Below are 144,179 nucleotides of genomic sequence, written 5' to 3' on the forward strand. Positions count from 1 at the left end.
TTGATTATCAGACTGCACAACTAAATAACTATTGAGAGTGATAATAATAATGATGATGATTATTTAGAATGTTGATTCAACAATAATTGTCCCAATAGTCGCTTCCGTAAACGGTCTTATAGCAAAGAGCCTCGACCATCATCTTAAGAGGCTCTCGCTTAATAACTGGATAAAGAGTCAGTTACAGAAAGCAACTGTTTTGGGAACGGTTTTAAATATTTTATTAGTATAAATGTAGAAAAGTATTATTAGTTTTAGACTCATAATGATTTACGCAGAACGCATTCTTAGATGCGTGACAGCCTATGGGTGACAGCAGACATATTATACGGGAATTTTAAATAGTCGAACAACAGCTGTTGTGATGACGCAATTAATTGTTGATTTCCATTTTGTTCGGATTATAGTCTAGAGCTTTTCCTAAGTCGCCGTTATGGTGGACTTAATCTTAAGCTTAGTTCGCAATCAAAGCGATATTTATAAATACCTGCTTCGACTTAACTCTCTAAGTGGGCCTGATCTCGGACAGAACCGAGAGGTAGCGGGTTCGAGTGCGCACCGTTCATAAATTTTGGTTACGTATTTAATTAAATTATTTCCAGAAGTGAGCACTTTAAAATAACAAATTGTGCTCTAGATAAGTCTTTGCAAAGTCTAAGTATATACGCTCTATAGATCATAGCCTAAAACTTAAAACATTTCTAACGCCTTCGAATTCTATTGTGAGTACCAATATATATCGTATGTTTTTTTATGAAAATAAGGGACGAGACGAGCGAGGTTCAGGTGATGGTAATTGATACGCCCTGCCCATTACAATGCAGTGCCGCTCAGCATTCTTGAAAAACCCCAAAATATTCTGGGTGGCACTACAATTGCGCTCGTCACCATAACCACCAAAGTCTAATTTGCCCAGTAATTTCACGAGCTATAGCGCCTTTCAGACCGAAATACAATAGTTTACACATTACTGCTTCACGGCAGAAATAGGCGCCGTTTTGATACCCATAATCTAGCCGGCATCCTGTGCAAAGTAGCCTCCCACTGGTAAAGTGATTATCCCCATTAATAATAATGTAGTGAATATTTTCATGGTTTTGTAGTCATATATATGATGGAAGTAAAACAAACTTTACAACTATATTTCAACAAAATTTATTGGCTTTAATTATATACCAAGTTATAACTAAACCTTAGTTTTGGCCAATAATTACATAGTAATAGTAACTCACTCGATACTTGAGCCGATCCCGAACCTCATTGTCTAATTGCTTCTGAATATCGTCAGCGTCGTCTAACAGAGTGTTTGCTCGACCTGTTGTTTGATCTTGCGATGCAACTGTAGTGTCAATAGTTATAGCAACGGACTTAACTAATTGGTGATATATAGAGTACATACCTAGCTTTAATTAGTATTACATACTTAGATTAAGGATGGGTCTCCGCTGCTCCAACAAGACACAGCACTACCTAAGAACAATAGCTTTTTTATAAGATGCTTGTGTGCGTGGCATCTTGACACTCAATAGGATCTTACAAAATTTTGTAACAAACGCTTCGTGTTATTTTACACTGAAATTAATAAAATGCAAAATACTGTTGATGTAATGTGATCCCAGTGTCTTTCTTATTTTTTTTTTATGGAATAGGAGGATAAACGAGCGTACGGGTCACCTGTTGTTAAGTGATGACCGCCGCCCACAATCTCTTGCAACACCAGCGGAATCACAGGAGCGTTGCCGGCCTTTAAGGAAGGTGTACGCGCTTTTTTTGAAGGTACCCATGTTGTATCGTCCTGGAAACACCGCACAAGGAATCTCATTCCACATCTTTGTAGTACGTGGAAGAAAGCTCCTTGAAAACCACACTGTGGAGGACCGCCACACATCCAGATGGTGGGGATGATATCCTAACTTGTGGCGTGTCATGCGAAGGTGGAATTCGGCAACAGGAATCAGGTTAAACAGCTCTTCGGAACACTCCCCGTGATAAATGCGGTAGAAGACACACAATGAAGCGACATCTCTACGCAACGCCAAGTGATCCAGCCGTTCACAGAGCACTGGGTCCCCGACAATTCCAGCTGCTCTGCTTTGCACGCGGTCAAATTGATCGAGCTGATACTGGGGTGCGCCAGAGTACTAGATGACAGCAACACTCCATGTGTGGCCGGACCTGCGCTATATGGACTAGTATTTCTTGTAGTATCATTTTTACAAAGTTTTACTACGCAACCTCGCAACGCATACTAGTTTCAATGATTAGCAAAGTTCAACAGAACATGTGGCACGTCAACGTCACACATTGTTCGAGAATGGCTCGAGTACGGGCGTAGTATTAGTTGCCGCACTTTGCGACTACGTCTGCTGTATCTAGTTGGAGCGCAGCGGAGACCAATCCTTAAACTAAGGTAATATAAAAAAGAAGAATTATATCACAACTTTTGTTCTTACTTGTGGATGTGAAGCATTTGGTTACAAATATGACAATTATATAATTATTTAAATATTTCATAATAGTGAAATAGTTAAGTTCAATATTCGATTAGTATCCACCATATATAATAAGAATATAATTGCTTAAATTTAGGTTATTTTCGGTTTATTTATGTTTATGTTCTGTTTTGACGTTTAATGTGACAGATATTTTAATAGAAGGTTCGTCGAAAGGAGGTTTGTAAGGACATGATAGGACAATTATACATAAAATGAAACATGAAAGTTAGTACATTTTAATTCTTTTTACTACGCACCACAAAGAGGATGTAATTACTACGTTTTTTTATGATAATAAGGGACGACACGAGCAGGACGTTCAGTTGATGGTAATTGATACGCCCTGCCCATTACAAAGCAGTGTCGCTCAGGATTCTTGAAAAACCCCAAAAATTCTAAGTGGCACTACAATTTTGCTGGTAACCTTGATACATAAGATGTTAGAACTTCTTAATGGAACAGGAGAACAAATAAGCACACGAGTCACCTCATTGATTTTGATCACCGCGGCCCATACTCTTTTGCATGACCAAAAATCACAAGAGCGTTGCCGACCTTTCGAATAAGGCTGCATTTAGACCGACCGTCAGCAGTGACGTCATTCGAGCGTAGCTGTATCAATGAAAACGATGAAAGAGCGATCATAGCGCTGATGAATTGCTACACGCGCTTAGCTACGTCGCACTGAAGAGATTCGTCGGTCCACTGACGCTCACTGGCGATATATCAGACGCTCCATTTGCCAGTCCCATTTGCCCAGTAAATTCACTAGCTACAGCTCCTTTCAGACCGTAACACAGTAATGCTTACACATTTCTGCCGATAGGTGCCTATAGTACAATACAGTATACTGTTAAAGGTAGAATGTAAAGCTAATAAATTATGTTGTATATGTAATAACTTATTGTACTTAGAACAAATAAGTACGTCAGAATTAATAAAAAATTTATCATATTGAAGGAATATTATTATATTATATTTAAATAAAGCCGGTATTATGGATACTATTCGATATAGCTTCACTGAAAACATGTTTATAATATTATTGTATTCAGTTGAATAACACCGTTAGCACTATAATGGAGTTGGTAATTTAAACGCACTTAAAATTTAAATATCAGTATTTTACACTTTCCGCTTGTAACTATTATATTTACTTAATACGTTAATTTGGGCAGCGTTACCCCTTACAATTGACAATGTGTAATGTTCTCTCGAATTTTTTTTTCAGCCAAACAAAGGGAAAGTGTCCGGGATAACGACGGGAGGGAGGAGGTGAATGCTCATGCATACCAACACAGCCTAAGTCTACGTTGGTTATGTGGGGCTCACGTAAAACCTAGGTCACACTAAACACCACCTGAGGTTGGCTTTGGGCATGTGCCCTCTAAGCCTTCATCGAAGGCGACCTTCTCTTGGGGAGAGAGAGGCGCAAGCGGCACTCCCTATGGAGTATTCGCTGAGATACTGAGCGCTCTGGCTTATATAGGGCACGACCATCACAGTGATGATGCTACCAACTGTTAGTTGGCACTACTGTAGTGCCAATTAACTTACACAAATCAAGTTAACCAAAGATCTTAATATAATACACTATTATAGTTATTTGTCAAATTATAGTTATCTAATATATAAAATTCTCGTGTCATAATGTTCGTTCCCGTACTCCTCCGAAACGGCTTGACCGATTCTCATGAAATTTTGTGAGCATATTGAGTAGATCTGAGAATCGGCCAACATCTATTTTTCATCCCCCTTAATGTTAAGGGTGGTCCACACGATTTATATTTTTAATTTTTTGACATTTTCTTTTAAATTTGTTTGATTATGAGTCAGCATTAAAAAATACACACAACTTCAAATTTTCACCCATCTACGATCAACAGTTACTTTTGTATCGCGATTTTAATATCCGCAATACAACGTTTGCTGGGTCAGCTAGTAATTATATAAATCAGTACTAACAAAGTAAGCCGTTAAATAAATGCTTTAATTAATTGGGATATCTAACCTAATCAATTATATATCGTGAACTTAAAATGTCAAATATTGTAAAAAATGCCAAATGTCTTATGACAGTTCATGACGTTGGTAGCGCTTGTAAACACATCAAGCTGACAATAATAATCTCTTGACACCTGTTGTTGCGGATGTCCATGGGCGGATGCCACACCACTCCCCATCCGGGGCCGGTTTGGGGGCAAACATCAATCATATAATAAAAAAAATAATTGAATAACAAAAACTCTGTCATGCAAATAAAATTAACGTTAGCTTAGGAACCTTAGACAACCCTTTATCATAAGCATTAGGTAGTGTGGCGAAGAGTCGGAACCTGTCATGAATAGGAAATGAGATTTTCATATTCAAGACATTTCTTAAAGAAGCCATTTACTTTTACTTTTTCTATTTTTGATTTTGATGTTTCCTATCAGATCTAGTTTGAAGCTCCGTTATTTTCAGAGAAATCGATTTGTAGTGAAAATAAATTGTTATGAGTAGAAAAACAACTAAAATACTAATAGAAAGTAGAAAATATACTAAAGCCTTCCCATCCTATTTAATCTTGAACCTTGGAAAATAAATGCATTTTTTATGACCGGGACAAGACGAGCAGGACGTTCAGCTGATGGTTATTGATTCCCCCTGCCTATGACAATGCAATGCCGCTCAGAATTCTGATGCATATTGCGATAGTGATAATTAAACGCACATTATTAATTAAAAAAAAATATCTCCAATTCATTCTCATTTTGATAACCCTCTCTCAATTGTGGCGGCCATATTAGATTTAATAAATTATCTTAACTCTGTTTGACGCCATACCGAGAACCTTGAAAAAAAAATAGTAAGTATGTAATAGAGAAATGGTTCCGTAGTTTTAATTAAAGCTTTCTTTAAATTCCAAAAAAATATATTTTGTAAGAATCACCATAACTCACACATTTAAAACATGTTATGATTTACTTTCGTCTTTATTCGTTATATTTTGTGAAATCAGCCTTAATTTCATATCGCGCTCTTTCAAGAACTAAAAGGACATAGTTCTGTGTCCATACACAAGTCGCCCCAGTACCGTCAGCAATGAAAAAACGCTTAAAGTAATAGGGGTTAAAATATGAAACTGCCGTTTTATTGTAATAGGTACTTCGAATTGACATAGAATCTTCATTGTTTGAGATTTTTGAGAGAAACTTTTTTCACATGGTACCTAAGTAGTTCTTTTTTTTAATTTGCAACATTCGATTACAGGCATCCAATTGTTTTTTTTTATTCAGCTTAGACAAGCAAGATGGATACTTCAAAAATTCGAGTGATTCTTGAATACGAGTTCCGACGCAATATCGATGTTGCGTTTGGAGAGGGGACTGCTATTGAACGAATGAATTTCATGATGGAAACTTTGATTTGAAGAACGAACTACGTGGAAGACCGCCCACACAGGTGAATAACAAGGAATTGAATGAGATGGTGGAAGCCGATCCGAGCCACACTACCCAGGAACTAGCGGCATGGTTTAACGTTACCTTACGAACAATATTGACTCAAAAATAAAATAAAAAAATATGAAAAATGGTTGCCTCCTAATTTGACTGATATGCAGAAAGAAACGCGTGCTGAAACTTGTGTTGCCTTGTTGAATTGATACAGAAATGAAGGAATATGGGATCGGATTGTGACATGTGATGACGATGTGGCACTAAACGCTTGTATAGCGAAACTGCCATCCTATGGGCTTTCCAACATGTTGTGCAATGGCTAGCTTTTTGGCTAATCAGAGCATCAAGGTTACTATCAACGGTGCATGCTCCGACCTAAAACCCGACTGCTAGGCTGCGTGCCCTGCATTGTTTCTTCTGCAAATCAATGATATGCTGTAAGTTAGCGCTATGCATTGCCATGCAGACGACAGCACAGGACATGCCTTCTTACACCGGTGATGCCAACATCTTTCATGGGATGGCATCGCAGCTCTGAAGACACATGTTTGTTCGTTCAACTTTAAAAAGTTTCCCTATGTCGAGCCTAACCTAACTCTTCTAACTGCTATAGCTAGTAATGGCATAATCGGCGTCAATAATTGAGCGACTACAGTTTTGTGGTCACTAGGAAGTGAAGGCCCAATTGACCTGTAAAAAAAGCTTGCTATACTCAGTAGGATGAGATAGTGCTTTACTTCAAGCCACCGCCTGCAACTATATAGGGCGCCAATTCAACCTCACATTGGAATATTTCATCACCTCTGGGCGGCTCCACCCCGGTACCAGCTTCTTCCATTTGCCTCTCCAATCGGTTTCTTTAGCGTTGATTGATCCGAGCAGCTCTTCGTTGGATGCAGTGAAATGGTAGAAAATGCTACGGAGCGTCCATCTACCAGATAATTCTTACGCTTTTCAGCACTCTCCATCACTGCACCAGTCACCTTAAATGTACGGATACAGTCGTATCCCACACCATCAATCTTAAACGGCTCCATAGATGAAATCAAACTTATTTGTTTCTGAAGCGGTAGTATTTGTTTCCGAAGCGGTAGTAGTGTCTAGTATATTAGAAATGACATCAAAAAGAATTTTAAAGGCATCAATTTTGAGAAAATATATGACTTTTATGCCTTTTACTTCGAGGCCTCTTGTCATACTACAGCTGAAAAGAAATTAATACATTATTTCCTGCCAAAACCTTTCATGTCATGAAATTGTACTTGATTTGGCACACGTTTACATTGCATTTCATTATCAATGAAATTAATTTACATATGAACAATTTTTGTCGACAGTTAGTGTATCGTTTCGCTAATGTCTCGTGTTCATATTAATTTGTTGATTGGTCAAACGTAATAAATTTTAGCATAATTATTTATTCATGCTTATAATGCTAACTAATTTGTGTCTTAGGTAACTGTGTTTTTTCGACATGTGACTATGTACGTAAGGGAGTTATTCTCACCTTCCCTACAACGTTTTTTTTACTAAGTTTTAAGATGTTTGACTGACTTGAAAATAAACACAGGTATTAAGGACACAACTTATATTAGAAGTCACTTAGAATACGCCTCACAAGTGTGGAACCCCGTCTACAATATATACATTAGACGTATTGAAGCGTTACAAAAACGGTTTCTGCGTCATCTTCAATTTGAAATAAAAGCATATCTTCCGAACTACGATCAGCTCTGTCAAAAATTCCATATTCTGCCATTGGAAGAGAGGAGACGTATAGCCGATCTCATTTACTTAATGAATATAGCGAGGGGTTCGGTCGACTGTCCTGAAAACTCGCGCGCATTGGTCTTCAGGTTCCGTTTGCTTCACTCCGGAGACCATGCTTGCTGCATGTTCCCGGAGCTAGAACTAATTATAGACAAAATAGTTATCTACTGCGGGCTGGTCGGTCTTTCAACGACTTGTCTAAGCTATTAGACCTGGATTTGTTCACCACTCCAATTAGGCAGGTAAAACAGCTCCTTACCGAGAACTTTTTCAATCAGGTGTAATTGTAAATTTGAGTTATTTTGTTAATTTTTTTTTGTCTCTTTATCATTTTATATAATTTTCGTATTTGTTGTCCACTTAATTCTTACATCATACATCGATTCCTCTCTGTGAAATTTTTAATTGTCCTTCTGTAATTATGTATGTAACTTATATTTTTTAACCTAGCTGTAAGTTTTCCAAAACATGTAAAATAAAATAAAATAAACTTCAACTAAACAGGAATAAAAAAAATAACAAAATATTTATTTACAAGTATAATAGATATGTAATCTATACAACCACGATGTTGAAGTAACAGGTGATGGTAAAACATACAACCTATAGCGTGATAACGCTACAGTATTCTCTGCACACATCCCCGTAATACTAATTTTAATTTAATCATAGTATTGTAAATAGCATTGTTTTCCACCAAATTAATACTTCTTATAATGAGTGAAAAATTGAACAGTGTGATTATAGAATAAATGTATTAATACTATTTTTTTATTATTTCTACTATTTCCAAATTCCTTCAAAACAAAAAAGAAACTTTTATAAGACCAGCGACATTGAGCGAGGATGTAAATACTACGTAGTAAGAGGCGGTACTGCCAAAGTAAAAATTGAAATTTAGTTTATTATGAAACGTACAGTGATTTGACATAAGTTTGAAATAGTATTTATTACAGTATGGCGATTGGCGACGAAGCATAATCAAAGTAAAATCTATCAAACACTGCACCGTTCATACAATCGCTTTTCTCTTAGAGAGTTTCTCTAGGCTGTTATTTCGTTTTCTTTGATATTTCAATAGGACTTACACTGAATTAAGTATGCTTCGTTTTGAAATAATGGTTATGTAGAATATGTATTCAGTGCTTTTTGATTAGTTATCAATCTCTTAAATCAAAAATATATCTGTAGCTAAAATATGAGCATGTACATAACAATATCTCAGATAATTTGTTATGGTTTTAAAGTGATTACCTTCACTTTGAGGATTAATACACAAAGCCTGCTCAACCCCAATATATGTCGCTCTTGTAAATCTAAACAATTTATGATTTAAAAGTGACAACCCTCACTTATTGGATTAGTTTATCAACTGTAAAGTAGACCCTGTAGATGAAGCCACAACGTGAGAGTTGAACAAAGCATACAAGATTTTATGACGATACGTCACTCGAACGGTTAGCTCAGTTAGCACTACACGGAACGCCAGGGGTCGTGGGTTCGAGTCCTGCATCGTTCATAATTTTTTTTTCATATTTTGTTTGTGTAATATCTTAGATCTTTGAACACTGAATAATAAAAGACTTATTTCCATACTATCATTTGCGTTGGTCTTCTCTTATATCAAATCACTACTTATAATAAAACAAAGTCCTCCACCGCGTCTGTCTTTCTGTCTGTTCTCACTCAAAAACTACTGCACTGATTTTCATGCAGTTTCCTGGTGGAAAACTCATTGGTATGAGAAGCGTGGTTCTCGAGAAAGGTTTCAGTATATAATTTCTTAATTTTTTATATATAATAACGATATTTGTTGGAGGTGTAGTAAAAAATAACCCACCTTTCAACGCTTTCACAGCTTTCAACGAAAACGCTGTCTAAACCCTTTGAGATATCACAAAATAATTTATTGGGAATTGTATATCTTATACAGATCCACAAAAAAAATCTGAGCAGCATTTTATGTCTATCTCTTATGGGCACCATTTCATTTTTATACTTTAAAAAATTGGCAATTATAACGGTAATGCTATAATATGTATTATTAAATTGGTAATAGCTGTTTACACAAATACGATATGAATTCTTATCATTTTTTATTACTACATATTAAAATAAAATCATTTAGGAATACGTTTTTGTCTCATGTTTAACTCATTAAATTTCTTTAAACATTTCTGATGGCTTTAGACTACATAATTTTTCTTCTATTGACAGAACAGCGTCTGTCGGGTCACCTAGTCTTTATATATATAATTCTTGTGTGCGTGTGTATGTCACTGAACTCCTCCTAGACGGCTGGACCGATTCTAATGAAACTTTCTGTGTGTATTCAGGTGGATTCGAGAATGGTTTAGATTCACAATTGAACTACCTCCTAAATGGCTGGACCGATTTTGATGAAATTTTGTGTGTTCCAGTGAATTTGAGATTGGTGTGTGTCTTCAGGTGGATTCGAAAATGGTTTAGATTCACAATTAAACTACCTCCTAAACGGCTGGACTGATTTTGATGACTTTTTTGTTTGTTTCAGTGAATTTGAGATTGGTTTAGATTCTCAATTCCGCCCATATAATATAATTCTCCTGCTCATGTGTATGTTAGTGAACTCCTCCCAAAGGCTGGACCGATTTTTCAAATTTTAAACGTGTGTACAGGACAACGTCTGTTGAGTCCCTAGTGGACTCTAATGGACCTAATGAATAAAATATAACAAATACAATGGCATACATTCATCAAATAAGCTCCAAATGTCAATAAAATAGAATTTCATTATCGGTTCTGCGTTATACATGAAATTAACTGTATCACAGGAAATTAGTTCCATGTTATATCCGATATTTCTGCAGCTAATAGATTTAATTCATACTTTCCTGCGTTTTACCTAAAGCCATAGACTTACATATCTCATGGTTGAAAAGCTTCGTTTTTTGTTGAAAACAGAAGGTCTTACGGAGCTTCCTGAACGCTGCCCTTCCGAGTTGGATTCGACGAATGCCCTCATTTGTGGAATTGGACCTGCCTAAATGCTTTGTTTATCCGAGGTAGACGTACTCATCAACAATTTCGAGAGTATTTTATTTTCTTTCAGTTCATGTTCATTTTGAGACCAACTGCTTGGGAAGCTGTATTAAGGATATCGAGGATATCGGTTAAGTCTTCCATGGTCTAAGCCTTGATTATGATATCGTCTGCAAATCGAAGGTAAAATTTGCCTTTGAGATGAATGCCCAGTCAGTTCCAGTATATAAGCTTAAATACAACTTCCAACGCAGCAGTGAACAGCTTTAGCGATATGACATCGCCTTGTTTGACTCCCCACTGCAGTTGGATTGGCTTCGGCATCTGATCAATACAAACACTTCAACAATTTGATATATCGATAATCTACGTGGCACCTCTGGAGAGGCTGAAGCACCGCCCAGGTCTCGATAGAATTAAAGGCTTTCTCAAACCCACGAACAACAACTCTTCCCTCTTATGTATAACCACAGCCTATGTATGTGGTCTATGGTGCTAAAGCGTTTTCGGACTCCGGCTTGTTTTAGAAGCTGGAAGTCGTTGAGATGATTCATGATAACCCAGAAAAAATGTACAGATGGCTCAGAAGTGATAGGGTCTCCCAAAACCGTTTTATTGCCCTCTTTGAAGAACAGCACCACTATACTTTTGTACCATGCTTGAGGCGTTTTGCCGTCGAGGATGACGGAATTGAATAGCTTCTTGAGGATTCTTTAGTTCTTAGAAGCTCGGCTGAAATTCCATCATCACCCAGTGCCTTATTGTTTTTAAGTTGTTTTAGGGCCATACTAATCTCGTACAGACGTCTGGGATATCTTCGGTATAGTGTCGGGTTAATATGGCTCTAGGGCCTTCAGCCCTGTTGGTAATAGGTGCCCATGCGTAAAAGGCAGATATACATTTCATAAAAGTTTTATTTTATTTCACGATTTGATAATTTAACAATTTGACGCGTGAGAAACTATTTCCAGTTGCCGGAAGTCAATTTGAACTTTGATTTATGCTGACAATGCGTGCTGAAACTTGTTAAGCTGACAAAGCTTTTAACAACGAATTAATTTGGTTTCCATTCAATTGAATGTTGTATCGCTCTCAGCATCATCAATTGCAAAATTTACTGATTAAATAAATCAATTGAACCCAAATAATTGTAGCTGAATAGTAATACATCCCCCAACAGCCTATAATTTATAATTAAATTTATCAGTTAAATTTATTTTCCTGAATAACACCATATTTACAGCTTAGTTAAACATTTTTATTTTTAATATGCTTTTGCAATGAATTGGCCAATACGAGTAACAGTCTGTTTACGGCTTAGGGCCGATTTTTCAATCCTCAGTTAAACAACTAGATAAGAAAAATTCGACGGATAGCGCAATTTCGAATTTTTCAACAGGCAGATAGAAGTTACTGAACGAATTAAGACTTTATCGGGTGATTATATTTATCGGCCCCTTTGGGAGCCGGCTAGGAGCTATCGGTCTGATAATTGGGACGTGTTTTTAAGTTTTTAGGCAATATTTGTAGATTAGTCATTCTCTAGTTATAAGTGTATTATCTATGCTCACGTCAAAAGATCTAATAACTGTCATCTTTTGACGATTACACACGTAATTTATGTTATAACTATCTAATATAGTAGAAATTATAATATAATGGATATTTTAGAGACAATTGACGACTTCGCGATTGAAGAAGAAATCCATTTCCTCAACAACAACGAAAACAATTTTAAATTGAAATAAACTAAACAAATAAACGAGTGAATTAGAGGTTTGTTGTTATTAATTGTTGTGATAAATGTCTAATGTCAAACAAGCATCCTTTGACCTTTCTCTGTCTTATGCGTTAAATAATATATATGTCCATCTCGCTTGCACGTATGAAGTGTGAAGTTGCTTCGACAATACCACAGACAACTATTCTTTGCATAAAAAGCGATTGAAAAATTCAAAACTTTTAATCGTTAGATAAACAGTAAGTTAATTTTATTCTCTCGATAGTTATCTGGTGATTTATCTGAGGATTGAAAAATCGGCCCTTAGACTGTGAAACACAAAATATAATATCGTCTTCATACTAACGACAATGGACAAGTAAGACTTTAAATCATTTTTATTAAAAAAAAACTACTTTATTTAATTGAATATTAAAAAGCTTTTAGCCAGGCTTGTCTCAGTCTCAGTTTAGTCTCAGTGATAACGTCATTCCTATTCCTTTTCATCGCAACATAGTTTGAGCAGCAGTAATCTCTTACCATTCAGCCTCATAGAAATTTTATTGAGCTGTTGCGTTATGATTTTTTTATAAAATAAAGATTTGCAAAGAGCACAAAATAAAACTTGGGTCGGAAAATCAAAACAAAATTTAACAAAACAATTTATTACAAAATTAATGGCTTCCATCTTAAGCCAACTTATAACTATTTACACTATATTACATTTATTTTCAAATTAAAATACATTTAAACAATAAGGACTAGCTATCTGCTAAAATAATCCTAAATATTACATTAATTTTAACTCGTTTCAGATCGTTCATAATTTTTAATCGCATACAATCTAAGTTAAGTTCTGTGGTCAGTGAACCTGTGCACTGAACTAGAGGGCCTGGGTTCGTATCCCGGTAGGTACAAACGATTGATGAATATGTATGTTTGTGTCCGAATTAGATATGTAAGTTGTATTGCACCTATAGTACAGGCTATTCCTAGTTTGGGGCAAGATACGAGTACTTCGTGTTAGTCAGGTTAGAAAAAATGTTATACGTCTCGCCAAACATTTAGTTTATAAGAAAAAAGGGTCTAGCGGGGCGAATGTGGAGTTAATCTACTCAAATAGAGGCAATAGGTAAATTTGTGACAAAAGTTTCTCTTAAAGTTGGTAATATAGGTAGATTGTATGCCTTGAATAATTAGAAATACATTTTATGTTATAAGATAGTCAGCACATTATTATAAACAAAATATGATCAGATATTGATATAAATTGTACAATGTTAAAAATATACAGTTAATGTTTTTGAAAAAGGGTTATATTTTATGGTAAAAAATTATTACAATTTTTAAAACATTAATTAATGTGGAAAACCCGTAATTAGAACAAATATAATTAATACACAGTTTTAATTGGTAATTTTAAGGGGTGCGTTTTAATATTAGGAATAAAAACGTATAGATGGTGGCTTTTTCGCAAAAAATATTACCTCAGTATCCGTGATAAGACTAATAAAACATTGGCAAAGGAGTTTCTATAATATTTTTTATATTAAGAAATAATAAAATTGCTTCAGTGATATATTTACAGTGACGATGGGAGCTCTAAAGTTACACATTTCTTTTTTTATAAATAATATTTGTGACATGAAATATTCGTTATAATATCAGGCCTTTAGTAGGAATATTCTTTGAAAAAACAGTTTTATTCTAAATGCATGAGAAGAAGATACATACTTGCTATTTTTACCAGAAAACCAATTATAAGAAGTTTTATTCTTCTGTCTGATTATAAACTTCATAACTGCTGGTTTGATTTAAGAAGATTATGAGTTATTTGGGAAACTTTCAATAAGAAGCAAATCTGATTCATTTTTAGGATATCGTAACCAAATGGCAAAAAACGGAACTCGGATTCTTCATTACTGTCTGTTTGTCCGTCCGTATTTCACAGCCACATTTTTCCGAAACTATAGTAACTATACTGTTGAAACTTTGTAAGTAGATGTATTCTGTGAGCCACATTTTTACACAAAAATAGAAAAAAAACAATCAATTTTGGGGATTTACTTAGAAACTTAGAACTGAAACTAAAAAGTTCTTGTTCGTCAAACCCGTATATACGGGTATCTATAAATAGGTCTTCAAAAAAGATATGTGGTTTCTAATATTTTTTTTTCTAAACTGAATAGACACTTCCAAAGTGGTAAAAAGTGTGTCCCCTCCCAATGTAACTTCTAAAATAAGAGAACGATAAAACTAAAAAAAAATATGATGTACATTACCATGCAAACTTCCACTTAAGATTGGTTCGAACCAGATCTAGTAAGTAGTTTTTTTTTTAATACGTCATAAATCGTACACCGCAATTTACCTTTCATTCAATGAACTCAAATATTATCACTAAAGAACTCTTATATTATGTTACTTGATGCTACGGAACCCTTCATGGGCTAAGTTGTCACGTAAGTGAAATCTATGTGGGCGGCTCACAGACAACTGCTCAAATACTGTCGACGACAAAATTGAATCGTGTCCCACCTTTATGTCATTTTCCCACAGTCATAATAAACAATTAGGTCGAAATTCGCTTGAAAATACATTTCCAAAGTAACTGTTATCATTTTGTTCGTTCCCAATATAGTATCGACGGATATAAATAAGTTACTTCTACTGTCAGTAATTAGCTGTCAATAATCTGGAGCTATCCCAAATCCCAATACACCCGACAAGTCATTGTTATCGCCTTATATCGGGACGCGTGAATTGCAATCTCCATACAAACTTCTATCGCTGGTAAGCTATACGTCGTCCCATTGACAGACACGGTAACGTGAGTTACCGTCGATAAGTTTATTGGGATAGAAAATTCAACGATAGTTACGATTTTTGTCTCAAGTAAGAGATAGTCTGTATATTGGGAACGGCCGTAGTCCACAAATTGTCATACAATTTTTTTCATGCAAATATAAACTTAATGTTTCAATGATTTTAACAGAATTATCAGCAAAGTAGGTCATGAATGAATTTGTCGATGGTACAATAAAGATCTTTGATTAATTAATTCTTACAATTTATTTTCTCTGATAGCCTAATACAAAAAAAAATGTCAATTAATATAATCATTTCATTACAATAACATGAACACTATTACTATTATCAGTACGGAAGATCTTGTACAAAACAACTATTTATTATTGACAACTCGTTTCATTTTTCTTATTTTATATTCACGAAAACGGATTTTAGTTGGACTTAAAGCCTACTAATTGGCGACATCATTATGATGTTGGAGAGTTGCCAGATCCATAACAGTTTTTCGTTCAATGAAGCTTAAAATTACAAACATACTCATTAAATTTATAATTTAACATGAATTATTTATATCGCACTATTTCGATTAAGACAGTATGCTGAAATTACTTTATGTTAAGAATTGACTAAACAGGAATAATATAATACAACTTAAATTACAATATCTTGTTTTCAAGTTATATAATTTTTATAGTATTTTATAGTACAAATGACAGGTTAAAACTTAGACTAAGGATTGGTCTCCGCTGCGCTCCAACTAGATACCGCAGACGTAGTCGCAAAGTGCGGCAACTAATACTACGCGCAAATGGGCGTTCTTGAGCCAGTCTCGAGGAATGTGTGACGTTGACGTTTCACATGTTCTGTTATTTTACTTTGCTAATAATTGAAACTAAAATGAAGGGTTGCGCAGTAAAACTTTGTAAAAATAATACTACAAGAAATAAAAAAGACCCTGGGATTGATACTATTATCATTAAATATTTTCTATTTTATTAGTTTCAATGTAAAATAACACGAAGCGTAAGTTACAATATTTGAAAGATGCCATTGAGTGTCAAGATGCCACGCACACAAGCATCTAATAGTTGCCGTAATAAAAAAGCTATTGTTCTTAGGTAGTGCGGCATCTAGGTGGAGCGGAGACCAATCCTTAATCTAAGGGATAAAACGGGTTATGTTGTGATGGTAGATTTATACTCTTTGTAATAAATACGAGTATCTAAAAAGATTTGCCTTATACAGAAATAGCCTAGTTACAAATGCATGTAATATATGTGCCACCGAAATAGCTACCAACCAAGTGTTTAAAATCTCTTTGCCACCAACAAATGTCAGTAGGTGTTTAAGTAAGTAATATTGTAAAGAGGAAAGATTTGATTGTTTGTTTGCATCGAATGCGCTCCGAAGCTACTGAACCGATTTGAAAAATTATTTCACTTTTGGGAAGCCATACTATCCCCAAAGTGCCATTGGCTATATTATATATTCAAATAAATTGGGGATCCTTACTAAAACTCCAATAATGTGACCACAAGTGTAAAAAAAATAGCAAAAATATTCTTAATATTGCTTGCAGTGCAAAGAGTATTAACGATATGATAAAATAATGTACGACGTCTTTGCAGAACACATCATTGTTTACAAAAAGTGTTGCAACAGCATAATTTTATAAGATATCTTTTTTTTTTAATAATTGAAATGTCGCTACTACGTGTCAGTCCTGCGTGTACGCGGACGAAACCGCGGGGTATCATCTAGTGTGAAATAAAGTCAAACTTATATGTGTTACTTTAACTGTACTAGCAAATAGTAAATTCTTAACCATTTAAGGAACCTATAAAAGAATCTCTAGAGGTAACCTACAGCTTTTCTCCTTCCAAATGTTGAACATTATAATACGAATGATCTGGAAATCTTTCCAGCTCTATATAGTCCATCTCAGTACACAACAATCGTTCGAGCATCTCAACCACCTCCTTGAACTCTGGTCGAGATGATGGTTCGGCGTCCCAGCAGTAATACATTATATTGTACAACTCCCTCCGACAATGTTCTGGCTTCTCCAACCGATGGCCATCTCGCACCTGAAATTAAAATATATCTAATCTTAGTAATAATATGCTATCTTATAGTAAAATTTTATACGCAATCAAAAAATCTTGACAACAAAAGATTAATTATCACTACTCGTACATATTATAAAACAAAGTTCTCCACCGCGTCTGTCTGTCTGTCTGTTCGCGATAAACTCAAAAACTACAGCACCGATTTTCATGCTGTTTTCACTAACAGATAGCAAGGTTATCGGGGAATGCTTCAGTATATAATTTGTTAATTTTATATTTATATGAAAATATTTATTGGAGGTGTCGGAAAAAGTCGGGAGCTTTGAACGAAAGACTGTCCTTTGAGATATAACAAAATAATGTATGGTGGAATTGTGTATCTTATATAGGTCTACAGAAAAGTCCGGAATGGCATATGACTATCTCTTAATGATAACATACTATATCCATTTTTTTTTTCTATTGACAGAACAGAGTCTGTCGGGTTAGCTGGTAACATATAATATAAATGCGAGTTGAATCTAGCTTTTGCAAGACAAAAGATATTAGAAACGGAAATTACATGTGACACCGAAAATATTTCAAAATGGATGTGCCTTTGGATATAGATGATAGATATGTTACCAAGTTTACACCCTTTTTGATATTATAATTTTTTATGCGTTCTATTATCGAAACAAATTTAACGACGTTGGTATTGACTTAGAAAACTCTCTGTGTGAACAATGTTACTATAAAGATCTTTATACCTTTCTCATGACATCTCCAGCTGATAATCCTGGGTATGGCGTGGAACCCAAAGTGACAATCTCCCAAAGAAGTACACCAAAACTCCAAATGTCAGATTTTACACTAAATATGTCATCGTAGAGCGACTCGGGAGCCATCCATCTGTAAAATTTCAAATTATGATTAACTCAAAGTTGGTGTTGTATGTTCAAAACCTAAATACTATTTCCTACTTCTACATTCATATCAAATAACTTGTAATAGTTATTTTTGGAACTGCTGTGTAATAAGGGGTATTAAAACACCAATGTGGGTTAATAATAGTATCACATGAGAGTTTTAATACCTAATTATCAACAGTTACATATAAGACTTTATCTACAATCATAAAACGAATCCTACATAGAAGATTCTGAAACAGTTAGCTTACTGCTAACATTAAAAAGCTAGTCCTAGTAACCATAATATCATCCAAAGGAGTGTTGTAATGAAAACGGATGATAATATAACGTTTGTACCGAATTTCATTACAACACTCGTTTGGATGATGTATGGTTGTTAGGACATTGGATGTTTTAATGTTGGCAATAAGCTAACTGTTTAAGAATCTTTAATAGAGGATTTAAAGTATGGGTGTAGATAAAAAAGCATACACAATGATGTAATGTGTAGTAATTCACAATGCGGTGTTAGAAACTGTCGATTCTGCAGTGTTTCTGGACTTAACTTTGGATAGGAAACTTCAATAAAGTAGGCGTATATCTTGTCTAGCTGGAAAGTTAAGCTCTACTGCATATGCCATTGGAAGATTAGACAACTCATAAATGATGAAACAGCCTGATTGGTGTACTTTAACTATTTTCATAGTACCATGTCTTATGGTATTCTGGTTTGGGGATATGTGGCTTATATTAACAGCATCTTTGACTTACAGAAATGGGCGGTACGATCAATTTATCAGCTCGGTTCAAGATTTTTCCCTAAGCGAGTTTTTTTATGGACATAGATATTTTAAGGGTTGCCTCTCAATATATTTATGTGAATGTTAAGCATGTCCGTCAGAATTTAAATTTGTTTGAAAAGGGAAGTGACATTCACAGCTTCAACACAAGACACAAACATAAATTATGTACTGGTTTTTTTTTTTATATGAAAATAAGGCACGAAACGAGCAGGACGTTATGTTGATGATAATTGATACGCCATACCAATTTCAATGCAGTGCCGCTCAGGATACTTGAAAAGCCCCAAAATTCTGAGCGGCACTACAATTTCGCTCGTCACCTTGAGACATAAGATGTCAAGTCTCATTTGCCCAGTAATTTTACTACATACGGCGCCCTTCAGACTAAAACACAGTAATGCATACACATTACTGCTTCACGGCAGAAACAGGCGCCTGCCAATTATTATCTTCTGCAAAAAGTACATTCTTCTCTTCTGGGAATTGGTGTCTACATTTATAAAATACCAATTCACTTGCAAGTGTTGCCCGTTAATAGTTTCAAGCCGGTAATCAAGAATATCTTAATTAAAGGGCTTATTACACTGTAAATTATTGCCTGAATCACAAATGCGCGTCGTTGCTTAACGAAACACAAAGAGATATACACACTGCCACAACAACATTTAAATTTGCTTACAATTTTTGACAAGTACAAGTGCATGTTAATGTTGAAAAAATATCATTGTTTCATTGTACTTTGTATCAGTACTCACAAAAATAGCCATGCAAATAAATATAAATATTAGTCATGGGATGCTAGGGATTTTTAAAAATAGCTCTTCAATTCATCTCGTAAAAAAAGCGTTTAATTAAGGCGTAAAGCCACTTTATATGGCAATACAACGTTTGCTGAGTCAGCGAATTAATTTATTAATATGTGTTTGCACCTTTGACTCAGAAGGCAGAGTGACTAACCAGTAGGCTATGTGGTTCGTTAAAATGGAGGTTTTAGTAGCAAATAACAATTCTTGAAGCAAATGTTACAATCCAATAAAGGGCTGCATAACGGTTCTTACCTAATTGGCAACCTTCCATCACTTTTTCTTTCATAAACATGTGTGCCGGCAACGTCTCTCGCGAACCCAAAATCTGCAACCTTACAGGTCCTCTCCTCTGTGATTAAAACATTACGCGCTGCAAGATCCCTGTGGATTATCTGTGAAATCGAATGTTTTGTTTACTTGGAATACATTTTAATTAGCTTCCCGTGTGTTTCAGCCCGGAGCAACTCAGGCAAATATAAAATTTAGCTCTGCATAGGGTCGTTATCTAAATTAACTTTTTTTTATATTTATTTAAAATACAATGTAGTTTATAGCATAATAATATAATAACACACATATAATAAATAAACTTAAGAAAGCTTATCTGTGTGTGAAGCCGCTTTAAATTAAATTACGCACATATTTAAAAAGAAAAGAACATAGATCTTATTTTAAACAAAGTAGTATAGAAATCAATAAAAAGCAAATAAAATAATTATCGACTAAACGTTAACAATTACAAATTAGCTGTTTGCTTAGCTAGCCGCCGATAAAACAATATTTAACAAAAGGTTTTTGTGAAACTGGAAATTTTTGGAAACTGATTTCCTATTCTTGAAAACGGAAAGATATTTTACAATTTTATCATTTAAATTTTTTATTTTTATGTAAATAAGAGACGAGACGAGCAGGACGTTCAGCTGATGATAATTGATGCGCCCTGCCCATTACAATGCAGAGCCGCTGATTATTCTTGAAAAAACCCAAAAATTCTGAACGGCACTGCAACTGCGTTCGTCACCTTGAGACATTAGATGTTAAGTCTCATTTGCCCAGTAAATTCACTAGCTACAGCGCCCTTCAGACCGAAACACAGTAATGCTTACACAAACATGATCTTACTATATTAGATATCGAATTAAAAAAAAGAGTAGATCTTCTTACCAAATAAAAAAACTTTGTTATTGATCACGGCGTTAAAATCAGGACAATTTTTGAAGTTAATTTTTCCTCTGGCAATTGTTTGGTAAGAATCAACAAAGGTTATGCCTTCATAATTACTTGATTTTATTGAATAAAAAGACATTCACTCTGGAGACATTATTATGTATCGCGTCTATTAGGCAGAGTTTCACTTGCGCTTCGACCGCGCTTTGAATACCACGCCCCGCAATGACAAAGTGTTCAGTGAAAAACTGTCAAAATAACAGAATATCCAAACTTAAAAGGATAGAGTGTCGTATTTCAGGAAAGCACCTCACTACATTTTTACTAAATTGTATAGCTAACTTGATGTTTTAAATCATTTTACTTAATAATTATAAATCAATTTTAAAGACAAAATGTTCTTGCTTCGAGTTCACGTCCTAGCTTCCGAGAGACTTTGAACATTACTGTCACGAAATAAGGTTTTAATTTTACCTGTATAGGTTAAGGTATACGCATATACAACGCCGGTTGAATATTCTTTTACGACCTTTAATTAGGCGATTGGTTCTCTTGGTACTTATTGTACTTGAATGGGCCGCTAGTAAATATAAATCGTATTAGTCACTTCGTGATAGGAGGTGTATTATCACGCATCGCTTTGGAGCGACGGATGTTAAATTGTGTTAGGGACTTAGGACTCTAATGTTGTCACTGCCACTTAACACCAATCAGATGAAACATCTTCTCGTTCCATAAGTCACGCCCATAAAATAAAAATTTTATAGAATTGGCACAGTTATGAGAAGCTATATAATGTGATTTAAGATCGAAATATAGGAAAATCGAAACTAAACTATGATTTCCAAAATTTATTATAAACTTTTTTACATCTTAATTTTCCGTAATTGGCAAGTGCCACCACGGCGCATTAAAGCGTATTATTGGATTGTATTAATAGATTGCTTATAGTTATGATGATTTGAGTGAATGTATAGGAAAACTATTGAAACAAACTATAAAACCATGCAAAATAGACCATCTTATAAACTAAATATGGGCCAGAACTTGGTCAGGGTGTACGGCACTTCCAATTTTGGTGTACCTGAAAAATCTAGTGCATTATGGCATTTGCCGATTTCGGAAAGTTTCTAAAAAATACGTTTTCTTTTTAATTTACATACTATTGTTCGTATTTAAGAAAAAAATCAGTAAATAAAAATATGATGTATTGCATAGTACTAGGAATTCATGAATCTAAAAAACATAACTTACTCCTTTCGAACTAAGGAAATCCATTCCCCTCGCAACTTGAAAGGCGAAGTGTGTTAGGTCACGTGACGTCAGAAACATGCTCCCACCATGAGTGTTTCCATAATGGCGTTCAGCTCGGGAATCGCGCAGGAATTGCTGAAGTTTACCCAAGCTGACGAATTCCATTATCACTAATGTGGGTTCCTGTAAATTATTACTCTCATTCACATTCAATCGAGATACAATAACGAAAACAAATTGTATAATATTAATTGAGAGGCCGTGACAGTAAACGTAAAACATAAAATTATATGCACTTTAAGAACATTTGACTCTGTAGGAAAGGAATTTATGTAAATTGAAAGAAAATGGTAAATATTAAGATAAGGCATTTAGTAAGTATTGCATTATATGTAGATGAACATTCTTTTATTGTTCGGTAGATTTCTCGTGACAACTATAGTCGTATGCTTGTGGCGGCGACGTAAAGCGGGTCGTTCCCTTTCGAGGGAGGCAATGGGTCGTCCATGCGTCATGCTGGTGACCGGGCGCTTCTTGTGTTGGCTGGATGATCTTGCTACCGGGAGGTCTGCTTCATATTTTTTTTATTTCCTTTATTTAATTATCTTAAAATGAAAGTTATTACATATTTCATTTAATCAAATGCTCGCATAATGCCTTTATCTGTTTACGGTATGTGTTGAAGCATCTACTGTACTCAATAACTCTTGTGTTTATCATTATTAATTCACTTTTTTTTTACTAACTCGTGTAAGCCTTTAAGTTTTTGATGTTTGAGTATTTTTGTTGCGTCACTTTGCATATATTGTAATGGAAATAATTTGTAAATTGCATTAAAAATAAGAACTTGTAACACATAATCTCTTTTAAAAAGAGCAACCTTAGAGTTTCTTGCTTATTCTTCTCTGAGGAAATCAGCTTTTGAGCTGTATGAAAAAAATTACATATTTCAAGTGTTATATGATTAACCTATGAAATAAAAATATTTTTGATTTGATTTCATTTGATTTGGAATATTCAAAATAATTTAATTTCAGTCTACAAATATAATTATTTGCTTCAAATAATTGGGAATTGCTATACCAATATTATATTGTATTTGTCAAGAAGAATCATATCAATAGTATTTTCTTTGATTAACGTGAGTGTTACACATTTAAATAAAACACTTTTAAAGGATTAAAACGCATGTGATTTTAAATGTTTTTTACATTAGATTTTTGTGTAAAAGTTACATTTTTATTTCAGTTAACCCGACGTTTCAAGACCTTTCCAGATCTCGTTTTCAGGGGGACTGCAGATGAAATGTTTTCATCTTATCAAAATTTCAATCTAATATAAAAACAGTTACAATTACACGCTTTTTAACCCTTAAGTGTTTTATTTAGATCATGTCATTGCAGTATTTCTCGCATATATATTATACAAATTCTTATTTTTTGTATCTTCAATATTCTCTGTTCAATTATGAAATAAGATTCATAGATTAAATATTACCTTTTCAGTACAACATCCGACAAGCCTGACTACATTCGGATGAGTACCAAGTGATTTCATAACCGCCAACTCCTGTATCAAATCTGTTTTTTCTTTCTCAGAAGCGTTTCCTTTCAATGTTTTTACGGCAACTGTTTGTTCACCTTTTTTACCTAAAAAAACAACAGAATAATAATGGAAAAATTACTCTTTAGGGTTAAAAAAGGGTTAGAATTCATTTTTATTCATAATTTATATGAAATGATGACGAAAGCCTTCTCGCAATACTAGAGGAATTACCAGAATGTTGCCGACAAATAGTTCGGTGAATATTACTCGTATAGTTATATAGGTAGTGTGATAATATAGTTTTAACCTGTGCAAAATTGAATTAACATACACAAATTAAATTTGATAACAAAATTTATAAGCGATGCAGGACTCGAACACGCGACCTCTCGCGTTTTTCGCGAGCGCTTTTCCAGACGAGAAAGACATTCAGCTGATGGTAATTGATACGCCCTGCCCATTACAGTGCAGTGCCGCTCAGGATTCTTGAAAAACCTCTAAAATTCTAAGCGTCTAATGCCGCAATTGTAATCAATTGCGCTCGTCACCTTGAGACATAAGATGTTAAGTCATATTTGCCCAGTAATGTCACTAGCTACAGCGCCCTTCAGACCAAAACACAATAATGCTTACCTACACATTACTGCTTTACGGATGAAATAGGTGCCGTTGTGGTACCCATAATCTAACTGGCATCCTGTACAAAGGAGCCTCCCACTGGTCTCCTAACTTTTTGAATTTGCTCAATCAATCAATGCCAAATTTTGGGCGGGGGTATCGTCAATGAATTTCTCTCACGGACCTTGGTTGACGCAACCCCTACTCCCAGCATCTGTCCGATGCTGGGTTTGGCGAATGGTTTAGAGGAATATCAATACAGCGACCCTCTAAGCAAGGCCAGTGGACTATCCTTCTCGAGGTTGCCGCCCGTTTATTGGCCAAGTGCCTCCATAGAGTCATCAAATAATTTACACTAAGGTAATTGGCAGAACAGAAACCTCTGGCCGCCCTCCCCCAACCTACCCACACAATCCTTTCCTCCTTCACCTCACCTCGCGTGATCGAGAGGTCGAGGGCTCACTAACATCAGTGAGTAAGGAAATGCGATCACCCACGTGTTTGTGCCGTGCGTGGATACCCGTAAGGAGGGAGTAAGGAATCCTGGTGGTTGAGCGGATAGCGGTCGGTCAGTTACCTGCTTGAAGCAACACGCCTCTTTGGCCCTGATCTTCCTCTTAAACGGGCGGTCGGGGACTAGCCATTCTCGATCAATCGGCTGTGGCTTCCCGTCAGAGGGCTGCCGGCGAGTGACCCAAATCCATGTGGGTGCCTATGGCCCGGTCGCGGATGTTGAGGTGAGCGCGGGAGGCTCTCTTCCTCACGTATGCGGCTTCTACATTACTCGGCCGTCAGTCATCAGGTATTCACGGTGAGGGTTACTATATCCTCGCAGTAGTCCTGGCGGACATGTACATCAAGGTGCATGACGTCCCCTACTGAGGCTCCAAGGCGGGTGGGGCACTGACGAGGATGAATCTTAATAAATCTCTACCCATGGACCAAAAGAGAAACGTCGACCATAACAAACGAGCTGCTCCCTCGGGAGCGCTTAGCCAATCCGTCCAGACCACGGCTGCTCCCACAGCGCCGAAAGAGTCTTCCTCGCTGGATCTTTCCACCATAAAGGAAGCCATACCGGCAACTACCTTCACGGACGATGCCTGGACGCTACCCATCAGGAAGGGAGATGCCAAGCCTACATACAAGGCACCTAGCAGGACCGCACGAAACCGCGCGCGAGCCGAGGCTAGGAAAGCAAGAATAAAAGCCGCTAAAAGCAACCCCCCCAAACCCAAAGAGGTTCAGGTAGACAGCGCTACTGGAGATAAAGGCGAGCCCGCAGGCCAGCCGACTATCGAACCAGTAGCAAGCGGTAGTAAGCCCCAAAAAAGGCCACGAGGGAAACGCGCTGGCCGAAACGTTCAGGAGAGGGCGGAAGCTCGTGCTGCTTCCGGGCAAGGTCCACACCTACCCAAGGGCAGCAAAAGAGCTCGCCCGGATGACACTCTGTCACCCCGCGAGGACGTTAAACGTACGCGAACGAACCCGCGGCCCACTCCCAAAAAGGGCTCCGTAAATTACGCCGACATGTGTAAATCTAACGATTTACTAGTCGCGATCATGCATGAGCCCTTCAGGGACATAAAAGCCGAGCAAGCCCAGGCGATACAGTCGGCAATAGAGGGTGCGATAGACGCAGAAGTCTGCGCCGCCACCTCTTCCACTGATCCCTTCAGGCTGCCCAGCTTCAGAGGCAGAGCCAACCATGGTGAGGGTACTCTCAAGCTTTGGTGCGAGGACACTTACACCGTGGAATGGCTTAAGAAGACTGTCTCCAAGATGACTTCACCACTTCCACACACCAGACTCGTGGTCAAACGCCAAGCCGACATCCCTAGGAAAGTCAAGGCGACCATGATCATCCCGAGGTTTTCCAAGGACGAAAATCTTAGCATGCTGCAGACCAGATTCGCCGGGCAGAATCCGTGGTACAACGTCCGCACTTGGAGCTTGTACCACATCCCAGAACCGGACGAAAGTGGTAGGGTGCGCATAGTCCTTGGGATACCTGAGGCAGATGTAGCTGAGCTCAAGAAGCGAGATCGCAGGGTCTCGTACAAATGCGGCTCAGTGTACGTAAATTTCCCCGAAGAGGAGGGTAAAGGCAGCGAAGCACCGAAACCAAACCCGGACGTGGCAGCGCAGCCGAAAATACCAACCTCGACCGCTCCTGAGGCGGCGCCCGACAACCGCATGGATGTCGTGCCGGAAGGAGGGCAGCAGCCCTCAGGTGCAGCCCCTGATGCTACACATCAGAAGAGGACCGACGGTGTCTCTATGACCGCCACTTGTAAAGAGGTTCGGACTCCCATAGAGACCAAATCGCGCTCCATAGACTGGTGGCAGCAAGGGGCCGGGGAAGTGGATCAGACAAAGGAGTTGGAGGACAGTCTACTGCACAGCGATGGCAGCCCAGACCGATCCACCTCAACTCCTTAAAGTCATACAAATCAACCTCCAGCACAGCTACACCGCGACGGCTAACCTGCGACGTTTGCTGGAGGTAAACACCGAGACCATAGCCCTAATCCAGGAGCCGTGGATTAGGAAAGGCAATATATGTGGTCTCAACAACATCGGAGGCAAACTTTTAACTGCTACCGAAGGTAAACCACGTTCATGTATTTATACTCCACGACATGTAACGACCACCATCATAAATGAGCTATGTTCCAGAGATCTAACCGCTGTGAAGCTCCAGGCAGATGACCGCCTAGGCCTATCAGACGTGGTCGTAGCGTCGGTCTATTTGCCGGGGGAAGAGGAGGTACCAACACCGGAGCTCACCGCGCTAGTCAGCTACTGCGAGACAGAGAGGCTGGAACTAATCATCTCCGCTGACTCCAACGCACATCACACCATCTGGGGCAGCCAAAAGACCAATAAAAGAGGTGAGGACTTACTTACGTACCTTTTCTCAACTAACCTTAATATACTTAACAGGGGCTCCGAGCCTACCTACGTTACGGCGCGAGCCCAAACTATAATCGACCTAACACTGGCAACCGACCATGTCTCTTCTCTCGTCAATGACTGGCACGTGTCAGACGAACCTTCATGCTCGGATCACAGATGGATTAGGTTCAACCTTCGCTTAAACACCAAACCTGCCCTGCCAAGGCGGAACCCGCGCAAAACGGACCGCACCAAATACGACAGATTGGTGAGAAATGAGCTTATGGCCATTTCCCTACCAGACGATTATAACGGTACCGCAGGCATAGAAACTCATGTAACTAACATAACTCAAACACTTATCAACAGCTATGAACAGACGTGTCCTCTTACTTCGACAAAGCCCAACACAATCGACAAAAGTGTGTGGTGGGGTCCAGAGTTAGACAGGCTGCGCTGCAAAGTAAGGAAGCTGTTCAACAGAGCCAAAAATACTCGGGCACCAGACGACTGGGATGCATATAAACAGGCCCAATATCGTTTCAAGAGGCGCATCCGCGAAAGGAAGAGAGAAAGCTGGAGACGCTTCTGTACTAACATTGAATCCACAAACCAAGCGGCTAAAGTAAAAAACATCCTTTCACGCGACCCAGAGCGTAATCTGGGTTGCTTGAAAAAATCTGACGGCACATACACCAAATCCGACCCCGAGACCTGCGAACTACTCCTGCAAACTCACTTCCCTGGATGCCGCATCACAAACAACCAGACGTGGGAGGAAGTGGCATCGCAGAGCAACACACCGGATCAAACGGATTGGACCACAGCTCACAGGGTGGTAGACAAAGACAAGGTAATGTGGGCAATTAACAGCTTTCTTCCATTTAAATCAGGAGGCCTGGACGGGATCTTCCCAGGACTGCTACAATGGAGCGGTATGGGGCCGCTAGTAGCGCATTTAACTGCAATCTATAGGGCATGCCTGGCCTACAAATACATACCGCTCCAGTGGAGGGAGGTAAAAGTGGTATTTATCCCTAAGCCCGGCAAAAGTGATTACACAAATCCCAAATCGTACAGGCCAATCAGTCTCACATCATTTTTGTTGAAGACTCTAGAGAGACTCTGCGATAGGGATATTAGGGAAAATGCCCTCATACAAAAACCGCTACATGACAACCAACACGCCTATACTCAGGGCAGATCAACCGAATCCGCACTCTATTGCGTAACATCTCTCGCAATGAAAGGATTATCACGTAAACAATCAACCTTAGGTGCTTTTATTGATATCGAAGGCGCCTTCGACAAAACCCCTTTCACTAGCATAGGCCGAGCGCTAGCCGCTCATGATGTAGATCCTACAATTGCCGGGTGGATAGACAGCATGTTGAGGCATAGGGCGATACGATTTACTGTGAACACCAGTACTAGATGTGTGGTGGCAACGGGCTGCCCACAAGGAGGGGTACTCTCGCCGCTACTCTGGAACCTTGTGGTAGATGAGCTCATCACAAGGCTAAACAAAAAGAAACTGTACACAGTGGGCTATGCTGACGACCTCGCCATTCTAATAACAGGACCAGTCGAGAACGTCTTATGTAGCCTCATGAGATCTGCTTTTAAGATTTTGGAAGAATGGTGCGCGCAACACAAACTCACAGCTAATCCGTCAAAGACGGAACTAATACTATTCACTAACAAACGCAGCCTTGGTAATCTAACATTACCAAAGCTGTTCAACACCGAACTAAGCCTTACTAAAGAAGTTAAATACCTGGGGGTTATACTGGATAGTAAGTTGCTTTGGAACAAACACCTTGAAAACAAGCTGGAAAAAGCATGCATCATCTTTTGGCAGTGCAGAAGACTCATAGGCAGAACCTGGGGTCTTGCTCCAAAGATAAGCAGATGGCTCTATACAGCAGTCATCAGACCAATTATCTCCTACGGAGCAATAGCGTGGTGGCCCAGGACAGAGCTTGTGACAGTGCAAACCAAGCTGCAGCGTTTCCAGCGGCTGGCCTGCACAGCCATAACAGGATGCATGCGCACCACGCCTTCCTCGGCCCTTGAAACTATTCTAGGGCTAACACCACTCGACATACACTTTCAACAAGAAGCGACAATGGCGACTCTACGTCTAAAGCTGTTGGGTGTATGGAAGAATGAAGACGGCCTAACAGATAAGCTCTGGAATAGGGTAACAAAGGATTATCCACTCTGTGAGGCACCATGTGATAAGATAACTAAAACAAATACCTTCCATAAAAACTATCACATACAGCTATATGAGAAAGATGCTGACCAGTCAGGTGTAAACGAACTAAGAATTTACACAGACGGCTCGAAAATGGCTACTGGAACTGGTGCCGGCATATTCTCACAGGAACTAAACATACACATTTCCATACCCTTGGGCACACACAGCTCCATCTTCCAATGTGAGTGCGTAGCCATCAAGGAAGCCGCCAGCGCTATATTAAGAAGAAAGGTACATGGCCACAACATCAGATTTCTTTCTGACAGTATGGCGGTACTAACAGCGCTGAAGGGTACCACACACAACTCAGCACTAATACACGAATGTCACCAAACCCTGGAGCAAGTTGCCTCTTATAACCAGGTAACTCTGCAATGGATCAAGGGACATAGTGGTTCGTTGGGTAATGATGCAGCGGATGAGCTTGCAAGGCGGGCATCGGCAAATACAGTGTCTGGTCCATTGCCACTTCTGCCACTGCCCTTCAGCCAAATGCGCTCATGGATACGCTCTCTCACCAACGACCTACACAACACCCGATGGATGAATGTCTCAAGCTGTAGACAGTCGAAGGTGGCGATACCTGCACTATCGCCCAAACTGACACGTAGACTTATGAGCCTCAACAGACATGACATCCGTATAATGGTGGGCACCCTAACGGGTCACACATCACTAAACAAACACCTTTTCACAATCGGCGTAACGGACAGCCCTAAGTGCAGAGGTTGTCTGACCGAAGACGAAACGGTTGCTCACGTAATCCTGGAATGCGCGGGGGTGGCCAACCAACGGGCAAAAACCTTAACCAATACAAGGTCGCTCCAAGAAGTCTGTGAACACCCCAGGAATGTTCTGAACTGTTCTGGAAGGAGCTGGGCTGGTTGGAGTAACCGGCCATTACTGCACGCAAAATGGACCCATGCTAGTGGTTTAATTGCGGAAACAGGAGCCCTATACCTATACCTATACCTATACCTATCAATCAATGCCGGCATGTGGTGAACTTTAAAATCTTCGAATAGTGGTAAATATCTTAATTAAGTCGTTTTATGAAATAAAACTCAGTTAACCAATTTTTCAATTAAACCAACTTCTGTACTTAGCTTAACAAAATGTACCATAACAAATAAGCATATATTAACCATCATGTTATTTTGAGCGGCAGATCTGTATGGACCAAAATAGCCGAAATAAGGTCTCGATTCAAGGATGCCTTAACCCCGAGCTAAGGATTTATTACTCACTTACGTGACTGTAAACAGTTATTTGATTGTACACATTGACCTATTTACCATCGATATCAATAGCCTGGGCTCTCCAAACTTGTCCGAAGGCACCTTCACCCACTATATTGAATATCCTCAGACGATGTCGTGGAAATTCCCATTCATCCTGAGGATCACTTTTGCTTATCGTAGTTTCTTCAGAGACCTATAATTTTAAATTCAGATAAAGATTACATAATCTAAAGTCGAATTTATAATGTTTGTCGGGTATAATCCTACTTTATAGATTGTAATGTTGGAAAATTTTTGAAGTAAGTACATCACAGGCGATGAGCTTCGATTTCTAGATTTTGAATGGAACTCAGCTGTTAAATTGAGATGCAACCAAAATTATATCGTACAATTGAACATTGAATATAATTTAATAAAATAGATTATATTATTTATTATTTTGTAATATTAGCCTCGCCTTGATGTAGTTGTCGGTCACGTTTCGGCCATAGATTGTGAATATAATTATTTTACTAAAGTAAAATGGGGTGAGCACCTACCGTTAAGCGAGCCCCATTATGGACTATTAATATTATGTCAATTATGCCCCATTAATAATGGCTGAATTCCTTTATATCTATTACAGAACTTTTGTCTCTATAAATATTCTTAGATTTTATAAGTTCTCGCGTATTAAAGAATCACCTAAGTAACTTTTTCAAACTATAGAAATAATTGTAAAGACAGTTTTACTTATTAACCTTGGATTTATCTCCGCTGCGATACAACTAGATACCGCACTACCTAAGAACAATGGCTTTTTTATTACTGCAACTATTAGATGCTTGTGTGCGTGGAATCTTGACACACAACGGCATTTTTAAATTTTTTTTAACAATACGTTCGTGTTATTTTACATTGAAATTAAATAAATGTTTGACAGAACATGACATTGTGACACGTCAAAGTAACACATTGTTTGCCACGAGATCACACGAGACTGGATCGAGTAAGCCTACGCACTTGCGACTACGCCTGAGCTATCGAGTTGGAGCGCAACGGAGACCAATCATTAAGGGGAAGAGTAAGCAGAAAACACGCAAACATGGTGTTTTTAGACAAGTTTTGTGGTGAAAGTATAGCATTTGGAGCTATGAACACTACTTAATCCTACATATCCTTAAGTCTTATTTGTAGGTTGCTAATGCTTGCTGTTGGTTATAGTTAACACTGCCGAGCCTTTTTGAACTACCACTTTTCTTTGAAGTTAAACAAGTTTTTTGGCATGGCGTGACCCATTTTTTTGGTACTTCTCTCAGAAAAGTTATTCTTATAGCTTGTACTTTTTTGTGTAGGTTCATTTATTCAGATTAGTAGTGAATAACGAGGATTGTAAGCATATAAACTGTTTTCCACCCAAGAATTTTGAAAATATTGGCTTTGTTACATAGATGGCGGGCCGGCAGCCGTGAACTCATATCGCTCAAGGTCGCTGGCATTTAGTGTCGCCTTAATCTAAGATTACACCATAATAGATTAAAACAAAACAAATACAATAATAGTTCTACAATTAATAATGAATGACTTAGATTGTCGTTATGATTAAGGTATATTTTTATTGACATGTTAGTTAAAAAAGATGATGTCATTTTCATGTATTGAATTCGCAAAGATAAAGAAGGAGGGAATTAGAAATGTATCTCATTTGTTGCACTTGTTTAGGAAAGTCTAAAACAGCAAAAACAGAAAATAATTTGCATACAAATCATTCGTATCTAGTAGCACTTAAATGGTAAGCATTTTTGCATGGAGCTCTTTATTTTAAAGTTTCAGTTCAAAGTGAGTTAAAACTTTAAAATATTTTTCATTCATAAAATATTCTATTGCGAAATTCAGACCGACACTCTATAGGTGTTTTTCATTAATAATAACTGTGAAAAGGTTATTATTATTATTATAATAGTCGAAATTATATAACACTCTTTATTATCGTGCTCATTTAAATTTTAAGAATTATAGAAATATATTAGAATTATATTAGAAAAGTGTAAGTTTTGTAGCTTTGTTTTAGCCGATTTGGTTTTCATTTGTAGGGAATATATTCCAGATTAAGGTGTTAAAATAAGATAAAACTTTATGTCCAATAATCCATTACAATCAATAATTGGCATGAGTGATAGTTAATTTACTGTTAAGAGATAAAGTAACCAATGTATTTACATTAAATATAATATATCTTTAGTTTTTTATCAACGATGAGCACTTTTATTTAAACATAATAATATCGATATTTACTGTAAAGCTAGATTCACCACTATACGCTTATACGATGATTTGAAGAAATCCTAACAACATAAAACAAGCTAGTTATGGGGTATTTAATGTATAAGTTAATTTTTATATTGTACTTTTTCTAAAAAAGGAGGCCTATGCAATTTATTGACCTGACCTGTAAATGACAATTATCCCAGGCTTTGTATTGATTAGAATAAGCACGGGGACGATCCCACAAGTTGGCAGACGAGTCCTGTAGGACGATGCCACTTGAGTCTTTGCTCTGTGGACAACGGATTCAAATGAAAGCAAATTACGAAAAAAATCCTAATAAATAACCCTAAAAGCAAAATATATATAATGGCATTTCAGATTACGGAAAGCTATAGTATAGTAGATAGCAGGTTATGTAAAATTTTATTAATTATTGTTTCGGATGCAAATGTCCTTCGATTAAATTATTAAAATTTTAACTCACCATATCGTCTTTTGATTTTTTTGTTCCTTTAATATTTCTCTTTTTCCAAACAAATATTATTACTCCAACAACTATAGCAATTAGAAGCCCAATTGCCGCCAATGGAATAACTGTAAGTGGAACATCACTCCCTGTTCTCGTATCATCGACTTTCTTTGAATCATTCCGTTTTGGGTTTTCAATTTCAATGATTTTATCCACAGGGACATCTTCGGGTTTTTTTGGTGGACTTAGAGTTGTAATAACTGTAGTTTCAGGTACTGTTACATCTATGTTCGGTTCTGTTGCTTTGGTGGTTCTTTCTGTGGTCCGAGTAAACTTTGGTAGTGGCATGCTGGGGTAGTTGGCAATGGCGAATGGTGGGGGTCGGGGTAATTTTGGCCTTACACCAGTGTCGTCTGTTACGGTCGCAAATACTTCTGTCCTTTGGGGTAGTGAAATACCATCGTAAGCTGTTACCCATAGCGAATATGATTTGTTTTCCTGTAATTTTGAAAGTAATTAATTATCATGTAAATTTTTGTAGCAGCAAAACTGAATGCTCAGTGTTTTGTCTAAATAGTACTGCCAGAACCCCTCACTGTGCAGCTAAATAGCGATGCATTTTAGGTGTTGCGGTTTTAGGGTTTGGATGTGGCCCGTGTTTCAGATGACATCTCAAAACATAATCCGTGATGTGTGTTTTGTTTCTTTTATGAACAGTTATAAAGGCAGTAACAAAACATGCTTGTGTGTGACAAGTGGCGCTTGATCACGGATTATGTATTATTATATCTTCTGGAATACGGATGCATGTCTAAGTGATCAGGGTTGAAGGTCGTTCTGTGATGCATTACAATCGGAATCAATTTATCTCTATCATGGGCTAGATAATGGCGCTTATCATTATGTAAGCAATCAATTCGTTCTGTCACCTACTGCCCATAATAAAAAAGGGAGTATAAAATAAAAAGGTCATCTCTAATATTGGACTTCTGTAGTAATTTATTTGAGCATATAATATTTTTAACGTATTTATTTATATGGAACAGCAATACATACAAACATACGGTTAGCTTATTGATAAGTATTCATCGTCTCCCAGACATTCTTGCAACACTAGATAACTCAAAAACGTTGCCAGCCTATAAAAGGTGTGGCCTGGAAATACCAAGCAAGAAAGTATATTCCATAGTTTGATTGTGCATGGAAGAATATTTCTTGCAAGTAAATGCATTGTGTAGGAACGTCAGGCATCCAGATTGAAAGGATGATATTGAAGTTTGGCGCGTGTGGTGCTAAGGGACATAGTTCAGTTGGAGGCTCCCTTGCACAAGATGCCAGCTAGATTATAGGTACCACAACGGCGCATAAATCTGTTGTGAAGCAGTAAGCATTACTGTCTTTCGGTCTGAAGGGCGCCGTAGCTACTGAAATTAATAGGCAATTTTTGGGTTTTTTAAGAATCTTAAACGGAGCTGCTTTGTAATGGGCAGGTCGTATCACTTAGCATCAGCTGAATCGTCTTGTCCCTTATTGTCATAAAAACAAATTTACAGCTCTTCCGCACACTCTCCGTGATAAATTAGATTGAAAATATTATAATGATGAAGATATAAATGAGTAGCTGACGTAGAAAATGATACAATTACGCATTTGTTCCAAATACTTTTTTTAATGTATTCAGATTAGATTAAATTAGTTTAAGACCTGCTGACTACGCATCTCATATTTTTTCGTTTATTCTTTTTTTATGGAAAAGGAGGACAAATATCGTATCGTCCCGGAAAAACTGCACAAGAAAGCTAATTCCACATCTTTGTAGTATATGCAAGAAAGCTCCTTGAAGACCGCACTGTGGAGGACCGCCACACATCCAGATGGTGTAGATGATATCATAATTTGTGGCGTACGTGGAGTTCAGTGGCAGAAATCAGGTGAGACAGCTCTTCGGAACACTCCCCGTCACACTGATAACAAATTGATAATAAATTTGCTTAGATTTGCAAGAGCTACAATTTTAGAAGCAAGCATAGAAGATTTTAACAACGACACGTCACTCGAATGATTGACCAGTTGGAAGTGCTCGCACGGAACGAGAGAGGCTGCGGGTTTGAGTCCCGCATCGTTTATAAAATTTTGTTTTCAAATTTCATTTGTGTAATAAATTTAATCCCAGAAGTGAGGGTTATCACTTTGAAACATAACAAATAACTAACCTTATCCTTAAGAGTATCGTTAACAATCACAACTCCTGTTTGCGGATCTATTGTAAACGGAGTCGGAGGCCCGCTGGTCTCCAAGCCGAAGGTAACATTCTGTTTGCCAGTCCGTTCTCTATGAACACGTGTTACAACTGTGCCAATAGGGTCTGTCGACGTCACAAACCAGTTGCGATCCACTTGTATGATCGACGGCAAGCCAAACCCTGGAGGCAGCTGAAGCTGGGCTGATCCTGAAAAAAGAAGATGAACATTAACTCTGTACTTAAAAATTTCACAATGAAATGCTCAAATCAAGTAAAAAGAATTTGAAAACGCCACTGACAAAAGTCGAAAATTATTCATTTACATGTCATGATGTGAAATGACACATGCATGTCAAAGTTATACACTGGACAACCTAGAAGCATTTCCGAGACGTTTGATTAGAAGAATTGCAAAAGAAAATTACGAGCGTACAAAGTACACATGACAGAAGTGAAACTGCATTCTGCATGAACCTCTAAGCTGCATATGAAGTCTTGGTACATGTTGCTAGGGTGACACATGATTTCACCGCTATGAAAGATATTACTATCACCGCTACGATATTTATGTTCTCCTGGTGTCAGTCATGTGTTTTAAGGTATACCCGTGTCATACATAAGGCAATCTCTTCTTAAACTATGATCGCCTGGTACCAAAATACTAGATATTTAATGATTTTTCCCCACATTAAATCTTATGAATTTGCGTGTCTCGCTTTTTCGTTTCATCGACGTCCAAATCACAACGATGCTATAGAAGTTTTTACTTCAAATCTTTCTCCTCTTGTGAATCAACATTTACTGCTTCAGCATTTAACAATTTCTCATAGATACTAATTATGCTTACCTTACTCCTCCGAAACGGCTTTACTGATTTTTACCAAATTTTATACGCATATTCAGTAGGTCTGAGAATCGGCTACTATCTATTTTTGATACCCCTAAGTGATAAGGGTAAACCCCCTTAATTTTTTTTAATTATTGGACATTTTTTTTTGTTTTTATTTTATTATGATTCAGCATTGAAAAATACATACAACTTAAAATTTTCGCCCTTGTACGATCGATAAATCGAATCGAAAATAGTTCTACTATGTTTGCATCACGATTTTTATATTATTTTGATCCATCCACCAAACCGATATAGGGTTGCAAGATGGCAATCGAATACAACAATTGTAGTACGATATATTTGCTAGGTCTGAGAATCGGTTGAAGAATTAAAATCTTAATAATTGTTTTTTTTTTTATATGTTATATGGCAATACGACGTTTGCTGGGAGCTATAATTATATAATATAATGCTACAAAATATTTGAACCCTTGGTTTATTTAAGTTAGTAAAAAAGGTACATCGACCAACACACTTCGAAAATAAAGCATTGAAAAAAAGTAAAATCTATTGTTTAGTAAATATTAATCAGAAAAATGCTGGGATCTTTAAGATAGAGGTTTAAAATGTAATATTCTTTATGTTCTCGGAATTACTTAACGAGACTTTTATTATAATGGCCCTCGTTTCCTCGGAGTTAGAAATAACCCACAGGCACTTCTCTTATATTATTTGAAGTGAACAAGGTAGAACGTTGTAAAATGTCTTAGATATTACAGCAAATAAATTTTCCATTTGTACATAATTATTTTTATCTACATCGAGTAATGAAAAATGTTCACTGTTAGTTTTTCTTAAGTCATGATCGACCTCAAAGCAAATACGGCGCCTTTTCTGCCTTGAAGCAGTAATATGTAAGCATAAGTGTGTTTCGGTCTGAAGGGCGCAATAGCTAGTGACATTACTGGGCAAATGAGACTTAACATCTTATGTCTCAAGGTGACGAGCGCAATTGTAAAGCCGCTCAGAATTTTCGGCTTTTTCAAGAAACCTGAGCGGCACCGCATTGTAATGGGCAGGGCGTATCAATTACCATCAGCTGAACGTTCTAATGGTCTCCTCCCTTACTGTCATATAAAAATACCTTAATACAAGCTGTTACTTATATTATTGATTGAAGTATTTGTTATTAAAAGTGTTTTAATTTTTTTCTAAAATATTTCCAATTATCTATTAAATCCATTACTTTTAAATTAAGCTGATGTTCTGAGAAACATAATTGACCTCGATTAAGTCTACGTTTAGCTCCCTTTTTAATTTACTTCAAACAAAAAAGAAACGAGGTCATTATGACTACGTTTTACTTTTAACTAAAATTTTGTATTGAACCGTTATAACTTTGTCAATTTTGACTCGATCAGCTGTTTCCTAGTTTACTAAATTTTTGCCAGCACCATAATAACGGGACAATTGTTGTTGTTGATTTATAGTTCTCAGTTTTTTTTATGGATAAGCAGGACAAACGAGTGTAAGGGTCACCTGGTGTTAAATGATCGCTGCCGCGCACGTTCTCTTACAACACCAGAGGAATCGCAGGAGCATTGCCGGCCTTTAAGGAAGGTTTACGAGCTTTTTGAAGTGAAAACTTCTATAGCGGTTTTGAGCACTTTTTCTTGTGATAGATATTAAATGTTGAACTCGCGTCAGGACACGTGACCTGATCGAAAATTCGTAAGACAGTCGCTGAAATTTTTATAGAAAGATAAACTTTTAATGTAAAATAATTGTAATAGTTCTAAAGTATTAAATTTTTCATGATATATAAATTGTCATTTTTGTGTACGATAGCGCAATAAATAAATATTGTATTTAACCACATAAATGATAGTACTTTCATACTGATAAATAAAGCAATTCGTGCGAAATTATTCCCTATCCATTCCAAAATATTCAAAAAAGCACAACGTTAATGTTTTCATTTTATATCGTTCCACCTTTTTCTCTTCAAATCTTGAGAAGAGGCTGATTGATAACGATCATGAAGTAAGAAGGTTATACGACAACTTTTTGTGAGTTTCTATGGTTAGTGGTCCTCCACAAGAGTGCACTCGAAGGAGATATTTTCTTCTGGCATTGTTTATCATTCCCGGAATGAGACTTGCATGGCCAATGTGGAGTAAACTGTATCCAGTAGTATCCAATAGTATTATCATCAATAGAAACATTCAAAATATCATTTATATTTTACCAGTGGGAGGCTCCTGCTGCACAGTATCATGGATATCACAACGGCACCCATTTCTGCCGTGAAGTAGTAATATGTAAACTTTACTGTGTTTCCTACTGAAGGGCGCCGTAGGTAGTAGTATTACTGGGAAAATGAGACTTAACATTTTATGCCTCAAGGTGATGAGCGCAATTGTAGTGACGCTCAGAATTTTTGCACATTTGAAGAATCCTGAGGGCAGGGAAAGGCTTATCAATTACCATTGCTGAACCTATCTTGCTCGTCTCGTCCCGTATTTTCATAAAAAAGTAAGATTAACATTTTTCATTAGTCTATGAAGAGAAATATCTTCACCGTACAAATGATTACTTTATTTGCAAAATATTTTATACATTTTATAACATTCTAACTTGTTCACTTCAAATCTTGAAGAGACTGCGGGCAATTTCTAACTCCGAGAAAACGAGAGCCATTACAATAAAAGTCTCGCTAAGTAACTTCAAGAACACAAAGAATATTACAATTTAAACTCTCATTCGACGGAAACCGGAAGGACTTTGTGAGTTTCGTGAAATTAATCTTGCAGCACTTCACAGTTGCATAATTCAGACCGAACGATAAACTGTTTTAAGATTCAAGCGCACTTAATTAATAATTAACGCTTTGAATACCCAAACTCAGAGACAAGTAATAAAATAAGGACTCCATGTCACCTTACATAACAGTGAGGCACCAACACAAGCCGGTAAACGTGTACACATAGCGTGTAATACATAGCCCCACGCATGCACTTACACTAATACAAGCCAATCGGCCGCCATTATCATATTTGCCATCGTCTGTGACAGATCAGTTTGCGTCGCAATAAAATATTTTAAAAATGCCGTCGTGCGTTGTGAAAAAGTGTAAAAACAATATTATAAAAGTATTTGTGGGTAAATGATTATTTAAGGGAGAAAAAATTTTGTAACTGGTATAACCCGTAATCGCACACACACTAGCATAAAGGTGCTTCACTTGCTAATATCACGGTGCGGAGTCCTTCTTTTTTTACTTGTCCGTGTAACCACAAAAACCAAAGTATAAAATTTGTGAATACGAAAATTAATTATCTGTGTTCAACAGTGCTAAACAGTTGTTTCGTAACTGTGTTAAACAGTTGTTTCGTAATAAGGATTATGGTCGTACCATTTCGGGATCATATCTTTACTCCTACTAATATAATTAATGTGAATAAAAGTTTGTTTGTTACGCTTTTACGCCGGATTTACAGAACCGATTTTGATGGAATTTGGTGCAGCGATAGACTAGAGCTTAGGAAACGACATAGGCTACATTTTATTCCGGAAAAATTCATAGTTCCCGCGGGATTTGTGAAAAACTGAAGTTCTCGTCGATCAACTATTTCTATACCAATAGTGGGTTTAATTTGCCATAGCAATCTTCCTCGAAATAAGATTCATATAATATGTTGGGTACGAGGGGGGAAACGAGAACCGGAACTGGAATAGGACATGATATAATCAACTATTCCAAACTTGCTTATTATTTAAAAAAAAAAACCTTTATCTACGCGAACGAAGTTGCGGACATCAGCTAGTATCATATAAAGCACAATGATGCTATTGAAAATTCTATTCCTCGCCAGTCACAATAGGTACAGACATCCATAATATATCCTCGGAAAGGTCTGGATGAGAAAAGTCTACTTTTGTGTTTAGGTTTCTAGGTTGTCGGGATTAAAGGCTATTCAAGATCAAACATTTTCACATTGAAAATCAGGTATAACTCGACCCAATTACGTTTCGCCATAGTGATTGGATCACTAACGTTTCCCATTTGGCAGGCCGCGACCCGGTACTGAGTCATCAAAATAAAATACCGGGTCGCAACATTTTTATCTTGTTTTAAAAATATTACGACTACCTACTACGCTACGCTTTTTATAACCTAGGTCTAAATAATCATTAAAAGAAAAATTTAAAGAAATAAAAATTTTGACTGTTGCTTCTCAATATATTCTTGATAATGTTCATAAGCACATTACGGAATCTGGTAGAAACTGTGACAGTCATAATGTTAACACGAGGAACAAACATAAACTTGTTATGCCCACTACTTGGCTAAGTCGAGTTGGTAAGTCTTTTGTAGGGCGATGTATATGCTTAAACAACAAGATCCCAGAAAATGTTCAAAACAAAAGCATAACTGTATTCAAAAGAATTGTTGAGAAACGTTTGTGTGGTAAAGGTATAATTGTTGTAATAACATAAATGACATTCTTAATGATTCCACAGATTGGGAATGGAGCGACCGCCCTCAGGCTTTTAAATAATTTGTTTAATAATTGTACAATATTATTTTGTTAACATATTTTTTTATGAAAAAATAAAGCCCGCTGAGTTCCACGTTCTTCTCAGGTCTGAGGCATTCGTTTTGGAATGGGTGGTAGTTTTAACTTTCAATAAGTGATGTCATATCCTATTTTGAATAAAAATATTTAAATTTGAATACAATCGATCGGCACATTGTAAATATTCGGAGTCGTGACCGTTTGTTGGTTATCAGTGGGAGGCTCCTTTGCACAGGATGCCGGCTAGATTATAGGTTCCACAACAGAGCAGTACTGTGTAAGCATTACTGTGTTTTGGTCCAAAGGGCGCCGTAGCTAGTGGAATGACTGGGCAAATGGGACTTGACATCTTATGTCTCAAGGTGACGAGCACTGTTGTACTGCCGCTCAGAATTTTTGGGTATTTCAAGAATCCTGAGAGGCACTGCATTTTAAAAAAATATTATCGTCAATAACACAAAATTAGCTTATCAAGCAATGCATTTTATCACAGCTTTTAAGCTCTGTTCAAACTGAGGCGAATAACGCGCGGGACGCGAGACGCGTTTTAGAGCAATTCGCTCGCCCGCTTAGCCTCTCAAACTAACGCGACTTCCCGCGTGTCATTATTGGTTCTTCAGTGGAGAAACATCATGCATTGTGAGATTAAATAATCCCGCCGGGCGTCACGTTCTTGTTTCACTTCAACTTGAGCGACTACTCGCGTCAATCTGTACACGTCCATACAATTTAGCTGACACAATCGGCGCGAGCGACATCCATCAGCAGCCTCAGTTTCAACAGAGCTTACAAGTGTGAAGCGGGGTTTTCAACACTAGATTACCTTGATATACAGGGTGGTCCAAAAGTCCGTTAACACTTGAATCGGTTGCCGCGTCTAGCAGCGGCGGCGGAGGGGGATAGAGGGGTTACGCATTGCAAGAACGGCCAATGGGAATTTAGTACCATTGCGTCGTTCAGTTCACTATCGAAACAACGATTCTGCGACCTTAGCTCAACGAAAGTTCTGCAATCATTACAAGATACGACACAAAAATCAAGCTCCATCAGGTGTGTTAATTAAAAAATGGGTGCTCAAGTTTGAGAAGACGGGTTCAACAATGGATTCACCTCGATCTGGCCGACCTAGAACGTCGAGGGACCCCGAAAACGTAGAGCGAGTAAAATCGTCTGTTCGTGACCAACCTGGACTTTTAACTCGAAAGCGGTCTGCTGTCCTTAACGTGCCAAGATAATGATGTATTAAACCGCATTCTCAAGAAAGATTTAAGTCTACATCCCTGTAAAATCCAAATGGTGCAGGAATTAAGGCCTCAGAACCACTAGGTTGCAGTTTGCGAACGAAATGGTAGAGCGATCACCAGTTATACAAACATTTTTTCTCAACGAGGCACACTTCCACCTAAATGGGCATGTTAATATTACAAAATTGTCGTTATTGGAGTGACACTATGTCATGGTGATCAAAAACTCCTGCACTTCACCCAGCCAACCCAGTAACTCTTGACGAATTAAAGGATCGTATTCGCACAGAAATCCAAAACATCTCAACAGAAACATGTAAAGCTGTCATCGAAAATTTCCGCTCTAGATTGCAGCAATGCCAGAATAATGAAGGATTGCAGATGGATAATGTGATTTTAAAGACATAAATTCCCCTTTTGTTTACTATCGAAAACAATAAACAATTTCGATCTACTGTAATTAGTTTTTTTTAATCATCATTCTAATTATAAACGGACTTTTGGTCCACCCTGTATAAATATAGAACCAGGCTTGAAATGGAACTAAATAGACGATACCAAAGTATGTACCTTGTACTAATAAAACCTGTTTACTATTAATAAATGTGTATTGTTATACCTAATGGAACCAATTTGGACTTAGAAGTATACAGTGGGTCATGAATGGACAGTATGAAAATTGCCAAGCTATGGCAGAACCATGCTTAAAAGTTCTGCCCTGTGTATTTCCTAAAGTAGCTTGACCCACTATGGAAAAGTGATCCTTGCGGACATCTTTTTTGAACTAATTGGAGCACATGTTTAATTATCATTGTATACGTTTAACCAGGCATACATACACGGGCAGGTCATTTTCGTAACGGAAATCCAACTGTTACTTATCTTTTTGCTTTGAAGTAATTTTTTGTTTTCTTGTTGATTTCATATACTTAATATATGAAAAATATTATATACAACTTTTCTAATAATGCCCCTCTTGCTTCTTATGAATTAAACATTCTTTTGAATTAAATTGGTTGGCCGAGAAGTTGACATCCAAAGCTAAAATTTGAATATTGTTCATTTTATTGGCCAATGTTCTGGGAAGTTTTTAAAAATAGTTAGAAGCCATAGGCATTTTATTTATTTTTTGATACCTTGAACATTTTCATGAATTTAGCTCGAGCAGTTATCTTGAACTTACGACTCAATTCTAAACTAGTTCCGCATTGTCTAAACTATTCATAGTTTCTTATGTGGTTTTTGCAACATAATAATTATCAACAATAAAATTAACTAAAAGTGTTCAAAAAAATTTGAAAATGTCCTAAACTACAATTAGGTGAAAAAAGCGGATAAAAGGGAAAAAAAATATTATCTCATAAACTACGCAAAATCTTAGAACATACATAGGGCTGATTCGGATACTCATCACCATGAGGCTTTCAAAGCTTAGCTTTGGACGTCAACTTCTCGGCCACCCTGTATATATTTATTTAATTATATTTCTTCTTGTTATCTGCAAATTCGGACTACTACGCGTTCACACGGTGCGATTTATAGCTCTTCTTACTTTAAATTTCTAGTTGAGCAATAGAAATAAAATATATGTTCAGGCGGTTCGATTAAAATCGCTTTAACATTGGTCGCAAAGATGGCGGAAATTCCCATATATTGTAATCGTCACAGTGATTGCGGCGATCGGTTACTTGTCGGTTTTTTGGGCACTCATCAAATGGAATTCGCGTGTAGTTGCGTGCGCGTGCCCACTCGATCGCCGTTCATTCTATGGCGGACAATGGATAGTGAGTGAAGCCGTACGTAGTACTTCACGGCGTTCTTTTGTTTTTTTTTTATGGAAAAGGAGGACAAAGGAGCGTATCTGGTGTTAAGTGATCACCGCCGCCCACATGTTCTTGCAACACTAGAGGAATTACAGGAGCGTTTTCGGCCTTTAAGGAAGGTGTAAGCGCTTTCCTTTTATACTGGGTGTTCAAATGAAGAAACATTTAAATTCATAGAACTTTATCTGAACTACCCAGAAATATGGAATACCAAACATAAATACCACAAAGATAAGAATATAATATAATCGTTCAACAATATTACTAATAAGATTATAAAATCATGAAATTCCTTATGTCCATCTTGAAGGACTGCCGCTCAATAAATGATCACAGACGATCGTGTCGATGCTTCCACGATGATTAACGATTAACTTGACGATGACAGACGATCATACAAGTAACGATCATCGCCGATACTGGAGACGAGGCATCAAGTTTGTGCAGTTAAATTTTAATTACTACAGTCTATTTGATTTTTTTATGGAATAGGAGGACAAACGAGCGTACGGGTCACCTGGTGTTAAGTGATCACCGCCGCCCACATTCTCTTGCAAGACCAGAGGAATCACAAGAGCGTTGCCGGCCTTTAAGGAAGGTGTACGCGCTTTTTTTGAAGGTACCCATGTCGTATCGTCCCCGAAACACCGCACAAGGAAGCTCATTCCACAGCTTTATAGTACGAGGGAGAAAGCTTCTTGAAAACCGCACTGTGGAGGACCGCCACACATCCAGATGGTGGGGATGATATCCTATTTTGTTTTATTGACTTTTAAAATTGATTGAAGAGCAATTGAAACTCCGTTAGACATCCTTTCTGAGTGTAAACATTTAATTCGAAAACGTAACATCTCCTTGGGAAGACCAATTCTTCAACCACTTGAGATAAGATTCTTGAAAAAAATTATCACAATAGATCACGGTTCGCAATGAAACAGTAGCCCTGAACTATATTCAAACCGCTCTATCAACCGTAACCATAACCAAGGGCATCGTGTAACTATAATAACATGAGTGAACTAAATCTACCAAACTAAAACCAATGATTTTGTCAAAAAGCCTGTCTGCGATTATAATCTTAAATAATATTTTCTGAAAGTTTGTATTGAGATCATCGAAGGTCATATTAAAAATTAAATACTGTTTGCATATAAATTGCCATTATTTGATCATATTGTATAGAGTATTGAGTATGTAAAGTTGCAGTAAAACTTTTAAGTTATATTCAAAACTAACTTTAAAATAGCCTGAGGGCGGCCGCTCCATTCCCAATCTGTGTTATCATTAAGAAATCCATTTTTGTTATAGAAATCTTTACCACAAAAACGGTTTTTAACAATTCTTGTGATTCTCATAAAACATTTGTTTTCAATATTATCTGGGATATTATTAAAAAAGCATATACATCGCCCCACAAAAGGCTTACATACTCGACTTAGCCGAGTAGTAGGCATTATAAGCTTATGTTTGTTCCTGGTGTTAACATCATGGTTATGACAGTTTCTACCAAATTCACTTATATGCCTATGTACATACGTTTACACTATCAAGAATATATTGAGAGGCAGCAGTCAAGTTGATTTATTTCTTTGAATTTTGCTCTCAATGTATAAATATGTATAAGAGCTTTATGCAGTATCAGTCCTCTAGAATCGTGTAGACCACTATTCAAAAAGCACCGTCTTTTAACGCTTATATATTAGAAATTTGTATGTTCATTAAAAAAACATGGTGAACTTTTTAAACCAGCAAAGGACTATTCAATATTAGGGTTAAGAAATCCAACACGCCTTCTGATGCCATACTGTAGAACAGCGCTTCATCTAAAAACGCAAATGATATGTGTTTTAGGGTCTTTAACCACCTTCCAAAGAATATTAGAGTGATTCCTAAAACAATAATGCATAAAATTAAAATTATGGCTAATAGATAAATGCTTTTATAGTTTAAAAGAATTCTTTAGCCAAAAATAATAGTATTTAAATGTTTTTTTCAATTGTGCCTACAAACTAATGTTTATTTTATATTATTGAATTAAAGCGAAGTAATGTGTATTAATGACGTATAAATATAAAAATTCCAATATTGACAATCAAATATTTGTATGCCGAATTGTGCTGTACACCTATCAATTGTTAACAACTATGTTACCACGCTTCATACAAATAAATCATTTCATTTCATTTCAATGATTCTAACAAAACCAAAAACAACTAACTTCGAGAGGTACTCTCATTCAATTATATTATATAAGTGGATTATTTCTCTCAAAGGTAAACCAAATTTTGCGGTTGGAAATATTAGTATAGCTTTACAGTTCTTCAAATATAATTTTGTTCATAGTTCACTCAGTTTCTGAGTGCAATTGATACTTTTCAAATTTATCTTTAGTATACTGACCCGACAATCGCTGTTCTGTCAATAGAAAAAAAAGGATGTATCTATTCGGGAATAATGTAGTCTAAAGCCAATGTAAAAATAACGTAGTTCTGAATCATTTTAAAGTAATGTAAGAGTATTAAAATGATAAGGATTAATATCGTATTTGTGTAAACAGCTTTTATATTGCCGCTTTATAATTGAAAATTTTTTAAAGTATTAAAATGGATATAGTATTTTATCCTTTAAAGATAGACATATACTATTGAGGACTTTAATATAGACCTATATAAGATACACAATTCCAACAAACATTATTGTGTTATATCTCAAAGGGTTTAGACAGCGTTTTCGTTAAAAGCTCCCAGGTGTCTTATTGTTTCCGACATCTCGAACAATATCGTTGATGTATACAAATATGTATAGAAAAGTTTAACAAATTATATACATAAACCTTCCTCAAGAACCACGCTATCCATTTTTAAATCAGCATAACAGTCAGTGCAGTAGTTTATGAGTTTATCATGAACAGACAGACCGACAGACACGGCAGAGGACTTCACTGCATAGTATAAAACTAAGTCGCTTTCTCTGTCCCTATATCCCTATGTATGCTTAAGTTTCTAGATGTTGTAAGTAATTACATTATTTCCGCTTACATTGCAAACGCCGGCTGAACCCTACAAGATTTATCTAATTAATGTATTAAGTATTGTACACATTGAAAAGGTCTACAGAAAACTGCACTATGGTACATGTTTATCTCTTATGGATATCCCACAATAACATTTTTTGTCATTTCCTTTTTACTACAAATAATTAATATTAATGTTAATTAATTTTCGAAGCGATTTTAACCAATACAGCAGTAATCCTTATCTAATAAAATACCTTAAATACATTGTTGATTTCATATAGATCTACATGGCCCTTTACAGTAAGTTATACCTCGGTAAATGCACAAAATGATAAAGCAATCATTGGAAATTTAAATAATTACTCTGGGCAAAATACCAAAGTAAGTACGTACTATTTATACTAGTATTTATAGGTGTCTGTAGAAAAATAGTTTCAGCTGTTTAAATAACGGTACTTTATCTTAGGTAATTAAAGTTTCTTTATAATGAAAACTATGTAAACTAAAAAATCAAAAAATATATTGTATTCTTCGCAGGCATGTTGCCTTCAAGGTTAATTGAGTCGACAATTCTTATACGTAAAGTTGCCAATTTGGATTCGGTTCATTTTCTTTAAATAATTAATACAACAGAAATGTACAGCAACTTTGAGGCTAGGAAAAAAAGGAACGCCTATTTAAGTTTTAACAACATTTATTTAAAATAAATTGCATAAATAACATATCAATTAATACGCATGGGGACTGGAGTTAATATTAAGGTTAGGATAATGAATATGTTTTCAAAAACATTCAATAAATAAAACAGGACACAACTAAAATATTTTTTTTATCCTTTTATTTATTTAAGGGCGTTTACACCTATTTACAAGTCAGCCCTACTATAATATAAGTACATAAACACTCAAACAAAATAAACAATAATATAAACAGAAAAATAATAAAAATAAAAGCAAGTTATTCAGTCTTCAACAAATAAGATTTATGGATTCAAACAGACTTATGGCATCCTTAGATTCAGGAGGGCAAGTATATTTACAAACATGCCTGTATCAAATCTCAAATCCATAAATCCTACAATTTCGTCTCTACTAGACTGAAATCGGACACATACATTTAACTAGTAAAAGATGCTTGTCATCTTCCCGCAAGAGTTAGTGACAATGGCGTTATTATATCTAACAGAGCAATATTTCATTTATAACAACGAGCGAAGAACTCCTATTGAGTTCTAGAGATTTTATTTGATTCAAATCATATTTGAACCACTCAGTCAAAATAGACTGCCTCAGACTAGAAAAGAACGGGCGCAATTAACTCATCGGGCTTTTTTATATAAACATATGGATTTCAATATAATACCGTACAATAAATATTTATATTTAAAGAGCCTGAGTGAGGGTGTCTGCTCCATTCCCAGGCTGTGGTATCATTAAAAAGGATCATTTACGTTATAAAAACCATTCCCACACAAACGTTTTTTAACAATTCTTTTAAATTTCCTAACACAATATTTGTTTCGTACATTTTCTGGGATCATATTATTGTAAAAGCATATACATCGTCTTTTGAAAGAGGCACGCATAACTATAATAGTTTATGTTTGTTCCTCGTTATGATTATCACAGTTTCTAGCAAATTCGTACAATTTCGACGTATCGTTGATACAATCTTGATATGTCTTGTTAAACTCTCAGGTTGTGTCTACTTTACAGTTGATAACCTGCTCAACCCCAATATTTGCATATTAGGAAATTGACTTGACATGTCGCTCTTGTAAATCTAAAAAATTTGTTATGTTTTATTTTAAAGTGATTCTCACTTCTGCGATTAATTACACAAATAAAACTGGAAACAAAGTTTTAGAATGATCGGTCGCGGGTTCGAGTCCCGCATTGATCGAAACATGGATCAATAATAAAATCAATCTTGCGGTTTTCAAGGAGATATCTTCCACGTCACTAAAGTCAGATTGATGAAATGCCTTGTGTTTCCAATCTTTCTCTATGGAGCCGAAACTTGGTCTCTGAGACTGCAGGACCGCTGTAAAATCGATGCATTAGAGATGTGGTGCTGGAGACGCCTCCTAAAGATCCCGTGGACGGCATTTCGCACCAATGTATCCATCCTCAAAGAGCTTCGTATTAAAGACAGACTATCGTCAATTGTGCAACTAAGAATACTAAAGTTCTTTGGTCACGTCTCTAGAAATGAGAACTCGATGGAGAGACTGGTAGTTCAGGGCCAGGTGGAAGGCAAGAGAGCACGCGGTCGATCGCCAACCCGCTGGATAGACGCCATCACAAAGGCTACTGAGTCCACCATAGTCCAGTGTACTCGCAACGCCTCTAACCGTCAGAAATGGAAGCACATCGCCAGGAGATCTACCCTCGGAAAGGATGTTGACCCACCGAACACTCCACCATGTACCTCGTCAGCGCAACCACGACCACTCTGACAAGAGTGTCCGACTAAGAAGAAGATCTTCCACGTACTATAAAGCTGTGGAATGAACTTCCTTGTGCGGTGTTTCCGGGACGATACGACATGGGTACCTTCAAAGAAAGCGCGCACACCTTCCTTAAAGGCCGGCAACGCTCCTGTGATACCTCTGGTGTTGCAAGAGATTGTGGGCGGCGGTGATCACTTAACAACAGGTGACCCGTACGCTCTTTGTCCTCCTATTCCATAAAAAAAAAACAAAAACAAAACAAATTGTTTCAATTATGTTATATAACCTTGTTGTGCAAATTTTGGTTAACGATACATTTTGTTATCATCAAAATATACCATATTCTTAAACATTCTTATAATAATACCTTGTAACAGTACGCAGAGTGAAAGTTACAGCTTTCGCTGTTACAAACTTACAACTTAATCATCTAACTTATTCTTGTCATGTGCTGTAATTCTGACACCGTGAATATAGGCTAAGTTAACTCCAGACCGGTTCTGTACAAGCTGCGTAATGAATGACCAGGTATTTTCCCGACGGTTACGAGCTTACGTCATCAAAATAGCAAAATTAAAGCTATAATTTACTCTATAGACCACCTGATCTGAAGCATTTGAAAATGATAAATAGTGAAAAATATAATAGTAGGATTAATCCCGTTGGAAAATGTAGAGAATATAATTAAAATGAATGGAAAAATAAATTACAGGTGATCTGAGTTCGGGAAATGAAAAAGGGGGTTGTATGTAAGGGTAAAAAACTAAATATTTCAAATTTAAAAAAAAATATTTTGTTAAATAAAAAAAACGAAAACTTGGTTATTTGAATTTTTTACATAAATTTTCAGGTAATGAGAAAAAAACTTTTTTCTATAGGACTTGTAGTTTTACCGGAATTGGGTAAAGCCCGAGATTTTCACCCGTAGATGCCCCCCTTTTTCCACTTCCTCAGATCCCCCGTAACTTATTTTTCGTGTATTATTAGTGTTTCCTCCTACTGTGATTTTTTTTTTGTTTCAAAATTTATCGACCCTAGTCAAGTAAGCCATGTTCTGATTAACTCATTAGTCACAGAGTGAATTGCGCATCGCATGAAAATAATTTAAAGTTATTACGTAATGTATATCTTTAATTTATTGTATTTTCATTTACTATTTATAATCATACAAATATATTTCAACACTTCATGTTATAGATAATCGTAATTTGTTTTGATTTTAATGTCAAAAATATGTATGTATATAAACAAATCTCCCATATATATTTAATATGCGTTCACTGAGCTAAGCAATATTGAGAAATGTCACAGTACAAACTTACAATTTTCAAAAAGAAATCTTTTAACTATTTCTAGTGTGCCAGTTTCTTCATGGCTTCAAGACTCACTGGAGTGAGCATGTCGCTGGGGTATTTTAGAGCTATTGATTTTCCACTAGATCAGCTAATTCGTTCTCAAATTATGAGCCAAAGCCTCCACCAATTTCTTGAAGGTAGCTTTTTTTGTTAATAAACATTTTTAAGTATATCAAATATAAATAAGACCTTAAATAAAAAAAAATCACACAAAAAGCTCTTTTATTATTATTCTTTTGCCAATTTATTCTTGGCCAGTCTGATAAAAACATTGTGTCTAATAACCATTCAAAACTAGTATTCAGGTTATTTTTAGATATGACATTATGTCAAAACAGGAATATCGTCATTAAATATTACATTGACATTCAAACTTGGTGATACTTTCAATAATAAAATTATACATAATTGGGCCTCTCCACAAAATAACATAATAGTGTTACAGAGATATTACTAAAAAATGTCTTTGTAATAAGGTTATTCTTATAGTTTTTTTTTATGATAATAAAGGACGAGATGAGGAGAACGTTCAGCTGATAGTAATTGATACGCCTTGCCCTTTAAAAGGCAGTGCCACCCAAAAATTCTGAGTGCCACTACAATTGCGCTCATCAACTTGAGACATTAGATGCTAAATAGGCGCTGTCGTAGTACCTATATCCTCCCACTGGTAAATCAGTGGGAAATCAGTCTTGTACTTTTTAAAAATCAAAACAATATAAAAAAAATCACTTTAATAAGATCGTTAATATATATTGAAACTCTTAAAGAGAAGCAACACATGCAATTATACTAAGAGACATTTCTTGCTAGCTCTTCAATTGCATTGCAAGTTCGAGTAGTGTATGCGATTCTTAAAATTTTCCGGTTATCACAAGCACAACATCAACACAGCAATAATAAATAAATACACGTTAAGACAAGTGTAAGGATCACTGACCTGTATAAATACCACTGGACAGGCTGTTCCATATGTTTAACAGCAAATTTTTTGCGCCTATTTGAAGCGCCACTTGCGAGCGTCCAAAGAACTAATTTTGACGTATAATACAAATGGCTGCGAGTGACGCGTACAATACTCTGAAATATTTTTGCATTTTGAATTAATTTCGCTCGTTTTCCGTGTTATTTATACTTCAGGAATGAACTTAATAAATTACACATTTTTTTGTGTAAATAGTTTTCCTATCGATGTTTGTTTAGCTGAGATCGTCAACATTAGTTTTACTACCACATACTCTCGCTAGATGGCCAACAGCGCCAAAATGGCGAATACCAAACAGACACAAAAGCACTTTGACAGCCGCCAGTCCAGTGGTATATAGTATAGGTCAGTGGTAAGGATACACGTCTTATTATACTTAGTATGGCCATAATTACTGTTACAATTAAAATATACAAAATATTACATTTGAACTTGGAATCTGTCATTTTTATATTATGACTAGCTGACCCGGCAAACGTTGTTTTGCCATATTAAGTATAATTCACGCGATAGTTTTATAAGTAATAAAATATTGCCTATATATATATTGTACATCATTTTGTTCTATTGTCAATAGTTTTTGCAGCGCACGCAAAAATAGGTTTTCGATTTTACACCTTGTGTTACAAAATAGCAATTTTTTTTACGGATCCCTGATTTTGAAAAAAAAAATATAGCCTATAGCCTTCCTCGATAAATGGACTACCCAACACTGAAAGAATCATTCAAATCGGACCAGTAGTACCAGAGATTAGCGCGTTCAAACAAACAAACAAACACTGCAGCTTTATAATATTAGTATAGATTGTTCATTGAGTTTTCTGATTTAGGCGCCAATACATTGCACAATATTTTGCGATATTAAAATGGAGTGGGGTAATAAAGAGAACCGTATCGCTGTGATTGCATTACACAAAGTACGTATGGAGCCTAATGCAATTTTTAGAACTTGGTAGTAAAATTTTTGTGTACCGGGCTATTAATAGGTACAGAGACCTCCTCTGTTTGTGACAGAAAAAATCTGGCCGTCCACGTGTTCTTAAGAATAAAGTGGTCAAAGCAGTAAGGGAAAAAATTCGAAGGAATTCTGTCCGAAAGCAAAAGATTTTGTATCAGGAGATGAAGATAGCACCTAGAAGCATGTCGCGTATTTTAAAAGATGACTTAGGACTTGCAGCCTATAAGAGACGTACTGGTCATTTCTTAACTAATAATTTAAAAAATAGTGTTGTAAAATTGAAAACAACTACTGAAGTGGTACGCAAACGGAGGTAACAGATAAATTTTGTTTACGGATAAAGTTTTTACATTTGAGCAACATTTTAACAAACAAAGTAACCATATTTATGACCCAATTAGTCGATATAGTGCAACGTTGCCCACGTTGCACTCTGTATGTACTATTCGACTTCAGGGATGGTTTGGTGGGGTATTAGCTATGAAGGAGTGACTGAGCCCTACATCGGCATAAGTTTATCAAGATATCATTCTTGAGAAGGCAATGAAGCCTTAACAACACCATGTTCAATAACCAAGAATGGTACTTCCAACAAGACTCGGCGCCGGGTCATAAAGCTCAGTCTACGCAGTCTTGGTTGGAAACGAACGTTTCGGACTTCATCAGAGCTGAGGACAGGTTGTCGTCTAGTCCCGATATTAATCCACTGAATTATGATTTATGATCAGTTATAGAGAGTACGGCTTGCTCTAAATGCTATGATAATTTCTAAATTATACTGTACTAATTGTACTCTAGTACCTAAAATAATCCGTACGATTGGCAGTGAAGAATTTTCCCATGGAAAGAGTGCGTGCTTCTATTGATAACTGGCCTCAACGTTTAAGGACTGTATTGCAGCCAATGGAGACCACTTCGAATAAGTTTTTTATATTTGAAATTGTTTTATATTTATGTATTAAACTAACGCACTGTAAAAGTAATAAATTTTATTTGCAATAGATTTTTTTTTTCCTTTATTTCAATATTTATGGCAAGACTAGGTATTTCTGTATTTTTGTGGTCAAAGGGCAAATACCGACGAATTAATTCTCTACACATTACTTTCGGCAAATAAAGAAAATACATGGAACCCAAAGTAACGTGGTACCTGTAAGTAGCATAATATTAAAGACGAGCCAATTCCCAACTCTCTCAGTCTTGTGTGAAGCTATAGATTCCAAATACACGACCGTTAGAGACAGAGCGAGAAAATATTTAGGTACGTATTGATTACCTTGTGTAGTTCCAGTAACAATGCAGCAGTAATCGTCAAAGAATTTATTTCCTTCTAATTATACCATATTTAATAGAAAACGTTCGTAGAAGTACTGATAGGGCAATCATCACCAATCCAACTCGTCGTTAACATCTATAAAACGTTTTATGAAGTTATTATCTCAGAAAGAGAAATAGATTTCTGAGCCATTTATTACTGAAATGATTTATTGCTTCATGTTGTGATTATAAAACCTGTTTTTCGTATAACCAATTTACTTACTTAACTTCAAATCCAAATTCAAAATCACTTTATTCATGTAGGTCACGGAAAAGACACTTATGAATGTCAAAAAATAAAAATATTTTTTCTTATTGAATTCACCGCTACTTCGCAGGGTTGAGCCAATGAGAAGAAGTAGTAATAAATATAAACTTGCTGAAATAACATGATTACGCTCACGACTAATATCGACACGATAACCTTAGCCTTAATGATCGTTACAAGCTGAGCATGATAGCTCAGTCTCAAATAATACCCACAATGTTAAATACAAATATCACTACATAATATTATTAAACAAAGTACTCCGCCGCGTCTGTCTGTCTGTCTGTTCGCGATAAACTCATAAGCTACTGCACCGATTTTCATTCTGATTCCACATGTAGATAGCGTGGTTCTCGAGGAAGGTTTTAGTATATCATTTGTTAAGTTTTTAATACATATTTGTATACATTAACGATATTTGTTGGAGGTGTCGCTAAGAAAGTAAGCCGCCTGTGAGATTTCAATGAGAACGTTGTCTAAGCCCTTAGAGATATGACTAAATAATGTATGATGGAATTATGTATCTTATAAAGTTCTACAGAAAAGTCCGCGATGGTATATCTGGTCTCTTAAAGATTACATACTATATCCATGTTAATGGTCAAAAAAATTGGCAATAATAAAACGGTAATGTTAAATCTGCTTACACAAAAACTATATTAATCCTTATCATTTTGTTACTACATATGGAAGCTTGTAATTGGCATTTAGAGATATGTTTACTTGACTGATTTATAAATTTTGCTGTAAGCTCCCAGTAAATAAAAAAAAACAACCGACTTCAAAAACACTATTCCGAAACAATAGATATAATATGCACTAAAAAGTATAAAAATAATTGCGTATTTTATACAATCTAATTCTAGTTACGATTATTGTAATTTTTGGTACCTATCGATGTCCTTCCGCCGCAACCCGCTCTCGCCTCTCACCTCCTCACGACTCAAGCACATCTCACCTATCACTATGTATGTAGTTACAAGCCTATCTTGAATGACACCTACTCCTTCCTTCCTTCTGGTTCACCCAGCTGAAAGTTTTGAGGTAAAAAATACCGACGAATTGAGAACCTCCTCCTTTTTTGAAGTCGGTTAATAATAGAATAAAATATTATAAAATCATTCAGAAATACGTTTTCATTTCATTTTACCTCAAACTTTGATTTCCCATTTCTCATGGTTTTAGACTATTATTTTCGAATACCTACATAATTTTTTAATGACAGAACAGCGTCTGTCGGGTCCGCTAGTAATATGAATATGGAAGAGAGTGAAATAGCCTCATTAAGTTACTTTGTCCAAGTTTGACTTAAGTATTAACTCTGTTTATCTGTGTGAGTTTCTTTGTGAGCATCCCTTACCTTACCCCTACTGTACAGGTTTTATCTAATACTAGTGGACCCAACAGACGTTGTCCTGTACACATGTTTTAAATTTGAAAAATCGGTCCAGCCGTTAAGAGCAGTTCACTAACATACACATGAGCAGGAGAATTATATTATATGGACGGAATTGAGAATCTAAACCAATCTCAAATTCACCTAAACAAACAAAAAAGTCATCAAAATCAGTCCAGCCGTTTAGGAGGTAGTTTAATTGTGAATCTAAACCATTTTTGAATCCACCTGAAGACACACACCAATATCAAATTCTCTGGAACACACAAAAATATCATCAAAATCGGTCCAGCCGTTTAGGAGGTAGTTCAATTGTGAATCTAAACCATTCTCGAATCCACCTGAATACACACAGAAAGTTTCATTAGAATCGGTCCAGCCGTCTAGGAAGAGTTCAGTGACATACACACGCACACAAGAATTATATATATAAAGATCAAGATAAAATTCACGTGTCACGGTGTGCGGGACCGAACTCCTCCGAAACGGCTTGACGGATTCTCATGAAATTTAGAGTGCACATTGGGTAGGTCTGAGAATCAGACAACATCTATTTTTCATCCCCCTAAATGTTAAGGGTGGTCCACCCGATTTTTTTTTTAATTTTTTTTTACATTTTTTTAAATTTGTTTGATTATGAGTCAGCATTAAAAAATACATACAACTTCAAATTTTCACCCATCTACGATCAACAGTTACTTTTGTATCGCGATTTTAATATCGTTTATTACGTTTGCTGGGTCAGCTAGTGAAATATAAAAAGTAAAAACCTATGTTAACTATAAAAAGAAACATTATGTATACCCTAATGGCTTACACCGAACAGAGAATAATAATTTATAACTACAGTAGTTGAACATAATGTGGTGTTTGCGGGCTTTTTTTAGATATTATTACGTTCTATAATACTGTAGAACATTTTTTTGTTCTTTCATCAATAGTTTCCGCAGCGCAGACGATTACAGATATTTTATGACTAAATTTTTCAAACCTTTTTACATTATTGAATTTTTATAAGGAATTCCTATTAAAAAAAACCCCTATGTCACTTAGTAAAGATGTAAGCTATCTAAACGTGAAATAATTTTTAAAATCGGTCAAGTAGTTTTTGTGTGAAAACATTACAAACATACATGCAAAAACACAAATGTTTCCTCCTTATAAAATTAGTTTAGATAATTTAAATTTATTTTATTATACTTTAATCCATAACGCTTTACAAATTCATCGTGCATAAAATGTAATGCAAGAAGCAAGCGAAGCTTAAAAGGAAAATTATTTGCAGAATATTATGTAATATCTTACGGCAGCCTTAAAAGCACTTACTTAGTTTTTGATTCATTTTATTTAAATGCAACGTCTGAATTTATAAAGAAGAACCGTGCTGTGAAGAAAATATGTAAAGTCAATGAAATATTAAATAATGTTTTCCTCATTCGAAGAATTCAGTAAAGCAGAAGAGGTAATTTTATCGCCAAAAGATTTGAGTCTGCAACACCAGGAGAATCACATGTTCTTGCTGGCGATTTAGGTGAGTGAGCGGCCTCTTTTGATAGTAGTGGTATTGGCCTACTGGTGACCCACCTAGTGATAATACCGTGCGGGGAAAATTTATGAAGTGAAAACTCCTTTAGCGGCGCTGAGCATTTTTCTTGGGATGGATATAAAAATGTCAAACTCGCGTCAGGCCTCATCGAAACTTTGAAAGATAGCCTTTGAAATTATGGATGGGTATTAAACAATTCATTATTTTAAACGTGTTAATCGTTATTTACGTTTAACCTTCTGGGATTAATTACACAAATTAAATTTGAAAACAAAATTTATGAACGATGCGGCACTCGAACCTATCGCGATGTAAGCCACAACATAGTCGAATAAGACATACAAGATTTATCAACGATACGTCACTCGAACGGTTGCCTCAGTGTAAGGGCGCTCGCACGCTATTTTGTTTTCAAATTTAATTTGTGTTATTTGTTATTTATGTAAGTACAGCGTGGTATAGTAGAACCGAAGTGGTATAGTAGTAGAATAACAGATATGGTACATTTCGGTAGCAACACGTATTGTTTCAGTAGCCATGAGTCACTTCGACGAGAAGCTTTGACTCAAAGTTTGAATGAATTGTGGGTCCCAGGTTCGAATTTCGGTAGGTGCAAGCATTTATATGATGAATATGGATGTTTGTTTCCGAGTCATGGATGTTTAAATGTATTTATGTTTGTTTAAGTAAGTATATTGTATTAAATATATCATTGTCTTGTAACCCATAACACAGGCTAGCTTAACTTGGGGCAAGATAATTTGTGTAAAAAGTGTGTCAATATTATTATATACTTAAAACCAACACACAAAGCAGCAGGAGGTCGTTAACGGGGTGTACTTTAAAACGAATTTTAAACTTGGTTCTTAAACTTTATCCAAATAAGACACAATAAACTCAGAAATTAGTCAACCTTCGAATCATCAAATCAGGTTACCGTGATACAATTAATGCGCCCACGCAGACTGATTTCAAGTAGAGCGTATTCTCCGGCCCCCACGCAGTCCAAACTTGACTTGTCAAAATTTTTGTGGGGATAACTCAATCTAAAAGTGTACTCCTACACTCTGAGAATGTTGTTGAGTTCATAGCACTGACCTCTACTATATACCACTGGACTGGCGGCTGTCAAAGTGCTTTTGTGCCTGTTTGATATTCGCCACTATGGCGCTGTTGGCAATGTAGCGAGAGTCTGCGGTACTAAAACAAGTGATGACAACCTAGTGGAAAACATAGATGGTGGGAAATTTTTTATACTTTAATACGTTGATTCTTGAAGTAGAAATAACACGGAAAACGAACGAAATTAATTAAAAGTGTAAAAATACATCAGAATATTATTTTTTATTTATTTTATGAAAATAAGGGACAAGACGAGCAGGACTTTCAGCTGATGGTAATTGATAAGCCCTGCCCATTACAATGCAGTGCCGTTCAGGATTCTTGAAAAACCCCAAAAATTCTGAATGGCACTAAAAACGCGCTCGACACCTTGAGACATAAGATGTTAACTGGTAAACTTAAAAGGTGACTGCTTCACGGCAGAAATAGGCGCCGTTGTGGTACCAATAATCTAACCGGCATCCTGTGCAAAGGAACCTGCCACTGTTGGTATTGTACGTTCCTTCGCAGCCATTTGTATTATACGTTAAAATTCTCTGGACGATCGCGAGTGGCACTTCAAATAGGCACAAAGCTGTCAAACATATGGAACAGCCTGTCCAGTGGTATTTATACAGGTCAGTGCTTCAATGACATCCGAAATGACATAGTTGCAATTATAATAATACAACAATACCTGTATAGACGAGTGGTTTGCGATCTTACTTACTAAGCTAGAGGTCCCGGGTTCGAATCCCGGTAGGTGCAAGCATTTATATGATGAATATGGATGATTGTTTCCGAGTCATGGATATTTATATGTATCTATGTATGTTTAAGTAAGTATATTGTATTAAATATATCGTTGTCTTGCAACCCATAACACAGGCTATATAAAACTAATTTGGAGCAAGATAATTTGTGTAAAAAGTGTGTCAATATTATTATTATTATTATAATGATACTATTTACAAAATAATTATGATTTCTCTCGTTTATTGAAAGTCACAAGACACAGTCCTTACCTCTACCCTTCATAATAGCATTCTCATCAGTCCTTGATAAGTATCAAGGTATCAAGGTTTCAATGAATCCAACGATATCGTAAATCTGTTTTATACAAACAAACATAATAATTATAATGCTCAGACAGATTTAAATTATTGCACGGTCTTTGGTCCTCAATAAGTGCGGAAATTTTCAAGTTAATCCAGCGTCGTTAAGGGGCCGAAAATCACGTTAAATGATTCAGTTACACACAAACCTACATACACACCAAGATAAGAAAAGCATATTAAAAATAAAGTGGTATCAAGAAGGTAGTTTGCAATTAAAACAATTTGTTATTTTTTTTTTAAGATTACCCTCACTTCTGGGATTAATTACACAAATTAAATTTGAGAACCCACATCTCTACGCTCTTCGTTGTATGCGGTATACCTATTTACAAAGATACAATAAATACTAATTAGGTAGTTAGTTACATTAATAACAAAACAGGTTTGTAACGTATAAAATAAATAAGTTCATTGGTTTACATAAAGTAATGAATGAAATACCTACACCATTTTATTAATTATTGTTATTATGACAGCTGTGAGAGCGTTTGTTTGTTAAGGTCTCGTTCATAGTCATAGCCGGAAGCGGTCTAACAGATAAATTATGAGAAATCCTTCAAACTGTGGTGTTTTCACGTCTTTTTAAAAACATTTAATGATTGTAAGTGTCCCTCGACCTCTCGCCTTCCGTGCGAGTGCTCTTCTAACTGAGCTAACCGTTCGAGTGACGTACCGTCATAAAATCTTGTATGTCTAGTTCGACTCTCAGGTTATGGCTTCATTTAATGTTGTTTACACCTGTAAAGACGAGTCATATTATACTATCTCTTGTGTACTTGCTAAAATTTTAATTATATAATAATGTGTTGTTGGTGTAACTATCTAAATAAATAAATAAGAAAAATCTACATTATTTACTTTACAGTTAAATTTTATTTGTGTAATCCCAGAAGTTTTTCGATTCACTTTAATTTATTTAATTTTTTAATTCTTTAATATCTTTTGGTAGGTTGTTATACAATTTTGCCCCTTCGTACACTATATTTCTTGTTCCATATTTTGTTTCAGGTTTAAGCAAATATTGAGGGCTTGTTTCGTTAGAAATTTTTGAATGTTCATTATTTTTGTGAATGTTATTTGTCTGTGTAAATCCTTAGTTAGCGTGTAGAGCTCAGATAGATTATAAATCTATACGAGGGGTGGCTGATATAAAATCTACTTTGTTAAAGAAAGTTTTGAAAATCGAACTGGCCACTGCAAAATCATGTTCTATATTTATTCCTTTTTCAAAATAATGACGCTTATTTTTTTTCGCTTGCTTTTGTTTTTTTGGCGCGGCTTTGATTTCACCATGTCGAAAGAAAATTGTAAAATGATGAAATTTGAGCATCGAGCAGTGATTAAATTCCTAAGTAAAGAAGGAAATACGCCTACGCAGATCAGAGAGCGCATGTTAAAGGTGTTTGGTGATTCAAGTCCTTCTGAATTCGTCATAAAGTTTTGGTCGAAGCAATTTAAACATGGCCGTGAGAGCCTGGAAGACGACCCACGTAGTGGAAGGCCAATTTCTGCTATTACCGCAGATAATGTTGAAAAGGTGAAGAACCTGATTCTTGCAGATCGGCGAATCAAGCAGTGGGAGATAGCCAGAGATGTGGGCATTAGCAAGGAACGAGTTCATGAAATTATTCACGAACATTTGGGCATGTCCAAGCTGAGCGCGCGTTGGGTCCCTAGAATGTTGACCCCCTTTGACAAACAAAGGCGAGTAGAATGTTGTCAGGCATTTCTAGACCTGGTCAAAGGTAAAGAAGAAGAGACTATCTCTCGAATTGTGACCTGTGATGAAACTTGGATTCGCCAGTGGGATCCGGAAAGCAAACAAGAGTCAATGCAATGGAAATTTAAAGGAGAAAAGCCGCCAAGGAAGTTCAAGGTTCGGCCGTCGGCTGGAAAACTAATGGCCACCGTATTTTGGGATGTCGAAGGGATTTTGATGATAGATTATTTGCCTAAAAATACAACAATGAATGCTGAATATTATGCAAACTTGCTTGACCAGCTTCGTGAACAAATCAAAGAAAAGCGGAGAAGCAAACTCAGCAAAGGTGTTCTGATTATACAAGACAATGCTCCTGTACACACAGCCTTAACGGCGAGGTCAACCCTGAGCAAAAACGGCTTCACAGAAATTAACCATCCACCTTATAGTCCAGATCTGGCTCCCTGTGACTATTTCTTATTCAAAGATTTAAAGAAAAAATTGAGGGGTCGCAGATTTTCGACGGACGAAGAAATGAAGGAGGCTGTGACTGACCATTTTGACGAGCAAAATAAAAATTACTATTATAACGGCATGATGTCACGTATTTGCAAATGTCATAAGTGTATTTCACTTGCAGGAGACTATATAGAAAAATAAATTTTCTTTTCTTTCATAGTTAGGTAGATTACTTATCAGCCTCCCCTCGTATATATAAAAATGAATTGCTGTTCGCTAGTCTCGCTAAAACTCGAGAAAGGCTGGACCGATTTGGCTAATTTTGGTCTTGAATTATTTGTGGAAGTCCAGAGAAGGTTTAAGAGGTGAATAAATAGGAAAATGCAGCTAAATTAAATAAAAACAACAAATTTGTTTTTCCTTTGATGTGTCCATACTTAATTTCTATGAGAGAATTTATTGACGCACGGTTTGACAGTTCTGCTGTGAAACAATTTCATTACGACAGCAGGGTGCATATTTTACGAAGTAATTTTTGATGTTATAATATATTATTGACAAATTCATTTAAAAACAATATTTTATTTATTATATACAGAACAACGTCTGTCGGGTCAGCGAGTTATTGATATAAAAGTCATGGTAATTTTTACTCAGCAATGAATGTGCATAGAGTGATGAAGCACACAAGTTATAAAAATACTTGGTCAGGCGAAAAAAGAGTTATATTATGTAGTTGATAAATAATAACTCTATTTCCATGTTGTCCCTACTTATATTACAAATGTGAATGTAAGTTTGTTTGTTACGCTTTCACGCCTAAACCACTGAACCGATTTTCATCAAATTTAGTACAGAGATATACAAGAGCTTGGGATACATAGGCTACCTTTTATCGCGAATAAAAGGCTTGGCAGGGTTGAAATAGGTGGTGGAAATTTGTGTGAAAATTCGTCACTATCGAAGATAACACCATGAAAATTTATATGTAGGCATTTGATAAGAAATAAATAACTATTTTGTTCTAGCGTTTTTAAAATTAAGACCTGTGTGGGGAGGAAAAATGGGAGATGAAAGTTCAATAGTTGGTAGCTTATAAAATATATGTTTTATTTCTGTGGTTTGATGTGTATTATTTGCATAATGAGTATATTAAAAAATGAAAATTGCTGCCGAAAGTAACTATTGCACGACACGAAGCCGCGGGTTGATACAAGTATTATTATAATTTAGAATTTTTATTATTTATTATTTTAATTATCATAATAATTGTTTTGAAATTTACTTTATTTAAATATTTTTGTTTTAATTATGATGTAACAATACAGCTATTAATATTATTACATAATAATTAAAACAAAGTTTGTACGTATAATGATATTAAAACAACGATTCTGAATATGCTTTCCGATTTTTCTTGACTTAGATAATTTATACGTCTAGATAGAGTCTCTTGCTGTTAGAAAACCGATAAAAACAGGCCAGGAATATTAGTTTAGTGTGCGTGACAAGCTCCGTCTTACACTCGAGATTTGTAACACTTTGTGTTACTGTGCGTGAATTGTTTAAAATAGTTTAGTTCTATACTCAATTATTTTCAACGTTTTCACAGCTGTCATAAGTCTATCTAGATGTATAAATGATCTTAGCTTCTCGATATAAGCATTTTTTCGTATCTATGGTCGTGTAAACAAATTAATTGGCAATTCAAAAGTGTTTTAATAAACCTATTTGAATAAATAATATTTGTCTTTAATATCGAATTTTTGTGAGTACCAAACAATGGAATGTTGTGTTTATATAAGTATCAACTTGTATCTACTCTGTGGTTATGTGATGGACAGATCGTTCATAGTTAGATAGCCCATAAGTCTTCTTTAGTGCCCTGCTGAAAAGTCATACTATTACTTTTTACGTAAATAGCATTCCTACTCCGTTGTATTACTCTTTTCGATTCGAATAGCAGCCTAGCAAAACTCTCAAAGAAAAAAGCGATTCACTCGATTGTATGAAACGTGCAGTCATTCATAGATAGACATAAGACGGCTATAATCATGTAATAAACGGAGATAACCGAAATCCACTACGTTTTAAGCAACTTTTCGCTTTCAAAACCAGCCGTATTATACTTTGTCGCCTATCGCCATACTGTAATTACTACTATTTCAAACTTATGTCAAATCACTGCACGTTTCATACTAAACTTAATTTCAATTTTTACTTTGGCAGTACCGCCTCTTTTTATCTTTTACTTACATCATCTTTCTTGGGTATTTTTTATGTTATCTCGTGACTGTATGATGTATATTTGAATAAATAAAAAAAGTCTTGAACATTTTAGATCATATCGAAACTGATGATATTTTTTTATATCTAACTAGCTGATACCCGCGACTTCGTCCGCGTACACTCATTAATAAGCTCGTAGAACTTGTAAAAATATGTATTCCTTATGACAAAACTTAAGATTCATCGTTCATAAGAAATTTGATTTCAAATTTTATTTGAGCTAGAATTCAGTTTATATTTTACCTCCCGAGAAAGTTGGAAAGATATAAAAATTCTCATTAGTTATTCATTTATACAAACTATTCTTTGAATTTAAATTTAAATTGTAATTTTAATTTCAATTTGATTTCTCAACGACTGGGACCCATCAAATAAAAAGACGAAATTGTTGTTTTTTATTTAATTGCTAGCATTTTCATATTTATTCACATTTTAAACCTTCTCTTGACTTCCACAAATAATTTAAGATCAAAATCGTTCCAACCGTTCTTGAGTTTTAGCGAGACTAACGAACATCAATTCATTTTTATATATATAGATGAAACTAATTACATTAGGTCAAAGTTGACATTGTCCTTTCAGTCAAAATGACATCATACTAATAATAATATCATAATTTTCTGGTCTCCGCTGCGCTCCAACCAGATACGGCAGTCGTAGTCGCAAAGTGCGGCAACTAATACTACGCCCAATTGGGCGTACTCGAGCCAGAGTCGAACAATGTGTGACGTGACACATGTTCTGTTAATGTTTGCTAATTATTGAAACTAAAATAGTAAAACTTATAAAGTAAGTAGTAAAACTTTGTAAAAATAATACTACAAGGAATAAGAAATAAAAATAATATTGACACACTTTTTACAGAAATTATCTTGCCCCAAGTTAAGCATATATAGCCTGTGTGTGTTATGGGTTAAAAGACAACGATATATTTAATACAATATACTTACTTAAACATACATAAATTCATATTAACATACATTAATACGTTTAAACATCCATGACTCGGAAACAAACATCCAAATTCATCATATAAATGTTTGCACCTACCGGGATTCAAACCCGGGACCGCTAGCTTAGTAGGTAGGCTAACCACTCGGCTATACAGGTCGTCAGAAAGAAAGACACTGAGATCACATATTATCAGTAAGTATTTTGTATTTTATTAATTTCAATGTAAATAACACGAAGCGCACCTATTTTACAAAATTTTAAAGATGCCACGCATACAAGCATCTAATAGTTGCCGTAATAAAAAAGCTATTGTTCGTAGATAGTGCGGTATCTAGTTGGAGCGCAGGGGAGACCAATCCTTAATCAAAAAATTTATGCTTTCCCGATACATTTATACACCTTGTTAGGTAGATTTATTTTTAAGCTTCTTTGCTTCTTTAAAGCGTTTAAATTCTTCATCGTCTTTATGAATAAATGCTTATTCAAATAAAAATCTTATTTGCAAAGGAATTCCTATAGTTCACAGCCGGATCACCTTGAAGATGTCTTGATGTAAACACAATTCCCAACATGTCTTTTTGTTCATAGTACCTATATTAGCAAGTTTATAACACGGTCTGCGTAGGTTGAGTAGCCTTGACTTATACTAGTGTAGTTTGTATAAATTTATTATTCTTATAAGTAAAACGCATAATTATGTTACACTATTTGATAGTTCAACAATATTTTATTGCCGAGCTTAGTGCCTATTTCTTTTCTCTCATATATACAGAGTGGCCGAGAAGTTGACGTCCAAAGCTAAAATTTGAAAGTAGTGGGGGTGATTCGGATACTCATGGTGATGAGTTTTTTAGGAGATAATATTTTTTTTCCTTTTTATCCGCTTTTTTTCACCTCATTGTGGTTTAGGACTTTTTTCTAATTTATTTTTTAACACTTTTAGTTAATTTTACTGTTGATAATTATTAACTATAGTTGCAATAACCACATAAGAAACTTTGAATAGTTTAGACAATGCGGAACTAATTTAGAATTGAGTCGTAAGTTCAAGATAACTGCTCCAGCTAAATTCATGAAAATTTTATTTAAATATTACAAATTTAAAAAATTACAAGTTAAAACATTACAAATTGTTGCCTGGAATAGGTACTATATAGTGATAAGGGCACAATTTGCACCATATGATGTTATTATGTATGTTAATAGTTAAGTTATATTCTGTTATTTTGGTGGCAAAAAAGTGTAACAAATAAAAAAAATTTGAAAGGCGAAAACAAACCATCTATATCTACATACAAAAGTATTAAAGAGTAAACTTAATATGTAAATAATGAAAGCTATTATTTCAAGAACACTGAGCGGCACTGCATTAAAAGGCATAAAAGGCATTTATTTTCTCAAAATGGATTCCTTTAGAATTCTTTTTGATGTCATTTCTTATAACTACTAGATACTACTACCGCTTCGGAAACAAATGGCGCTCTGAGAGAGAAGAAGCGGCGCAAGAAACTCTCCCAGCGTTATTTTTTTGCGCTCTTTTCAATAAAAATATACAATGTTGTACAGTCATTTATATCGCTATAAAATAATCACAATCTAGTCCCAGGCTGTCCGATCATTTAGATATTCAGCAGTGGAGTAATAGGATTTAAGACAGAGCCATTTTTTTATAAAACATTTAAATTTATTAATAGATAATGCCTGAAGTGTATACATTTACCCTTAAAGCTATTATGTATCTTATGAAGCCTACTAGAATTAGTTACAAGTAATCCCTTATTTCTAGTGTTATAATAATGAAAATCACTAATAAGAGCAAAAAGGTGAAGATTTTTGTGAACATATATTAAATTTTCATAAATGTACTAACAATGAACAGTCATAATATTAATTATGTCTTTAAATTTTTCTTTGAGAGACATTGTAATGGGTACGGAGTATCAATTACCATCAGAACGTCCTACTCATAGCAAATCATCAAGAGGAATCCTACACATACATGCGAAAAAAAATCAAAGGTTGTGTGTGAGCCAAATGGCAGTGAGCCAATGTGGTCATATGAGCCCTCATTCCTTAAAGCTTTATCAACTTTGATAAGTGCAAGTGCATGTGATTAATGCAGGTGCAGTCGTGTTGACCGCCATTGGTTATCGCGAGTAATTACAAATCACTTATTCAGTACAATGAAGTGATATGAAACATGTCCTATTTTTTTGCGAAACCATCCCACGAGCCTTTGTACCCCCGCCACAGCGTACCTACTACAAAACACGTTTGGATGAAGGTATAATAATTATTAAATGACTCTTTAGGGACTACTCGCACTAATTCAACTCTTTTCAGCTTTTGTCCATAGAAAACAACAATTTTGTATGGAGACGCGTCGATTCAGCTTTCCGCGTCCATTCTGCCGCAGCAAACCAGCTTAAATTGAGGATAAATGTGATTTTATTATGCGAATGCTATAAAGAGCGTTCGGTGCTGTTCCGCCGCGTACAGCGCTGTTCGCCGTCGAATGCGGCGGAACAACTCTTTACAGGGATGGTTCGCGACTCCTTGTCGACAAGTTGCAACCTGTATTGTTCCTGCATTGATTTGACATAATCATTATGCACGCAAAGATTAAAGATATATTATTATACTCTTTGGATTAAAGAGTGCAGACGTGATTTAAAGTTCCGTACGCGGCTGATAGAAGCAGAGCTGTATAAGTGTGACCAAAATTGTTCAGCGAAACGCAAATGGAGCTGAATAAGTGCGCGTAGTCCCTTAGCCATCTTGAGAGCAAAGTACATTGCAAGCCTAATAGCCCAAACACATGGTCGGATTTGGTCCGGCCGATGAATCAGACGCGGTCCGGTAGCAAATTATATTCGATGGTATGTCGCATTGTCTATCACACAAAATTATTATTGATGACTTTTGGACAGTACTGAGTAAGACGTCCGATAGTCCAGCCGAACCAATTCCGACCATCGGTTTAGGCTATTAATAGGAAATATTACTGAGCTGTTTCCCATACAAAACAAGAAGAAAAGAGTGCGTGGATCTCTTGGTTTTAAGCCCTGGATCAAAATTATTTATTAACTATCAATATCATCTGAGTCTCATTGTTTTACATTTTTTTTTTGTTTTTTTCGTTTTTGTGGGTGCTAAGTGATACAAAAAGTACGTAAAGTAAGTAAGAAACGGTTTAATGATGTAGACCCAAGCATAAGCCAATCCGACAACAATAAAAGAAAAAACCATTTACAAAAAACAACCGACTTCAAAAAAACTATTCCAAAACAATATAGTATGCACTAAAAAGTAAAAAAATAATTGCGTATTCTTCTACAACTTAAAAATCAATTTAATGTAGTTACTATTATTGTTATTTTTCAAATCGATGTCCACTCACCGCGGCCCCGCTCTCGCCTCTCGCCTTGTCACGTTACGCGTGCGACACAAGCACATCTCACCTACAACTATGTAAATAGTAACATAGGTAGTCTACCTTGGCTGACATCAACTCATTAATTCGATTCTATAATTGCTGTTCATAATTTGTTTTTGTAAGTATATCTTTTGTTTAATTATGTAAATTTTCTACACTTCTATTTTATTTTATTCAAATACCCCACAGAAATAAATGATATATTTGACGCGTTTATAACTAAATCATGGACATTAACATCTTATCAGTACCTATACTTTATTATTAAAACAATTAACTCGTAACTGCCTTTGTAATATTTAATAACAGTCTAAAAGTAATATTTATTTTATGATAGCTATTACACAAAATGTCTGTTGAAGCTATTAGAGCCTTTATATCCGTGTTATTGGCGAGATTTTGGAAGATATTTTAAGGTCCATAAAATAACAGTGAATTCCTTTTTATGCCGAGGAAATAAGTGATCAACTTAACTCTTTTAGGTGGGATGTATTAACGTAACGCTAAGCCGTTCACAGAGCAACGGATCTCCGACAATTAGTAATTTATTATTTATTCGATTATTTTTAAGTACCTATAACATCGAGTGACATAGAACAAGTTTATTATAATACATATATATATTTTTATGTAGAGATTAATAAGCTTATATTATGAAAGGAGGTGTTAGGAAGTATCGCCCAAGTCGTATAATCTACAATCAGGGATATATATTGAAAAAGCGCCAGTTTTAGACGAAAGCATATATGTCAAGAAGAATGAATAGTAAATACTGCCACGTCTTAGATCGGAATATGACATAAAAAAGTGGCAGCTGCAATCTGGTCGAGAAAAGCAAGAGACCGCTCACTATGGAAAAGTTTGAGTGAGGTTAATGCCGAAAGGCAAGACATCCAATAATTACCGGTGTAAATAGTAATTACAAATGAAAATAAAAATAATATATATAGAATTTAATTATAGCTTACATTACAATGATTACTTAGGTAAGGAATCATTGTACATAATTAAGGATTGTAAATAAAGGCTTTTATTATTATTATTAATATATTGCCGGTGGCTCGTAGGAAGAAAAAGACGTGTGGCACTCGGGGACTGCCGCGGTAAAGCTATTGTATAGCATTTTGTATCAACTTATGCAATTATAATTATTTATTTTTTTTTTTTTGATAAAATTAATCTAAAAAAAAACAAACGGGAAGTGAGTAAAATGTAGCATGCAAGATTTGATTACAAACAGACAACGGGACAGGTGAAACTAAATAAAAATGATTGTGATAATAATAAAAATTAAAAAAAAGTGATAAAAAAATAAAGAAATTAAAAAAATCAAGATGTACACCAGGCTCGAACCTGGGACCTTCTGCACAAAAAGCATACGTGATAACCGCTGTTCCACAGCAATCTAGTAAGTAAGTGTAAGGTTATTTTCGTTACGGAATTTCTGGATTCCGTCTCCACGCTCAAGGCCCGCGACAGAAGCTATGCAATAGCTTAAAAAGTATTGATACATTTTTATAGATAATTTTATGATCTACAATTATTGGAGTACTTTTATGATTAATCTTACCGTGTAGCTAAAAAACGCAAAAAACTCATTTTTTTACCTTTGACCTTGAGTAAAAATGTTTCCATAATTTTTAATAATGATTTTTATCTTATTCTATAAAAAAATACCCCATTGCAGCGTATTGGTCAAATCGACCTCTCCTATTCCTGCAATACCGAAAACCCAACCAGCGTTCCATGCACGAATACTAGTTTTTAGTAACTGTCTAGTTTTAGTACTTAACCTATTTATAGTATTTTTATAAAACGTTAGATTGTTTCTTTAGCACGCAGTAGTAACGTGTAATATCGACCTCTAGACTTCGCCGAAGGAAATTCTTCACATATTTTGCCGATGATTTTGTGGTTAGTGTACCGATCTGTTGCAACTTACCCAGTGTAGAATATAATTGATAAAAATATTGTTTGTTAATTTATATATGTATTTATTTATTTATATTTATAGCGTTTGTTCAATTATTGTTTATTTAGCATAAAAAACACAGTTAAAAAATAAATATACAAAAATTATGGCATGTAATATCAGCTCGAAAATTACATAAAAACATGCGATTCAATACCTAAAAAAAGTTTTGTTGTTGAATATTAATATAATTATATTAATTATAAAAATTGCCTATTATTGTCATCGAACTTATTTCGTCAAGTGACACAAATTGATTCGATTTGTCAATTTTGCACAGAGAAAATAATTTTGGAAGAGTCGTCGATTCTATATCCTGCTAGATTCAGTTCTGTAAAGCATTGAGCAATGGCAATTTGATTACCTCAGTATAACAATACGTATTAGTATGAGTGAGTGATTGTCACAATGAGTTTATTGCCACTTCTTCTTCATATTAAAGCTCAACCCTCTAAGGCGATATAAAAAAGAAAGTCATTTCCTTGACCTGCATGAATAAAGTGATTGATTACCCTAAAGGATTGAGCTTTTCCACTGTTAGTAAAAATATAATATTAATAATTATAAATAATATCTAATAATATTATTAATAATATTTTCTTAATATATGTACATAAATTACGTGTCACGTCGTTTGTCCGCGATGGACTCCTAAACTTATGAACGGATAATGGGGATTAGGTACTTCATCGAGTGCAGTTTAGTCCAACTTGAGAGATAGGTTAATTTTTATTTCGATTTGAGACCCATATTTATTTTTAATTCCAATATTTCTTTTGTATGAACATATTTTCTATGAGAGAATTTATTGACGCACGGTTTGACACTTCTGTTGTGAAACAATTTCATTATAACAACAGGAAGCATATTTTACGAAATAATTCGTGATGCTATGAAATATTATTGACAAATTCATAAAAATCAGTATTTTATTTATTATGTACAGAACAACGTCTGTCGGCTCAGCTAGTTGTTATATATATTATAGTTTCTTGCTACTTCTTCTCATTAGCTCAACCCTTTACGAAGTAGGGTAGATTCAATAAGAAAAAATATTTTTTGACTTTCATAATTAGTGTCATTTCCGTGACCTACACGAATAAATTGATTTTGATATGATTGATTTTATTAACATATTTAAAATTAATTTTACCAGAAAGTAAAATGTATATTATATTGTACAATTTGAATTTGATACACTTGTAGGATTTCGTCTGTATTTACTTTGATTTGATTTGATTTAATTTAATGGAAAACCTTTTGAAGATGTATTACAGGCCTTTCATGTGAAAGTAGCTCGAAAGTCTCCAATTGGTATCGATTCAGAAATACTACAGTTCACAAATTTCATGAAGCAGAAAGTGTGTGAAAAAAAAAATAATTATTTTTATCTTATTCTATAAAAAAATACCCCATTGCAGCGTATTGGTCAAATCGACCTCTCCTATTCCTGCAATACCGAAAACCCAACCAGCGTTCCATGCACGAATACTAGTTTTTAGTAACTGTCTAGTTTTAGTACTTAACCTATTTATAGTATTTTTATAAAACGTTAGATTGTTTCTTTAGCACGCAGTAGTAACGAGTAATATCGACCTCTAGACTTCGCCGAAGGAAATTCTTCACATATTTTGCCGATGATTTTGTGGTTAGTGTACCGATCTGTTGCAACTTACCCAGTGTAGAATATAATTGATAAAAATATTGTTTGTTAATTATATATGTATTTATTTATTTATATTTATAGCGTTTGTTCAATTATTGTTTATTTAGCATAAAAAACACAGTTTAAAAATAAATATACAAAAATTATGGCATGTAATATCAGCTTGAGAGATAGGTTAGTTTTTATTTCGATTTGAGACCCATATTTATTTTTAATTCCAATATTTCTTTTGTATGAACATATTTTCTATGAGAGAATTTATTGACGCACGGTTTGACACTTCTGTTGTGAAACAATTTCATTATAACAACAGGAAGCATATTTTACGAAATAATTCGTGATGCTATGAAATATTATTGACAAATTCATAAAAATCAGTATTTTATTTATTATGTACAGAACAACGTCTGTCGGCTCAGCTAGTTGTTATATATATTATAGTTTCTTGCTACTTCTTCTCATTAGCTCAACCCTTTACGAAGTAGGGTAGATTCAATAAGAAAAAATATTTTTTGACTTTCATAATTAGTGTCATTTCCGTGACCTACACGAATAAAGTGATTTTGATATGATTGATTTTATTAACATATTTAAAATTAATATTACCAGAAAGTAAAATGTATATTTTATTGTACAATTTGAATTTGATACACTTGTAGGATTTCGTCTGTATTTACTTTGATTTGATTTGATTTAATTTAATGGAAAACCTTTTGAAGATGTATTACAGGCCTTTCATGTGAAAGTAGCTCGAAAGTCTCCAATTGGTATCGATTCAGAAATACTACAGTTCACAAATTTCATGAAGCAGAAAGTGTGAAAAATCAAATTTAGAGGTCGAAACGGACACTTAATTCTTCAGCAAGAAGATAGGATATAAATTGATAGCATTATTATGTATAATAATAGTGGTACCTACAATAATCTACCTCTTTTAATTGATGGGTGAAAATAGTAACGAAACTACAAAATTTATATTATTAGTTGGTAAGAGATGTTATGTATTGAAAACATCATCACTGTTTATCGGTTTAAGTTAAATCCCACTACCCACCTTCCTTCTCAACTAAAAGAAATCGAATGGTACTGTAAAAATAATAGTTCTCATATTAAGTATCAGAGATTATAAAGTCATTTCACATACTCAAACCGTTACATAACTACTCTTTTTCGAACAAGAATTACGACACATCAAAGTGCTGTGGAATGCTGAGACCATGTTCGACTTCTTACTGCATTAGATAACATCGCAAATATATTCTTTCATTCCTGTTATCCTAGTACTCCGTGATAGACACCGTCACATAATAGAATACTGTTTGTATACGTACATCACACTCATACACTATATGTGAGAACGAGATGCAATATTGTTTGCGCATCCTACTAGCCATATCAAACATGCCTGGGAACTTTGCAACTATCTCTTACTATCCTTAGCGATTCGTGTTAGTACAGTTGAAATAGATATAGGGAGCATAGAGGTTATTCTATACCACATACGCTCACCTTCACACATCTGGACGTACGTGTCCCACATTGATATGACGTGGAAGCTAGGCTAGACCTGTTACCGCGTTCTTATATCCTAGTGAATTCTAAGAACATCTAATGCTCTGAGGAATTTCTAATACCAGCTAAGAGTTGTGGGACATTTCTTAGGAGGGTCTGCTTTCTCTCTGATCGTTGACATGTTTCTATTTTCTGAGGACTATTGAATAGCGTGTGTGACTAAAAATTACTATTTTCTTATAATAAAGATAAGTACTTAGACGCTATTGTTAATTGAGTATGTAAAATGTTATTTAAGAAAATTATTCTTTATTTAAATATTCTTAGATTTTTTTTACATATTTACATAAAATAAAGAAATATATTTATGAATGTGATGTTTATATTAAAGCAGGTGGAATAAAAATGTATTTTAATAATAATTTCTCTACCAATCACTGTATACAAAATAATAATATAGTAATAATAATTATATAAGCATAAATTGTATTTCTGTTTTATTTATGTTCAAGTAGCTGGTATTTGAAACATAAGATCATGAACCAATAACAATGTGGTCTGATGAAATGGTGTGTGTGTGTTTTCTAAAATATTTATTGTCCGACAATTTTGTGTTTTTAGTCGCTTTAACCCTTCACACTACAATCTACAGTACTAGGGTCGCATGATAGCAAAGAGTACTCACCAAATGCTAGGCATCACGCTTCGATCCAAGCAACCAGTGACTTTGTTTGTATCAAGTTATTGGCCGATAATTTTTTGTTTTTATTGGCTTTAACCCTTCACACCACAATCTACAGTACTAGGGTGGCATGGTAGTAAAGAGTACTCACCAAACGCTAGGCATCCCGCTATGATCCAAGCTACCAGCATTGTATGAAGTTATTGGCCGGGTTCGAGTAGCGCTGCTAGACGCTGTTTGCGTCGCTTCATTTGTTTTAGCTCACGTGACCACATCACTTCACTAACACATTTATGAATGTGTACGTTACTTATTAATGATTCACTACACTATTGAGATTCAAATCTGAAACAATATTAAAATTTACGATTAATTTACAGTTATTTTTAAGAACTACGATTCATTCCGTTGATCTCCTAATACCTTAGACTATAGTCTAGATAGACTATGACAGCTGTGAAACCGTCGAAAAAAATTTACTTTAGAATTAAACTCTATTTTGAGCAATTCACGCACACTAACACAAAGTGTTATACAAATCGCGAGTTTAAGACGTAGCTTGTCACACACACTAAACTAATATTCCTGGCCATTTTGGCCTGTTTTTTCGGTTGTCTAACAGCAGCAGACTCAATCTAGACGTATAAGTTATTTGACGTTATTTTTTCACCTAATTTTTATTATTATTTGTATTGTTTAAAGTGAAACTTTCATTACATTAATATTTATCCATATAATATTCAATTATTATAGTGATCCGAAAGGTTTTTGATTCATTATTCGAATTCATACTCAAAGTTGAAATAGTTTATCGAAATACATAATTACAACTGTATAGTTTATACATGAATATAATTAATTATGTGAGGTCATTGTCTTAGACCGAATGTGAAGATAAGATTGCGCAACAATATAGAACAATACATAAATAGAGTCAGTCAACTTCATAAAGTGGTAGACATTGTTTCTAAGAGTTCAGTAGGTTTCTGGTAGTTCCATTGACTAGATTGCATCGCAATGGTGAAAGTAGGGACTTACCGCAAAACACAGTAACGTTTCCTTGTTGTAAGAAATTCTATAACATTGCTCTATCGGGCAAGCGCTTTTATTAATAACAAAAGACGAGCCGTTAAGTTGTTGCTGCCTATGAGTCCCTGGTAGCCAAGATTGTAACACGAGTGCCCTTTTAGGCTAGACGTGAGACTTAAATGTTGTTGGTTAGACAGGTACTTTCTATAACATTTCTCTACAGTCATACGTGGTCATAATAGGCAAGTAGGTCGAAATTCGCTTAAACATACATTGCCTAAGTACTCATTTTATTACACTGATAGTTCACCAATTGTCATACGATTACGTGAAAATCTTGCTGTGCAAATATAAGTCATTATGATTTTAAAAGTAACTAATACTACGCCCAAGTTGGCGTACTCGAGCCAGTCTTGAACAAGTGTGTGACGTGCCTCATGTTCTGTTAAACTTTTCTAATAATTGAAACTAACATGCCAGGTAGCGAAGAAAAACTTTATAAAAATAATACGACAAGAAATAAGAAAGACACTGGGATCACATACCATCAGTAAGTATTTTGTATTTTATTAATTTCATTGTAAATAACACGAAACGCACCTATGTTACAAAATTTAAAAGATGCATCAAGATGCCACGGACACAAGCATCTTATAGTTACCATAGTAAAAAACCAATGGTTTTATGTAGTGCGTTAATCGTTTATCTTTTTTATCATAAGTTTATATTTATTAATAACAAGACCGCTCCTATTTATATATTATTATTCATCCTTGTGTTGTGAATTAAACCGGGACATCATCTCTGCCGTGACATTCATATCGACAACGCCATGAAGTAATCGTTATTATTATAATAATATATTCTGTAAAAATGTCAATCCAGGGTCGTATCAGATAGTTCTAACTCTGATATATCACTTAGAGTATGTTCCGATATGCACTGCGACCACAGTACAGTGTGACGTCAATTTAGTATACTGTGAAGCCGTTCCTTTATATCGAGTTATATTGGTTACCTTTTTTAAACGGAACGCAATCCCGTATACTGCCAGCCGCAGTTTTTGACGCAGCAGTCAAATGAGTGTTATTAAAGTTTTAAAGTTTTCTAGTTCATTAAAAAAACTGTTGTTGGAGTACATTCAAATTTTTGTGATTAAACTGTAGGTATTGTGTATAAAACGTTAGGCACTCGAGTGGTTTTTACTGATCACGTGATCAAAGTATTGCGAGTACCTTACCTCGAAAACGCCAGTGCTCACAGTAGCATATGGAGGCGATTTATGGGGTACTGCGGTAGTATATTGGCAGTTCGGAACGAATTTTTCTACAGTGATAGCACTGTGCAGTGCTCGCAGTGCATATCGGAACACACCCTTGAGCTAGTTGAAGTGAATGCTTTTTCTGTAATAATGTTCTGTTGTTTGAGTTTTTTTTTGTATAGACTGTCTGTCATAAACTATCATGATAATTTATATGTTTTCTTAACGTATATATTTTTTTTAATTTTTCAATAGATTTTACCAGTGGACCCTCCTTTGCACCGGATGCCGGCTAGATTATGAGTACCATAACAGCGCCTCTTTCTGCCGTGAAGCAGTAATGTGTCAGCATTACTGTGTTTCGGTCTGAAGGGCGCCGTAGCTACTGAAATTACTGGGCAAATGAGACTTGCGCAGTTGTAGTGCCGTTTAGAATTTTTGGGTTGTTCAATAATCCTGAGAGACATTGCATTGTATTGGGCAAGGCGTCTCAATTACCATCAGCTGGACGTTCTGCTCGTCTCGTCCCTAATTTTTATTAAAAAAAGACTAGCTGACCTGACAGTCACTGTTCTGTCAATAGAAAGTAAAATATGATTTAAGAATTCGGGAATAATGCAGTCTAAAGCCATCGGAGACATGTAATCATTAATTTAATTAGAAATGAAACACTGGATATAGTATGTTACCCTTAAGAGATGGACATATGTCATCTCGGACTTTTCTGTAGACCTATATAAGATACACAATTCCACCATACATTATTTTGTAACATCTCAAAGGGCTCAGACTGCGTTTCCGATGAAAGCTCCCAGACGGCACGGAATTTTTTTTCGGCAACTCCAAAAAATATCGTTAATGTATATAATTATGTACAAACTTAACAAATTATATACTAAAACCTTTCTCGAGAACCACGCTATCCATTGGTGAAAGGAGCATGAAAATGGGTGCAGTAGTTTTCTTAACATAAAACGTAGTGGATTGTGGCTATCTCCGTTTTTACAAAATTAGCCGTCATCTGTCAATATATCAACATCATTATCAGTATCATTTTACGTGGCCGAAGCTCTGCCTGATAGAGCGTTCAAATATGCTAAGCCATAAGCTGACCCAGCTGCCAGCATGAACTATGGTCTCGCTCTATTGATGATCCGATTAATCGAAGACTCGATTCATTCAACTACTCTCAAACAAAAGCGCTTTAGAAACTTCACGATAAATATTAAATTTTAATTACTGAGTCTTCCATATGTTCGAAAAGTAGAGCTCGTGGGATAATTTTAATCATATTCAATGTTAAAAACGTAATAAATATCAAATACGTTATAACTAAATTATTTGTATTGCGAATATATTGGTATTTCTAAGTCAAAAAAATATAGGTTCCAGATCAGAAATCACCAACAAATATAAATTAAAACCTTTTCCGAAATACGTTGCATCTTATGGCACAAATATTGCTCCGATCGGTATATCGATATAGTTTTCGCGGTATAACCTAAGGAAGAAACGGTCTACCATTTATTAGTTCAGATAACAGATCACCAGGTACGATTAGCTTTGGCAGAATTGGCATTGACTCGATATTTCAAGATCCAAGGACTTTAGCAATAAACGAGAAATTAGAAGGAAAGTTGCCGAAGAGAGTTTAAAAGACAATTTTTTGTGAGTTTCTATGGTTAAATCTCCATAAGAATGCGCTCGATAGGAGATATTTTCTTACAGCATTGTCGATTATTTCCGGAAAGAGACTTGCATGGCCAATGTGGTGTAAACTGTATTTAATAGTATCATCAGTATTATCATTAAAAGACATAAAAGGCATTTATTTTCTCAAAATTGATTCCTTTAGAATTCTTTTTGATGTCATTTCTAATAACTACTAGATACTACTGCCGCTTCGGAAACAAATGGCGCTCTGAGAGAGAAGAAGCGGCGCAAGAAACACTCCCAGCATTCTTTTTTTGCGCTCTTTTCAATAAAAATATACAATATTGTACAATCATTTCTATCGCTATAAAATAATCACAATCTAGTCCCAGGCTGTCCGATCATTTAGATATTCAGCAGTCGAGTTATAGGATTTACGACAGAGCCATTTTTTTATAAAACATTTAAATTTATTCTTAGATAGTGGCTGAACAGTGGCTGGGACTTTATTATAGAAGTGTATACATTTACCCTTAAAGCTATTATGTATCTTATTTTATTATAGTAAAATTGACATATTCAAAATATCATTTATATTTTACCAGTGGGATGTGGGCTAGAATATGGGTACCACAACGGCGCCCATTTCTGCCGTGAAGTAGTAATGTGCAAACATTAATGTGTTTAAAATTAGACTTAAGACCTTATGTCTCAAGGTGACGAGCGCAATTGTAGTTAGTTAGTTACTAGTATTGTAATGGGCAGGGCGTATCAATTACTATCTAGCTGAACTTCGTGCTCGATTTGTCCCTTATTTTTATATATAAATATATCGACCTATAGTATTATATTTAGATATATAATATTATGTATCTCATGTTGCATCTGTTTCGAACAGGTGTTTCAAACAGCTTTTGTTGACTAGGTACGGATAGCTATACATAAAATTAACAACACATATTTAGCCAGTAAACCTTTAAATAATTTAGGAGTGAAAATAAAGACTTATTTACAATATTTATTATAAACAATTGCTAGTGTAATTAGTTCTAAGAACAATAATTAACAATGTTTCTATTGAAAAGATGTAATCATTTGCGCAATTCAATTTAGTATGACTTAATCTATATATATTAAAATGAATTGCTGTTCGTTAGTGTCGCTAAAACTCGAGAACGGCTGGACCGATTTGGCAAATTTAGGTCTTGAATTATTTGTGGAAGTCCAGAGAAGGTTTAAAAGGTGATTAAATAGGAAAATGCTGGTAAATTAAATAAAAACAACAAATTTGTTTTTCCTTTGATGTGTCTATACATAATTTCTATTGAGAGAATTTATTGACGCACGGTTTGACAGTTCTGCTGTGAAACAATTTCATTACGACAGCAGGGTCAGCATTTTACGAAGTAATTTTTGATGTTATGATATACTATTGACAAATTCATATAAAAACATTATTTTATTTAAGTACGAGTGGACCCAACAGACGTTGTCCTGTACACATGTTTTAAATTTGAAAAATCGGTTTAGCCGTTAGGAGCAGTTCACTAACATACACATGAGCAGGAGAATTATATTATATGGGCGGAATTAAGAATCTAAGCCAATCTCCAATTCACTGAAACAAACAAAAAAGTCATCAAAATTAGTCCAGCCGTTTAGGAGGTAGTTTAATTGTGAATCTAAACTATTTTCGAATCCACCTAAAAACACAAACCAATCTCAAATTCACTGGAACACACAAAAATATCATCAAAATCAGTCCAGCCGTTTAGGAGGTAGTTCAATTGTGAATCTAAACCATTCTCGAATCCACCTGAATACACACAGAAAGTTTCATTAGAATCGGTCCAGCTGTCTAGGAGGAGTTCAGTGACATACACACGCACACAAGAATTATATATGTAAAGATTATATACAGAACAACGTCTGTCGGGTCAACTAGTTTATGATAGAAATCTATTATGTTATTTTTAAGGAAAAGCTATTAAAAGGAACATTGAAGTCTTGTTTTATTTTTAAATTCTCAACGAATTATTTATTTTTTAGGTTTATTTACAATCACATACAATATAAAAAGTAGAACTAAAAACAAGGAACTGAAATGTAGTGATTACTTACAAATAAACACAGAATGCACAGATATAATTAATTTTAGGTATTATATAGAATAAGTAAACATTTTTTTAAATTAATAAATCAATAGGTTACATAGTTATAAACAGTTACCTTAATTTTACAATTATTACATTATTAAAGATTACCAATGATGCTGCAAATGGTCTTGCGGAATTTGGCTAAGGAATCAGCAAATATGTCAAAATCAGCTACGCTATAAAAATTTAAAATTTTACATAATCATGGGACTGGGGAATTGGTACCTAGGATCATCACAATTTTGAAATTTATGTTTTATTGTAGTTATAAATTTCGTTGAACAGTTTCTATTGAACGTATTTAGCATCTCGTGTGTTCTATACAGTCCAAGCATATTCTAATTCTAATATGACTTAACGTAATCGTAATATTAAAAATAAAAATATTTTAAAATGATTTGAGTAATTTTATCAAACATAAATTTACATAGAGGATTACTTACTTTTCAAATCAAAGTAATTTACATCCTGAATTGTAAGACTTGTATTTGTATTAATATTTTTGAGAATTTTGAATATATTTTAAAACATTATTAATTCATATTATTAACGATGAAAATTGATTACTTATTCGCTTATTTCTAGGTTTATTCGAATCGGGTAGTAATATTTAAATGGTTTGATATTATAACAATAATAAAACTAGCATTCCTTTACCTATATAAAAGTATCTTAACGTACATTTTCTACTAACGAATTCATTAAACACGCCATTCAATTAACTTAGCTATAACAAAGATTATTTATGTTGATACAAAGCTAGATTATCACGCGATCTTTTAACGTTCTTAATACGTTGTTTTGTAGTAAAATAAAATAACAGTGTTCGGTCCACTTAGGATATTCAGCAGAGCGTGGTTTTAACTGTGGCTTTCTCCATCGGATTCTTATATATATACTAGCTGACCCGACAGACGTTGTTCCGTACATAATAGAAAGAAAAGAAAGAAAAAAAGTTTATTCATGACGATATAGTATAGTACAATAAAACATAAAACAAAATAGAGAAATATTATTTTCTATTCGTCACAAAGTGGTCCCAACTCAGCATATTTGCTGGTTTTGAAAACCAGCCCTGGTCTTCCGTTGGGCCATTTGGTGATGTCGCCTTAAAGATAATTACATAGTTACTAATGCGTAGACTGAGTAAACAAGATAATGTATTAGCTTGTCAATTTCTGAAGTTTCTAACGTTCTGACTGACAAGTTGACAACTCTGTCAAATGTCAATCTGAGTTCGAAACATTAAAGTAAATATGTGATCACAGATCAGTTTACAATTTACATTATTTATTCATTATTGTTTTTTTTTTGAGTGAAACAAAAAAAAATATACATAAAAATATTAACTAATTAAAAGTAATAAATAACATATTGTTTTTTTCCATCCTCGGTGAAAAGCTGTCTTTTAGTCCCTGGTAAGAGGGACAAAAGTAGCCGATTCTCTCCCGGCCCGACGACTTTTGTCCCTCGTACCAGGGACTAAAAACGAGCTTTTCATCCAGGTGGGAAAAAACATCGTATACGCGCCACGTGAGATAAGTAGGACATTGCCATCCGCGGAATATTAACAATCGCGGGAGAATAGAATGACCTACTTTTCTCACTAGGTGCGTAATATACTATTTTTATGAATTTGTCAAATTATCTCATAACATCAAGAATTATTTCAAACAATATTCTCCCTGTTCTTATAATGAAATTGTTTCACAGCAGAACTGTAAAACCGTGCGTCAATAAATTCTCTCACGGAAAATATGTCCACACAAAACAAATATTGGAAATAAAAATAATTTTGGGTCCCAAAATCTTTGAAGTTGGACTAAACATCACTCTATGAAGTAATGCCCATTAAAATCCGTTTATTAGTTAAGGCGAACTGGAAAGAAATATTAGGATTTATATATTTTATTGAGATAATATATAGTGTATATTTACACTGGGTGCAGAAAAGAGACCTGAGGCAAGATGTACAAAAGAGGGAGGTATGAAAACTCGTATCTATTGTTTAAACTTTACCGTAGAAGTATATCAAAAAGTATAGTGTATTTGAGCAATGATGTTGTAGTTAGTTTTTAGTTAGTTTTTACTGTATAATTTTCGTTTATATTATGTAAATAACTACTGGTTTTTGAAGTACAAAGTTCTTTAGCGGCGTAGAGCACTTTTCATGGGATGGGTATAAAATGTTAAACTCGTGTCAGGACATGGCGGACATGTCGTGGCGTGATCGAAAATTCGTTAGACGTAGGGCCTTGAGTATTTTGTGGCAATTATAAACTGTATATATTATGATGACCTATAAGCCGAGTGGGTAGCGACCCTTCCTACTAAGCTAGAGGGTTCGAATCCCGGTACCTACTGGGCATTTATATGATGAATATGGATATTTGTTTCCGAGTCAAGGTTGTTTATATGTATGTTTAAGTAATTATATTGTCATAGATATATCGTTGTCTTGCAACCCATATCACAGACTATGCCTAATTTGGGGCAAGATAATTTATGTAAAAGTGTGTAAATATTATTATTAAATATAATGTAATAACAAAAATATAATTGTAGGTTGAGTTATGTAATATAAATTGTCATTTTTGTGTACTATAGTAGACGCTAGTACTTTAATCCGAAAAATAAATCAAATTGGTGCGAAATTATTCCCTAAACATACAAAAATATTGAGGTAAATAAAGATGTTTTAGTAATATTATTATCCAAGATAAGTGTTGGGTGTATCAATAACTTGAATAACACTACCCAGTATGTAATTAACTTTGTGAGATAGTTATTAAGATAGTAAGACTATTCCCAAATAAACGAAAAACGTCGATGTTTGAATCGTCCAGATGCATTATTGTGTTTTACTTGAATGTTTGTTTATAAATTCAATCAAGTGAAAAAAACGTTAGGCAAAAATATGTGAGAGTTTTTATAAAGATGCGTCTCAACTTTGGGTGAACCTAAGTAAATCTTATATATAAATTTCTCGTGTCCCGGTGTTTGGTACTAAACTCCTCCAAAACGGCTGGAGCGGTTTGTATGACATTTTGTGTGCATATCGAGAAGGTCTGAGAATCGGCCAACATCTATTTTTCATGCCCCTTAAATAATAGGGGCAACCCATGCCCAAATTTTTATTTTATTTTTTCGAGTAAAATTCTACGATCTAAAACTATTTTTGTATCACGATTTTTATATTATTCTGTTCCAATCACAAATCCGCTACAGACTTGCAAGATGGTAATCGAATACAATAATTGTAGTACGACATATTTGATAGGTCTGAAAATCGGTCGTTATTAATTTTTATACCCTAAAAATATTAATTATTGTATTTTTTTATTTCTTTATACGGCATTACAACGTTTGATGGAGTGCTAGTAGGAGCAACATGTGTTTGTATGTGTCTTCCAACACGATTCTCAGAGGCTATTTTAAACCGCGTAACAAAAATTCCATACAGATGAAATAAGAAGTAAGAAGACATCAAATAAAACGATAGAATTCATATAAAAAATTGCTAGCTTTGCGGGAAAATTTCCCGCAATAAAATTCAATTCCCTCGAGAGTTGGGTGGCTCTAATAGATTTTGTCCTGCATATATTCAGTATTATTTTGAAAAAAATCCTTACAAAAGACATTAACACACTGCTGATTGTTGCCTCTCAATAAAGGTTAATTCTTCATAATGTTAATTAGTTAATGATTTTTTTAGAAACTTTAATTTTCATAATTACATAAAATTTTCATAATGCTGTAAGCATTATGAAAATTAAAGGGGCGTGCGTATCATATAGGCAATTAGGCAGTGCCTACCTCGTTATGAACCTAAATAAATAATATAATAAAAACCTAAAAAAAATAGGACCAGTGTTAAAATTAATTTACTACCTACGGTAGGCAGTCTAAACATTGCATATACGAAGCAAACAGCGATTCATACAACTTATGTCGTATTGTGGGACTAATGCGCAAATATGACTAGTTAGATTACAGTGCCTACCTTGCTAGAAAACCAATGCACGCCCCTATTTACACTAGGAATAATCATAAGTTAACTAACTCGAGTCTTTTGTTGGGTGCTGTAATTTAAGACAGGATCTCAGGAAATGAACAAAACAATTGTTCAGAAATGTTTGAGTGATAAATGCTACTATTGGATAATTGAGTTTTTTAAATTATACCACACACCCAGGGATCGAAGCGCTTTATTTAAGGAATAAATTTAATGTAATGTTATTTTAAAATTTGGCCCGCTGAGTTTCTTTTACATGCCCTTCTCAGGTTTGAGGCAAAAAAAAAAATTTAAAGGTTGTCATAGGTTTGACGTATTAAAAACTATTTTAATTAATTATTTCAATGCTGAAATCCATTTGGAAAATTCACTTTAATATTTCTAAGGTCTTGATAAGTCTACCAGTGGGAGGCCCCTTTGCACAGAATGACGGCGATTATGGGTACCATAACATTACTGTGTTTCGGTCTGAAGGGTGCCGTAGCAAGTGAAATTACGGGGCAACGGAGACTTAACATCTTATGTCTCAAGGTGACAAGCGCAATTGTAGTGCCGCTCAGAATTTTTGAGTTTTTCATGAATCCTGAGCTGCACTGCATTGAAGTACAGGGCGTATCAAATACCATCATCTGAACGTCGTGTCCATCTATTCCCTTATTGTCATAAAAAAAAGTCGTTTTCTTCCTCAAGATTTACCTACTTAAAAAAAAAGGCCTTACGTTTATCGCTAGTACCATTTTATTTTATGCGCAAATGAAGCAATGCTATTGTTTAACATACAAATACATTTATTACTTGTGTATAGATAACTGTGATTAACAACTAATTGTATTCCTTTGAAGTTCCTTGACTGATACAAGTAATTAATGCTAATCAAATCGATCGATGACGTAACACAAGACTTCCATTATAATATAAAGTAGGTACATAAGATTGGAGACATCGCCGATGACACTGTCTTGCATTCTGATAATGCGATTGAACTGAAATCAGTGAATATCAAATTAAAAGTCAAATATTTTTATTCAAAATAGGATGTGACATCACTTATTGAAAGACTACCCACTCATTCCAAAAAGAATGCATCAGTACTGAGCAGAACGGGCGCAACAAACTCAGCGGACTTTTTTGCATAAAAAATATGATGACAGAGTCGTAAAATATCGTATCAATTAAACTTATTATTTAATAGCCTGAAGGCGGTCGCATTCCAAATCTGTGGTATCATTAAGAAAGTCATTTATTTTTTACAATTCTTTTGAATATCGTAATACTTTTGTTTTGAACATTTTCTGGGATCTCATCACGTTGACGTCTGGCATTCCACAACCACGCGTTTTGCAAGAAATTTCTTGCTTTGTGGAATCAATTCCCGGTTGCGGTTTTCCCGTACCGATACGACTTAGGGACCTTCAAGAAAAGAGTATACTCCCACCTTAAAGGCCGTCAACGCATCTCTTGACACCTGATGTTGCGGATGTCCATGGGCGGTTGCCCCACCTGTCCCCATCCTGTGAGCCTCTTGCCCGTTTGCCCCCTCTCATATAAAAAAAAATCTTGTTGTAAAAGCATATACATCGCCCCACAAAAGACTTACTGACTCGACTTAGCCGAGTAGTAGGCATTATAAGTTTATGTCTGTTCCTGGTGTTAATATTATAGTTATGACAGTTTCTAGCAAATTCACTTATGTGCCTTTGTACCGTTATATAAAATGTTTTCCTATTATAAAATCCTATATTATATCGATTTGTCATTCGATTTGAATAGTACTAGGTAAGCCGCAGGAATCGATCAAAATTTGCAATCAAAAACATACGAGAACGAACGAATTGTCCAATCAATCGGGAAAACCCTGCGATGGCGAAATTTTCGCTCAACTATAGCTGAGGATCCGGTTACTTGACGGCCTTGAAACGATATTGTTCGCAAAAATAAAGTGTTAGACACATTAGGTGAACTAAATCTTGTGATGGATATTTTAAAAGGTAATTAACTACATTACATCCCTACTTATATTATAAATGTGAATGTAAGTTTGTTTGTTTGTTACGCCTTCACGCCTTAACCACTGTACCGATTTTAATAACATTAAGTACAGAGATAGACTAGAGCTTGAAAAATGACATAGACTACTTTTTATTACAAAAAAAAAGTGGAGGGGTTGAAATAGGGGTAAGATAAAACCATGAAACTTTGTATAGAGGCACTTGATTTGATTTTAATGGGGATTACTTCATGGAGTGCAGTTTAGTCCAACTTGAGAGATAGGATGGTTTTAATTTCTATTTGGGACCCATAATTATTTCCAATATTTGTGTTGTATGTGAGAATTTATTGACGTACGGTTTGACAGTTCTGCTGTGAAACAATTTCATTACAACAACAGGGAGCATATTTTACGAAATAATTCTTTATGTTATAAAATATATAAAAAAAAAAACTGTTTTTATTTATTATATACAGAACAACGTCTGTCGTGTCAGCTAGTTAAAATATATATTTTTAACTAACCATATGTCCAAGATATCATAAAAGCAACTTTGATTTTGCCGAAATGTCACTAGTTAGTTTACCACTAAGTGATTTTATCATTTTCTCATACCATATTTACGTCTGCAAAGACATAAAAGACGCATTAACACTGTTTTACACGGCATTCAATAAAATACAGTTACAAGTGTTCGAATATGCGATGAATAGAATCTAGTATAAAGACTGCTAGTTATTCTTTGTCGTCTTTTGTATGGAATAAAGGTCATTGATTTAAAACTATCTGTACGTCAGTAACAGTAGAGATTAATCGTTGAGATCAATTGAGTTTTAAAGCATTCGATTTAAATTTAACACGGTCTGAACTTTATTATTATACTAGTTAACAGTTCGACGTTTATTAATGAGTGGGAATATAAGGAATTCTAGTAATAATATTATAAATGTGAAAATTTTGTTTGTTACGCTTACACGCCGGAGTTACAGAACCGATTTTGATGATATTTGGTACAGTCATTGACTAGGGCTTGGGAAAGGACATAGGCTGTAGCCATAAAATGTATTTTATCCCAGAAAAATCCATGGTTCCCGCGGGATTTGTGAAAACCAATAGTAGGTTTAGTTTGCCAAAGCAATCTTCCTTGAAATAAGATTCATATAATATGTTGGATCGAAAACGGGAACCGGAACTGGAATAGGACATGAGATAATCATCAATTCCAAACATGCTTATTATATTAAAAAATATATTTATATTTTAAAATCCCATTACTTTCGCGGGCATCTGCTAGTTAGAAATAACGCTATATATATTAGGAGGAAAAATTAGTTTATCCATACAAACGTTCTCGACTCTTTTCGACTCGATCAAAATGATTTACTAATAGGATCAATAATATCATTATACCAGTGGGAGGCTTCTTTGCATAGGCTGCCGGCTAGATTATGGGTACCACAACCACGCCTTTTCTGCCGTGAAGCAGAAATGTGTAAGCATTATTAATAATAATAATATATAAGCTCTACTTTTTACGAACATATGGTAAATTCAGTAATTTATAAGAAATATGACGATTCAGAAGCGCTTAGTTTAAGCCTATTTCATTAAAATTGATTTGACTTTGACTTTGACTTAAAATAAATCACCAAAGAACTCCTAACTATTACAGTTGGAGCCATCATTCAATCTAGATGAAAATTGTATCCAAAATTATTAGCTTCTTACCAATACTATTTAAAATGACATAGTTTTTTTTTTTATATAGAACAAAGAAGAAATTGTTATATGTTTGTTATACATTAAAAATGCTTCTAATTCTGAATTAAAACTATGGCGATCTTGTACGAGAGACGTAGCCTAGCTCCGCTCGATTCCTCAATGCCCTTGGCTCGGTCCCCAGCCTTAACACTGTTATAATATTAATATCCATAATTAACCATTACCGAAACAATAATAAATTCATTATCGCTATTACTGACATACTGTTGTGGTCCAAAACAATAATTATTTGTATACACGAGAATTTCTAACAATTGTTACCAGTGGAAGGCTCTTTTGCACAGGATGCCGGCTTGATTATGGGTACCACAATGGCGCACGTTTCTGCCGTGAAGCAGTAATGTGTAAATAGTACTATGTTTCTGTCTGAAGGGCGCCGTAGCTAGTGAAATTACTTGGCAAATGAGACTTGACATCGTATGTCTCAAGGTCACGAGCACATCCTGAGTGACTCCGCATTGTTATGGGCAGGGCGTATGAATTATCATCAGCTGAACTTCCTGATCGTCTCATCTCTAATTTTCATAAAAAACATCATAAGCCTAATGAAAGACTAATAATATTTACAAAAATATAATAATAAGTATTTATTAATGATTTTTTATTTTTTTGCTATATAATCGCAAAACATATAGTGGTATATAGAAATACGCCACACGTATGATAAAACGCAGTTCCTATATTCATTCTATAGTTATACGCCCTTATTCATAATGGTCTGCTAACTTTAAACAGCCGCTTAAGAGTGTTTTTTCTCATTCTGACTTGGGTCAATAGAAAAAGACAGAGTGAGAATTAGCAATGCTTTAAGTTAGCAGACTATTATGAATAAGGGGGTCTGTATATATCATAGGCGAAAAATAAGTGCTATTATTTCAATTATAGCACTTTTTTATATCATCTATATTTGTTAAATTTATTTTAAGCCCAATATATAATATGATTGCTCTAATAATTCGCTAGTTTTTTATTGTCCCCATACATTTAACCATTCATAAAATGTTATTAGTAAATTTAGTGCATGGTGATTATAAAAAATTATGATTTTGTATTCATATCCGCTTATAGAGTGCATATTGAATATTGATAGACAATCAGTGTATTTTTTTTCAGAATAAAAGACTTATGGCATTACAAATAATTGGCTTAAAGTTACAACTGCGAATAAACCAAGTATATGCAAAATGTTGATTATGTCGTTGACAACTGTCAATATAGTAATGGTAATTCTGATGTTTTCCGAGTGTCAGCAGCCTTGCAAATAAACCCATCGTAAATATAATAAATCAATCGTAAGCAAAATGTATATTTGTAAATATTTTTATTCTCAGTTATAAATTTATGCCAGTTTTATTTACAACGCCGTAAATCTTTTATTCTGCTATTTATAAGGCCTTTAGACTAATAATACAAAATCGAAAAATCAATACATTTACATTAATTCCCAATTGAATATTGGGAAAAACAGATTTACAAGGTTTTTTCTTTATTTCATCATTGTATAACTTATCTACTACCATAATCGAAGGCCAGATTTGAAAATGTTATGAAAGTTGTGACGCAACGACTGTAGAAAGTGTTGAATAGTTCGAACGTTCCGGCCGTACTTAGTGCAGACAGTGGGCTATTAGCGGATGTAGAAAGTTGTCAGTTAAAATTCATGAAGCACCATTAAATATTTTTATGAGTGATTAGCAAAAAAATCATATGTCTAACTCCAACCAATAAATAACTGACATACTTAACAGGCAAGTAAAATAGCTCAATTTTAATTGAAAGAAGTATCTGTAACAAATTTATCTGAATAAATACTTTATTCATGTATAAATACATTTATATAAATTAAAGTATGTTTTAACATAATATACATCAATTATCTATGTGAAAATAATAACTATGTTAATTACAAAAACCAAAAAATGTAGACATAGGTAATTTTTTTTAATTTCTGATTTTTTTTTTAAATTGGGGAAATCATAATGCAATTCATTATAATTCTGGGTTAATATTATTTAGATTTTGGATATTTAAATACACTTACTTACTTTACACAATCAATCCAATTAGAATTCAGCAACTTTTATATTTTTTTGATTAATTTTAGATGGCATTAAAGTGGGAATAAATTGGACTCTACTTACATTTGTAACTTGTAAATTAATCCTTTAACACACACGTATTCTTAACACTTAAGCACTAAACTTAAAAGTAATATTATCACTACACGAAACGTCACAACAGTACCGGATCTCGCGTCCCACTCCACTCGAGTTGCGCTTGAGACGATGATCGCGCAATACGTCATTAGCAAACCTCTCTACTACCTCTAGCCAATTAATTATAGTCCTTATACCCTTGATATAAAGTCTAGGATCACTTGTATTCGATTGACAGGTTGTATTTGGGAAAAACGCTGATGCAGATCGGAGACACGACCTTTCATTTTGCGCTTACATTATTGTATCTGTTTGACGCTTTATTAGCTCGATTAACGATTTTAAAGTAGGTACAAGTTTATTATAATATTATTTAAAACTAGCTGACCCGGAAAACGTTATTTGCCATATAAATTATTTTTAGAGTTAGACCGTTTCTTGGACATTGCAACATTACTTTATTTTTCTAAAATAAAAGATTTTTTCTAAATAAACCTAAGCCTAAGTACTCCTTATTACATCCGCTAGCTGCCAATAAATAAATCAAAATCGATCTAGGCATTTCAGAGATTAGTCGGAACAAACAGACAGACAACAATTAAAAAAAAAAAGTTTTTTTCGTGTATGTACATATTATATTCATATATATCATATATAGATATAATAAGTATTTTATGTAGCAATATGTATATCTGAGGTTATATTCGAGGATTTTTTTCTTTCTTTAGAGGGTTGTGGTCTTCTTCATGCCATTTTACCATGTCTAATGTATGGTTGCCAAACATAGGCATTAACAGAAAAGTTGTTGAACAAATTGAAATCTGCCAAAAAGGAATCGTAAGAAGTGTAGTAGGAATTAAAAGAGGAGATAAAATAAAATTAACAAAAATTAAGAATACAACAAAATTCAAGATGTCAAAACTGTGCACAAAATGAAAAATTAACAAAAAACAAAAAACCGATATAATCTAAACTCGTGACAGTATACATAGATATACAGTACAGTAGATAAACATTTAGAAATTAAAACAAAACATTTAGAATTGGGTAAATACATTATGTAACAGTAAATAAGAGAATTCATGGAAGTTTACACAAAAACTTTCTTATTACCTATTATAAATGTTATATATGTAATCTCTAAGTACATTTACAAGGCTAACTAAGAAGTGGGTGTTTTGCAAATCTTAATTCTCAAATCGCATCTACTATCTCTTAACTATATCCATTTTGATACTTTGAAATTGGCAGAAATACGTTTATGTTTCATTTTTGACTCAATAACTACTACGACTACATTATTCCCGAATACTAACATAATTTATTTTCAGCGGGCCTACCATAAACTCTTATTGCGATTCAATTGACAACCTAAAATGAACTGCTTTGCTATTTCGTACCACGACATGATTAGAGTTATCTAATTTAGGTTGAATTATATCAACTGAATCGCAAACTGATTTAGTTCATTCATTCATTCGTACCATGAGGTGTTATTTCAACCTAAACTGGATAGCTTATTTGTCAAAGTGACCGATTCGAAAAAAGTTGCTACTTCCTTAGATTAAAGTGAATCGTCTTGTTAATAACTTTCAAAAAATAGTGAAAACATAGAAAAGAAAAATTTTATTGATTAAAGATGAGATGAGAATACTTTATTGGACTTTTTTGTAAAACAAAATACTGAAAATAAATACCAAAAATGAAAATACTAAAGTCGAGGCAGTAAGGGCCCGGGCTATAGCCTATTCGCAAGAACGAATTAAAAAAATGTAATCTGTGGTACTGTCAAATCAAACATCAATGGAGGTGCGTTCATAACTCGTTATTTTTACGAAAACACATAAGCTAATATTTAATTTGTAATTCAAATAAGTATATTTATTTATATTAAGTACTATTATTTAATAAGTATAAAAAAGGGCTTAATGGTTTATAATTTGACGCAATTACCCAATTTTAAAATGTATTTTTAGTATTTTCTACGAAAACAAAACTGCTAAAATCATATCATTTTAGGTTTCGAAACGCTATTTATTTCGTTCATTCTTCATAAGCGATCCAAACGCCATTCAGTAAAAGGCACTTCATGGTACGAATTTTAGTGATTCAGTTTAGGTACCTAAACTGAACTGCATCGGATTCGCATCGCTTATTAAAAGTTGATGGTAGGCCCTCTGTTCAGAGAACAGCGTCTGTCGGATCATTTAGTAAAATATAAATTAAAATATATATGTGTGTGTGTAGTAAGAATAATTTTATTTACTTTCCCAGTCATAATATAAATCACAATTCACGCGAGTACCAGGGAAACATGAAATCTATCTAGTACGAGTAGTAAAGAATCACTCACATCTGTTTGCACAGGTGATTTAAAAGTAGTTTACTATTTGCAGTTGATGTGAGTTTGTATGGATAGCACAAATGAGTATTTCAACGCTATTTATACTGATGAATTCATTGGTCAAATACGACGCTACCGTTATTTAGAGTCAGTGACCATGACGCGTGCCTGTGCAAACTAAGCGATTGTTGGTTCTTCATTTTATTGTTACTTTTTATGTTCAATCTTGTTTACATGTCTGACTAAATTGTAGGTTATTATTGTTTCATACCAGTCACAATAATTATCGAAGATTATTTTAACTTACTTTTAATGATGACGTATCAGCTTTACATACGTATAATATTAATTTAAGGGTCGCCTTATAAACGTGATTAATTTTTGTGAGGTAGCTTTTAATATTAGAGATACGTGGTGAGATAGGTCCGGATTTTTAGTATTTTGGCAGATTTTATGCAAAAGAATATCATTTTACTAACAAGAAATACTGGAGGAACAGAAATAAATATACTAACGGCCAACTTTACCCTTCAGTTATTCATTTATTTAGGGTAATCTAGAAACATTCAATCGGATGTTGCTCAAAATTCCATCGTAAGATTGACCAAAAGGTTAAGCCATTAGAACAAAAAAAAAACAAAAAAAATGGTATTGGCCTTAAAATACGATCTATCTGGTTGTGGGAGTACCACACAATTCGTTCGACTAGTAAGATAAAACAATCTATTTTTTTTTAATTGGTTCTCGCTTTTAATTCCATATAAGCATAATATGCTTGTCTTAAAGTCATAAATTGAGTGTATAAAATAATACAATGTATTACCATCGTCAATATCTAATTGTGTGACTTTCCCCCACGAATTTCGAAAATGGGCTATGATTTTTTTTAATTGTGTTTTTCTTACGTTTCCTATTTTTGATACAAAATAATTGAAATAATTATCAAATATCAATGTCACACACCTTTATGAGAAAATTGCCAACGCTGCGTACTAAAGCTTCAAATTATGAATGATTGTAGTTACCTACTTATCAATAAAAAATCCATTCATTAATTTTGTAAGTGTAAGTTTGGCAACGTCGCAAAGATTAGGACTTGTCATACTGGTTACAATCAAGACAAAATGTAAATTAAAAAATATTTTTACATCCATAATATGCATTTTAGAACTCATGTTTCATGGACTTTTCTTTTCCTTCTTTAGCTGTTGATCACAACCCTAAAGTTATAGGAATCTAATATAATAATCTTGAGTTAGGAGCACTTCACCGCAGATATTGAATGCTTTGTAAGGAAATATGAATAAGGTATATAAAAACATAGAATTATATTCTTCTTCATTTCTTCTACTACCATATAAAGTGAACATATAACATATTTCAGAAATGGATACGAATTACTTTGATTGAAGCATGATTGACATTAAATACGGCGGACTTCGACAACACCTGATGAAATTCAATAGAAAATGAATAAATTCAACAGAAGCGTCGAGTTATCGTAGTACCCGTTCAAAACCTGTTGTAATATAATACATACAGTTTATGCCTACTAGTTGGTCTGTAGAATCACTAACATAACAATTGTTCGAATCCAAGCCTTCTATAAGCGCGCTGAACAATATATACCGCATGCGTGAAGGGGAAACTGAATTTGTTTTAATGACAATACCTGACGAGACGAGCAGGACGTTCAGTTGATGGTAATTGATACGCCTTGCCCATTAAAATGCAGTGCCACTCAGGTTTCTAGAAAAGCCTTAATTCTGAGGGACACTAAAATTGCGCTCTTCACCTTGAGACATAGATGTTAAGTCTCATTTGCCTAGTAATTTCACTAGCTACGGCGCCCTTCAGAGTGAAATACAGTATTGTTTACACATTACTGTTTCACAACAGAAATAGGCGCCGTTGTGGTATCATAATCTAGCCGGAATCCTGTGAAAAGGAGCTTCCCACTAGTAAATCTTTCGTCCAATATATTAAAAACAGCATTATTATGAAACCCTGGTGTTAACGGCCCTTCATGTGTCTGTGAAACTGTGAGAAGTAATAAAATCTATCCCGTTTATCACAGTCACGAAAATCGTGACATACTTGTATTTTGTTTGCACTTACTGAATTTCTAAAGGTTTATTTATGCTGAGAGTATTAAGTGCAGTATATTTAGTACAAAAACATTTTTGTTTGTAGGTTTTTGTTTGAAACTCTTGCAAATAATTACTTTTCGAAATGTTTTCCAGCATGCAAAAGACTTTTGTTTCGTCACTTACCAGGTGAGACACGTATGCTCGTTTGTCCATTCCTATAAAGTTAGTTAAAAGTACGTCATAAGATATACATCTGTGAGGTAATATGTAGCCCACATTCAATTTCATATTTTGAGTTTTCTACTAAAGGTCTCGCTCTTATGAGCTAAGAGAGGACGACTCTCTTAAAGTTATAGTATATTACGCACCTAGGGAGAAAAGTAGGTAACTCTCACCCGCGGAATATTGAATACCCGAGCCGAAGGCGAGGGTGACAATCGCGGGTGTCAATGTCCTACTTAACTCACGTGGTGCGTATACGAATTTTTTCCCACCTGGATGAAAAGCTCGCTTTAAGTTCCTGGTAAGACAGACAAAAGTCGTCTTTCCGGGAGAGAATCGGCCACTTTTGTCCCTCTTACCAGGGACTAAAAGACAGCTTTTCACCGAGGTGGGGAAATAAATAGTTTTGATAACTTTTTGTCATTACATCGATATCGTCTTTTTTTTGACATTAGAATTGTATCTAGCATAAGTTGTCATATCACTTATTCTCTGCGTGTCGATCGATCAGTATAACAATCATTTTTCATTTTTCACTTTTAATTAAGGTAGCCAAAGACAACAACAACTTGTGCTTTATCTTTTATTTTAATCAAAATATCATTCGAATGTTACAGCATATCTTATACTATACTATTTATACTATATTTTCTAATGAAAAATGCCATAATATCTTATTTGATTTATTCAGATGAAGCCCTGGGTATTGAAAGAACAGCACTTTATTTCGAAGGCTTTATTATAAAGCAACATTAATAGTAATCATGCATTAATATTGAGGTACAGAAACTAATAGATGAACTTATGTATGTACGTATGTAAGAACGATTAACAGAGCTGTTTATGGTGTTACCAAGGCACTATAAAAATATTTCCACTATATAATGACAACATTGCAACCATTCAGCATGCAGACCCAAAAAGGCTTGAATACAGGGCCATAAAACAAGTTTATAAAAAAAGAATTATGTTGCTCGTCTATATAATAATATGCAGACAGAGCAGTAACTACTTAAAGATGACTTAAGCGAATATAAAGTATGCTATTCAATGTAATGAAAAAGTATTTACTATACTAATTTACACTGCTAATTTCTCCATTGGCTATCTCTTTCTCCTCGTACGCGAGAGATAAAGATGGCCGACCAGACAGTCATTTGAACAGAGAATGTGTGGGATTTATGTCCCATACGGTTCAATAACCTACATGAATAATAATTAGTGAGTGGTGCGCGTTCATTAAGTCAATTCTCATAATTTGAAAAGTTTGAATATTTTATGCAAAGAATAGAAATTATGAGAGTGCATTTGCAGCTGTCTAATAGTTTTAATATTTTGGTATATTTAATGCATTTATTAGGATTGGAGGCTCCTTTGCACAGGATGCCGGCTAGATTATGGGTACCACAACGGCGCCTATTTCTGCCGTGAAGCAGTAATGTATTAGCATTACTGTGTTTCGTTCATACATTCTGAAGGGAGCTGAAGCTAGAGAAATAACTGGGTGAATGAGACTTAACACCTTATGTCTCAAACTGACGAGCGCAATTGTAGTGCCGCTTGTATACAATGTAAGCATCATGCTCGTTTCGACCCTTATTTTCATTAAAAAAATTATTAGGGTTATCAAATAGTTATACATTTGTTCTTTCTAGCTAGCACAACATTAATAAGTGATAGTAAATATACCACCAACACCCTCATACACAGGTTATAAATAAAGGCCGGCAACGCTCTTGTGATTCCTCTGGTGTTGCAAGAGAATGTAGAAGGCGGTGGTCACTTAACACCAGGTACGCTCGTTTGTCCTCCTATTCCATAAAAAAAAATATACAAAAGATATTAAAAAGTTTTTTTAATGACAATAAGGGACTTGACTATCAAGATGTTCAGCTGATGGTAATTGATACGCCCTCTCCAATACAATACAGTGCCTCTCAGGATTCTTGAAAAGTCCACAAATTCTGAGCGGCACTTCCATTGCGCTTGTCTCCTATATACAGAAGATGTGATTTCTCGTTTGCCTAGACGTTATATCACAAGTCACTGCGCCCTTTACTTTAAGTAAAAAAAGCTTACTTTTAAAATATTTATAAAGGTATAAGGTAATGATTAATTATTTATTCTAAGATTGATGTTTTATGATCAATCTAGTCATCGCTCGGTCTGATTACCCAGTAGTTTTTGCTGCTGAGAGAAATCTCATATGTATGATGAGGTAAGTCTTAGTTAAGTTGTCACATAAAGAAATCAAGGTATGATAATATAGGCCTGCATCTAGAACATCAGACCTCAACTACAAGGACTTTCGATGACAGAACGACAAAATATGGCGTTCAAACCTATAAGCGACCCAAATCATATAAAGCTGCGTACGTCACTTAACATTACAAATCTATACGACAAGTGCAGACCCAGCAAACGTTGTTTTGCCATGTTTTTTTTTTATGAAAATAAGTGTCTAGGCGAGCATAACGTTAAGCTTATTATTGATATGCCCTGCCCATTAAAATGCAATGCCGTTCAGGATTCTTGAAAATCCCAAAAATTCTGAGGAGCACTACAATTGCGCTCGTCACCTTAAGACATAAGATGTTGCGTCTCATTTACCCAGAAATTTCACTAGCTTCGGCTCCCATCAGACCGAAGCATAGTAATGCTTACATATTACTGCTTCACGGCAGAAATAGGTGCCGTTGTGGAACCTATAATCTACCCGTCATCCTGTGCATAGTAGCCTCCCACTGGTAATAAAGTGCCCCGTGCCGCTCATTGTGTAAATTGTCATATTATATGTAATGACATGTCATTCCCTGAATTACATTTTGTTAAATGAATGTACTGAAATCGTAAAATTGTGTTTATTTGCATTTAAGGAAACGGCTCATTATATAAAACGTTTTCCAAACAAAACAAATCTTATAACTATATTTATAATACTATGACTACGTCCAATTAAAACTATCTAGTACTAAGCGTACCAAGAATACTGGCAGCATTTCCACGTTGGATAGCTAGGCTGATCCGTTGACTAGCGAGCACTTGGGTTGCCATCAGCCCTATTGAGGCGAGAAGATAGTACCTACATACTCCGCGCCTCTGGGCCCTACGGGCCCACCCACCAAGTGTCTCGACACCAAACGGCACAAAGATGTATGACTCACTGAAACCGACATAATTGCGATGCTTGTAGTCTTTGGCAGTCGAAGCAACAGCCCCAGCACCAACTGACGTAACTTGGAGATGGGAAGGAGCCAGAGTATCAACGCTAGTCACATCCCACACCAGCGCGCTTCCCAAATATACTATTGAAGCTGTTGTAAACTTATGCTTTCCTGGTATTTTTCTGTTGTTTCTCTGAGAAAGTTAATTAAGACAAATTGCATAAAATTTCTTTACCTGTATGTTATTTGAAAGTGAACTTATACCTACATTTTTACACATTTTTGTTCCAAAACAGTGTATGGACTTAAAACGTTGGGGCGCGCCTTTTTGAGAGTATTTCTCATTCACATTCTTCATAAGATAAAGGTTTAGTTACTTCTCTTTGAGAAAAATCAGTGTCTGTCTCCTTAAGCATACTTAACGACTGATGTTAAGATTGAAATAGTGACAACTTCATTAAATTGATATTTTGTTTTATAATCTTACATTAATAACATAAGCAATACCTTAAATAATTATAATGGAATCGTTTGATACTCTGGTAAATTCAATTGTATCGCAAGGTGACGAGCGAAATTGTACTGCCGCTCAGATATTAGGGTTTTTCAAGAATCCTCAGCGGCATTGGTTTGTAATGGGCAGGGGGTATCAAATTCCATCAGCTGAACGTCTTACTTATCTCGTCCCTTGTTATCATAAAATAATAAGAGCCTAAAGTGCTACCACTACATAATAATCAAAATAATATAATAATAATAATAATAATAATAAGCAGCCATAGTCACGGGCAGCCATTCGTTAAATATAAAATCGCTCCATTAATTCAAAAGCCTTGCAGTTCAACAATTCAAGTTTCAGAGTAATTACAAGCCTTACTAGGTCGCCGGACATGTGATTGACATACGAACTATTAAAATGGGCTGTTTTTCGGTAAAAGAAAGTTGCAATGTTTATTTCGGCCTACTCGTTACTGATTAATTAAAACGAACTTAAAGGGCAGTTATTCCAATAAGCTTTGAAAGGATGATAATCGTCTGAATTTTTCTAGAAGATTAATTGACTGCGGAAATTGAAAAAGACAATGTGAATGGAGTTATAGGAAGAGTTTATCTCCACCATCTGGATGTCTGGTGTTACTCTACATTGCGTTTTTCAAGGAGCTTTCCTCCACGTACACAACACTATGGAATTATCTTCTTTGTGCACTGTTTCCAGGAGGTTACGACATGTGTACCTTAAAAACAACCACCTGCAACTTGCGATGCGTGACTCCTCTGGTATTGCAAGAGAATGTGAGGGGTGGTGATCATTTAACTTCAGATGACCCATACACTCGTATGTCCATTGTCTTGACGTGCATACAATTAAATCGCTGATTTTCTGTGGGTACGTCGTGGTGCGGGTCGTTCCATTCCCTTGAGTGTGCCGTTTCGAGACTGGCCCGAGTACGCTCACTTGGGCGTATTATTAGTTACCGCACTTTGCGACTACGCCTGCGGTATCTAGTTGGAGCGCAGACTTTGGTGAATAACTTTGTATTGATTGTATAATTTTTTTAAAATTCTCTAGGTGTAAATATTCAAAGGAGTTGCGACGAGTTTCTTATCACTTCTTTCACTAACTAGTACATCATAAGTTTAGATACTTATAAATACTTTATTATTATAAAATAATTTTTAAAAGATTAAAACGCGTGTAATTATTGTAACTGTGTTATTTCATTAGGGTTTTAGATAAAACTAAAATATTTATTATTATTTTACCCGACGTTTCGTGAGCTTTTCAGAGCACTTTTTCAAGAGGACTGCGGTTGACAGTAGTCGAGATAGTACGTCATAATTATCATTTTCATCATACAATAATATGTTTGTAGGCTTATGGGGGCTTGTGATTTCTCTGGTGCTATAACAGCCGTTCCCAATATTCAGTATAACTCCGGTTGTGGCCTACTTGAGATAAAATATCCTATCTTTTGTTGAATTTTTTGTCCCAATAAACTAATCGGCGGTAACTCATGTTATCCATACACGTTGTCTGTCAATGGAAGGACGTATAGCTTACCAGGGAAAGAAGTTTGTATGGAAATTACAATTCACGCGTCCCAATATTATTCGTAGCTGTCAGTAATGTAGGCTGTCTCTAGTACTGTATTTGTCAAACTGAGGTTTTCGGGGACCACAAGGCAGATCATTATTATTTGCCTAGTAAAAAAATATTTTATTATGTTAGTGGTGTTAAATATGTGCAAAATCCTTTTTGTTTATGTTGAATACTTAGTTAGGGTTGTTTAAAAATATTCGCCAATTTTCGAATCGAAAGTTGAAAACCCAGTCGAAAGTCCTAAAGTAACAAACATAAAAAAACATACCGATGAATTGAGAACCTCCTCCTTTTTTGAAGTCGGTTAAAAAGGGTTAAAAATAATAATTAACTTCTATCTGATCGAATGACCTTGTTATTATATGTGACTTACCGCTCAGATAGCCTTCATAATGAAGGAAGCATGTGTCTCAATATCCGGATCTATAATACTTATGTAATTACTCAGCCGAAAACTGTAGCATTGAAACATTTAATCATTATTAATAAGTTCAATTTTTGTGTAGCGATGCCAATCTCTTTAAATCATAACTCTCTTTGTATCAAAATATTTTTTAACGAATACTGGTTGTGTATTCTACAAATAATGCCAAAGAACGAATATGTTTGTCTGTCTTTATATCCCAAAGATCTCCACGACGATCAGTCCAGCGCTGTCCTCATCCAACGTATTCCGGCCATCTTGACCAGATGGTAGGTCCAATTTGTAGGCCTACCAATACTGTGTCGTACGTGGTCACCATTCGAGTACTTTTCTGCCTCACCGGCCATCTGTCCGTTGAACTATGTGCCCTGCCCACTATCATTTCTGGTTCTCAATCATTTGGGCTATGACTATATGTATTTCTGATTTGTTCTAGCAGGGAAATTTTGAGCATAGCCCTCTCCATTGCTCTCTGAGCGGGTATGATCTTTCTCATCAGACCCATAGTTAGCGACCACGTCTGCGAACCGTAAGTCATTACGGGCTGTTCACACTGGTAGAAAACCTTCCGTTTTCAGACACTGTGGTATTAGAAGATTTTATAGACTTCCCGAACGCTGCCCATCCGAGTTGGATTCGATGATTGACCTCTTTCGCGAAATTGGACCTACCTAACTGGATTGTTTGTCCGAGGTAGTCGTACTCGTCGACAATTTCGTGAGTACAGCTGTGCCCAATTGTTATGGGGTTGTTGATCTTAAAATTTGCCTTAATCATCGAAACGTACTTTTCGAACTAAAACCAGCTACTCTGTGTATATTATTTTAACTTTGTAAAATAATATTACCTACCACTGGGAGGCACAAGATGCCGGCTAGATTATAGGTACCACATCGGCGCTTATTTCTGCCGTGAACAGTAATGTGTAAACATTATTGTGTTTCGGTCTGAAGTGCGCCGTAGCTAGTGAAATTACTGGGCAAGTGAGGCTTAACATCTTATTTCTCAAGATGAAGGTGAGGCAGTTGTAGAACCACTAAGAATTTTTGGCTGTGAAGAATCCTGAGAGGCACTGCATTGTAATGGGCAGTGCGTTTCAATTACTATCAGCTGAACGTCCTGCTCGTCTCATACCTTACTGTCATACACATATATATATATATATATATATATATATATATATATATATATATATTACAAGGAGAGGTAAGGTTCACAGGTTAAGGGTATATTTCTAAATTCAATCGCAATCCTAAAATGGCGAGAGAAATATTTATCGGATAGCAGGCGGAGATTACTATTTTAATCCATTTCCTGCTTTTGGCATTTCATTTACTTATGTTTGTGATGGAAGGCTTACTGAGCTCCGTTTTAAAACCATCTATAAGTATGTATTAAATATTTCTACCATGGTACGTGTATGAAATCAAGACTGGCTTAATGCAATACAAGAATTTATAAATACGGACGATATTCCCGGACCAGTGGGAGGCTCCTTTTCACAGGAAGCCGGCTAGATTATGGGTACCACAACAGCGCCTATTTCTGCCGTTAAACAGTAATGTGGAAATATTACTGTGTTTCGGTCTGAAGGGCGCCGAAGTTAGGGAAATATGAAATTTCACATCTTAACGTGACGAGCGCAATTGTAGTGCCACTCAGAATTTTTGGGTTTTTCAAGAATCCTGAGCGGCACTGCATTGTAATGGGTAGGGCGTATCAATTACCATCAGCTGAACGTCCTGCTCGTCTCGTCCCTTATTTTTATAAAAAAAAAACAAATAGCTGCGAGAGAGAGAAACATCTTCAACGGAGATACCGCAAGTTAGAAACTATAACCGACATTTCTTAAGTAGTCAGCCACGCTTGGATTTAGCTCTTTGGTAGTTATTTTGAATATAAAATCACTAGCTACGGTACACGTAATAAGTTCTCGAATTATCGGGGTATCATGGCGTTATTCTTTTGTATGAATGAATGAATTCTAAGATTATGATATAATGATGTTAGTTAGGGAGGAAAATATAACCGAATTCCGTTCGGACGGAAGTCGCCGCCGCGAAATAAATCGTATGAAAAACGTACAGTCGGTTACATATTTATATTATTTTTATTAAAAATTGTACAGAAAATACGATTATAATGACTTTAGAACTAAATTCAACAACAATAATTGTATGCACCAAAATTCACTAGATTAATATTGAAATAGTTGGTAAGACAATCAGCTTAACATAATATTGGAGGTGCTACTGACAAACTCATGAATATCATATAGAGATAACACATCGAATATAATCTTATACATATATTAAATTCTCGTGTCATAATGTTAGTTACCTTACTCCTCCGAAACGGCTTCACTGATTTTTACCAAATTTTATATGCATATTCAGTAGGTCTGAGAATCGGCTACTATCTATTTTTATCCCCCTAAATGTTAAGAGTCCACCCCAAAATTTTTTTTTGGACGTAATTTTTTGTTTTTATATTTTTATGATACAGCATACAACCCTAAATTTTCAACCCTCTACGATCAACCCCTATTTTGTATTGCGATTTTATATTATTCTGTTCCATTAACAAATCCGCTATAGGGTTGCAAGATGCCAATGGATCAATAATTGTAGTACGATAAATTTGATAGGTCTGAAAATCGGTTGCATCTACTTTTTATACCCCAAAAATGCTTTTTATTACTTTATATTGCAATACAACGTTTGCTGGATCAGCTAGTATTATATAGATTATATAAATTATATAATAAATTTAATTTTACTTTAAATTCCCATACATAATTACAACAGTTAACACATTATTATCAATGCTATCATCATATTCAAAATCTGTAAAGCAAATCTTTTTGGCGACACAAATTTTTGATGGACGTGAGACAAACTACCAGAGCAACATAAAGCTAATGGTAATCTTTAAGACTTAACCATTCTATATAAGGATTTAAAAACAATTTGACTGTAGGTATTTCAAAATCAACTTAATCAACTTTACTTTTATATTATTAAATAAAGATACCTAAAATGTACCTATTATGTACATATTCAAGAGTTGTAACTAAGAATAAAATAATTTTATTGATAAATAACCTTCATTTACATTATCATATAATATACATAAAATTTAAGTTATTACTTAAGCTTTTCTCAAGATAAATAATTTCAATATTAAATAGTTCAACTTAGATTAGCTTATTCTGTCGGGCGTCCCGGGACGCACATGTATTTATTTTCCTCTACCATATAAACGTTTTGTCAAATTATTCATCGCATTGGAGATGCCAAGTCAAAAGTTAACGAGCAATTCCAGTGACAACTTTCGTTAACCAGACTAAGGCTAAGATCTAAAGAGCGTACTTAGAAATTTTCTTACACTTCATTATCATCATCATGATCATCAGCCGAAAGACGTCCACTGCTGGACTCATCCAACGTATTTCGGCGATCTTGACCATATCATCGGTCCATCTTGTGGGCGGCCTACCAACACTGTATCTTCCGTCTTACTTAAGTAAAATATAGTGTAAGCTTAGCATAATCTTTTATTTCGTTATTATAGTCAGCTTCGTTTTTATGACAGCTGAAGTTATATTGAGCTTATATTATGAAGCTAAGATAGCTTATACAAAAGTCAAGTTTGCATTTAGCTAAGTTTTAAGTAAGTAAAGTCTAAGTTCGCTCTATAGATCACAGCCTAAAACTGTTTAAAACCAGGAATCGGAAGCAGGCTTGAAACGTCAATCGTCACAGACCATCCCTTATAAAGGTTAAACAAAAACAAGACTTCACTTGACACACACATAATGATTAACTGTAATTATTACCTGCAGACAATTATCGCCTTTAACTCAGAACTATAAAAACTGCAATCACTTGTGATAAATCATAACTGTACGCACTTAGACCGATTAAAATGATTGATGAAAAATCGATACATGTACACTTTCACTCGATTCTGATTCGATTTTTATAGGACGATTTAAGCTGCGATTGAGTCGAGCAATCGCCAGCGTCAAACTGGCTGCGCAAAAGCCTTCCCCCACTTATCACGATGAACTTGTTTTCATTTCGCTGTCTCAAAGCAAAACCATCTCTAATGTGAAAGCAATAAAAGTTAAATTTAAAGGAAATAGTGAATCGATTGATTGTTGATCTTATAATTTAACGAAATTTTATGTTCATGTGTCATAATTATCCTGGCCTTTATGGCATTACTCGGTATTGATCAGTGACTGTGCTTACGTGACTACCTGAGGCTTACATTTTTATATTTTTACGTTAGAAAATACATCTTCATGCTCGTTTTTTAAAGAAAGGACAAGAATTAATAAGCGTACGAGTTACATCATGTATTGATCACCAGCTAGGATATATTATATCAGCTAGAATAATATAAAAAATACTTAATAAAAAAAATCGTCAACATGCCGCAAAATAGTTGGAATTAGGTAAATAATTGTCAGCTTGATGTGTTTACAAGCGCTACCAACGTCATGAACTGTCATAAGACAATAGACAATTTTGACATTATTTGACATTTTAAGATCACGATACATGATTGATTAGATTAGACATCCCAATTAATTATAACACTTATTTAACGACTTACTTTGTTAGTACTGTTTTATATAATTATAACTATAATTTTAGAAATAACTATAATCGCATATTGATCTTTGGTTAACTTGATTCGTGTAAGTTAGTCGGCACAACAGTAGTGCCAACTAACAGATGGTAGCATAATTACTGTGACGGTCGTGCCCTATATAAGCCAGAGTGCTCAGTCAGTAGATACTCCATAGAGAGTGCCGCTTCCGCCTCTCTCTCTCCAAGAGAAGTTCGCCTTCGATGAAGGATTAGAGGGCACCTGCCCAAAGCCAACCTCAGGTGGTGCTTTGTGGGTAGGCACCTAGGTTTTACGTGAGTCCCACATAACCAACCAGCCAACCATACCAACGCAGACTTAGGCGGCGTTGGTATGCATGAGCATTCCCCCCCGTCGTTATCCTGGAGGGTAGCCCTTTCCCTTTGTTCGGCGCAAAAAAAAAGGGGAGATCATTACTCATTGTTAATTGTAAGAAGAAACGCTGCCCAAATTGTATTAAGTAATAAGTGGAAAGTGTAAAATACAGATATTTCAGTTTTAAGTGCGTTTAAATTACCAACCCCTTCTACATGTTATATACTTGTATATGATAATATATAGATAATAATATATTTTCAGCTGTGGAGTAATAGGTTTTACGACAGAGCCAACTTTTTATAAAACATTTAAATTTATTTATAGACTAGCGGACCCGACAGACGTTGTTCTGTTAAAAAAAAAACTCTCGCTGATGGAATTTCGTAAAATCCGTTCTTAGCTGACCTCTACTCGACCAAAGGAATATTCCTACCAAATTTCAAGTCTCTTCGCCCTTATGGTTCCAGAGATATCGTGATAAGTGACTATATACGTGGAAATCTCAAATAGATCAGATTCAGACCACAAACTTTCAAGAATTGGCCTTGGGATTTGTTAATGGTCATGGCGAATGCAAGACGGATCGGAAATTAAAGATTTGCGGGCTAACTCGACATGCAAAATGTTCATGAAGTAGTTGCTGCAGATCATGAAGAATTGCTATTATTATTGCTGCATTGATCTTTTCATGTCGTTGTTCCTTCATGGTGTCCATGAAATATAATTGTTAAAATTTATGGTGTGCATCTTCGAGAGATTGCAATGATCCAATTCAATGGTGAATCTGTCCTTGTATCTACAAAATCAAAAGCAAAGTCCGTATTACTGATTTGTAAACACTTATTTTTAGAATAAGCATACATAATACTTAGGAATAAGTATAGTAGGTATTTTTTTTATATGAGAGGGGGCAAACGGGCAAGAGGCTCACGGGATGGGGAGAGGTGAGGCAACGCCCATGGACATCCGCAACAACAGGTGTGTCAAGAAATGCGTTGCCGGCCTTTAAGGTGGGAGTATGCTTTTTTCTTGAAGGTCCCTAAGTCGTATCTGTTCGGGAAGATCGCTGCCGGTAGTTGATTCCACAAAGTGGCTGTGCGAGGCAAGAAATTTCGAACAAAACGCGCGGTTGTGGAATGCCAGACGTCTACGTGATGCGGATGGTACTTTGCACGTAATGTCCGATGGTGGAATTCGGCCGCTGGAATCAACCCGAACAGCTCCTCTGAGCACTCCCCGTGATAAATGCGGTAGAAGATGCAGAGAGAACCCACATCTCTACGCAATGCTAGAGAATCAAGCCGATCGGAGATGACTTGATTGTCGATGATTCGAGCCGCTCTTCGTTGTATGCGGTCAAATGGAAGAAGCTGGTACTGGGGAGCACCCGCCCAGAGGTGAGAACAGTACTCCGTGTGAGGCCGAATTTGCGCCTTATAAAGTATGTTATTATTCTACTGTAATGTGCGTAAGAATATAAATAAATTAATACCCTAAATGCCGGATTAAATCGTCGTTCTTAGATAATGTCTGCCCCGAATGAGGACATTTGGAAACAAACATTGTATTTTTGAGTGCTTGCTAGAAAATGTCGTGATTCGGTAGTTTCTCACTAAGGCACCACGATCCTGGCGTTTCTCCGAAAAACTTGCAAACAACGTCCATTGACCCAATGTGAACGCTAGTATGCAAGCGGTAGTCAGTACTGCAATCGTATCGAAACGCTGCTCGATTCAAATCAGTACTTCATAAATTTCTTCTTTTGCATCGAAAATTATCTAGTTGTTGATCTCTGAGGTTTACTGGCTGCCTCGCTTTGCTCTTGTGATTCAGAAACACAACGTCGAGCCCATACTAACGCGGTGCCTGATCTGCAATTTCTTGTTCTTCGTCAGTCCAATTCGCAATGTTTCGAATCCTAGTTGCATTGCGTCTATGTCGGGAAAGATGGCACAATAAGCTAATAGAAACTCGAAACAAACACCCACCCAATGACATCTTATGTATAGAATGTTATATTACGTCATTGCACCCACCAGTCAACTTGAATCACATGACGTGCACTGTCAGTTGTATTTTATTACTCATGTAGCGTGAAACTAACAAAAAACTTCATTGAATTCTTTCTATCCTCGAGATGTCATTGTCAATTGTCATGAAAATGTCAATCCATACAAAATGTATGAGAAAATAAATGTTTTTATAATAATATTTTTTTGTGATTTTTTCGATATTTTATTACTTATTATCCTATTCCGGACTAAGAGAAAACCAAAAAATCAAACAATAGAAAAAATGGTCTAGCCGTTCTTGAGTTATAAATGGTGTAACTAACACGACTTTGTTTTATATATACCTATAGATAATGCCTGAACAGTGGCTGGGACTTTATTAAAAAAGTGTGTACATTTACGCTTAAACCACTCTTGCACTCCAGTATTCCTAGCCAAACTAAGAATTAGAGACCATTCTCTATGTGACTGTGGACTTGATGAGGGAAATGTAGACAATTTGTTCTTTAATTGCCCTTTAATGAAGTCTTCCTTATACAATTTTATACCTCCTGAAATTGGCGAGTTGTGGTGCCCCTTCCACAGAAGCCACAAGAAAGAATAGAATAGAATATATACCAAATCACCAGATTTAAAAATCGAAAAAAAGTTTGCCACAATATCTTAAATAAACAAATCTCACTAATTATTTGTAACTAACTTCAACAATTTAATTTAAACCGTCGCAGCCTTAAGTTAATGTCTATTTAAAAGGCATTGCAAGGCGTACTTATAGTAAGTCTTCCGAGACATTCTATTTTAATTAAGAAAATTTTATAGCTTGAAGTGTCTCATAGTCACCTGCGCACTAAATAAATAGAATTCTAAAATGTAGCATTCCTATAGATAGTTTTATATAAAAGTGGAGGACAAACGAACGTTCAATCACCTATTGCTAAGTGATCACAACCGCACATTCTCTTGCAAAGCAGAGGAATCACAGGAGCGTTACCAAGCACTAAGCAAGCGCTTACTTTTAAAGACGTTGTATCGTCCTGGAAAATGAAAGAGGCTCATTCTTAAAATATATTGAAGGAATTTCGGTGGAAGAGGTAAGTAAGGTGATTCGGAGGTAGAAATCACGTCAAACTGTTCTTCGGAATACTTGTCGTAACATGAATTGACGTTTTTACGCACCGCCAAACCATTGGTAACCCTAACATTTTTTCGTTGATTATACTATATGACCACTTCAAAAAGAACATCATCAAAATAGCTTCATAATCGATGGAGAAATCAATTAACCCTTATAATATACAGATGAATTCAGGGCCTTTTTGGAAGTTATTTTAACTTTTTTTATGGAAAAGGACGACTAAAGAGCATACGGGTCACCTGGTGTTGCTAGCCTTTAAGCAAGTAGTATGTGCTTTTTTTGAAGATACGCATGTGGTACTGTCCCGGAAAGACCGCACAAAGAAGTTAATTCCACAGCTTTGTTGTACGTGGAAGAAAGTTCCATGAAATTTGTACTGTGGAGGAACGCCACACATGCAGATGGTGGGGATGATGATATCTTATAGATATCTGAAGGTAGAATTTGGCGGTAGGAACCAGGTGGAACACCTCTTCGGAACACTGCCCGTGATAAATGCGGGATTAAATGGGAGAGAAGCACGTGGTTACGTTAAAAAAGGTAATAAACACTTCATTTATGATTTACTACTTGCTATGACCTAATTTAAATATTAAACGCCTGCTTGAAGAGTCCAGCAACACTTTGAGGAAAATTTGCACTTAAAGTGTCAACAGATCATAATTTCAACATTTACGTACTAAGTAATTTTATACTCTGTTGTCAAAATTCGTATCAAGCAATGTACAAGCCAATGACATTCTATTATGTATAGAACGTCATTGGTACCAGCAAAATTTTCATACGAAGCGAGAACTTTTTCGGAAGTTAGTTAAAATAGGTGAGGTACCCAAGAAGTATAATATCTAATATATAAAATACTCATGTTGCGGTGTTTCTTACCAAACGCCTCCGAAACGGCTGAACCGATTTATATTAAATTTTACACTCCTTTTTGCAATCCTTTTTTTATGGAATATGAGGACAAACGAGCGTACGGGTCACCTGGTGTTAAGTGATCTCCGCCGCTCACATTCTCTTGCAACACCAGAGGCATCACAGGAGCGTTGCTGGCCTTTAAGGAAGGTGTACGCGCTTTTTTTGAAGGTACCCATGTCGTATCGTCCCGGAAACACCATACAAGGAAGCTCATTCCACAACGTTATAGTACGCGGAAGAAAGCTCCTTGAAAACCGCACTGTGGAGGACCGCCACACATCCAGATGGTGGGGATGATATCCCAATTTGTGGCGTGTCGTGCGAAGTTGGAATTCGGCGGCAGGAATCAGGTTAAACAGCTCTTCGGAACACTCCCCGTGATAAACGATGAGAAGACACACAATGAAGCGACGTCTCTACGCACCGCCAAGTGATCCGTTCACAGAGCACCCGTGGGATGAGATGAGTGAGGGAGAGTGGGTTCCCGACAATTCGAGCTGCTCTACGTGGTCGAATGGATCCAGATGATACCGGGGTGCGCCAGACTAGAGATGATAGCAATACTCCATGAGTGGCCGGACCTGCGCTTTGTACAGCGCTAGAATATGGGGCCGGCTTGAAGTATTGCCGTGCTCTATTAATGACGCGCAGCTTCTTCGAAGTGAATTTGGCTTTGTTCCAGCAATATCCGTCGACAACGACCTGTATGCTGCGCCCAGTGAGGAAGCTGGAGGTCCACTTGCACAAGCTCTCGGGAAGCCCAAATGATGGAAGTAGAAAACATATAGAATACAAATAAACTGAAATTTTCGGAGTTAATCATAAATGATTACCACAAATGTTACCCAAAAACTATATATGTGTTACTTAAAATAACATATTAATATGTAATAATACTATCCAGGCGTCTGACCGATTTGACCCTAGATCTATTATGTACCTCTATCAAAGAATAAGTTTGGCTATACAAAGAGGTAACGTTGCCAGCTTCACGGGCACCTTACCTGCCGACAGCGTTCTTAATGATATTTAGAATTTGTAATTTATTAATTTTATTAGATTATTTATTTACTCTTTGAAAAAGATAATAATCTTATTTATTATTTCATTATATACAATATTTCAAATTATTTACATATGACTTAATAATTAATAACGCTATTTATATAAATAATAATAAAATAAAACTTAAATAATCTAATAAAATTAATTAATTATAAATAGAAAATATCATTTAGATCGCTATCGGCAGGTAAGGTGCCCATGAAGCTGGCAACGTTATATCTTTGTAAAGCCAAACTTATTCTTTGATAGAGGTACGTATCAGATCTTGGGTCACCTGTTAAATCGGTTAGACGCCTGGATAGCTCTTTTACGAGTTTTTGTGCCGATGAACCCCAAGGACCCATCATCTCCACCCCAAAGGGAACAAATATGTATCCATCACCAAGTGATGCATATTTCCTCCGCATAAGGTTATTGGCAGATTCCGCCGCTGCACCCCCCGCTCTAGATGAATGTTCAATATGAGAGGGGGCTAGCGTGTCCACACAAGTCGCATCCCACACCAGTGGCTTTCCACGACTCCAAGGAATCAACGTCATGCCATCAGGCATCTTACCATCATCACGTGAAATTCCATTCGGCTCTAGGATAGCCGGCACGTTGACGGTAGTAAAGGCCCGACGCAAGACGTCGTTTAAGGCGGCATGGCGTGAGAGACGGCCCGCACTGCGGCGGCAAGGACTTTTCACTTGGACAGGCAACTTTCCAAATATTTTTAGCAGTTTCCGCATACACCAGTGGCAGGGACCTTAATGACGGGGAGATAATTTTATCATATAAAGTGCTGACATTGTGAACAGAAGATAAGAATGCTGGTAAGGACATACTAGGTATTTTTCTGATGCCAATTCTACCAAAACGAATGGGCAGAGAAGTTGGGCACCAAGAAATATCAGACATCGAACAATTTAATATTTTTGATAGTAGATTTCGTAGAGAATCGTCCAAACTTGACAAAAGTATCTCATGATTCCAAAGAGGGCAACATCGGAGAACATAGGTTAGCTTGGGGACAAAAAGACAAAACCGAATTATATGATAGGCCATGTGGGAATGTATGCATAGTAAGCGGTCTGAATATTGTTCAAATTTTGAATTTTGTTCATTTATATATGCTGAGAAAGACTCTTCCAAAATTGGTGCACCTAAAAGGTGAAAAGATTGTTTTTCTATAATCTTCAAATTTGGGGCAATAATATTGAAATGTTTAATTATCGCATCTCTTCTATCAAAAGGTACCAAATCTGAGATAAAAAGTTTACACTTTGAAAAATTTTGCTCTAAACCAATTTCATAAAACTTTTTTATCAAAAAATTGAGATCTTTTAGAACTGTATTTGTTTCACCTCCTAAAGTTCCGTCATCTAAGTACCACATATTTAATTTAGAGTTTAGTAAATTAATTATTGGGTGTATAGCGAGACTGAATATTGCCGGTCCGAGTGGATCACCCTGTTGACAACCAGTAGAACCAGTATAAAATAATTTTGACTCCGAACCATAACATTGCCAAAGACAGCTAAATGTTTCTGGAATCGAATTTTGAATTTCTGTTAAAATGCTTGATCTTCTTACAGAATTGAAGGCATTTTTTACATCCACTTTAAAGACCACCTCAGCTCCATCATTTTTCAAAAAGGAACGGAGCGCGTGTACTGCAGCTTCGCAGCCGCTTTTCGAACCAAATTCTAACTGCAGTGGCTGAAACTTTTCAGCAAGTTTAGTCATAATAGATTTACAACAAACTTTGGAAGCTATTCGTCTAAAGGTGCAACCAACAGCAATCGGCCTCTTTCTTTTTAAAAGCACATAGGTTGGCACCATACATAATGGAAGTAAAATTTTGGGGTACCTTGCCTGCCAGCATGACATTTATTAAAGCGGTGATATTTGACAGGAGGGTTCGGCTGATGTCGCCAGTGGAACCGAAGACGAGATCTTTAATATGTTAATATGTAAGGCCATCCAGGCCTCCAGCCGAACCATTCTTGAAAGACATCACCGCTGTCTTAACGTCTTTAATTGTGACCTGCAAAGGTAACTGAGGTGAAGCCGGCTGGAAGAGAGGAGGTGCTGCTGACAAATGATGTTTCTCTTTTAGGGCGTTCAGGGTTTCTTGCGAATCAGCCGCAATGACGTCGTTTGAGAATAATAATTGTGCTGCACCTTTCAGATCCCCATCACTCACTTTACTCTCGACTTTCTGGGATAAAGAGCTTTTGATGTTGGTGGTTGTATATAAGTTTTCTTATTAAAAGTATTTGGGGAAGTAAAATTTATGTTCTGTGGGGCCGTGGTTGTACAATTATATTTAGGTGTGGATGTTAATGATTTATGTTTGGAATTGGCATGTAGAATCTGAAAATGAAAGTATAGCAGCTGCTCCCAAGCACATTCTGAGTTTTCATTGATGGCTTTTTTAATTTTAATTGATAAATTCTGTGCTACAACTATCTTCGCACCACGAGGAATACGCTTAACTATTGGAGTATTTAATTTTTATTGTGAAATATTTTGCCAAAATGGTTGTTGTTGCGATTGAGACAGAGAAAGTGTTTGAGAAATTAAATGACTAGGTGAAGTTAAGCTATATAGGGGGACTTGACTGGTCGCATTGGGAGACACAAACCCCATTGACCTTTATAATGACGAGCTGGAGAACAATGTGGGCATACTAACAGAGTTGTATTATTTTCATCAGTCGTTCGAATAACATGGGACGGGCCTGCTGCAACATAATATTCTTGCAACGTAAGAAAATAAACAAAATACTTACACACAAAATAACTAACAGAATCAAAAATATATATGTACACATAAAATACTTTTTAGTAATGTCACTTTAACAGACAGGCGTCAGGGCCAGCGGACACAGATCGCCGTCGCACCATCACCCGCGACTGGGCGCCATGGAGACGTTGGTAGCTCGGGTGGCTGTGTCGCTAGAAATTATATTTTCAAGACTTTGAACCACACAATAATAGATAATAACACTTGTCCATAAAATCGATACTAATATTTTTGATTGTCAAAATGCAATCCACTAACTCAAGACCGAGACTAAAGCACTTGTATATTTTTTTGTTTCTATTATCAATCAGGTCTTCTATTGCTGTGTCAAATTATTGGCACAGAATTTAGATAAATTTTACCATTTTATAGTAATAAATATAATTTTACAAAAATAAACGAATATGAGCCTTGACGTATCCTTGACATTAATCATTAGATTATTTAAGTTTTATTTTATTTATTTTTTTATAAATAGTGTTATTAATTATTAAGTCATATGTAAATAATTTCAAATAAATACTGAAATACCAATTTTAAAGTATTTTCCTGTGTATCTATTTGTTATGACTTGAAACGGCTGGACTTTGATGCCGGGATTTTCACTGGCACGCTATTATTACAAATTAATAAAATCAGTTTTAATAGCAGTGAAACGCATAAAATTATAACTGAATTATTATTATTATTGTCACACTGTGAGGTCGGGAAAAATAAATAATTGTTTAGACTTTCAAGAGCGACATCTCAAGTCAATTTCCTAATATGCAAATATTGGGGTTGAGCAGGTTATCAACTGTAAAGTAGATCCTGTGGATGGACCCACAACCTGAGAGTTGAACAAAGCATACAAGATTTTTATCAACGACACGTGTCTCGAACGGTTGGCTCAGTTGGTAAGAGCGGTAGCACGGATCGCGAGTGGTCGCGGGTTTAATTCCAGCATCGTTCATAAAATTTTGTTTTCATATTTTATGTGTATAATTTTAATGCCAGAAGTGAGAGTTACCACTTTGAAATAAAACAAATTGTTTAAAATAAATAATGTTCAATTTCCGTTTTAAAGCTTGGTACCACACGTTCCTTCAAAACTATATGCCTCCGATTTAAATAATCTCATCAGATTGGTGACCTTGAAGACGGTACGGAGACTCCGACGCGTTCAAATTTCAATAATAGATCTATGCTCTGCGTTATTCCATAGTTTATGCACTTATAAAAAATTTAATGCTCCCATCAATTAATCGGATTATTAATCCAACACGTTTTCACCACGGTTATACAAAAGGTAATTCAAACTTTTATTCTCAACTATTCTGAATAAGGGAAAAGAAGTTATGAAACCTAGCACCCACTTGAAATATAGCGGACAGTGCTACCATGGACTAGGAGTGGAGCACTTTGCACCGCTATGTCAATAGTGAAGGAGCCTGTCATTTGTGTGTGGAGAGGCAACTGGAAATAATTGGAAATAATTGGAAATAACCACTTTTAGTTACACATCATACGCTTAGTAGTCGAACACTTACAGTGGAGTGGTCTTGTTTTTGATCGGCTGGTCCGTTCAGTAGGGCTTTTGTGGGATCTTCTTCTATTCATTGTACTGCATATGTAATAACTGACTTACTCTTCTTTTACTTCTTCTTCGATATGATTTTCATCTTTCGTTCCTACTTCGCTTTCGCTGCGTTCTTCTCAGATCTGAGGCATACTATTATTTGATCATTTATACATCTAGACAGACTATTTTTATATGTAGGTATATGTTTGAATAAAAGACGCATTAAATGGTTATCAAATTCAAATACTTTTATTCAAAATAGGATTTAAAATTACTTATTGAACGACAAAAACTACCACCCATTCAAAAGAAGCAAGAAGCTTTTTTTTTAATATAAAATATGGATTACAATGTGATATCGTACGATAAACATTTATAATTAAAGAGCCTGAGGGTGTTCGCTTTATTCCCAGTCCATGGTGTCATTAAGAAAATCGTTTATGCTATAGTATAGTACCTTTCCCACACAAACGTTTTTTAACAATTCTTTTAAAATTCGTAACACATTTGTTTGTACATTTTCTGGGATCATATTGTAGAAGCATAAACATCGCCCAAAAAAAGACTTACTAACTCTACCCAACCGAGTAGTAGGCATAACAAGTTTATGTTTGTTTCTCAAATATCAAATCCGATCCAATGATAGTCACTTTAACAAATCCCACCCAGTCAAAGAAAGAGCCACACAGAGAGATCAGACATAATTAATAAATTATAAAATAAATAAGTAGATATGCGATGACAGCTATTTCGATAAACGGATTAAAAATAACAGTATGCTGTCATTATTGTTGTCACACTTCCTCGTAGTAATTGATATTTTATGAAAAAAGAGGACAAACGAGCATACGTATCACCTGGTAGAAAGTGATCACCGCCGCCCACATTCTCTTGCAACACCAGAGGAACAACAAGAGCGTTGCCGGCCTTTAAGGAAGGTGTACGCGCTTTTTTTGAAAGACCCCATGTCGTATCGTCCCGGAAACACCGCTCAAGGTTCATTCTACAGGTTAGAAGTTCCTTAAAAAACACACTACAGAGGACCGCCACACATTCAGATTGTGGGGATTGATATCCTAATTTGTGGCTTGTAGTGCGAAGGTGGAATTCAGTGGCAGAAATGAGGTGAAACAGCCCTTCGGAACACTTCCCGTGACACAGTAGAAATATGATACAGTAAGGGAACTACCTACAAACGTACGAAACTTTACAATCACACAAACATGCGCATCGACGAGGCCTGTAAGAGGTTTTCGCGATGTTCCAGTAGAGCGTGCCTGCCGACCGTCCATTTCGACTTCGATTTCGCACGGGCCGTGGATTTCGATTTGCCGCATAAAAAATCTGGAGGCACGGTAATATTCACAATATACTGTCAATGCTGATTTAACTGACGCACGAACCAGATCAACCATTAGGGCTGTGATCTAACACCGATCAGTACTACAGAGCTTGGTATAAAAATATCCATGCCCTGCAGTATCACATAGGCTACTGCAACAGCGCAGGCACTGGGATCATCAGAAGGGAAACAGACCTTGCCCCAAGGGTAGGATGCAAAAAAGGAACTCATCCTTTCCCAATCTGCTGACTTGTAGTGCCAAATGCGTCGGTTCGCTGGTGGTCTGCGACGTAAGCGTCGGATAGGCACTAAACTCCTGACCAGGCAATGGTCGGACGTTCCGAGAGGGGCGTCGACAGAAGCCTGGTAACTTTTGGGATGTGTAGCCAGCAGAAAAAGACCATACGCCTATGCAAAATTATACACAGATCGCCCTGCGTAGTGTGTATACGTGACCCAAGCCATTCGTCATTGTGCCCTTTGAAATCACCCAAGTCTACGATTTCAGCGTAGGAGATCTGTGCAAGCACGTCGACAATTACCGTTTGAATGCAGCCAATGACATGATTCATTTCTGCGTTACCACTATGGGACCTGTAGACACACGCAAGGATGCGAACGTGGTCCTCAAAATATACACACAGTCAGAGAATAGACAGGTTCCTACCCTCAAAATTGCCGAAACGGCGACAGCAGATATCGTACCCCGGAATGTGGTAAGGAATTATGCTTAGGATTGATCCTGGGGCATTAAACATAAGTATCGCTAGGTCGAGATACGTCACGTCTTCGTAAAGAAACGCAAAGCCGGCTGCGCCGACTAAAGGTCGTAGTGGTTTCGTTAAAATTGGAGTGGATTCCCCTGATGTTGCAAGTGTTAATTAAGCGTGGAGCGGGTTGCCATAGTGTTGCTGCCTCGTTTGTCCTAGGACAAACGCCATCTAGGCGACTCCTGTGCCCTCCCCAGAATACGACAGGTGGCCCGAGCGAGAATGCTCGGGGAGGGATTCTCCGACTCTTATAGAGATAGATTTTAATTCATGCAATCATAATATTATTATTTTGTATTGTAACTACATTATAGTTACAAGAATTATTTTATGTGGATAAATATGTTAAGGCTAATTAATTATATGTATAGTTTGTGGTCAGTGATCTTTCTTCCTATCATCCTTAAAAGGTAACAATTTAGAAAAGCTATAAACCAATTCAATTTTGGTCTACTAATTAACTCCTGATTGAAGAATACAGCAAAATTTTATGAGGATATTTTGCGCTTAAATTATTAACTGATCATACTTGTTACGTAATTAATATACTCTACTATGAAAATTCGTGAAGTATGAAATTATATTAAACGCTTCGATGGAAAACCTTTTCATTATAGAACTCGTTGCTTCAGTAACATGGAGAGAAAAATATTGGAATGAAATACCGCTGTCAGTTATGTTTGTTCGGTAGGGTACGAAACAGAAAGCTGTTGAAGTAGAAGAAATAAAGATAAGTTGCATACCGTTGATTTTACTATGTTATTCGTAAAATAATAATTACGAGCATTGAAGGCCTTCCGTAGACTTTCTTTCGAATTGTGACGTAAACTTATGTGTTATGCTCAAGTAATTTTGTAAATTTCAAGTTTTGTTTTTAGAATTTGTTATGTTTTTAAAGTGATAACGCTCACTTCTAGGATTAATACACAAATAAAATTTGACAATAAAATGGGTGAGGTCGTGGGTACGAGTCCCGTTTCGTTCATTTTTTTTTGTTTTTATGTTGTTGCTGGTTTTATGATTACGTAGATCCTATATGACATATGGTATGTCTGTACTTTTGGGACTGAGTAAGTTATCTTAATACCCATAAATCCAGGGTCTTGATGTTTGTTTCCAGTAAACTGACGAACGGACTTAAATGGGTATTACTTAATGGAGTACAGTTTGGTCCAACTTGAGGGATGGGATAGTTTTTATTTCGATTTGGGTCTCATAGTTATTTTTATTTCCAATATTTATTTTGTATGGACATATTTTCTATAAGCGAATTTATTGACCCACGGTTTGACAGTTCTGCTGAGAAACAATGTCATTGGGAGCATATTTTACGAAATAATTCTTGATGTTATGGAAATATTATTGACAATTTCGTATTTTTTTTATTATGTACAGAACAACGTCTGTCGGGTTAGCTAGTAATAAAATAATATAATATTCTGTAATTTACAATTGAAAAATCACTTTATTTTTTTATGGAAGAGGGGGACAAACAAGCATTCATAAGTGATAATACAAAAGCGAGTAATTCGTAATTCGGTATTCCTCATAGATTCGGATGAGCCATGCACACCCACTTTTTAAAATTTTACTCTACACAAAGGGAAATTTTAACTATGGCGTCTTACAGAAAACTGGGAGGATGTCGGCTAGACTATGGGTACCACAACGGCGCCTATTTCTGTCGTGAAGCAGTAATGTGTAAGCATTATTGTGTTTCGGTCTGAACGATGCCGTTGCTAGTGAAATGACTAGGAAAATGAGCCTGAATATCTTATGTCTCAAGCTGACGAGCGCAGTTGTAGTGCCTCTAAGAATTTTTGGATTTCTCAAGAATCCTAAGCTGAATGTCCTGATCGTCTCGTCTCTTACTGTCGATGTATAAAAATAATACCTTGAACATTTATTGCATTTTGCGCTAAGAATAATTTAAGGTTCTTTTTTATCATTTAAATAACACTTTACTCTGAAACAGAATTTAAAGAAGCAGTGAAGTTGTTGAGAGATCCCTCCAATATTTTGTCAGGAAACTTATAATAGAGTCGAATCCCATTGCCTTTAAATGATCTATCGATTTTATTTAGTCTTGCATTAACGGTTTGTCGTTGTTTCTGATAAAATATTTTTTTTATCCAAATGTTTTCATATCTTTATATATATATATTTCTTGTGTGCGTGTGTATGTCACTGAACTCCTCCTAGACGCCTAGATTTTGATGAAATTTTTTGTGTGAGTTCAAGTGGATTCGAGGATGCTTTAGATTCACAATTGAACAACGTCCTAAATGGCTGAACCGATTTTGATGAAGTTTTTGGTTGTACCAGTGAATTTGAGATTGGTGTGTGTCTTCAGGTGGACTCGAGAATGGTTTAGATTCACTATTGGACTACCTCCTAAGCGGCTGGACTGATTTTGATGATTTTTTGTGTGTTCCAGTGAATTTGAGATTGATTTAGATTCTCAATTCCGTCCATATAATTTAACTCTCTTGCTTATGTGTATGTTAGTGAACTCCTCCAAACGGCTGGACCGATTTTCAAATTTAAGACGTGTGTACAGGACGTCTGTCGGTTCCACTAGTTTTTTTATATAAAAATTGGTATAATTATGACCGTTAAAATAAATAAAGATTCAGTAATTAAAATTATTTAAATATTTATAATGACGATTTCAAAGCGCTGAGTGAAAGCCTATTGATATAAAATTTATCATCTCATTATGCCTCAGAAGATGTTGACTTGCCGAACTCTGGCACGAGATGGAGAGACTCTCGTTCCAGAGTTAGTCTACATAATATGCTGTATACCATACTATATCCTAGTTAAGTTGTACGTGACAAATAGTTTAGTTGAAACCACACAGAGATACCCAATTTTGTGGTGTATTGTGGGTAGATTTTTTTTATGAAAATAAGGCGAGACGAGCAGGACGTTCAGCTGATGGTAATTGATACGCCCTACCTATTACAATGCAGTGATCCGCTCAGGATCCTTGAATAAACTCAAAAAAATCTGAGCGACACTACAATTGCGCTCGCCACCTTGAGACATAAGATGTTAAGTCTTTTTTTCCCAGTAATTTCACTAGCTACGGCGCACTTCAGACCGAAATACAGTAATGTTTACAAATTACTGCTTCACGGCAGAAATATACGCCGTTGTGGTACCCATAATCTAGCCGGCTTCCTGTGCAAAGAAGCCGGTAAAATGGATGTAATTCAGCGCAGGAATCAGGTGAAACAGTGTTCAAATCTGCAGAAGACACACAATTAATCGACGTCTCTTTCGATGTCGTTAACAGAGTCTGGATTTCCACTAGCGTGGCTTACCGACACAAAGTAGGAACCACCATCTATGTATACCTGCCAAACTAGTTGTATTCAGGCATTCGGGATATGCTCTGATGCCCCGTGACAAGCCGAGGACACAGTGATATGGAGGAAGGTAGGAGGAGGAGGTATTAATATGTAAGCGAGAGCCAAAATTAATTATTCCACAAAGTGTTTGTGCGAGGCAAGCACTTTCTTGTGAAACGGCAGACGTAATCAGGGTGCGATGAATTTCATATGGCCTGGATTATGACTCATGTTTCTCTCACCTTCTCCTCCAAACTCCCGTATCATCATCATCATCATTTCAGCCGGAAGACGTCCACTGCTGGACAAAAACCTCCCCCAAATATCGCCATGACGATCGGTCCTGCGCTGCCCTCATCCAACCCACTCCGGCAGTCTAGACCAGATCGTCGGCCCATTTTGTTACAATTACCAATACTACTAACTTAAAAAAAACTTAAACTCCCACACAACGTTACTTTAATTTATTTAATACAACGGCCAAGCCTTCATGTTTTGGAACAAAAACCCAAATCACCTCACCCTGTTACAAAATATTAAAATGAAAACCCTCGTACTAATTAAGTCAATTAAGCCGGTTTTGTTTATTCAATTACAAGTTATATAAGTATAGATCGCCCACATCAGTATTGTAACCAAGTTAATTAAAAGTGAATCTTTGGATTATTACGTCTCTTGTCACTTCCCTTTTAATTTAACATCAAATAAGATTAGAATAAACCAAGGAAATTAGGCGTACGAAATGACAATACAACACATAACTTTATGAGATATATATTCTAATTCTAACAATCGTATTTACTGAGATATTTGCCATTTCCTTTTCTTCTTTTTGTGATATTTTATTTTTGGCCCCCTTCCTAATCGTCCTAATGAAATTCTTAGAAGTTTTACCCTCTTGCCATTGTTTTATAATCCTGAATATGAGATACTTTGTTAGAGGATAAGAACAGTTTTCATTATGAAATTGAACCCTCGCAAATTAGGGATAAGTAGGAAGTTAACTCACGCAATGAGGGTTCTGTATTGATGATACAAAAAGAAAAATGTCTTGTAAATAAAACTTGACATCCTATAGAAAAATTTGTAAAAGAGAACAATTTTTTTTAAAGAATTTTTCAAATGGCTTTGGTAGCGCAATAGGTTGAACCGTTGACTCTCACCACGGAGTTCGCTATTTGAAACTCTTACCTCGCCACTTACCCAATGTGTTTTCGGTTTTTGAATTCATATTATAATTTTATTCGACTCTTTTTAAGGTCGGCATCGCTCTTGTGATTCAAGATACAAGAGAGTATAAGGTCCTTAAACTTACCATCGAATGACCCCTATACTGCCTGATCCTCCTTTTTCGTAAAAAAAGAAAAATAATCTACGTTATACGTGGGTACTACTGAAAATGCTTAGAAATGGCCAGTTAGAAACATTGCTAATGAAAACTTTTATGAATTTAAATTTAGAACTCTTTGGTAACCTAATGTAGTATGTTGCATTCATTTGTCATTTGTTTTTGTGAATTGGCGACAAATCTAAAACTCTTGTTACACGTGAAAATGAACCTAACGCGAGAAAATTTTCGGTCAATGATTTATTATGACTTTCGTTGTGGGCTTACTCAACAACAAAGCTCTGATAGGCTGCGATTAGCATTTCTTAATGAAGCCCCATCTCGTGCCACTATTTACAATTCGTTTAACGAGTTTAAGCGTGGACGTAGCAATCTCAATGATGATCCGCGTGAGGGACGTCCTTTAACAGCGACTACTGAAGATAACATCAGTGCTGTGCGACGCATGATAGAGGAAGATAAGAGCAGACCTATCAGCAGATACGGGCAAGCCTAGGCATTGGTATGAGTCAAGTTTGAAAAATATTACACGAAAATTTTAGCGTCAGGAAGCTTGTACCAGATGGATTCCCCATACTTTAACCGACGACCAGAAACACCTTCACATAGACTGGTGTCGCCAAATGTTAGATAAGTCCAACGGAGGTGACTCTAATGCTGTATTTGACATCGTCACAGGTAATGAAAGCTGGATATATTGCTACGAACCCGAGACCAAAAGACAATCAGCTCAGTGGGAAGAAGTCAAGGAAAAAAGATGTTTGCCTCATTCTTTGGTCGGAAAGGGCATTTCGCTAGTTGTGCTAGAAGATCGAAGGACAGTTACTGCAGACTGGTATGTCAATCGCTGTTTGCCTGTTGTCTTGGAAAAAATTCGACAGCAGCGCCCTCGAAGCAGGATCCTCCTTCACCACGACAATGCATCAGCGCATTCCGCAAAACGGACTGTTGAATATTTGAATATGGCAGGTGTCGAGATAATAAGTCATCCGCCATACAGTCCTGACTAGGCACCCTGCGAATTTTATTTGTTCCCAAGAACTAAAGATAAAATTCGAGGTATTCACTTAACGAGCCCTAAAGATGCGGTGATAGCATACGAAAAAGTCATAGAACAGATACCTAAGGAAGAATGGGCCCACTGCTTTTCTCAGTGGTTCCATCGAATGCGACGATGTGGAGAGAGGAACGGAGATTACTTGGAAAAACAATAAAAGTATTGGCAACTTTCTACATTAAGCCGTTTTTCATTTTCAAAACATTTTCAGTGTTACCTAGGTATAGTATTATATAAAATTGATAGAAAAATAATGTATAATATTATTTTGAAAAGAGAACTTCTCTAAACGCGCTGACTATATTGGACATTCCCTCGATTCAAGATCACTCCTCTAACTGCTACAGCTTGTATCGGTGTACGCGACGCTGATATATCGAGAGACGGCCAAATTGGCCGCTTAAAAGCTTGGTGTACTCAGTGAGGTGAGACAGCACTTTACTTCAAGCCACCGCCTGCAACAACAACAATATAGCGCAAAAAATTGAGTGTCGCATTCTGTACTCACTGCACTGTTCTCACATTTGTGTAAGACTCAATAAAGTATGTACTTATATTAATGTTCGTGGCTGTATAAATAACAGATAGAAGCAGAGTAAAAAAATACTATTAACGAATTTCTAATAATGCCTTATACTACAGAGGATTCCGGATGTCAAATATAAGCTACAGGTACTCTGAGTAATGAATTTCGATGTTATTTTTACTCAAATTGAGAAGCACTACTGAAACCCCGATGAATACATTTATTGAAGCGTCGGAAGTTCAAAGAAAGCTTTTCCAAAAGACAATTTTCGGTACGGAATGATAGATATTGTAATATACTAACATAATAATTTAATGTATGTTCCTTTACTAAAACTCTTTATTGATACACATTAAATTTGAAAAAAAAAATATGAACTATGCGAGACTCGAAGCCACAACCTGAGTATTGAACAAGATTTATCAAACATACAAGACATAGAAGATTTATAAAAGATACGTCAATCGTACGCTTGGCTCAGTGGACAAAGCGCTTGCATGGAATGCGAGAGGTCGCGGGTTCGAGTCCCGCATCATTCATAAGTTTTCAAATTTAATTTGTTAATTGATCCCAGAAGTAAAGGTTTTTCACTTTAAAAAATATCGAATTATCTTTATTAATACTAGTAACAATCATTGCGCTTCAAAACATTAGCTTTTTTGAAATGGTTCCCTGATACTATTTGATATGGTTGAAATATAGAACATTACAATTAAAATGATTCCATATCTAACGATGAAAAAATATATAATTTTGGTTAAATCATCGTCATTATCATCAGCCGGAAGACGTCCACTGCTGGACAAAGTCCTCCCCCAAAGATCTCCACGACAATCAGTCCTGCGTTGCCCTCATCCAATATATTCCGGTGATGTTGACCAGTTTTATCTGTGGTGTAATATCAATATTTTATTAGATAGAACCCGTTATAGTGTTTCAATATCCAAGGTTAGAAATACGAACAGCTGCAGTAGGTATATTATGTTTATCTCACAAACGGGAACCAAGCATAATTTAGAGCATCTATTTGTGCTTATTAACTACCAGCAAAGCTACCAGGTAACTTTGACAAGATTCGAAATTCTATCCTCAATTCCCAAGTTAGGAAATTTAAAGCTAATATTACTCAATGTTGAATTCATTAAGTAAATCAATTATGTGGTAGCACCGACTGCTCTGCCAATTATTTTACAAAATCGGGAAGTGCCCTTTGGCACTAGAACTATCATATACAGCAATATCGAACGTGCCGTACGGCACACTACGCCCTGACCAAGTTCTGACTCTCTTTTTGTTTTAACATAGTTTATTTTGCATGGTCTTATAGCTTGTTTCAATAGCTCATATCATCCTTATTATAAGCAATCTTAATATTAATACAAGTAAAATAATACGCATTGACAGGCCGCTGATTACGGAAGGTTAAGGCCCGGTATCCACCAGTTAAGGCCCGGTATCCACCAAAGCGGAGAGGAGAGGAGATTTATTTTGATAACCAATCAGATTTCGTTATTTCCATATTTCCCCTCCGCTTAGCTTCGGCGGAAATGGTTCAAGCGAAGAGGAGAGGAGATGTCTCATTTTTCTATAAAATTTGTCCGTCCCGTCTCGTCTGGCGATCAAGCGGCGTGGCAGTGAGCTCCTTTCCTCGCTGCCTTTTCCCCGCGCCTCGCACACCTGAAAAATTTGTTATGAGTACAGCACACCTCCTTTCCACTTTGGTGGTCGTAATTGGAACTATAATGTAAAATAGTAATCTCATTAATCAGTGAGATGTGTATGAAGTATTGCGGTCTGCCCACTGAACACGCCAGTTCAACTTGTTACATTTCATTACGCGGTTCCACACGTATCAGTTCAAGTGTGAATAGCTCTGAAGTAGTTTTATCGGGAATTTCCAATGCTTTTCTTTATATTTAGGTCAGAATTTGGTATAACTGCATTTAATTGCTTTGTAAGATTCTCAAAAAGGGCGAAATTTTATCTGCTTGAGTCTAAATATAAGTTTGCTTTCTGTAGATGTGGGATAATGATTCAATATTTTTTCTTCTTGAATTACGTTAGTAGTAAGTATAATAGTGTATAATTGTTATCGGTATTTTTCTATGAGAATAAGGGACGAGACGAGCAGAACGTTCAGCTGATGGTAATTGATTGATACGCTCTGCCAAATACAATGCAGTGCTGCTCAGGATTCCTGAAAAACCCAAACATTCTGAGCGGCATTACAATTGCTTTCGTCACCTTGAGACATAAAATGTTAAGTCTTATTTGCCTAGTAATTTCACTAGCTACGGCACCCTTTAGACCTAAACACAGTAATACTTTTACATTACTGCTTCACGGCAGAAATAGGCACCGTTGTGGTACTGATATCATAAGTAGCCTCCCACCGGTGAAGTATATGTAGAAAATAATAACATTTTTTTTTCTTTAAATAGTACGATAGCCAACCATTTACACTAATTATATAACACACCATCATCCTCACATAGAAAGCCAATAAAGCCATTGCCTCCCTCCATCTACTCTAAAACAAATCTCAATTGAGATTAGTAAACTGGAAAAGAAGCACTCGGAAGGAACAAAGAAAATAAAAAAAATCATGAATCCGATTACGAAAGTAGTTGACAGATAAATTACCATCAGCTTTAGCGTATCGATGATGCCTCAATTAAGAAAAGAAGTAAAACTATTAAGATAGTGTTGTGAAACCAGTGTATTTATCGTGAACAGTAAAAATAACATGTACTAAGTGTAGAGATTACAATAATTCAGCGTCTTCCCTTTAATCCTTTGCGATCCGATCCCTCTAACCTTCAAATCGGTTGACTACAGAGCTATTTTGGCGCGATAATTTTATTTTATTGTAATGTCTTGGAAATAGAATACGAAAAATAAAATTCTGCGCACTTCACTATCACGTCGGCGGCCGATAAAGTCTTAGGTTCCCACACCCTTTTTCCGTATGGCAACAACCCATTGTCTTTCTTCTAATTTGTACAGAATTTAACGGACTTTTATTCTAAGTTCAAAGTAAAAAAGCAATTCCTAATAACAAAATAAGGCGAGAAATCGAATGAGGTCGTGTGGATTTCGTCGTTGTTCCATATTTAACGGTGGTGTTATATATTATACTAGCTGACCCGGCAAACGTTGTCTTGCCATATAAAGTATAATTCACGCAATAGTTTTATAAGTAATAAAATATTGCCTATATATATATTGTACATCATTTTGTTCTATTATCAATAGTTTTTGCAGCGCACGCAAAAATAGGTTTTCGATTTTACACCTTGTGTTACAAAATAGCAATTTTATTACGGATCCCTAATTTTGAAAAAAAAAAACATAGCCTATAGCCTTCCTCGATAAATGGACTACCCAACACTGAAAGAATCATTCAAATCGGACCAGTAGTACCAGAGATTAGCGCGTTCAAACAAACAAACAAACACTGCAGCTTTATAATATTATAGTATAGATATTACGTTCCTCGAATTGTTACATATTAAACTGCAGTACGCTAAGAGTTAATAGAGACTACTTATAAGAAAAGTGTTGACTACTTTCTTAAAATGAAATAAAATCATAATCAGTTTATTCATGTAGGTCACAGAAATTACAGTTATGAATAGCAAAAGTTTTATTTTCTTTTTATATTCACCGGCTTGAGCTTTAATGAGAAGAAGTGGCAAGAAACTCATTGCGACTCTTTTAAATCATTCAGTTACAATGTAAGGTGATGCAACAAATATACTCAAACACAAATACCTACTCATTTACTTATTCGCGCATTTTCTTATAGCAAATTGAGAACCTCCCACTTTTTTGATAATGAAACCAAAATATCTCAGTGTTATAACAAAAAAGTTAAACATGTGTTGAACACTTGTTTTAAATAGTTCTATTACAAATCCGTGTCCTTCCGAGCGTCAATATTCAGACGTCGCGTCGCTTAAATAGTTACACACTGTTGAACAAAACACGTTTCAAAGCCATGTTTAAATTATTTTTTGTGCTAAAACCGTCTATTATTATTATAATATATTATTTTTCTTTAAAAGTAACACATTACTTCCTATTCCAAGTAACACCTCCTGAAATCTACGTCAATATTCATGATAATGATCTGACTCATCTAATATATAAAATTCTCGTGTCATGGTGTTAAACTTTGAACTCCTCCGAAACAGCCTGACCGATTCTCATGAATTTTTGAGTGCATATTGGGTAGGTCTGAGAATCGGACAACATCTATTTTTCATCCACCTAAATGCTAAGGGTGGTCCACACGATTTTTTTTTATGACATATTTTTTTTAATTTGATTATGATTCAGCATTAAAAAATACAAACAACTTCAAATTTTCACCCATCTACGTTCAACAGTTACTTTTGTACCGCGATTTTAATATCGGCAATAAAACGTTTGCTGGGTCAGCTAGTACTAATATAAAATGGAACAAAGAGCATAATGGTATTTCACATTTGACGTTCAGTTGGCGTTATGTTCGACGATGCAAATACAGCGGCATATGATTTGCATAATATATTCCTACAGTCAGTGTATTTGTTTGAGTATATTCTATTTTAGAGGTGAAATATTATACAGAGCATAGTTTTGAATTTAAATTGCTCAGATGGTGTATTATTGTTTTTCTATTAAGGCTGGGGACCAAGCCAAGGGTCTTGAGGAATAGGTTACCACTCTCCCACAAAATCGCCATAGTTTTAAGAAGCATTTTTAATTTATTACAAACTTAATACAATTTTCTTTACAGAAATAACAAAATGCTATTATGTCAAATAGTATTGGTAAAAAGTTAATAATTTTTCTTTTTTTTTTTTTGAGAGGAGGAAAAACTGTTACGTATTTACACCCCGGAACGGGGCGTAGTATGTCGGACTCGAGTGTCCGCGTAAGCGGACGCCCCACACCGACTAAAACCTCCTCTGTGCTGTTAGCAGCCCTGGCTTTCATAGTGAAGTAGGATGTGGGCCGTGGAGGCCGCGAAGACTACGCAACAACAGCCGCGGGGCGTCTCCTAAGGAGACTCGAACCTCAGACCGGCTGCGTGCTTGTGGGAATAATTTTTCAAACAATTTTTATCTAGATGGAATGAATATCATGGGTCCAACTGTAAAAAATAGGGGTACTTTGGTGATTTTATTCGCAATGTCAATTAAGGATAGAAATGTTAAGAAAAAATGAATATTCTTCTCATATTCTGTAGACATATAATTATTTTTAGTAAAATTAAAAGATTTATATAAACCGATAAGAAACGGTTTGAATTATGCGCTATTTTGGCGATTTCTCGGGATAGTGGCTTTAAAGAGGGCAAACGGGCAAGTAGCACACCCGATGGAAAGTAAAAACCATCTGCCCATACTATAAAATATGCTATAAGCTGCTGTCGCATAATATCGTATAAATTCAACGCCACAAGAAGAACAGTTTCATGCAAAACGATCTGTAGTATTCTATACTAGACACTGGTTTGCGAGAAATTTCTCATTTTGGCTAGAAAAAAAAAACTAAAACTAGATGCAGGGAGATCCTACATATATCTACAACTTCAATGATTAAAGTAACACTTCGTTGCTTTTATGTGGTCAAATCGTAGAGGTATGTATTGCGATAGGCCCGTCCACAGATAAGAACAATATTCTACGTGAATATAATTTATATAGTTATAGGCTTTGAAGTGCCGTCTGGCCTTACTGAATACACTAAGAGTTTTTAAAGGCAATTTGCCTTCTCTTCCAAGTGACCTTGGAAATGAACGTCGCTCATTCTCTCATTAAGTCTAAAGTTTCACACATACACGTCAACCGCGTACAACCCAAGTTGCCGATCAGCCAAGTCGGAAAATTTAGTGACATAGAAGTTGTGCGACATTTAATCCTTAAGCCAATCACATCACTACCGGCGACTTAAAACTTGTGAACTATGAACAAAACATGAAACTAATTTTAACCAATGTGTTGCTGTCACTGACTATTTGTTTACATAAAAGGCATTTATTTTCTCAAAATTGATTCCTTTAGAATTGTTTTTGATGTCATTTCTAATATACAAGAAACTACTACCGCTTCTGAAACAAATGGCGCTCTGAGAGAGGAGAAGCGACGAAAGAAACTCTCACAGAATCCTTTTTAATGAAATATACAATAGTGTACTGTCATTGCTATTGCTATAAAATAATCATAATCTATTCCCAGGCTGTCGGATCACTTAGATATTCAGCTGTGGAAAAGAAGAATTTACGAAAAACCATGTCACATCCCTAAAGATGACGTCATTGATAACCTTGACGTCGATGTGAGACCTTAGAACGCGTTTATATTTTAATACCTAAATAAATAAACCTTTTTGAACTTTTACTTTGACATATTTAATAAAACATATTATGCTTTCCACTTGATTTGGCAACAGTGTGAATAGACGTCGCTCATTACTGCTTGAACAAACATGAATAATGTATTGTTTATGTTGTAGCGTCAACATATTCATAAATAACTAACTTGATCTATTTAGCGTTGAATATTATGCTTTTATAAGAATATGTGCCCTAATAAAATTATTTTAGACTAACTGACCCGACATATATTGTTCTGTTCAAAATAATAAAAAAAGGATCTAAAACATTGGACTATAACTATATTGGACATCACTATGGACAGATACGATCTTGTTATTAAACGTTGACAGCAATGTATCCGTAACTAGAGATACGTTATTGAAAACGGACGTATGCCTGGTGGTGTGCGATCTATCTCTTACCGCCAAACAACTGACAGTTATTATAGCACTGGGGCTAAGGCTACATTAAAAAAGTTTATAATAAAGGTAGTAGTAAAAATCTTTTAATTTTTTTTATATATCTGCGCAATTTTCTTAAAAGATGTCTTGATATAGATTATCTAAAAAAAACCTAAAAGTTAGTATAAGAATCAATGTGTCCAAAGCAACCGAGAAGGAATTGTAGTTTAAATTATAAATTTGAACGTCTTAGAACTAAACTAAACTAATTTGCATTTGAAAGGATTAAGTTGTGTTGTGTATGCTTACCATTATACTATTGATGATTAGGGTATAGTTGTAGAAAGGATCAAAAGTCATATTTTTCGATCTTATTGCAAAGCTTTAAAATTCAATTCAAAAGTTAATTAGAATAATATTTTCGGTGAAGCTGGTGTTAATAATATTGCTAATATTAATTATATTATAATGCAAAATTTAGAACTAATTGGTACCAATTTCTAAATATTTGTGAAACTATACACTAGTTGAAAATTATTGGGGTATAAAAAATTGTTGCCGATCGATTCTCAGACCTACCAAATATATTGCACATAAAATTTATCGTACTACAATAATTGACTGCAGCGGGGAGTCAGACAAGGCGATGTCATTTTATCCGAAGCTGTTCACCGCTGCGTTGGAAGATGTTTTAAGCGTCTGGGATGGAACAGACGGCGAATACATCACTCACCTTCGATTCACAGACGATATCGTAATCATGGCAGATACCATGGAAGACTTAAGCCATATAGACTCGATGGCCTCTATACAGCTTCCCAGGAGTCTCAAGGAGGAGAGATTTCAAATGAACATGGACAAGACGAAGAACTGTACTCTCGACAATATATATACATCAGCAACATATATTAAATAACATCAATCTTTAAACGTCTGGGTAAAATAAATTAAATTTTACAAATGGCGGTTTTTTGAACTTGAATTGAAATGTTTCCCTTTGTTTTTAAAAACAACGCTGTAATATAACTCGTAACAATTTCATTACAATCTGGTTGTCAAAGCAATTCGTAATTATTTTTTGAAGTGAAAACTTTTAGGCACTCTGAATACTTTATTAGATCGAGACGTCAAGCTCGGCAATAAAATAATTGTAGTTACTAACGTGTTTATTAGCTGTTTAAGTTTCTTAACAAATAACAATATGATTTTACATATTAGGTACTTTCTAAATATATGTAATACGATTCACTTAAAAACATTACAATTCTGTCGCATACATAATTCACAGCTCTTAAAAAGATTTAAATAATTCATAAAATATGACCTGACAGCCAAAAGGGGATTAATATTTTGAATGCCTGAAGTATAAGCAATCAACACAGTTAAACACCATGATTGTATTCGGATAGATATATGTATGTGTGTGTTGTTGTGTGTGTGTGTGTGTGTGTGTGAATGAATGTGAAGGTGGGAATGTGAGAAAGTGTGTTTGTGTATTTTATTTGATAAAAAATAGGATTTAAACTATAAAAAGATACCTAACTGACATGACCAATTATAATAAAATCATAAATTTATGTTTTTACTCAATTTTTGAATTCGAATTTACTTAGGTGTAAATATCAACCGAACTAAACTTATTACTATAAGTTTTATATAACCAAGTAATTGTGCAGAATATTGTGCATAATTTGACGACAAAAAATTTAAAAAGAATTCATATCACTTCTACCTATGGTTTAAAAGATAAAAATTATACTTAATAATAATTATAACCTAAACGTCACTAGCGTAACTATGTTCGTCGGAGTGGTCATAATGTCTTTTCAATAGTTGGGCTAACGGTTTTCAAATTTTAGGTGAACATAAATACAACATACTCTCTTATATATATGTAGATTATTATGTATATAGAGAAAGACCCTTGATAGCGTTTCCATGTTTATTTAAATAGTTTATGCACTGATGATCAATTTAAAAGGTACAAAAAGGCATTTTTTCTCAAAATTGATTCCTTTACAATTCTTTTTGATGTCATTAATAAATAAAAACTTCTTGCAAAGATATACCGTCATCAAATTGTAGATAAAAGATTATAAAGATGGAACTAGTTGATAACGATTTTTATAAGTTAAATAACGCTGAAAACTGAGGTGAAATTAAAAACAAGATTATCGTTTCAGTTAGAACCAACGTTCTCGAAGCAAGAATGTTTTCAGATCAAGATTTGTTATTTTTAAATTACTTTAAATCTAATTCAACTGTCAAAGTTGTTAATCGTTCTGACAAGTAAAATGGAAAAATCTTCCAAGGTAAGGCACAATCTGAAAGGCTTAAAAGTAAGACAAAGTTCTTAAATAAAGTTAAATAGGAATAATAAGAATAGTTTGTTGTTACCGATGTGTTGACAGCTAGCGTTTTCCAACGTAATTCAAGTGAGCTTCACATAAAAATATTTACAATAGTATATATTATATCTCATAATATAGTTAGCGACTACGTTTGCGTACCGTAAGTCATCACTGGCAACACACTCTGGTTTAAAACCTTCGTCTTCAGACACTGTGGTATTTGGGACGAGAAGATTATATGGAGCTTCCCGAACGCCGCTCTTCCGAGTCGGATTCGACGAGTGACCTCTTTCACGAAATTGGACCTGCCTAAATGGATTGTTTGTCCAAGGTAAATGTACTCGTCAACAAGTTCGAGAGTACAGTTCTTCGTCTTGTCCATGTTCATTTGAAATCTCTCCTCCTTGAGACTCCTGGGAAGCTGTATAGAGGCCATCGAGTCTATATGGCTTAAGTCTTCCATGGTATCTGCCATGATTACGATATCGTCTGTGAATCGAAGGTGAGTGATGTATTCGCCGTCTGTTCCATCCCAGACGCTTAAAACATCTTCCAACGCAGCGGTGAACAGCTTCGGATAAAATGACATCGCCTTGTCTGACTCCCCGCTGCAGTCAATTATTGTAGTACGATAAATTTTATGTGCAATATATTTGGTAGGTCTGAGAATCGATCGGCAACAATTTTTTATACCCCAATAATTTTCAACTAGTGTATAGTTTCACAAATATTTAGAAATTGGTACCAATTAGTTCTAAATTTTGCATTATAATATAATTAATATTAGCAATATTATTAACACCAGCTTCACCGAAAATATTATTCTAATTAACTTTTGAAATGAATTTTAAAGCTTTGCAATAAGATCGAAAAATATGACTTTTGATCCTTTCTACAACTATACCCTAATCATCAACAGTATAATGGTAAGCATACACAACACAACTTAATCCTTTCAAATGCAAATTAGTTTAGTTTAGTTCTAAGACGTTCAAATTTATAATTTAAACTACAATTCCTTCTCGGTTGCTTTGGACACATTGATTCTTATACTAACTTTTAGGTTTTTTTTAGATAATCTATATCAAGACATCTTTTAAGAAAATTGCGCAGATATATAAAAAAAATTAAAAGATTTTTACTACTACCTTTATTATAAACTTTTTTAATGTAGTCTTAGCCCCAGTGCTATAATAACTGTCAGTTGTTTGGCGGTAAGAGATAGATCGCACACCACCAGGCATACGTCCGTTTTCAATAACGTATCTCTAGTTACGGATACATTGCTGTCAAGATCCTTTTTTTATTATTTTGAACAGAACAATATATGTCGGGTCAGTTAGTCTAAAATAATTTTATTAGGGCACATATTCTTATAAAAGCATAATATTCAACGCTAAATAGATCAAGTTAGGTATTTATGAATATGTTGACGCTACAACATAAACAATACATTATTCATGTTTGTTCAAGCAGTAATGAGCGACGTCTATTCACACTGTTGCCAAATCAAGTGGAAAGCATAATATGTTTTATTAAATATGTCAAAGTAAAAGTTAAAAATGGTTTTTTTATTTAGGTATATAAATATAAACGCGTTCCAAGGTCTCACATCGACGTCAAGGTTATCAATGATGTTATCTTTAGGGATGTGACATGGTTTTTCGTAAATTCTTCTTTTCCACAGCTGAATATCTAAGTGATCCGACAGCCTGGGAATAGATTATGATTATTTTATAGCAATAGCAATGACAGTATACAATATATACAGTATGTATATTTCATTAAAAAAGGATTCTGGGAGAGTTTCTTGGGTCGCTTCTCCTCTCTCAGAGCGCCATTTGTTTCCGAAGCGGTAGTAGTTTCTTGTATATTAGAAATGACATCAAAAACAAAACTCTTAGTGTATTCAGTAAGGCCAGACGGCACTTCATAGCCTATAACTATATAACTTATATTAACGTAGAATATTGTTCTTATCTTTCTATGGACGGGCCTATCGCAATACATACCTCTACGATATGACCACATACAAAGCAACGAAGTGTTACTTTAATCATTGAAGTTGTAGATATATGTAGGATCTCCCTGCATCTAGTTTTAGTTTTTTTTCTAGCCAAAATGAGAAATTTCTCGCAAACCAGTGTCTAGTATAGAATACTACAGATCGTTTTGCATGAAACTGTTCTTCTTGTGGCGTTGAATTTATACGATATGATGCGACAGCAGCTTATAGCATATTGTATAGTATGGGCAGATGGTTTTTACTTTCCATCGGGTGTGCTACTTGCCTGTTTGCCCTCTTTAAAGCCACTATCCCGAGAAATCGCCAAAATAGCGCATAATTCAAACCATTTCTTATCGGTTTATATAAATCTTTTAATTTTACTAAAAATAATTATATGTCTACAGAATATGAGAAGAATATTCATTTTTTCTTAACATTTCTATCCTTAATTGACATTGCGAATAAAATCACCAAAGTACCCCTATTTTTTACAGTTGGACCCATGATATTCATTCCATCTAGATAAAAATTGTTTGAAAAATTATTCCCACAAGCACGCAGCCGGTCTGAGGTTCGAGTCTCCTTAGGAGACGCCCCGTCTAGTCCCGTCTAGTCTTCGCGGCCTCCACGGCCCACATCCTACTTCACTATGAAAGCCAGGGCTGCTAACAGCACAGAGGAGGTTTTAGTCGTTGTGGGGCGTCCGCTTACGCGGACACTCGAGTCCGACATACTACGCCCCGTTCCGGGGCGTAAATACGTAACAGTATTTCCTCCTCTCAAAAAAAAAAAAAAGAAAAATTATTAACTTTTTACTAATACTATTTAACATAATAGCATTTTGTTATTTCTGTAAAGAAAATTGTATTAAGTTTGTAATAAATTAAAAATGCTTCTTAAAACTATGGCGATTTTGTGGGAGAGTGGTAACCTATTCCTCAAGACCCTTGGCTTGGTCCCCAGCCTTAATAGAAAAACAATAATACACCATCTGAGCAATTTAAATTCAAAACTATGCTCTGTATAATATTTCACCTCTAAAATAGAATATACTCAAACAAATACACTGACTGTAGGAATATATTATGCAAATCATATGCCGCTGTATTTGCATCGTCGAACATAACGCCAACTGAACGTCAAATGTGAAATACCATTATGCTCTTTGTTCCATTTTATATTAGTACTAGCTGACCCAGCAAACGTTTTATTGCCGATATTAAAATCGCGGTACAAAAGTAACTGTTGAACGTAGATGGGTGAAAATTTGAAGTTGTTTGTATTTTTTAATGCTGAATCATAATCAAATTAAAAAAAATATGTCATAAAAAAAAATCGTGTGGACCACCCTTAGCATTTAGGTGGATGAAAAATAGATGTTGTCCGATTCTCAGACCTACCCAATATGCACTCAAAAATTCATGAGAATCGGTCAGGCTGTTTCGGAGGAGTTCAAAGTTTAACACCATGACACGAGAATTTTATATATTAGATGAGTCAGATGATTATCATGAATATTGACGTAGATTTCAGGAGGTTTTACTTGGAATAGGAAGTAATGTGTTACTTTTAAAGAAAAATAATATATTATAATAATAATAGACGGTTTTAGTACAAAAAATAATTTAAACATGGCTTTGAAACGTGTTTTGTTCAACAGTGTGTAACTATTTAAGCGACGCGACGTCTGAATATTGACGCTGGGAAGGACACGGATTTGTAATAGAACTAATTAAAACAAGTGTTCAACACATGTTTAACTTTTTTTGTTATAACACTGAGATATTTTAGTTTCATTATAACTGACTTCAAAAAAGTGGGGGGTTCTCAATTTGCTATAAAAAAATGCGCGAATAAGTAAATGAGTAGGTATTTGTGTTTGAGTATATTTGTTGCATCACCTTACATTGTAACTGAATGATTTAAAAGAGTCGCAATGAGTTTCTTGCCACATCTTCTCATTAAAGCTCAAGCCGGTGAATATAAAAAGAAAATAAAAGTTTTGCCATTCATAACTGTAATTTCTGTGACCTACATGAATAAACTGATTATCATTTTATTTCATTTTAAGAAAGTAGTCAACACTTTTCTTATAAGTAGTCTCTATTAAAGAGTTAATAGAGTACGCTAAGAGTAGCGTACTGCAGTTTAGTATGTAACAATTCAAGGAACGTAATATAGAATATAACACCACCGTTAAATATGGAACAACGACGAAATCCACACGACCTCATTCGATTTCTCGCCTTATTTTGTTATTAGGAATTGCTTTTTTACTTTGAACTTAGAATAAAAGTCCGTTAAATTCTGTACAAATTAGAAGAAAGACAATGGGTTGTTGCCATACGGAAAAAGGGTGTGGGAACCTAAGACTTTATCGGCCGCCGACGTGATAGTGAAGTGCGCAGAATTTTATTTTTCGTATTCTATTTCCAAGACATTACAATAAAATAAAATTATCGCGCCAAAATAGCTCTGTAGTCAACCGATTTGAAGGTTAGAGGGATCGGATCGCAAAGGATTAAAGGGAAGACGCTGAATTATTGTAATCTCTACACTTAGTACATGTTATTTTTACTGTTCACGATAAATACACTGGTTTCTCCGGTAATTTATCTGTCAACTACCTTCGTAATCGGATTCATGATTTTTTTTATTTTCTTTGTTCCTTCCGAGTGCTTCTTTTCCAGTTTACTAATCTCAATTGAGATTTGTTTTAGAGTAGATGGAGGGAGGCAATAGCTTTATTGGCTTTCTATGTGAGGATGATGGTGTGTTATATAATTAGTGTAAATGGTTGGCTATCGTACTATTTAAAGAAAAAAAAATGTTATTATTTTCTACATATACTTCACCAGTGGGAGGCTACTTATGATATCAGTACCACAACGGCGCCTATTTCTGCCGTGAAGCAGTAATGTAAAAGTATTACTGTGTTTAGGTCTAAAGGGTGCCGTAGCTAGTGAAATTACTAGGCAAATAAGACTTAACTTTTTATGTCTCAAGGTGACGAAAGCAATTGTAATGCCGCTCAGAATGTTTGGGTTTTTCAGGAATCCTGAGCAGCACTGCATTGTATTTGGCAGAGCGTATCAATCAATTACCATCAGCTGAACGCTCTGCTCGTCTCGTCCCTTATTCTCATAGAAAAATACCGATAACAATTATACAGTATTATACTTACTACTAACGTAATTCAAGAAGAAAAAATATCCCACATCTACAGAAAGCAAACTTATATTTAGACTCAAGCAGATAAAATTTCGCCCTTTTTGAGAATCTTACAAAGCAATTAAATGCAGTTATAACAAATTCTGACCTAAATATAAAGAAAAGCATTGGAAGTTCCCGATAAAACTACTTCAGAGCTATTCACACTTGAACTGATACGTGTGGAACCGCGTAATGAAATGTAACAAGTTGAACTGGCGTGTTCAGTGGGCAGACCGCAATACTTCATACACATCTCACTGATTAATGAGATTACTATTTTACATTATAGTTCCAATGTGCCTAGATCTTAGTTTAGTAAGAAGATTTAATATACGTTCACAAAAATCGTCACCTTTTTGCTCTAGATAGTGTTTTTTTTTATGGAATAGGAGGACAAACGAGCGTACGGGTCGCCTGGTGTTAAGTGATCACCGCCGCCCACATTCTCTTGCAACACCCGAGGAATCACAAGAGCGTTGCCGGCCTTTAAGGAAGATGTACGCGCTTTTTTTAAAGGTACCCATGTCGTATCGTCCCGGAAACACCGCATAAGGAAGCTCGTTCCACAGCTTTGTAGTACGAGGGAGAAAGCTCCTTGAAAACCGCACTGAGGAGGACCGCCACACATCCAGATGGTGGGGATGATATCCTAGCTTGTGGCGTGTTGTGCGAAGGTGGAATTCAGCGGCAGGAAACAGGTTAAACAGCTCTTCGGAACACTCCCCTTGATAAATGCGGTACAAGACACACAATGAAGCGACGTCTCTACGCAACGCCAAGTGATCCAGCCGTTCACAGAGCACTGGGTTCTCGACAATTCGAGCTGTTCTGGGTTGCACGCGGTCAAATGTATCGAGCTGATAATGGGGTGCGCCAGACCAGAGATGACAGAAATACACCATGTGTGGACGGACCTGCGCTTTGTAGAGCGTTACAATGTGGGCCGGCTTGAAGTATTGCCGTGCTCTATTGATGACACCCAGCTTCTTCGAAGCCAATTTGGCTTTGCCCTCCAGATGGCCACGGAATTGGCAATCACTCAAGATTTCGAGACCCAGTATTCTGATACTAGGCGAGGCTTTAAGGGAAGTGTAGTCGAAGAGCGGTGATACGGCAAATGGGGTTTTTTTAGTGGTAAACGCGCAAAGTTGAGTCTTCTGGGGGTTGAAGTGGACAAGGTTCAATTTACCCCATTCCACGATTTTCTCGAGGACTCGATAGAAGCCACAAGTTTCTCCCGGCACCTTCAAAAAAAGCGCATACACCTTCCTTAAAGGCCGGCAACGCTCTTGTGATTCCTCTGGTGTTGCAAGAGAATGAATGTGATCACTTAACACCAGGTGACCCGTACGCTCGTTTGTCCTCCTATTCCATAAAAAAAAACATTACTGCTTCATGGCACTAATAGGCGTCATTGTGGTACCCATAATCTAGCCGGCATCCTGCGTATAGGAACCGGTACTGGTAAATTAATCTAAATTATATTAAGAGCTTCTGCTATGACTAATTTGTATAAATGCCCAAATCATCACCGTTTAGATACGAAACCATATGTGTAAAGCCGATAAATAATTATTTATTATTTATGAAGAGAAACTACTGAAAGCGTATAGCAATTTACTGTCATTATACACTGAATCATTTAACTGTAGTAACTGGCAGTGGCTGGATCAATACCAGACATACATTAATCATCTTATTTAAATTATTCTGCTTCGCTAGTCCTAATAAATATTCTAATTTAGCCTATTTTTCTGGTGGAAACATTGTTTATAGATAATTTATAGATTTATGGCTGTGCCCTGCGTTTTCGCCAACGCATACATAATTAATTTATGTCTTATACGTATAGCGATACCCAAATGAAACCCAAACGGATAGATGGCCGTTGGGGCAGTAAAGTCCTCGAATGGCGACCACGTACCGTAAGACGCAGTGTTGCTAGGCCCCCTGCATCTCGACCAACGATCTGGTCAAGATAGTCGGAATATGTTAGATGAGAACAGCGAAGGACCGATCGTCGTGGAAATCTTAGGGGAGGAAACCTTTGTCCAGCAGTGGACGTCTTCTGGCTAATGATAGGGACTAGGTGCTGCCCGTGATGTCATCCACGTGGATGCTAGAAGCAGCCAAAATACAGCTATGCCTGCATACCGTGACAATATGTAGACTATCTGGTTAACTATTTTCTTTGCTTGACTTATTTTTTACTTGACGAAAGGAATACCTTTTAAGTCTCTGGACCATAAGGTCCATATCATTATGTTTTATTATGTCTCCGGAACCATAAGGTTCCGGAGACATAATGATATATATATATTATCAAGCTAATGGCCGCGACTTCGTCTGCGTAGATAAAGGGTTTTTAAAAATAATTAGCAAGTTTGGAATCAATTATCTCATGTCCTATTCCAGTTCCGGTTCATGTTTTCGCTCCCGTTCCCAACATATTATATCAATCTTATTTCGAGAAGGGTTGCTATAGCTCCTCAACTTGAATTTAATTTTTTCACCAATCAAATTGTAGCCTATGTCCTTTCCCAAGCTCTAGTCTATTACTATACCAAATTTCATCAAAATCGATTCAATAGCTCCGTCGTAGAAGCGTACAAAACAAACTTACATTCACATTTATTATAGTAGTAGGGATGTGTATATCTATGTAAATAAAATGCTTTTTAAATGATGCAATTACATACGTTTTAGTCCTCTTAAAAGTATTTTATTTAAATTAAACTAGCACTAATCAAGGAAAATACTAGACAAATGGTAACTAAACTTTTAAAAGTATACTTACGACGTACTTTGGGCAGCATTTTTTATTTTTTAATATACTCACTTTCCATATAATACACTACAAACTGATTTGGTTAATACATTTATATAAGTTACCAACTATAGAACTTTCATCGCCCTTTTTCACCCCACACAGGTCTAAATTAAAAAAAAAAACGCTAGAACACATATTTAAAAGTTTCATGGTGCTATCTCCGATAAGGACGACCTTTCATACAAACTACCAATTTTACCCCCTATTCCAACCCCTTCAAGCCTTTTATTGGCGATAAAAGTGTGTCATTTCTCAAGATCTTGTCTATCTCTATAGTAAAATTCAGGGGTTTAGGCGTGAAAGAGTAACAAACAAACTTACATTCACATTTATAATTAATTAGATATTATAGTTGAGACGTAGAGATTCAGATTGAACTTCGGCTATGTTATGTAGTGATTATTTTTACTTCTTCCGAAGCGGCGCCCTTTTCTATCACCAAGCATTAATGTGCAAACTTTGTCGGTTTGAAGGGTAGCTGGGTAGCTATTGATATCTGGGCTAAAGAGGCATTTTATAATCTCAAAGTGTCAAGTGCAATAGCGATACCACAGAATTGGGTATATCAAGAATGGTGAGTGTTCCTTACCACCCTGTAAACGACTTGTTAGTCTCGACACTTTATCTCATCAAGAAAGCTGTAACTAGATCCTTTGTGTGTGACCACGTAAATACGGCTGCACATATTATAAATTACATGTCATTCAAATTCAAATTCAAATTCAAATATTTTTATTCAAAATAGGATTTATAATCACTTATTGAACGTCAAAATCTACCACCCATTCAAAAGAGACTGCCTCATTCCCTAGAGTATTTTATACTGTGGGAGTAACATTTGTCTGAAAGTACTGTATTTTAAAGATAGCTTCCTATTACAATTGAACCGATAAATATTTTATATTGCAAAAGTAATGCTAGATTAAATAATTTGCTAAGGAGTTTCAAACTTTAACATTAAACGATTGCGGAGATCTGAAGTCTGAAGCAGACCTCTTGGATAATAGAAAAAGTTGTACTTAGTAGACCGAGCTCCATAGATAATAGAATATTAAAGAAGTTAATGGCAGATCGTAGTTCACATATCATTATCAAGATTATGGCGGGTAGAGGCAAGGAAATCCATTTGTGTTTATGAAAAAGTGTCCGTCAAAATGCATTAAATTATGGTGCCGCTACAGTCGGATCAGGGTAGATCTTAAAAGAAGCTCCAAATATAAAATAATACTAATCACTCTACGTGCACGTTTCCCTATAATAATTCTGTAAGATTATATTTACTAATAATTAATTTACTTTAGTCAGATCGATCGTTTACAATTGGTACATTCTTGTTGACGACCTGTATAGCCGAGTGGTTAGCGATCCTACCTACTAAGATAGAGTGCAAGCATTTATATGATGAATATGGATGTTTGTTTCCGAGTCATGGGTGTTTAAATGTATTTATATATGTTTAAGTAAGTATATTGTATTAAATATATCATTGTCTTGTAACCCATAACACAGGCTATATATGCTTAATTTGGGGCAAGATAATTTGTGTAAAAAGTGTGTCAATATTATATATAAAAAAAATCTATACTTCATACCATACCCTGTGCCTACACCAGCGCCATTGTGGAAGTTTTTTGAACTATTATTTACGGCATAAGCTTGATACTTTTTCAACTTTTCTCCCTTAAATATACTCCTTGCCTCTACATAATAATATTATAAAAGTCAAACCTTTACTTAAATAATGACCTTCAACAGAACAGTTTATTCATCTAGAAAATATTATGCCAAGGCTGCTTTCGATCAAAGATTCGCTAATGAAACTTTAAAAGACAAAAACTTGATTAAATTATATATCAAAGGTCAGTTGTCCTTGGGAATATATTTTACCGTTATTTTTTATATCATTATAGATCATGCAATTATTATTATTCATGCATTCAGATTTAGCTGTTAGGGCTTTATTAGACTGGGACACCACGGTAGCGCAACCAGTTGCCACTACCAACAAGTGTACACAAAATGGTTGCCCTACCAATTTGGTGGCGCGACTGGTTCTTTAAAAGAAATATGACTTTAAAATTTAAATTTGATAGCAAAATTTATGAACGATGTGGGACTCGAACTGTAAAGTAGATCCTGTAAATGAAGCCACAATCTGAATTGACCAAGTCGTCAAGATTTATGAACTTTACGTCACTCGAACCGTTGGCTCAGTGGAAGAGCGCTCGCACGGAACTCGAGTGGTCGCGGGTTTGAGCCCCTCAACGTTCATAAATTTTGATTTCAAATTTGATTTGTGTAATTAAACCCAAAAATGAGGGCAATAGGTTACTTTTAAAAATAACAAATTGTTTCGATATTATATAACTTCAAAATGTATGTAAGTTTTAAAAATAATTGTATCAATACTTTTGTATTGCCTTTATTTCTTTTGAAATAAAAATTATTACTGTATCACAAACCATGTTTTTTTCCTCAGATCATTTAAACGTCTAAATATACTACGATGTGAAAATATCAAAAATAATTAAATTTATAACTAGCCTGTATTGAGCTATTCACGCACACTAACAAGTGTCATACAAATCGCGAGTGTAAGACTGAGGTTGTCACGCACACTGTTTTTATCTGTTGTCTAACAGTAAGAGTAGTCTAGTACTACGAAAGGCCAAAAAAATGAAGACATAATATGATATTTTCTCACTGAATAATCATATTCGCTTGGATCGGTGCAATATTTAACTTCTTGGTTCTTGTGATTTTATTTCAGTATCTTTGGTAGGAATGTGTAAAAGATATTGTCTTCAGGTAATTCCTTAAACTTTTTTTTATGGAAAAGGAGGATAAACGAGATTACGGCTCACCTGGTGTTAACTGATCAGCGTCATCCATATTCTCTCGCAACACCAGAGGAATCACAGGAGCGGTGCCGGCCTTTAAGGAATCTTCCTTACGCGCTTTTTTTTAAAGGTGCCTTTGTCGTATTGTCCTGGAAACACCGCACAAGGAAGCTCATTCCACAGCTTTGTAGTACGTGAAAGAAAGCTCCTTGAAAACTGCACAGAGCAGAGGCCCGCCACACATCCAGCTGGTGGGGATGATATCCTAATTTGTGGCGCATCGTACGAAGGTGAAATTCGGCGGCAGGAATCATGTGAAACCGCTCTTTGGAACTCCCCGTGATAATTGCGGTAGAAGACGCACAATGAAACGACGTCTCTGCGCAACGCCAAGTGATCCAGCCGTTCAAAGAGCATTGGGTTTCCGTCAATTCGTGCTGCTCTGAGTGGGACGCGGTCAAATGGATCGATCTGATACTGGGTGGGCCAGACC

The 144,179-nt window shown here is 35.5% G+C and overlaps 2 protein-coding genes across 5 annotated transcripts in view; both read right to left on the reverse strand.

Moving 5' to 3' along the window:
- Positions 1-2,553, reverse strand: part of LOC126967127 (uncharacterized) — an 18,021-nt gene extending 15,468 nt beyond the window's left edge. Inside the window, exons 1-2 of the mRNA XM_050811550.1 lie at positions 2,454-2,553; positions 1,233-1,339 (exon numbers count right to left, since the gene is read on the reverse strand). Of these exons, the coding sequence (XP_050667507.1) occupies positions 1,233-1,339; positions 2,454-2,514 (168 nt within the window). The 5' untranslated portion in view covers positions 2,515-2,553. The remainder of the gene's footprint in view (positions 1-1,232; positions 1,340-2,453) is intronic.
- Positions 2,554-13,095: 10,542 nt separating this feature from the next.
- On the reverse strand, positions 13,096-104,858 carry LOC126967122 (tyrosine kinase receptor Cad96Ca). 4 transcript variants are annotated; one of them, XM_050811538.1, is made up of 11 exons: positions 104,658-104,858; positions 74,584-74,777; positions 35,741-35,976; positions 33,543-34,025; positions 33,240-33,347; positions 30,866-31,004; positions 23,744-23,895; positions 22,247-22,429; positions 20,078-20,217; positions 18,076-18,217; positions 13,096-17,344 (listed from the first exon to the last, which is right to left on the reverse strand). In XM_050811538.1, the coding sequence occupies exons 2-11, from the start codon at positions 74,621-74,623 to the stop codon at positions 17,120-17,122; spliced, it is 1,848 nt and encodes a 615-aa protein (XP_050667495.1). In that variant the 5' UTR covers positions 74,624-74,777; positions 104,658-104,858; the 3' UTR covers positions 13,096-17,119. The 4 variants fall into 4 exon arrangements, with proteins under 4 accessions (XP_050667495.1, XP_050667497.1, XP_050667498.1 ...); XM_050811540.1 differs by lacking the exon at positions 104,658-104,858 and adding an exon at positions 90,460-90,668; XM_050811541.1 differs by lacking the exon at positions 104,658-104,858 and adding an exon at positions 90,364-90,491.
- Between the last annotated feature and the right edge of the window lie 39,321 nt (positions 104,859-144,179).

This window comes from Leptidea sinapis, chromosome 12 (assembly GCF_905404315.1).
Source record: "Leptidea sinapis chromosome 12, ilLepSina1.1, whole genome shotgun sequence".
In the NCBI taxonomy this organism is placed as follows: domain Eukaryota; kingdom Metazoa; phylum Arthropoda; class Insecta; order Lepidoptera; family Pieridae; genus Leptidea; species Leptidea sinapis.

Bases quoted from the DNA above. Each gene is read 5' to 3' on its own strand.
- LOC126967122 (XM_050811538.1), bottom strand. From the start codon at position 74,623: ATGCTGGTAGCTTGGATCATAGCGGGATGCCTAGCGTTTG. The intron at 35,977-74,583 runs GTGAGTACTCTT...TTCTTTTTTCAG, and splicing joins AGCGGGATGCCTAGCGTTTG to GATCAGCCCAGCTTCAGCTG. The intron at 17,345-18,075 runs GTATAAAGATCT...TTTTAATTTCAG, and splicing joins CTGGAGATGTCATGAGAAAG to GTGCGAGATGGCCATCGGTT.